The sequence below is a fragment of the Lonchura striata genome, chromosome Z (assembly GCF_050655825.1).
Source record: "Lonchura striata isolate lonStrDom1 chromosome Z, ASM5065582v1, whole genome shotgun sequence".
NCBI lineage: Eukaryota > Metazoa > Chordata > Aves > Passeriformes > Estrildidae > Lonchura > Lonchura striata.
The window spans coordinates 52342270-52486448 of record NC_140740.1 but is presented as its reverse complement, the minus strand read 5'-3'; the positions used below and the strand labels follow the sequence as shown (position 1 = coordinate 52486448).

Below are 144179 nucleotides of genomic sequence, written 5' to 3'. Positions count from 1 at the left end.
TAAAAAAAAACCTTAAAAAAAAGCTCTGACACATGCTGATTGGTAAAGTTGCCCTTTCTTCTTGTTCAGATGACCTGGCAAGTCCTGTCATCAGATGCGGGAAGAAACTGCATCCCTGCAGAGAAAGACATATTTACTGGATACTTTACCATCAGCCCTCATACTGAACTTTGAGGAGCCAAATCAACTGTCACATACTGATAGGAACATTGATATGAATTGAAATTAAGTCTGTATGAATAATACAAGACAGATGTCTGCTCACTGTTACCCAAGTAATCCCAGACATCACAACAGCATGTGGCAAACACCTGCTAAAGCCTGCCTTGCCTTGGATGTGCTCCTATTCGCTGAAGGAAATTTCTTGCAGCATCCTGTGGTAAACTAAAAAGCAGAAATACCTTCAAATGACAAGATATTTGTCTCAAATTGCACAGAGAACTTGTCTTTTCCAGTCACAAGCTCCCTGTTTATTTTGCATTTTTTTAAATACCACTGAATAACCAAGAAGTATTAAACACTTTCCAAAAACAAACTTCCTTCATACAAGAAAGCTCTGAACATCACATGAGAGTGCCAAGTAATGAGGTCTTACCCATTTACAGGGTAAGACCTCAACCACAGTGCAATCCAGCAGCAGAATAGTAAAAAAGGATGGAGCTTTGAATCTAGCAGAAGTGATAACAACCCCGCTCCCTCTCACTTCCTCCATTTCAGCAATAGCACTACATTCTGTTCTTCACGTTGTCCTTTCCGACACTTCTGTAAACATAGGCAAAAGTCATTGTTCTCAATTTATACATCACAGACTCATTTTCCGTCTGTGGACAGCTGAGCAGCCACTATTTTCATGAAAATATGGAAGGGCATTTTTGGATTAACAGCACAATACCCAAAATGGAAGCCATCCCATCCCCAACTAGCACATTTTGTGCAATAGATTAACTGCAATTAGAGATGTCTTGCAAGTATAGAAAAAAAATAAAATAATATAGCAAGACAGAATGTGTGAGAGAAAACACCAGACTGTTCCATGCTGATATGGGATGGGAGCTACCTCTGCTAAGAGGCCTGTGATGTCTGTGCAAGGCTTTCCAAAGGCTGATTAATAATGTCTCCTAAATGTTCCTCTATTTTACTGGCAAGTGAAAAAAAGTTCCTCCCCAACTTTTTGTATTCAATCCTTTTTAATGGCATCACATTTCATGTACTCCTGTTGATCTTGTGATCATATAATTTTCTGTTTTTTCATTTCTAATCCTACACAAGATGAAACAAACTAGCATTTGGGAGGATATTACATGTGTAAAGAGAAAGCAGAAATGAATGTCTTGCAACTAGTAATGCAAACAATGGAGAACTTCATTTTCATACAAAGCATGGATTTTAGTTTAATTCAACTGCATGTGCTTCAGAGAAATTTCTTTCTGATTTAAATTTACAGGAGTGGAGAATCAGTCTATCACTTACTGCTTATCCTTTTGATCTCCAAATATCTCTTTATGTGGTTGATTTACTGAAATATAAGCTTAAGCACAAATTAAATTATTATATCCAAACAAGGGACACATATTCACACATGTAGCAAGTCATGTGAGACAAAGATCTCATAAAACTATATAGCTTTTTGTTCAGGATACTTGGATACTCACTTTTTTGTACATATTGCCCTAACTAAAGAACTTGCCCAGTCTTTAAGATACATTAATCGATGGCTTTCAATGTAGAGAAATAGAATTATTCCCCTTTTACAGATGGGAACCTAGGCAGATAAACTAGGAAAAACATGGGTCAGGGCCTTTCTATGGATTTGGATGAAACCTTGGCTTCACCATTATTCCCTGATACTGGAACACATGGTTTGGAAAAGAGTGATATAAAGATACATAAACAGTAAAACATGAGCTAACATCAAAATCCTTAAAAGGCTAACTTACTTGTTTAAAATATCTCAGTGTAATAGTAAGGCAAAAGTTACAAAAATAAGTCAAAATAATAAATTTAAGCCATCAGCATGCAATAGATCTTAGAGACTCATGAAAAATATTATACATCTTTCCAGAGTAATATGGATAACAGGGAAGACTCGGGATTACATTCAACCTTGCAGTTCAAAAATATAACAATAATTTAGCTCTTTAGTAGATGAAAATGATACAGTTATTAATGAAAATGAAGAATCAACGAATTAAAATCCAGACAATAAATGTTTCTGTTCTGCATTTGCAAGGAGATGGGTTTATATACTTACATCACAAGGGCAACATTTTCCACAAGTAACATGGAGAAGTGTCAAACACAATGTCTATTAAAGACATGTATCTTAAAATCCATAGGCTGAGATAATTTGGGCCTAAGTGCTTGCTAAGTTGTTCAGAGTCAAAAAGAGCACTAAGATGCTGTCAGTACTGTAGTGGATATGCTCCCATAATCCAAGGGGAAAGGATCAGCTACTTTGTACAACACAGATACACACAGTTCTCTGTGGCTGGATGGGGTTGACTAAAATATGCTATAGGAGCTGGTAGAAGTGCTCACCAAGACACTTCCCATCATTTATCAAGAGTCCTAGCTAGCCAGGGAGATCCCATTTGACTGGAGGGTGGCCAGCATGATGCCTATCCACACAAAGGGTCGGAAGGAGGAATCAAAGAACTACAAGCCTCCCAGCCTGATCTCACTGCCAGGGAATTCATGGAGGACGTAACATTGAGTGTCACAATGCAAACACACAGGCAGGGGATCAGGCCCAGCCAGATGAGTTTAAGAAAGGCAGGTCGTGCTTGACTAACCTGATCTCCTTCTGTGACAAGTGACAGAGAATCACAGAATCACTAGGTTGAAAGAGACCTTCAAGATCATCAAGCCCAATCCATGCCCTAACAACTCAACTAAACCATGGCACTGAGTGCCACATCCAGTCTTTTTTCAAACATATCCAGGGATGGTGACTCCACCCTGGTGGACTGATGACTCCCTGGGCAGACATTCCAGTACTTTATCACTATTTCTGTGAAAACCTTTTTCCTAATATCCAACTTACATTACCCTTGGGCGCAGCTTAAGACCGTGTGCTCTGGTTCTGTCAGTGGCTGCCTGGAGAAAGAGACCAACCCCCACCTGACTACAGCTACCCTTCAGGGAGTTGTAGAGTGATAAGGTCACCTCCGAGTCTCCTTTTCTCCAGGCTAACCAACCCCAGCTCCCTCAGCCCTTCCTCTCAGGGCTTGTGTTCCAAGCCCCTCACCAGCCCCGTTGCCTCCTCTGGATGCACTCAAGCACCTCAACATCCTTCCCAAACTGAGGAGTGAGAACTGGACACAGCACTCAAGGTGTGGCCTCACCAGTGCTGAGTACAGGGGAAGAATGACCTCCCTGCTCCTGCTGGCCACACTGCTCCTCATACAGGCCAGGATGCCCTTGGCCTTCTTGGCCACCAGGGCACACTGCTGGCTCCTGTTCAGCTGCTGTCACCAGCACCCCCAGGTCCCTTTCTGCCTGGGCACTGTCCAGGCACACCGTCCCCAGCCTGTAACGCTGCAGGGGACGGCATTTGGACGTATAAAACTTCATTCTATTGGATTCTTCCCATCCATCCAATTATTCCAGGTCTCTCTACAGAGCCATCCTACCTTGCAACAGATTGCTCACGGTTTGGATGGGTGTGTTCTTTGCTGGGTAAAAAGCTGGTTGGATGGCTGTGCCCAGAGAGTGGTGGTAGATGGAGTTTTATCCAGCTGGTGGTTGTCACTGGCGGGGTTCATAATAGCCCAGTATTGCAGCCAATCGTGGTTTTTTATCAGTTATCTGGATGAAGGAATCAAGTGTGCTGCCAGCCAGTTTGCAGATTGCACCATACTGGGTGGGAGTGTTGATTACTGGAGGGCAGGAAGGCTCTGCAGAGGATCTGGACAGGCTGCATCGATGGACTGAGGCCAGTGCTGTGAGGTTCAACAAGGCCAAGTGCCAGGTCCTGCCCTTGGGTCACAACAGCCCCAGGCAGTGCCACAGGCTGGGACAGAGTGGCTGGAAAGGACCTGGGGGTGCTGGTGACAGCAGCTGGACATGAGCCAGGGTGTGCCCAGCTGGCCAAGAATGGCAGATATCATTTCCTATTATGCTGTGTGTTCAAAGCAAATAGTGAATGCACACAGTCCTGGCACTCGATGATGCCTGAGGAACCTAGATACTGGGGCATGATCCTCAATTTTCACAAAGCTTTCCATCAGACTGACCATGTCCATGTCCCTGACCAGACTGACCATGCTAGGGAATGGGGACTTCTTTTGACAGCTTCTCTGTCAAACACAGATAAAGCCTCTTTGGTTTTTAAGGAAAAGAAAGCAGAGGAAGACTCCATAGCACTAAAGGCACCTATAAAATCTGAACAGAGAAACATGAATGAGCTGGTAAATAATGTGGTAAAGAATTAAAAGAAATCTGGCTGTGATGTTTTCAGAAGGATGAGTGAAAGTTGTTAGATCTGAGCAAGAGAAGTATTTATCAGGAGAGGAGAGGAGCAGTTAGTTGCCCTGCAGCAAGGATGTTGACTAAGTGCCATCATTAAGTGAGAATACTGAGTCCTAAAGCCACAACTCTAATTGGGAAGGCATTAGATAGGAGAAAAGGAAAATACCAAGAAAAGAGTTGTGATTCCCAAACTTCAGGCTGAAGTTTAGATTACAAATGCTAACATATCTAGGGTTACTAATCATGTTTAAAACAATGGCTGATGGTTCAGACAGTTTTCATGTCTGTAAACAACATTTTGCTTGCACAGAAAATATTGTCTGCAAGAACAGAGTACTATTTAGTGGCTACCAGCATGCTGAATACTGAGAGAACATACACCTTCATCCTTGAGCAGGGGGAATAATTTTCTCTAGCTGCACAAGAAGAGACATGGTGAGAGCCATCCATGCTTCTCTTATCCACTTTGATCAGCAATCAGCTGACAAACCACCTCTCCCAGCTGGTGCCTCCTGAGGTTTCTTGCAGGTGGAGAACTGCAAGCCCACCTGAGCTCACCATGACCGTTCCCTCCACACACACTATAGGAGAAGCTGAATCATATATACATATGAAGAAATAGTTCTGTAAACCATGTCAGAGGAAATTCTTTGTGTTTCCTAGAGAGACAGCTTACACTTCAGGGAGAGGCAATAAGAACAAATCTCTCTCAAGTGAAAGAATTCAGTTTTTTGTGGGTTTTTGTTGTGCTTTGTTCTGGTTTGTTTTATTTAAAGAACTGGTAAAGAGGCTAAGTCCCCATTGAATATGTCCTATATGGCAGAGTTGTTCCAAAATTTTTCTCTCCATTTCTTTTAACATGAGAGTTAGAACCCAAAAAAACAAGACTATAGAAATGCTACATTCCTTCAAAATTTTTCTGCTTCATGTGTGTTTCTGAGAAGTAACTCCTGCTTTTTCTGACAAAAGAAATGTTTCACTTCTGTTCTCACTGTAAAGCCAAACTCAGTGTAGAAAAAGAAGCTGGCCTCAGACCATCCTTGTGCATCAGCAACAGCATGGTCACCAGCATTTGCAAGCACAGAACAATTATGATTGGTAAGGACAGAACAGGCAGCCTGGCTTTTAGATTCCATTTTTTACATAAAGATTTGTCAGTAGGAAAAAGTGTTTTTTATTCTAAGCAAGTGTGATCAGAAAGTAGTTTAGAAAAAAGTCACATCTATATCTATTTTTCTAGTAATAATATATATCAAGTTGTAATCAGCAGTAAATAAGACAGAATTTTTTAAAGCTTGGAATAATCAATTAGTTCTATAACTCTGACTACCTAATCACTGACTGTAATTAACCGTGTACACTTATGCATCTATGTTTATAAATACAAAGACTATTAGCATTCAGCTAAAAAACTACAAAAATAACAAAAAACCAAACAACAATGAGATAAAGATATTGGGAAATGACAGTTGCAACATGTGGGCAAAAGCAATAGGAGAGTGGAAAGTGAAATATACATTTCAGAGGGGTTATAATGTTCACTGAAAAGAAATAAATGAATATTTATGAAAATGTTATTATACTTCAAATCCAAAAATTATATTTATATTTCTTTTTCCCTTCTATTCAGTGTCTTTGTTTAACATTTTTAGATGTAAAATATACATATGGACCCAAAACCTGCATTTGCACAGGCTTCATTGCTGGGTTTTTTATTTTTTTACTCTGCTGATACTATCTTTGTGTATGACTTTGTTTGCTACAGGAAAATCTTTTGCTATTAACAGAGTCAGCTAACAGAGGAAAATAATATAAATCATGCCTTTTGAACTGCATCTTGCTCTGCTGATTACCACAGATGAGTGGGACAATATTTCATTTTCTTAAGGAAAATATTTTCCTTTGAGGACAGCTATAACCTGTAGCCAGTTATGATCACAAAAGGAAGAGCAACAGGATAGACAGCTGGACCATCACATCAAAGACACTGTTATGACTTCCTGAATTCTGAAGTGGCTCAGTTCAAAAGTAATGTAAAAGTAGTGCTGTGCAGGAGGCCAGACTGACCTTCATACAAGTCTTCACCTGGTCTTCAAATGAGGCCTCCACACTGAAAAACTTAACTGCCTATTTTGACGAACAATTTGACAGTACTGTCTGTCACTGTTGAGAAATGAGAACACAACCCGTCATTATCAAAGTGTCATTTTAGTGAACTAATGTAAAAAGTGTCTGAGCAGACACATTTGTTCCTTTTGAAACCTATACCTTACTCCCACCCATTTCCAAAGAGCAGTGGCTAAATTTGCTAATACATAACCACAATGCCAAGATTATGTATTGTTTTTCCTTTTTATTTGCATTAGAGATTCCTTGACTCTGAGGCAGAAATAAGATTTTAGTCAAGCCCAAACAACAATACCGCCCAGGATAAAGTCCTTGTTCTAAACATAAATTATAGTACTCACATTTCAACTTTACTTTATGGTTAAAGAAAGAACAAATTAACAGAGAAAGAATTGAAGGGGAAAAGAAAATTAAACTTTGCACAAGATACACAGCTTAGCTGTAATGAATATATAAACAAAACCTGTTAATCACTGAGAAATTCTCTGTTGGCTTATAAGTATTTTTCATATTGCCTTTGTTTTACTTCCATATCTCACAGGCATTTTTCTAGGATCATCCCTGAAATAATCTCTGCAAACATCTGTTCAAAAAGAGTTACAACCTACAAAATCTCTTCAGGACAAAAGAAGTTCTGCAAAGTTCCTGGTCCATATTTGTCGGTTCTGAATAGGAAAGAAAAAGATCAGAAAATAATTGTAATGATATACCTATATGAGGATTTTTACATACTAAGAAAGGGAGAGATTTCTGGATGTTTTCTGCTTTTGTAAATACTTTTTCAATTTTTTTTTTCAGGTTTTTTCCTAAAATTACTGGTTTTTCCTCTTGCTACCTGTTTTCTTTTGTATCTTACTTGTCTTTTTGGCTATCTGCGCATCCCAAATGTTGGGTTTCCTTTACTTCTTCTCAGGTGGTATGGTACTGTAAGTCTTTCTGATTAGTTGATACTTTGATACAATCCATGCCTGTCTCTTAGGCTGGCTGGTGTCCTTCACAATGGACTTCCCAAACCCTGAAGCATTTAGCTCTCCCCCCTTTGACATCCATCAGCCTGACAAGCTTCAAATCATTACTGCTTCCAAGATCTCTGAATCCCAACATACAGACATGGAGTGACAACAGTCAGGGCCATTGGGGTTGAGCCGACCATTCACACCTATTTACAATGTGGTTCCTGTCCACACATGCTGTGGGGAAAGCTGCTCCTCTTTCCCCTCTTCTGCAACCCTCAGCTGCCCTTACATCCACAAGACCCATGTTCACAGATGTCCTACAAGCTGTTTTCTGGTTTTCTCCCCAAACTATGTGGTGGTCAAAAATGTCCTGAATACTTAGTATTCCTCCCATTCTAGGACACTTGTCTGTGTCCTAGAATGCAGCTTAATTTTGTGGGGTTCTTTTTTGAAGTTGCTGGGGTTTGCATTACTCTCACAGTTCTGTGTTCTTTTGTTTCTATTCACTAAACACACTGATTACACGAAATCAAATAAATTATAGCTAGGATGTCTACATTCCAAAGGATCACATTTCAGGCAATTGTCTGGTCAAAGCAGCTTCTTTTGATCTGAAATGCTTATGAGCCTTTAATTCAGGGCACTGGGAGATTCAGCAGTTTCTGGAAGTGACCTGTACAGCCACAAATCAATTACTAATTGTTAGTATATCATGCGGTGGTTTAAAAACAGCTGGAAATCAAACTCTAAATAAGCCTCTCACCTTCCCTCCACCTCCTCTGATAAGAGAGGAGAAAAGGCAGAAAGTGTATATTGAGATAACAGTCTTGATCCTTCTTTCGTTGGTTACTCCTGAACGGAAAGCTCATACTCTACCTACTAGCACAATTATGCAGAACCTGTGGGCAAGGGCATTCTCATTGTGTGTGATGGAGAAATGAAAGTGATGATTTAAGCCACTCCAAAGTAATTAATTCTAGGTTGCATGTAAAACTATGGTGGGGATCTGGAGGTTTCTTTTCCAGCATGGAAATGCATGTCAAACATTCATACACTATGGAAATACCAGGATGCAAGGGTTGCTTTATTCCCACCCTATATATAGGTAGTGTTATACTACCTAAAATTCTGTTAATTAAAAAACTTACACACCTAGCGGTTGTACATTTATTAATCAACCATGAGGAAGCCTCCATTCCACTTCATAGAACTGCATCTCTGTAAAGAATAAAGGATAAGCTGAATGACTATAGAATTTCTCCTCTGAGTCAGTGAATTTTAACATTACACATACATTTGGTAAAAATTGAAGAATGTTAATTATCTATGTTTCAAATAAAATTAAACATTCCATTTATTGTAACATCTTTTGTCCTCCTGCAGAGTTTCAAGGTATTTTGACAAGTTCTGCCCTGATTTATAAGCACTCAGTTCTCAGAATGGCACAGTTAGATCAATTAGAATTTTTAATTTTTTTTCAGGAAAGCAAGTATTTCTCTGAAAATATAACAGATCTTATCAAAAGCTTCAAGAGTCAGAATAACAGTACCAGGCTGAAAACCTTTAAAATGTACAAGCCAACATGTACCCAGTTAAGCTGGGTTAGATAGCAAAGGGGAATTAATCTGCCTAAAGGCTTCAAAACAAAAAACCTTCACTAACAACAAAATTATAGTTGCGCGTTAATCCAGGCATACATGTATCTGAGTCTCCCTCCTGGGCAGGAAGGGTCAGTTTTATCCCTCTGTCCAAAAAGAAAAGCAGGGTGCCATTTTTTAGGGGCAGAGGAGAGTTATAAATCCTTCCAGTAATCATAGGTTGTGCAAATAATAACCTATGGGCTCCTCTGTTCTAGCCGCTTTTCAATACAGGTGTACAGCCTCTATTGTATTCCTGGCAGCATTTTATCCAATCTGGCTTTTTATATCATTGGGACAGAGTATCTCTTCCTCCCCAGGGGATTTTTCCATGGCTAATAGTTAGAGGTTTCTTCCTCTAATATCTCTTCTACTGTTCTTAGCTACCTCCCTTATTGTTAAGTCATTGTACATAATTCCTCTGTATTGTTGATGCATCCATCTCTCCATATTTCCATGTTTGTTGCAGTTTATCCTCCTTCAAGAGTTTAGCTATATTTCAAACACCTCAAAAAAAAACAACCCCAACCTGTCTATGGCTCATCTCCACAGCAGTCCTCCTTAAAGCTGAATTTCTCCTCCCATCAGTACCATTTGGTGTGGAGCATTGCCAGAGATATTTCATGTGTAACCATAACACCTTATGCACAAGGAGATTATCAACCCACTTTTTTGGCGTGAGTCTGTACACAGCCCTATTCCACCAGTGTATTTTGGTGCATGGGTTCATGTATGTTAACCACAAACTGAGCAGCAAGACAGTCTGTGAATGCTGAAAAGCAGAAAGACAGTCTATGAATGGTAGAGTTTTCTGTTATTTGTGAGATGCTTTTGTAAGCCTCAACAGGGAACAGTACATAGCCAGCTCTTCTTCTCTAACAATTATTTGAGATTCAGAACAGAGGCTCCTTCATATGCATTTTATCATTTAGGCAGCAAAAGACATGACAAAACATTAGTGGAAAAGTCTAATTTACGTTATACAGCAAAATAACTCTGGACCAACACCAACTCTAAAATTTCATTTTATCTTTCTCCATTGTAAGTGGTTAGGTTTGTTCTAACTAAAGAATCCATTTTCTCTCCCCCTTCTGCTGCATTAGTTCTGTAGTTTCACTGTGTGCTCAGTTCCTCCCAGGCCTTTAAATGTTGCTCATAAATGCTGATATACCAAGCTCATTACTCCCTCTTTTCAGTCACCAATTAAAGCACCAATTTAGACTCACAATAATCCTTTTTCCTAGTAAAGATCATTAAAGACAGTGTTAATGTGCTTAATGATCCTCCTGCTAACCCAGTTTCTTTCCCAGAAGCCATAACCTTTGCTTTTGCCTCTCTACAGGAAGGGTGCTTTCAAAGATGCAAGTTTTCCCAGCCTGTTTCTTTTCAAAATAAGCACCATGATACATGTGAATGAATGTGTTTCATTTTGTATGATCTCAAGACTTTATGGCACAAATATCTCTGAAAATCTTTCAGTAGCTATGAAAAGATCCCTAGGAATCTTAGCTAGAATAAGATCTTAGCTAGAATAAGAATGCAATTTTAAGCATTGATTTCAAAAATAAATAGAAATTATTTCTGCACAGCATAAGGCTATAACTTCAGTAAGGGAAGACCTGTAAAGAAAGAGCTATTCAAGGACTCAAATAGAAAGAGAATGAATTCATTATACACTTATTAATGGCCAAACACAAAGAAATAATTTAGTACAAACCCAAAGATACTGTGTCTGTGTTGCACTTGTCCCTATAAAAACATGGATTTCTATGGTCTGAGTTTTCCAGGTAAGCAGGAAGATAGCCAGTGAGAGAGACATTCTGTCTAATGCCACTTTAGAGCATACCAGACAACTTGCTGATGTTCATATAAATGCCTTTCTTAAGCACCACATGGACAAAAGCCTCTGCAGAAGAGCCTCTTATAAAGAAATTACACACTGATTTATGAATAACTGCTGGCCATCTTACCATTGTTTGTCTGCAAATGGAGGCATATGTGAGTGGTTAGAAGCTTCCTCCAGTCTGGCAAGGAAAAAAAGGGAAAGGTAAATTACAATTTTTAAGGAAGGGAGGCAATGGACTTGCAAAGAAGGATAGAAAATAAAAGGAGAATGGACAGGAATACATAATGTGGGAGAGAAGACAAGCAAAACAATAGATGGTTGAGGTAAAGGAGTTGAAAAATTTGTCTCTTAGATAAAAATTAGTTTCTAATATTTCCTAGTAAAACTTGGCAACTAGATATTATCATATCATTGATCTTTTTTATGACCAAGGATGTATCATTTCTTCTAGTGTGTCTTTGTTTAATTCTTTGTTTGCCAGCTTTACAAGACTGTACTGAGAACAGATACACATTAAGTTGTAAAGAGCTCAAGTGCTATACCAGTTCCCTGGGAAGTGATTAAGACAGAATGTAAAATGTTTAAGTTCTAGGTATTTACTTCTGACAGTTAGGGTGCCTCTGTATTCTTAAGCTAAGTTCCCCTATTGATTGGCTAAATATAGAGACACACACTGGTCTTAAAAACTGCAAGTTATAACTAGCTCTGACAAACCATCTTGTATCTTATTTGCACTTTATTTTTACTGTTGGAGTAGAATTATCCTGATCAAGACTGTTTCTTTCTACACTGCAGAGATATTCCTCCTGCTTCAGGCCTCAAAGGAAATTTAATTTGTTCTCATAGTTCTGTGCTAAGGACTTCACAGGACCACAGTTATTTCTAGGAATGAGGGCTGTGAATTTCATAAGATGCCAGGAGAATCAGATGGCCAAGCCAAGAAAGGTCAAAGTTGTGAAAACTCCATTGCTGATACCAATTAGTGCAATATATATTAACTGTTTAAATCACATGAGCTAGCTGTAACTGCCACAGTAAGGTTTTTAAATACTTCATCTGAGCTGCTTCTCATTTCTAGACTGACACATAAGCTTCACTTTCCCCTTTGAGCACGAGTGTTAGGGGCCCCAAAGCACTCATTTCACTAGATCAGAGGCCAGCAGCTTTCTGATTCAAGCTTTTAAGCTCCTTTTTGCAAGAGTTTGCGTGTAGAGAACCCCATGTATGAATCCAGATGAAAGTAACAAAATTTTGGTTAGCTCTTTCACTTTGTTTTAATAAAAATAAAAGCCTATTTTACTTAGGCCAAGCGTCTCATATATATTTACAATTTTCTTCAGAATTTCCATTCATTGCCCAAGAAAGCATAATACTTTCAGGCTCTGGTTTATCCCTGTTTCATGTCCTAGGATTTACAGCTCTTTGGGTTTAGGAGTATAACTAGGAGCTGGAGGAGACCAGTGTCCTTGTAAGCCAGTAGGTAGATAGTCACTCTGCCTGGGTCTCCCCACCAGAAAGCTAAGAAAAGAGTTTTAAACTCCCTCTGTAAAACATCTTTGGGCTACTAGCAGTACTGTTCTTGACATAATTGACACATTTTGGAAATCTGTCATCAACATAATGAAGCAATGTGGGGAACTTGATACTGAAGAGGGAAGGATGCTGTGTAACCAAATTGCAACATGGCATCCTGATCCACGTCAGTTCTGTTAGTGTTTCCACAGTCCTAAATTAAGAAATCAGGGCTTGATATTAACTCATTCTTGAATTCTATTAACACAGAAGAATTGTATCTCATAATGTTCACAGGCAATTCCTCAAGTAGAGAAATTTTAACACATACTGACCTTGATAATTGTAAAGCTGAAAATGGCTTGAGCTTAAATATTTTGTAAATTGAGGCTATCTACATATGAAGGCCTTACAATCTTCTTCAAATCAAAATATGTTGGTGCTGTCCAGGATGCTAATTATGTGGATGCAAATGCGACGTGCAAATTTTGAAATACTCCTGCCTGAAGTGCCACCAAATTGCAAACTACAAAATATAAATACCAAATTCTGGAATAAATGGTTTCAAACATCCACTGGATTCTTTATTTCTGCATTGCATATGTTTTGTCAAAAGGAAGAAGATGAAAAGCATTTTTCTTAGAAGACAAAACACACATTAACAACACTGTCATGATTTTAGCTGTGCACACCCAGGTGTGACTGAAAATGCAAGCAGATAGGAGTAACATTTAGGCTGATGCTGAAAACACAGAAGGTAGCAAATTGGAGAAAGAGCAATGGTACCATGCACGTGTGCACACAGACACCCACCCACATGAGAGCACTAACATCTTGCAACCATTACTCGTCCTGTGATACAGACATAATCTATTTAAAATGGAAATGTATTAGGAAAGTCAAACAATTAATTGATCCAAGAAAGGTTGTTTCATGTTTTGTGTAAATCAAAGCTAAAAATTCATTTGAGGGACACTGCTGTATTGTAGACTAAACAGAGTTTGGCATGAGCGCAGCGCTCGGTGTGGGTGATAAGTTGTTCTGCACTACACATGGTCAGTAATCCTCAGCAGAAATGTTAACTCAATTTGTCAGCATTATCTTTATGTCAACAGTAATGCTTAAATATTTACAATAGACATAGTACTCTGAGGGTTCGTAGCACAAGATAAATTGGAAAAATGTTAACAAAATGGATGGTACTAATACAAGCCCTTGGCACTTTCTACTCTTCAATTTTATATACAAGAAGGTTTGCCTGAAACTTGGATTTTATTAGGCTTTACAGTTTATTTGCTACCTCCAAGCTCTTGCTAAAATTAAGCAGAAATTTGTATAAGCCTTGTAAAAACAGAAATGTATTAGGTTAATGATGCATGAGTACTGAATCCACAAGAAAGAGGCCTAGATTTTTACATATATGCTTTGGACCAATTTCAGTCTTGACATAAATAAGCGTGAATAATATAAACCTTAAATTGAGTTGCACCTGTTTATATACTGACAGAATTTGGCCCCCTGTTATTGGAGAAATTATAAATATGCTGCATATATTTTTTAAATATATGTTTTATATCTGTTTCATATATAATATTATTCAAAATGCATTACAAGAAAAATTAGAACACTGTAAATTTTGCAAACAGGTAAGAACAAAAAGAAAAAACAATAACTTGGAGAAAGTAGTTTCATTGCCACTCTGAAATTAGAGAATGATATAACGATGAAACAAGACAGCCTTCCTAGACACTTTACCTTTGTTACTCTCCCTTTTTCAGAGTCCTTGTCTTTTAATTAATTCTTCGAATGAACAATGGCTGTGAAAGCCAAGCATTTATTTCAGCAATGTGTAATTTTATCACCCTTAACCTTTAATCTTTTCCCTGTTTAGGTTCTTGCTCTAAACTGTCCCTCAGAATTTGCTCACCCTATATCCTCCAACTGTCTCACCCAACTGTTTGCCCAGTATTTCCTCCAGTCAAAATTCCGCAGACAGCAGCACATGAGGAATCTCACTGCCTACTTTGACATGATGTTTTTTAACAAAAAAAAATTGGAACCACATCTTTACTGGATGAGACAATTGCACTTTTTGCTTACAGTATGTATAATGGTTTTAATTCACTTTCATAGACCTACATGTCATTATTCCTTCATAGTGTTTTCTCCACCACTTTCAACAGCTAGTTTATTAGCTGTTGTCTTGCTACTTCTCATACCAGAACCTGTCATCTTGAAAAGTTTATTTCTACCTGCCTCATTTTTGCTCTTGGATTTAAGCCTGAAAATGTTTTGAGAGGTATTTTTTAGATATTCTGATTGTCATAAGAGGAAAAAAGTGACATAGTGCAGCAAAATACTGTGACATAAAAGGAATTTCTTCCATCCCACTACTTTTTCTTATTATGTTTACATACAGCTTCACTGAGTCCAAATCCTGTATGTTTTGCTCAAGCAGTCCTTGTCTCCTTGTTTCCTCAACTTTCATAACCTATCAGCCATCTTTTGAGTGTGATATTGTAAATATAAAAAAATAGTCCAAAATAATAATAATTAAAAGAGCAGCTGACATATTTAAGAAAAAAAAATTCTGTGAAAAGCATATTTCTCTTTCATAGATGACTGACCAAGTAGGTTTGTCAAATTAGTAACAACTCAGTGTCAAACTCCCCCAAACATTTCTGTCCCTGCTCCAACAGAGTACTATTTCAAGGGACTAATTGCTGAGAGAACTGACATTGGAAAATATGCTTCAAGTATTTACTGCAGACTGTAGTGTCAGACAAGTGAGATTAATTCATCAGTTTGTAAGGCCCCCACCTATTTCCACACATTTGCTTTTTTTTCTCTAGGCTCCTCATAAACTGGCAATGTTTAACTTTTAACTATTCTGTTTTAAGCTAATCATCATTTAAGCTACATCCCCAAATAGTCACATAGTTTTACATAAAAAAGAGCATAATGAGAAAAGGGTAAATAAAATCCAGCCTTTTTCTAGTCACACACACACACATTTTCTATCTATAGAACATTCACTGTTCTTTAATTAGGAAAGACAGCTGGGATTTGAACAGTTCTTTGAAGGGAGCATAGAAGCAAATGTTTAGAAAATGTATGAAATACCATCTTTTCTTTGAGCTGCCACTCAGGCTTTGAGTCTTTTGCCCCATATTCTATTCGCCATTCTTATTCTGGACCTGTGATATCCGATTCCTGTTTCTGCAATTTCCATCTTTTGTTCACAAGTCTATCTCTCACAATAACACTATTCAGATAAGGTATGTCTTTGAGTAGGCAGCTACTACCTTTTTTTTCCCCCTCCTTGTAAAGGTCCCATTAGTGCTTTGGGATCCTGTGATACAAATGTACAAAGCAAGAGCCCTCCACTGAAATATTTCAGCTCACTTTTCAGTGCTGCATCAGATAGCATTAGCAGGGAGTTTTTATAGTTTACCTTGCAAATGATAGAAACTACTCTCTGTTAAACAAAAAGAATTAAGGGAGCACAGCAAAAGATATACTTGTATTACATTGCTAGTGCGTTATGATGTCTTGGCACTGAAGGAAAAATGTAAGAGGATTTTCCTAGATAAAGGACTTTGCAAATACAACATATGCATGTTGTTTCACTTCACCCAAATATTCATTATTCAATTAAAAATTGTATGCTTTCAAGAGTTAAAAAGTAAAAAAATATTGGAGTAATGACTTTGAACTTCACAGAAAAAGACACCAAATATTTTTATCAGGTCTCCTTTCTATAAAAGGATGTAATGTTTTCAGGTACACACTGAGGAGAAAAAAGACCAGCACAGCTTCAAGGAAAGCAATAAACCTATAAGAAAACCCACTGTATTTTAAATAATTATAATTAAAAATAAGAAACTAATATTTAATACTGTAGGTATTGCACAGAAACATATGATGTATATTTATATAAAAAGCCCCAAGTTGCAAGCTCTTGGATCCTTGCCAGTTCTGTGCTTTGTGACTTTAGACATACCACTTATATTTACAGATATGTCACCTTATCTACCTGTAACACAGGAATGTTGTCATTTGCTTCAAAGATACTTGATTCTGAGGTGTAATTTCACTTAATAGTATTTGTGATTCTTGGATGAAAAATATTTTATCCAAGTTATACATTCCATACTAATAAATAAAAAAAGAAAATCAATGAGATTCCATAGGCATTTATTATAGGATAAAATTTAAAATTATACAAAATATATTCCCAAATAATAATAGTGTAATTTCAAGTCTTTTTTCCAAAAATAGGTATTTCTTTATGGTTCTTATAACAAAAGATGAATGATCAAAAATTTGTTGCTAAACTAATTAATCACTTTAACACTTATCCAGTAGTTTAGGACATGACATAATTAAAGTAGTCTTCATCTGCAACCAAATTGACAATAATTTGGGAATATATTTGTGAAAGTGTGAAATATGTGAAAGTGTGAAATGCCAAGATAAGGCATTTTCCTACTAGTTTATTACATTGTAATTTGGAAAAAAAATTAAAAATAATTTTTTTCTGCAAAAAGCTGAGTTTGTATATTCTAATTGGACCTCAGATGTTTGTTTACATTAAGATCTATTTATTTTTTCGTTTTTAGAATAGCAAAGTTGCAGGGACAACTAATTGTAAAAGCAATCAAAGGCATTTAGGTCACTTAATGTAATCAGATGAACAGTTAAACAGCACCAGTGGCTGATATTTTGTGGCTATTCTAAAGTCTAAATATCTAAATTTCTATCTCTAAATTCCATGAAAACTTTAATTTTGGGTGCACTGTGTACACAATACAAAGACACATTTCAACAGTGCTCACTGAACTTATTTAGGTAGTATTAAACACAGTTGTGTCAAGAACAGAGGTTAAGCTGTGCCTGAGCGCTCTGTTGGACTGGAGGGGCTCATTGCTGCACTTGCTAATGTGGAAGTCTGGTGCAGTCAGAGCTGAAAACATGATTTTAACAGCTTTTTTTTTTTTTTTTTTTCTTGAGGAAATAAGCACCAATAAGCACTCATCTGAGCAATGAAATATGAATTTTTTGACCTCACTGACCCATTTCTCTTTGTCCTCTCAAGCACTTCTGGTCTCAGCAGTCAGCAATACAGAGACACCAAACAGAGGAAGCACATCTGCTAGTCATGGCACCTACTCCCTGGCAGACTGCTAGCAGCAGTTGGCTGCAGTTTCAGCTTTATCTAAAGATATGTCCCATATTCAGGCTGTTATGTGATCTATCTTTGATGCTTTCTCTTCCTAAAAGCTTTCTCCGTTCCCTGAACTTCTCTGCTTTTTTCAGATTTGTGAATTAGGTGCCATATGACTTGCTCGTGAAATCGCTATATAGGCTGTTTTACAGCCGTGGGGTGCAAGCCAGGGATCTCCCGACATTTGTGTGCCTCCCGCCTCTAAGCAAGCAAGACGGGAAAACCAATTACCCTATGGGCACATTTACATGCTGGGACTGCAGTTCCAGTGCAGGAAGGTCAAACGTGCAAGCGCAGACTCCTGCATGTCTTTTCAAACCCTATTGCTGCTTTCCACACAAGCAGGGAGCTCGTCACCCATAAGAATTTACAAGTAATGATGCTGAGAAACTTATTTTCAAATCCTGATCTTCGACCTGTGCCCCAGAGCCTGTCAGAACCACAGAAGCTGCACGTGTGGCCTGGGCATTTGTAAGCACAGCATGTTTTACTTCAGGGAGGATTCAGAAGCATGTTTGATTTGTTATGTTTACAGAAAAGGGGCATTTGCAGGTGCAAGTCAAAGCCACAAAGGCATAGGAAAGCCTCACCAGTGCACACTGAAAAGGATCCCTTTGATCCCTGAAGGTGCACTAATGCTGCAGAGAAGACTCTCCTCCTGTGTATTTGAGAACATACCATGATCAACATCAGACACAGCTGGATAAGCAGGAAAGAGCAGCTATCCTCCTTGAAACCCAGTGTCATACTTGAAACTATAATAGGTGGATAAAACTGTAGGCTTTCCAAAATGTAATGAAATCGGGGAGGAGGGGGGGGGGGGGGCGGTGGAAGACTGAAGAAGGTCTAAATTGATCATGCAAATACCTGCACATCATTTTTGGATGTGTTAACTCTAGTTCTCTTGGTGTTCCAAGGGTTTTAGCCTTTGCACTCACCTGAAAAGACTCCTCCATAGATGTTCCAAATTCAATCAGAGACAAATTCTGCTTCCTAGACTTACTCCTGGCAAATACTATAGCCCATCAGTGCAAAAAAAAGAGATGTTATAATTAGGATTGCCATAAAGATAGAGGGGCAATTTCAGGAATGTGAGTCTGCTCCAAATTTCCTTTGTCTTTTTATTTATCTTCAGTGCACCTTGAAAGAGGCCCTGAACTGGCACTGGCTTTCCCATAATTTAAATATGGGAATTTTTGTAGGTTTTAATTTGTGCAGAGAGGATTAATTTTTATTCAAGCAGAATGATCAGTAAAACATTCATTTCTTTTTTGACACTTATATAGTAATTATCTGTAAATATTACCAAATAAAAGGAGAAAAAGAACTTGAGAAAAACACACTCCAGGGAAGGGGAGTATTCTAAAGATCTACAGAAAGTTTTAGGAAGTACCTTGGAAAACAGGAGAGAGATGCGATAACAGAAGATAGGCAAGAACATTATCTTGTCTTTTTTACTTTATTTCTGGTTGGAAGTGGACCACATTTCATACTGAGTGAATAATTTATTATGGATGAGTAATTCCATGAGTTTTAAGCTCCTTTTCTATTTATCAGACACCTGTGAATAGATCATTTTCACTGGACTTAATTGATATTCACTGAACTGGGATACTTGCTTAGTTCATCAAGTATTTTTGCATATCTGAGATTTGAGTTATTGTACTGAATAGTGATCAACTGAATGAGTGACCAAGCATGTGATGTGCTTGAAAGCACAGATCATACCCACTCAAAACACACATTGGTGTAATCTATTCTCTGCTTGGAAAGGAACTCAAGTATTTCTATGACACATATTCTGTGTACACCTCTAAATGATTTTCCCACTGAAATCCTATGATTCACAAAATTCTAATGCATAGAGACTCAGATGTGCTGCATATAAAAAAGCACATCATTACCTGATTCTTAATCACAGTTAGTTCAAAAGATGCTTTAAATGCTAACATACACAATCCATAAAAATTTCTCAGGTAGTTCAGCAAAAGAAGAAAATAAATATGCCAAGACAGAAAGGGAGAATTCTAAATTACGCAGTAGATTCTGGATTTAAACATTTATCAAGAAGGTGCCAAAGCACAGTAGTCTGGTATGTCTTGCACATCCTAAATATCCTCCAGAAATCCTTATTTCTGAATCCAGATGATAAGGGAATAAAACTGTAATTTCACTCCTAGAATCTGATAAAACTTGTATAACAAATGAATAGTCATTTTTATTTATTTAAAATACCCCTCAGACACAGCAAAAGTACCTTTTTACTTATCTACCTAACCATAAAAGCAGCAATCAGGTATGAGCTGAAGATAACCCATTGTATGCACTTCAGTGATGAAAAATGTCTGGTTTTGTGTGAAAAGACAGAAAATCATAGAAAATGTTCAAAAACACTGGGATCTTCAACAGGACAAAGGTTTTTACACAAGTCAGGAGTATTTTGGAGAATGAGACCCAGAATTTTGCCATGATTATTATTCCCCAGAGAGAGGTAAGTAGAGCCAAAACAGTCTACATTCGGTACTAATATTCTCACTACGGACAGCATGTGTTTTCAAATGGCAGTCTGACAGTATTCTCTCCCTTCTGGCCTTAGCTGTCCCTGGAGGCCAGATAATCAGGACTATATGTAGAATTGATTGAACTCACTAAAGTATTTGTTTCACACTAATGATCAGCTGGGGTTCTTTGTGCTCTTCACTATGAACCAAGTCTTTGGTGATGACTTCAAATTCTGAAGCTGAATTAGCTTTGTGGAGGATTTCACACCACATCACAAATATATCTGATGCAGTTCCCAGCATCAAAATGAGTGATGTGCAAATACCCATGCCATGGTGTTGAGGCATTTGACTTACGTTTTTTGGGGTTTTTTTTTATACATCAGATCTGCCATGCTGTTTTTCCTCTCTCCATCCTGTGGAAACACATACAACAGATAAATCTGGTCAACCTCCATGACTTGACCCATGAGAGTCCATGCAAATGAAACATACTCAGAAATAAATTATCAAAATATAAATGACCAAATATCTTGTATTTGTAAGAAAAATACACTCTGGGGGGAAAAAAACCACAATGAGCCTATGCTGTCTTTTGTTCTTATTCCATAAATATATCTCATGTTGATGATTTTTGAAAGAAGCATAATAACCAACATGTGGTTAGACAGCAAAGCCCAGAGGAATTAACAAAATCAGATGAAACCCTGAATAATTCCACTTATAACAGTCTACATCTGGGAGATACACACAGGGAAGCATTACATCAGAGAAGATAAAAACCACAATGTTCCACATTCACCCATAGGTTTAAGAATACCAGTCTGCCACACTTAGTTTGGTTGCCTTGTGGCAATTCTTGGAGACCACTTGGTTACTCACTGTGTTGCCATTTCTGAGACAGAAATTTCCTCTTTCCAGGAGCTATCTTTGACTGTTTATCTGAAAAAAATAGGCAATTCTCTGCAATAATCTGGAATAAAAAACTTTCTATCCTATTTCATGGCCATTCTGTGCTTTTTTTGTATATGTCTCCTCATTCTTCATGTAGGAGGATGTCTCTCCTACATATTTAAGCTTCTTCACTTGACATCTGTGCTACACAAAATGGAAGGATAATATTAAAGTAAGTAATTGATAGTAAAGTAAGAATGGCCATTTTACCCTTGTGTATTTCATAAACACTTGCCTTCCGTGGCAAAAAACATGGATTAATCACCAACATAACAATGGAAAAAGAGTTATCTGACTGAAGTGAAAATGGAGCAATTTCTGTTGCTCGAATCATGACAGCTGTGATCATTCTCAGCTAGGAAATACAGTGTGGAGAGATAGTGAGAACACTCTTTTAGGTAAAATCTTGGCCCTGTTGGAGTAAAAATGAAAAGTATTTATCTCAACAGACCCATGGTTTGACCTTTCCAGAGTCAGAAGAAGTTAAGTGTTTGATTTGCCAGCACTTGAAATGCTATATAAGATCAGGTAAAAAAACCCTCTGTTCTAGTTTCACTCATAATGAAACCTCAATTTTATACATCCTACTTAAACAGAAAGTAGCATTTTCTACTTTCTTAGCATTAAAAATAAATATAGAGAGAATTTCTGAAAACCATAAATCCAGTGACAAAGTTTGTTATATGAAGGCTGACTGTGTAATAAGTACCACATGAGAGAAAACAAAGCCAACATCCACCACCACCGTTCCTCTCTACTAAAAACATGTAGAAGGGTTTTTTATGGTGCAAAATATAAAGTGTAGTGACTACATTTAGCTGAAGGGCTGTGGCAATTCTGGAGTGCGTTCTTGAGATTGTGGTTTTTGAGATTATGTGTTATTTTTAATATTATCTTGATAATGAGATTTGCTTTTAGTCTGGGAACCCTGGCTGTTAGCTAGCCTTCGACCAGTATCAGATCATGATTCTGTTTCCTTGAAAATACCAGAATCTAGCATTTCAAGGAATTGTCAAAAAAGTAGTAAAAGAGTAGGTGTTATTGACTAACAAAAAGAAATTGCATGTGAATGAGACTCTCTTAGAAACTGAGAACTGGGAGTATTTGGGGGAAATTTTAAAAATCCTTAACTGTATATGAACAAGACAGTATAGCACAGATGCAAAATATCTGAAAATAAATTGTCATATTGGTTCTAGGAATTCATTAGGAGTCAGATTAACTAGGAAAAATATTGGCTTGCTACTTAATGAAAAAGACAAAAGATATTAAATACTATATAGATCATGTGTAGAGCATGTAATGTTTACTTTGTTTCAGATTGTTCTAAAAGGCCAAGTCATTCTTACACTAATAGAATAAATATCAAAGACTTATTGGATAAATCAAATTATTTCAAATAATCTGGATTTTAAATCTAGTTCTAGAAAACTTTGGAAGTCCTGTCCACAGTATTCATCACACTTTCCAATAATGTTTGCAAGTCTGCAGGAATAAATGAAGCTCCAGAAATGGGAAATATTTTGTCTATTTTAAAATTACAGAGAAAAAAAAAAAAAAAAAGAACTGTGGAATGTTATGAAGCTTCACTTTCAAGGAAAAAGAAAAAAAAAGCAAACAACAAACTACTGGCAAATATGAAGATAACAGTTTGTTGAAGAAATGAGGAGATAAGCAACAGCCAAGACAGACCTGCCAAGTTTCTGTCATATTTTCTTCTGTGAAGAGTAAGAGATTGTTTAGATGGGGAGAAAAGCAGAGGCACTGTCTGTCTTAGCTTCAGTAATGATGTTTGTTGACATTGCTTCCAGAGTTAAGGTACAATGTGAAGATATCTGCAACCTTAATTTTCAGCCTTAGAGTGCAATGGACTAACACAAACTGGTTGTCAAAATGCTGTGCCTGATCTAATAAATCCTAACAGATATTATCCAGACACAGATCCCTATGTGATAAAACCTAATCTGAAAAGAAAAATTAAAATATGGGATCAAAAAAGCTAACAATTAATAAGAAAAGCTAGTGAGCTTTTTGAAGGAGACTGTCTTGTGGCAAATACCAAATGGTCAGCATGGAGGAAGAAAAACTCTGAAATTCAAATTTATTATTAAAATCAAGCTTGAGAGATGTGAAAGAATTCAATGTGTTCTTGCCAATTCAGAGAAATTTATTTAAAAACCAATGCAGCAAACAAGGGAGCAACAATAGTTTTGGGGAACAGTTAATCAGTTTAGGAGTATAGGATAATAAATATAGAAGATCACAAGCTCCATAGCAAGCAAAAATTTCATGCAAAGGAAAGATCAATGGCAGTTTGAAGCATTTAAAGAACAAATGAACTTGCAGAAGATTCAAAGTAGTCTTTCCATTGGGATAAGACGTCAGGAGGAATATGTTCTCAATCACTTGTAGAGATACTGATGAAGGAAGAATACAGAGGAATTCTGCAGTGGTAAAGTGACATCTGAAAAAATGCGACTTGGAAGAAGTGATTGAAAGATCCTGGGACTGTTCAACTTAGATAAGAGAAGATTAGTAGAAAACAGAGTAACAATAATCTGGCATCTAGATTGCTTCTGGGAAGATCAGTAGGAGAAGGAGTGCTGCAAGGGGTATTTGAGAAGGCATTAGGATAAACCTCCTAGTACTAATAACTGTCAATAAGTTGCCTGAAGTTGTCATTCTAGCATCATGGGAGCATTTAAGAACAGTTTAGACAAATATTTTTCATGAATGAGATAAACCAGGAATGGACTTCTTTCCCTTTCCCTACTCAGAGTGTGCAATTACTGTTAATACATATCCACTCTCTAGAATTTTGGAAATAGATCTTTGAATGGGACAGAATGACAAATGGCTGTATCTCTGGATGGCTGCATCACAGGAGAGATCAGACTAAAAAACATCAGAGAAAGACCCAGATCCAGGGCATCAAGAAGCCAAAATCCCAGGATGTCATGAGTAATCCCAAACAGATGGCACATGGTAGTCACTGGTGTTGGGTAGCCCTTAACAAATACTAATAGACATAAATGCTACAAACTGAGGAGCTGTCATAACATTAGCTAGATAACCTACCACGGAAACTACCAAGTGCCTTGGTAAAATGTCACTCCTTCAGAGACAAAGATTGAAAAGTTTGCATGCTTTAAATTTTCCCACTAGCTTTTCTACTAAGACATTTAGAATTCATTTGCATGGGAGGTTCATCAATAAAAAGTCCTCCAGCTGCAGCTAACACAAGTAGCAGTACCAGCCTCTGGTGTTTTTGAAATAGTCTGGACAGATACATATATATTGAAATTATTAGAATGGGCTGCTAACCTATGATTATTAGTGGGAAAGGATTTGCAACTGAGGAAGAAAGTAGCTAAGGATAGGATAAATGGATGTCAAATAAATATTTTATTGTTCCTTTTCTGCTTGTTTTATTTTGACTACTCTGGTTTACTGCCCCTTTTGAATGTGTCAGAAGCTATATAAAAATAAAAACTCCTCCATAGAAAGGTGAGCCTGCAAGAGGTATGTAGGCTGTTTTTATGATAAAAGCTCCCTTAAACATTCTAAAATTGTGAAAAAGAAAATACTAACAATATTCAAGCAAATACATAAACCATGGTCCTCAATAGACAGCCAAGATCTGATGCCAGGGATATAAATGACCCAGGCAGGGAATTAAAGAAAGTTTTCTTTTCTTAAAGGATACTGTAGTTACAAAGCTGTTTTCTTTTTTAAAGAGAAAGAATCAGAAAATCAAAAAAGGTCTGTTGGGGAAAATAAGCAATCAAAGGTAGTGAATGCAGCAGTTTGAAGGAGGTGGCAGTACATAAGAAAAGTTTAGATCACCTAGATTAAAGTTGTTAATGACACTTACATTCTCACATCAAATTTAATTGTCTGGAACTGGGCTTCACTAAATCCTGTAAATCACCAAGTTACACACTTGAACATTCCTAAGACACAGATTTTCCATTTAAAAGCAGAACTCCTTGTGACTATAAGCATTTTAGCAATGAGTGGAAATCATTACAAGGCTTTGCATTTGTATTCTGCATCAATAGGAACAGAAGATTTACAGCGTTTGCATGTCTTCCTGTTTTTTGTTCTCATGTTGGAAAGAAGTCAAGGGCGTCGTTTTGCAGGCCCCAGCTAGAAGTCAGTAAGAGCAGGAGCAAACCTCTAAGCCTTAGAACACCAGACACAGTTACATCACAAACTAAATGCACCACTTGGATTATCTGCTGTTTAAAATAGAACTCTTTAGCATGCTATGTATGTGAATAAAAGCATAAACATTTCAGCTATCAACTCATCAAAACCACTTGAGCAAGCATAAAATATCTTCTTGGCACCAGGTAGTCACTCCATCCTCTTAACACGATTTCTCTCTTTCGAACTTACTCTTCAGCCACATGCTAATGGGTTCATCTTAAGATAGCAAAGCCATGCACGCTTTTAATATCAGACTTCCTTGCATTGGCAAGAACTACAGATTTTTTTGCTGACAAGACATTTTTATAACTATATGAATGGTACATCTCTGTTTAGGGGAGAAAAATGAGGTGAGTAAGAATTCAGAGCCACAAATGATGCCATGTGAGTCTAAACCAAGTACAAGCATTACAGACCACTACACAAATGCAAATGAAGTAAAGTGAAGAAGAAAATGAAAGTGCAGCTCATCCCCAAAAGTGCTTTCTTTGTGTTTTTTCTCTAAATAGCCTTTATTTTTTGCAATTTAGTTTACATTTCCATGCTTATTTTTGTATTTTGGTTTTTATTTTCCATGTTTGCTATTGAGCAGGAGTATCTGAAGCAAACCAATTATTTTCATTCATCTTATTTTTGTAATTTCTACCTATGTCCTTGGCTATTGTTATTTATTTGTTTCAAAGGACTAGGCATGGCCTCTAAAACTACAGGTCAAACCCTCCCTGGGGCTGGTCACAGTCTACCAGGCACAGACTGAAGCTCTTGCTTGACAAATACTGCTGGTGATTGAGTGCATCATGAAGCAGAGCACAAGACTCCTTCTGCTACAGAGGTCTGTGATGACAGGCTTACAAGGAAACAAGGATGTCTTCCCTTTTCATCCCTAAGACAAATCAGCATGGATTTCCTCTGTTCTGGCCATCCACCAGAAAGCCCTCACCCATTACTCTTCCCAGTTCCCTTCACAGGCAAGCACATATGATTTTCGGTCCACTCGGCCATTAACATCACCCCTTTCAGCTGCACTTGTATATACACACATCCTCTTCCCCTTCAACAGAAAGCAGAAAAATTAGACGCAACTGGGGAGAGCAGATTTCTCCCTAAATCTTTGTTGCTGAAGACAGCAAAAGAGCTTAATGAGTGCCTTGGCTGAGAGCCCCACACTGGCTTGAGCCAGCTGCTCCTGCGACGACAGCATCAGCACAGTTTTATTCTCAGTTCAGTCAGCACCTCCCCAGCAAAGGACTTCAATCGCACCAGAGGCTACATTCACACACCAAGGGTCCACTGTCTTCCTGCCTATTCCTGTGGGTGACATACCAGAGAAGATCAGGGAGAAATACAAGAGAAATCCATGCCTGTCCTAGGCTACTGTGGTCAGATAATTCCTTTTGGATTTGTATCAAATTCCATTTAATGTCATCCATTTCTGTGGTCTCTTTTTTACCCCCTGCCACCGAGGTCCTCTCAGCTGTCCCACTGACAAGTCGGCCTTTTTCTGATGTCCCCAAACGCCTATATGGACACAGTATCAGATAAGCACTGGGATGAGTGACTGGGTTAAATGATAAAGTTGTTAATTAAAGCTCTGTTTTCATAACTGATGAAAGATTAACTGGGCCAAAATTTAGAGCACAGGGGAAGTTTTACTTTTAACAATGTACACTGTTTGGTAAATAAAAGGCTCAAACAATTTCAAAGATACTTGTGCCAAGAACCTTGCAAAAACATTTTCCTCCTCAGAGAATTACACAAATGGTGCAATTCACTGTAAAGCTTTGTAGGTTTAACTTTGCAAGTCTCTTATAAACACTGAGGCTAATTTACTAAAAACACTATGGACTGAAAGATCATTTTATAATCTTAACCATTCATTCCGAATTACATATTCCTAACATTTCAAACTGTCCAAAAATCAAAATTACTGAAAACTGGAAGTGGGTTTAAAAATAAATTCTGTCTTCTCCAGTGTAAGGTTAGATATGCAGCTGTTGGCAGGACTGTACAAGTAAGATAATGAAATAATATTAGTATGGCAGTGACTAAACTAATACTTCTCTTAAAATATGAAATGCACACAGTATAAACTGCATGGGTCTCAGGATGAGATGATTGAGACTGAACTGAGTTCCTGTGCAGTCCATAGAAAGGCTGCTGCTTTTCTTTTTGGCACTGTCACAATCTCCAAACAGTTCATTATTACTGGTTGTATAAAATATTATGGAAAGTCTAACTAACATAAGCAGATACACTCCTGAGCTTTAAAAATGTTCTTTGGTGCCCCAAGTGTGTGCACACCTGTTTTGTTACTTACTCATAATATTCCCAGATGGAAAAACACATAGGTAAATTGTGAAACTGTGATGAGCTGAAGTGAACTGTGATGAGCTGGACTGTCTGAAAGTAAGCACAGTTTTCTAAGCATGTTTTTGATTTAAATGCTGCAACAGTGATTATTTACTGTGAGGATAATAGAACAGATGGTGAACATTTAGCTGACCAATATTTACTGGTTGCACATGCAGTACACCAGGACTTTTATAAGCATTGAGGTAATGACTCTAAATCACAGCTTGTTTTCTTCCTTTTAGGTGGGACCTGTTAATAAAAAGAATGGAAAATGAAAGGTGATTACCACTTAAGGATTACACTTACATCTTGAGTATCTTGCATTTGATTCTTTCAGTTTTCCTAACATAAGCCTGGGCTGTCAGGTCACAATGAAAGCACTTATTTATAGTCTGTATTAAGTTTAATTTAAAAACAGGTGAGTCAAGAATTGATAGCATGTACTGATCTGATCCCAGATTACCTGAGAGGGGTGCCCAAAATGGCGCTATCTCTACTGATAAATTCTAAAGGTGCTTTCTTTTGGACTACTCATTTAAGGGTAAGCTTTAATTTGTTGAGAGTGTGCTCTGTTGGCATTATCACTAGAGATAATCTACATCAATACACAGGCTTTTTGAAATGTCACTGATGGTGTTTTTGCTGCTTTCTAATTACATTTTGAAACAGGTGAACTCATTCCTTCCAGTTACCCTACAGTGGTAATTGACCTCTTTGTATTGTATTTTCAAGAACTGTTGAGAGATGTTTATATTGCAGTTCTGTCTGTCTGTGATGAGACAATTTCAAAGAAAAATTAAAAGCCACATGTGTGTTTCTTGGTAAAGTGTCTGCCTTATCTTAATGATCTAAAGCTGCTTTGCAGCATAGATATCAAGTAATCATTAAAAGGCCTGGCTTGACACCATCAAGCATAAAGCATCTTCCCTATCCATGGAGCAAATACATAACAGCACCACAAATACACTAAACTAAAAACACAAGGCCTATTCCCTTACTTGGTCCCCCTAAATTGAGCATACCAGGTGGCACTACTGTGTGACTCCTCTTAATTCTCATTCACATTTATAGCGACAACTTTGTATTTCAACAACTGAGGCTGAATTTTATAAGATTTTAGCCGTCTTTTTCTTCATAAATTTATCTCCTTACAAAGCTCTGTACTCAAGTTCCAGTTGACTTTTTAAAAGCTTTTCTATTTCTTTCCTTTCTTTCTAAAATAATTTCTGCTGTTATTTGAATAATTAAAATTTTCTTCTTTAATTTCCAAACTAATTTATTTAGTTTCCAATTTTTTACCACCTCCTGTTCCACAATGATGCCCACATCTTTTCAAATTTTATTATTTTATATATTTTTTTACATAAGATTGCTTTTAACTAAAACACTCTAAAAGTGTCTGAGAAGTAACTGCTTAGGGATGTGGAAATGAAAGGTCCATGGAGAGTTTTGTTAATAATTTTTACATAGAATGCACAACATAATAATTTTATGACAGTAAAAGGAAAACAAATCAATAAAACAGAAGTAATTTATTTTATTTTATAAAATAGATATTAAGGCTATTTAGATTCCAAAATTCTAAAAGAAAAACTCTAGAATAAGTACTACTGTGCAGGGTAGTGAAGTGTGATGAAAGAATGATGAAAAATGAAACACGCACACACACAGAAAGGAAGAACTCCCAACACCTAGGAGGAGTGCCTTCAACCACAGACCTACAAAGAATGGACAACTCATTGGCTCACATCCACATACAGATAAGCTGACAACAAAGAGAGGGACTTGAAAATGGCAGAAAATAAACATACAAAAATTCAGAGGTCATTTCTTTTGAGAGAAGGATTCGAAACTTGAAGAATTCAACAAAATCTGTAGTTTCCCTGTCTCATTTTCTTCACACCTTTTTCATTCTGTAATGTTGCAGAGCATTTTCAGGGGTCTAAACAACAGCAATGTAGAGAAGAGATAATTTTAGCAAATCTGTCAGACACATTATCACAGATGTCTGCCCTCAAGTAACTGGCTTATATCAGATTGTGGTTTGACTGCCCTTCAGGTAAAAAGTGTACATGGGATTTTCCTCAGCCTTTACACTTCAGCTCTAACCCAGCTGAAGATGGGGTAGGAGAAGCAGCAAACACTAATATGTATGCGCTGATATTGGCATTGGCCTGCTGAAAATCTAAAAAGGAGACTTGTCAAGCAGAGTGCTTTGCAACAGGAATGCAAACCCTGTCAACATAGGAAAAATACGATGAGGCAAAGCACTGTAACTTTGAAGTCTTGTTTACACAAAGGCCTGTGGATTACTTTGCATGAACAACTGCTTTTCCCCTTAACTGTGATACTTACCTATGCAGGAATTGTACTATCCACTTTTGCAATACCATTTTACACTCCACCTCTTTCTCTCTAGCCAGCAGCACATGCTTGCATCCATCTCTACAAGATAGCTTGGACCGAGACATAAACATGATTTCTACCAACACTATGGACTGAACAATACATCACAAATGAACAAACTATTGTCAACACTAGGAACTATCACTATATTTATGGTGACAACCGTGTGTACCAAATGGGCAATTAAAATAATTTGCTAATAAAATAAATCAACTTATTTTCTTTTTTTTGTTGTTTCTTTCTTCTCTGAATATCCAGTCAATTTCTAACCCATAGGGGGTTTCTGGAAGTAAGGAGGTTGTTTCAGAAAAAAAAAAAAAATACTTAATTCTCCACTTTCCCTCATAGCACTGTTCAAAGAAGCAGTAAATAAAATCTAGCTTTCACTGCCTTCTCAAGAATCCTGACTCCACCAGGTAAGCTTCAAAGATACCTTCCTCGGTAATATATCAAATGTTTCATGTCCTGTCCTCGACCTGGTGCTGCCATGGTTTGATACTATCATGATTAGAAGTACACAGTTCATCTCAGACTGAGCCAATAATCTTACAAGACCAAATGCCAAGCCAGCTGGCTATCTTTTCCAATGAAATAATTCAGTTATGCTGTCTAGTCAGAAATTTGGTTCAACACAGCATATCACAGAACAACATCTTTTGTTGTGTACCTCACAAGCAGCCTGTGATCCTCTACTACCTACACACCCCACACAATAGAGACTTTACATATGGCAAAAAGAGTTCAGCTTCTTTGCTGCATTCAGCAGGGTTTATAGCCTATGAAAACGGTAAAATGCACTTCTGGATCAAATATCCCTTCAAATGCCCTGACAGGGAGATGCCTTGTTGTGACAGACTGTCTTTTACTCGTGCCTGCAGGGAACACATTAGCCACTTTCCTTCTAGCAGTAAGTAAACAGCCAGCCTTCATGTATGGCCTCCAAAGGAAGGCTCTTTGCAGACTTGTTTGTACTGACAGCTGCTATTTACATACCTTTGAGAAGGGCAGTGAGTCTCGCTCTCCATATAAGTCAATAGGCCTGCAAGAGTTCTAAATCAGGGAATAATATTTCTTGCAAATAAGCCTATAGTATTTAAAATAATCCTAAATAAGACAGCATGATTATTTCTCAAAATAGCAAGAGAATGGATTGACTGGAAAGCTGGATTTCAGTTCGTCCAGATGTATGCAACAGAATCACTTTTGTTTTCTTACAGCTGTTAAAAAGTTATCCATCTTAGCTTTCACCATGGAAAATTACCAATCTCAGGGCTAGTCATGAATGGCACTAGAGTCAATTTAATATAGACAAAAATATGTCTGAGACAAAACTGATTTAGAGGCAGAAATTATTTATAATGCTCTTTCCCCAGTTTCAGCTCTTCTTTCCTCTACAGTCCCTTTAAGCTCAAATATCTATAATCTGGCATGCAGCTACAAGAGGCCACCATGACTTTTTGAAAAGACAGGAGAAGGAAGAAATGTTCATGTGTTAGAACAAAATAATTTGAATTGGTCTCCAAATATGAAATAAGTATTTACATATTTTCTTTTTCTGCCACACATGACCAACATTACTGGGGCCTTTTCCGAGCTGAGCAAAAAAAAAGGGCACTCTTTCCTGTATATTCAAACAATTCCTGTATCCCTTCTAGCAGACAACAAACCCCATAAAGCCAAAAGATGAAAGATAGCGAAACAATATTTTGGTTTGGTTTTTTTTTCCTGCTGAAATCACACATTTTACCAAACATTCTTCTGTGAAAGCATAGCAGTATTTAACAAGTAAAATAATGCTATGGGGGAAAGATGTTCATCTGTTATCTCCTCCATCACCTTCCTCTGCACCAATCTATTCTAGATTTCCAACCTTAGTCTATTAATCTCAATTTAGGACATTTTAATCATCTATTTGCCAATTCTACAGTGGAGTTCTAAAATATCACTGCAAAACAGCATGCTTCTATCATCACAGTAAATTATTCCCATGGTGGCATTTACAAGTGAAAACTGAAATGACATTTTAAGAGCTTTTCCCCCTTTTTTTTCTTTGATGCAAGTGTTCTGCTGCTTGGAAACATTGCCAGACTTAGCATTGGGTGGAGTCCTCTGTTGACCAGAGACCAGACCATGCAAGAGGTAACAAAAGAATTCAGTCCCATGATAAATTAAATCCTTGGCTTCTCTTCTCAAAGTGTCAGCAAGGATCTCAGCTAAAGCCAAACATAGTAGCAATATTTCTCTGTGATGCAAATCCATCTTCATGATGATCTGGACCAAGACAATCTAAGAAGATTTAAGTTAGCTACAAATCGAACACTTTGAAAGAAAATAAGCCAAACTAAGATGAAAAAGGTCAATAAAAGAAATAATTACAATACAGACCATACAAGCAAATACCTAATCTCCGGAGTACATGAGAGCTCATCATCTTCTCCACTGACTTGGAAAGAACCTGACCAGCAAAGAGGGTTAGAAATTCACAAGCACCATTTTTAAATACATCAGGAAGTTGCTAATGTGTAAGTACCACTAAAACAGGTGGGTTGTGAGGGAAAAACTTTATGGTGCACTTGCACTGAAATGACTGTGTTCCTCCTTTTTTAATATACAGACTAAAAGTGTACTTCTGCACTGGAATCCATCCACATTATCCCAGGAATGATTCCTCCTCTGGGAAATATCATTCTGGCATATCATTTACTCATATCCTTGCTTTCTTAAGAAAGCTGCCAAGATCCATTGGTCTCTGATTATCTCTTTTTACTGCAAAAGTGGGTTTTCTACCAGTATCATTGCTTTGACAAATTGTGTAGAGAAGCCAGTGGAAGGTGGAGAGTATGCAAACTACACCACTCCCAGCTGAAGAATGTGAGCAAAAGAATGACAGAGACCGTGATAAAAGTTGATTGTGTGAGTAAAAAGGGCAAACCACTACCACATGTATGATGAAAAGTCAGGAAAGATGTTGTCCAAAACATGGCTCCCGGGAGAGATGAGATCACACGAAGCGGGGGAGGAGGGTATGTACAGGATGTTGTTTTGTAACTGTCTAGTGTTTTCCAGAGTAAAAGTGATTGTGGCTTGGCTAAACACAAGTTTCTTGCCTACCCAGGCCTTTATCCCTAAAGACTAGAAACAAGAGCTCCACCAGCAGGTAGGCTCTCTAGAAATGCATCCAAGCAACATGGTGCTGGGAATGCCTCCTGTCATCATAGTCTGTCAGAGTCTGTCGTTAATGAGATGGAAGTGACTGCCCAAGAGTTGTAGGACTGCCTCACAGCCCTCAGAGATAGAACTAGATTGACCAATACCCAAAACTCAGAAGCTCTATCAAACTGATTTGGTCATAAAACACCCACTCTCACAGTAAGGAAATGACTGTAACATCCTGCTTCCAAGCTAAGTCTACATTCAAAGCAAGTTAACTGCTCTTTCCCAGAGAACTGACAGGCTAACAATTATGCCACTCTAAGAGTCAGGAGAATTTGTTATATAATATTTCATGTGTTCCGTAATTTGCTAGATTATTTGTGTTAAATTGCTTTTGTAGGGGCAGAGCTTTAGAAGATATTTTAGTAATTTTTAACTTTTCTGGCAGTAAATTAATCCAAGCTGTTCTTAGAGGCCCTTCTTCTTCCTTTACTGACTTGTCATCTCTCATGTACTATCCACTCTCCTGGAAATACTATTATCTTTATCTCAGGGTATTAATTTCATTTGCCAGTATTGCTTTTCTTATCTTCTACACTCTTGACTTCACTATGTAATCATTAACATTTCTCCTCTGCATTTAATGTCTGATTCCATGGCTATATCTCCTTCTTGCTTTGCATTACTTTTCCTAGTCCTCTGTTTCATAAGGCCTTCTAGTCTATTAGATTTTGCAGAGTCAGCTTCCTTAAAGGACTCAGCCTCTGTTTCCATTACTGTCGACGATAAGCTCTGGCATTCTGTTCAGAGTATGAGTATTGATAATAATTATTCTTTTGTTTATCCCTTCAAATATTTTATTCCATCTTGTCAACTGCTCTGTCATGCTACTAAACTTTTCTCTGGAGCAGCATAGTAGTTTTGTTTCTCTAATTTTTTAGTCTCACTGTTTACTCAATAATAAGACTGGTTAAATTCTAAAAACTAGCACTCTTGTACCCATTTTTATTAATATTTCATCACAGTTTAGGAACAGTACTCTCCAATCTAGTGTTCCCACTGAAACTACACCAAACCCTGTAGCACTGCTCACTCCTCCCTCCCTTCTCCCTTCCTTGAGGCAGGGACATAAGAATTAGGGGCACCAAAGTAAAACTCACAATTTGAGATAAAAACAATACACTAGAAACAAAAGTGGGTTAAGAAAATGAATAGTAACAGTAAAAATAACAAAATAGCACAAGAAGGGCAATTGATTCTCATGCAAATGCTCACCACTATACTGTGAGGAACTCAAAAATAGCTGGTCCTCCATATCCTGGCTAGGAAGGGACTCCCTCCACCATGCCCAGAAAATGAGATGAGGCCCTGTAGAAAGACCTCTGGATCCCGGCCCTGCCTCCTCCTGGTTACTGCAAACATTAACCCTGTCCTGGACAGAACCAGGATGTGGCTCTACCTGGCAGTGTTAGACTTGGGTTTTACTTCAGTTAGAAAACCACAGCACAAAAGTGAAATAATTATCATTTGAAACCAATTTCACATCACTTGTTTTAAACTTAAATCCATTACCTTCCCTTGTATGAGAGAAATAACCCTCTGAAACCTCCCTATTCCCTAATTTTCTAGGTTTTCTTATTTCTACACATTCTCTGATATTGAAATTCATTGAAGCCACTGTAGGCTTTGTAATTACATTTTGAAAGTCTGCACACATACACAACTAGACATCAGGATTTCATATTTCTGCTTTATGTTTCTTATCCCAGTCTCCTCTAAAGCAAGTTTACACTAGTAAAATGTATTTTCCTTGTGAAAACTATTTCTTGTCTTTATTTGAAGATTCTCTGTATCTCTATTGCTTTTCATCTGCAAAGACTTACATCTATCTGTGTCTGCATGCCACTTTTGTTTCTCTCTTTGCTATGGATGCAATTTTGGTAACTACCCCATCGGAGGAAGTTGTCATATTATTTTGGTTTACAAACTCCTATAAAAAACCTTCTGAACAAAAGAGTTTGGGGCAGAAAGCATCTTGTTTTTTCATAATTCACTATATAAATTTGTTACTATTAAGCAAATTATTCCAGATTACAATACACTTTCAGTTACAACTTCTCTATGAGTCATTACTTGGGATAATCAGAACTCTGAGAAAGTTATTTTGTTTTCCTATGCGCCATGCAGCAATTAATGCAGTCATACAGTGCCTATCAGTGGTTAAAAAGATCTTCTAAGTCCATTAGGGTGACCCATTCCTTAGATTCCCAGGACAGTTTCAGAGGCCCTGCACAGAATATGTGTGAGTATCACTACACTTCCAGCATTGACCCAAGGATCAAAGACACCCTAAGGATGGAACCAAAGTGTCTGATGTCCTGTGTTCAGCTCTCATAGCTCCATGCAGATTGGAAATTAAATGTCACTTGGCTGAGACATCAAGTTCAATGAGGGCTCAAGAGCATCGAGCAAAGCAAGCTGTTTGTTATCCATCTGACTTCTCAAGAGCACAAAGAATGGGACCAAATGTTTTGCTAGCAAGATGGATCTGAAGGCAAATCCTCAAGATATACAGAGTGCATGTAAGGACAATCTGCCTTGAAGAACAGAGTACCTTACACATCATTAGGACCACACCATGCATGTAATCACCTAAAGAGATGAATGAAACAGTACAAAGGGTTCACACAAATATTAACTAATCCAAATGCATTTCTTTTTTGGCTGTGTCTGGACTCACTGCAACAAGAATCCAAATACAGTTGTCCAACATAAAATGCATGTAAAAACCATCGCAACTTATCTGCTGATCTGATCTAGTCAGCTGAAGACAGTTTTATAGCATTGTCATAATTAATATAATAATAATTTTGATTTATAACTGGATATACTTAGTGGACTGTTCTTTTGGGGACAGTTACAATAGACAGCCAAGATCAAATATTTGATAAGACTTTATGGCCACAATGGCATGTAAAAAAAGTACAGGCTGCAACCTCAGATTCATGCAATAGTAGACCAAGGTGAAGGTTTTCCAGACATCCAAGTCAAAGAAGAATGCAACTCCCTTGGTCAGTTAACAGATATACCCAGACTGGATAAAGGACTGAGGAGCAGCAGTGCATTTTCCTGCAGAACAGAAAACAGCTTCCAAACCCATTAACAGTTGTGAATTGTATTTTCAGTTCCCACCAAGGTAATAGAGAGCAGTTCCGCTATTGGAGATTTTTAGTCCTTTTCACACTTTGGTGGTGCAGGAGAGAGGGAAGAGTAGCATAGAACATCAAGTGAATTCCTACTTATTCTTTCTTCTCTCAATACACAAAAAGTGCTCCTTTATGCCTAATCATAGAAACCTTTTTTTTTGTTAATGTGGGGGAAAGAGTGGGGGGGGGGGGTCTGAGTGAGCAAAGAGCAGGAGATATTCAGACATACTAAGCTGGAAGGTCACACACCATAGGCCACCAAACAAGAGAGTGACATTGCTGAAGATAAATCAGCCTTACAACTCAGAGCCCTTTTCCACACCATGACATATCCCTGAATTAATGTAGTTAACTTTTTGACACAAGAGAGGACATTTGAAAATGAGAAAATTCACTTGTATAGATAGAAGAGCTACACAATTTTGGTTTTACTCATTAATGGGAAGGTAGTTTTTATGTCTGTGAAATTGGCAAGACTGACCTGCCTATGAAAGTAAGATTAAAAATTTTACATTCTCTTCTGTAAAAGAAAAACATGTGCCAATAAATAAGCTCAGAGGTATTAAAGAGTGATGATTTTCCATTGGGACCTGAAATGAAACTATCACTACAAATTTATTAGATTTGGAAGTGGCATAAACAAAGATTCCAAACATTTATTATGATGGTCTTAGCAATGTTCATTACCATCTGTTGTAAATAGCTACAAAGAGAGGGTTTTAGCCAGCTAGATGCACAGAACATCAGTGGCCTTGAGTCAGAGAGGTCAATGAAAGCATTGCTTTGCATTGACATGGCTCACAGGCTCCCCAATTCCTGCCCCAGCTCACCAGAGATCCAGAGCTGCTGTGGCAGCGTTCAGTAAGAACATCAGTACAATATCATAGCAGCCCTTGTTTTCACCATCAGTTTGCAATTCCTGACGACTTGCTTCATCCTTCTCTGGAAAAATTCCCTAGCAAGAAGTGAAGCCAGTTATTCTTCTGCTTACTATTCACAACATCACATAGAGCAGGACAGGAATTTGGTAGCAAATGAGTTCCAGATATATGACCAGCAAAGGGACTGAAGACAGGAGCCTGCAGTTCTCAGTGGCATTTGCCTCCCATTGACATGAACAGATTTTCATCTACAAGAGTAGATTCTGTCATGCTGCATGGCCTCTAAGTTATATGAGCTGCTGTAGTTTTCTGGTGCCTTGCTTGATAAAAAGAGAGTTTGCAAGCAAAATCTCTTTTTGGTGCTTACAACGGTGCATTTTGTCCTTACTGTGCATTTTTCTCTTTCATCTCTGGATTGAAATTTCTAAAGAAATTAAATTAGCAGGGCAAAGTAAATCAGCAGAGCATAATGTGACCATTAGCGTATCAACTGTAGTGTGTGTGTTGATGAACCTGTCACTCAGAGATTAGACCAGACATGATTCTCTCATCAAAGGCTTCAAAGTCAAGCCTGAATACTCAATGACTTTCCCAAGATGGGATTCTCCTACTCTCAAAACAATTATGTCATTTCTGTCTGTGCTGGAGAACCCTGTCATATAATGCCACATCAAGTATCATTAGTTTGCATTACTGAATTGAACTGCTCCAGCATGGCTGACTTCCTGCCTTGCAATTTACTGACAGAGAACATTAAGGTATCTTTTCCGTGTGTGTTAGGACTGCTGTAAGTTCATTCACAGTTCCAGTGAACTGTCATCCAGTGCAGCACAAAGGCTTAGAGCATTTGCTGGAGAGCTGTATTCCTAAATCAAGCACTGGGTTAGTGTACTGGCACATTGTTCAACATTTTGGGCAATCTTTCATCTAAACTTAGTATCACTATATTTATTACACTTACTCCACAAGAATTTTGTAAAGCTTAATTAATATTTGTAAGTCTTCTGGCTTAGATAACAGTTCCTGATAAAAAGCAAATTATTATCACATGAATTAAAATGGCTTTACAAATTTATATCTATATCTAAAAGTAGTGCTGGAACCATGTTAGGGCACTCTTGTTATCTTGTCAAGAGAAGCCAAACTGCTTGCACAACTAATAAAACTACCAGTGTGATGAAACTTTCTGTTCATATGTCATAAAGATAGATGCCATATTTTAAAATGTGGAAATTTTTCTCTTTTTTCACTTCACAGGTTATTTAGGGCAAGGACATGCTTTCCACCAGTTAGAATAGAAACTCAAATTTTATTCATAAGGTTCAAAAGATGTTCTTCTGCAGGGTAATGGAATTTCACCCTTGTTAGATCCTGCTTTTTATTTCTGTGTTTGAAGTGCTGAACAAAGTCAAAAGGATATAGTGACGTGTAGGAAAAAACGTAATAGGCTTTAGATGTTCATGCTGGTCAGATGCTGTCTTAGGCATAGTGGGCACAAAATGATAGGTTTTGATTCTTGACAAAATAAGAAAGATGGCCAACAAAACCTCTACCTTCCAGAGGGTGGTGTTGTACTGTTCAGGACATTTCCTTGGAGATTCCCCTGAGAAACAGTCCATAGAAACAAAGGAAGACTGAAAATACTTAAAGAAGGAAATCTTAAAAGAACATGGAAGCAGGACATACCTATATGCTGAAAGACAAAGTGTTGAGGAAGGCTGGCCTGTATGAACAGGAAGCTTTTGCTGGAACTCAGAGGAAAAAAAGGGTTTATGACCTTCAGAAGAAGGTGCAGGTGACTCAGGAAGTGTACAAGAATGTCATTACACCATGCAGAGAGGAAATTAGAAAATAAAAAGCTCAGCTCAAACTCTATCTGGCCACTGCTGTGTAAGGTAATAAAAAGGGGGGTTTTTTTATAAATACATTGACAACAAAAAGATGGCCAAGGAAAAATCTCCATCCTTTATTGGATGGAGAGGAACACTGTCAGAAAGGGTGAGGAAAATGCTGAGATACTTAATGCCTTTTTTGCCTCAATCTTTAACAGAAAGACTGGTGATCCTCAAGGCAACAGGCCTCCTGAGCTGCTTGACAAGGGTGGGGAGCAGAATGAATTACCCATAAACCAGGAGGGAGTAGTCAGTAGGCTGCTGCATCACTGAAACATCCACGGCTCTAATGGGCTGGATAGGACTTGCCTGAGGGTACTGAGAGAGCTGGCAGAAGAGTTTACCAAGCCACTCTCTGTCCTTTATCTGGTTAAGTCCTGGTTAACCAGGCAGGTCCCCGTTGACTGGAGGTTGGCTATTGTGATGCCCATTCAAAAGAAGGGACAGAAGGATCCAAAGATCTACAGGCTTTTCATCCCAACATCATTGCCAGGGAAGGCTATGGAACAGATCATCCAAAGTTCCATGATACAGCACATACAGAACAACCACAGGAATCAGTCCTCAGAACAGGTTTAGGAAAGGCAGGTCCTGCTTGACTAACCTGACCTCTTCTGATGACCAGGGGATCCTCTTGGTGCATGCAGGAAAGGCTGTGGGTGTTGTTTACCTGGACTTCAGTAAACCATTTGACACTGTTTCCCATTGCACTCTCCTGGAAAAGCTGGCAGACCACAGCTTGAACAGATGCACACTTTGCTGGGTTAAAATCTCATGGTACATCAGGGCCCAGACAGAGGGGATAAATGGGTACAAATACTATTGGTCACAAGTGCACTGAGTGCACCCTCAGTCAGTTTGCAGATGACACCAAGTTGGGTGAGAGTTGTTCTGCTGGAGGGCAGGAAGGCTCTACAGAGGGATCTGGACAGGCTGAATGAATGGGCTGAGGCCAATGATGTGAGGTTCAACCACAAGACATAGTGCTGAGTCCTGCCCTTCGGTCACAACAACCCCAGGCAGTGCCACAGGCTGGAGAGCCACTTGGTGGAAAATCACTTGGGCATGCTGGTCAACAACAGCAGCTGAACATAAGCCAGGGTGTGCCCAGGTGGCCAAGAAAGCCAATGGCATCCTGGCCTGGATCAGCAATGGTGCTGATGGCAGAGCTAGGGCAGGGATTGTCCCCCTGTACTTGGTGAGGGCACACCTCAAGTGCTGTGTACAGCTTTGAGCCCCACAGAACAAGACACTGAGGTGCTGGAGCGAGTCCAGAGAAGGACTGGAGCTGGTGAAGGATCAGAAGGACAAGTCCTGTGAGGAACAGCTGAGGGAGCTGGGGGTGTTTAGCCTGGAGAAAAGGAGGTTCAGGGGAGACCTTACTAGCCTCCACCACTGCCTGAAAGGAAGTTATAGCCATGTGGAAATCAGTCTCTTCTCCAGGCAACCAGTGGCAAAACAAGAGGAAATTACCCCAAGGAGATTCAGACTGGACATCAGGATGAATTTCTGCAGAGAGAGGGTTGTCAAGTATATGAGCTGCCTCTGGGAGATGGTGGAGTCACCACCTCTGGAAGTGTTCAAGCAACCACTGGACATGACAATTAATGCTATCTATGACTGTGCCTATGAACACATCAGGCTATGTTCAGTCAAAGCTTGGGCTTGATGATTTCAGATGTATTTTCCAACCTAAATGATTGTGTGGGGCAAGTATACAATATTAGCAGTGATAGAGTAGCTAACATTACAGACAGCTTTTACAAAATAAACTGTATTCCCCCTACTGAAATTATTTCCTTTTTCAAAGAGCAAGATTAATCACTGAAGGTGCTTGCTTCCAGCATTGCCCAAATAGTCAGGGACTGAAAGCAGTAATGCAATGCAAATGATTAATTTTCAACCTGAAAAAAATTCCTAACCATAAAATAAAGAAACAAACAAACAAAAACAATCATTATCTCTTTTTTCTGTTATAAGCGATGGGGAAGTTTCCTTCCTTTCTTACCTGTACTCTTTCCTGTTAGCTAAACAACATCTGTCACACACATTCACCTCATAATCACAAATAAGATAATTAAAAAGATCACCTTAGCCTCCATGCAGAGGGGAGAAGCACCTAGGGAAGTTAACTGATAGGAACCAGAAGACTGAGTTCTTGTTTTACCTGTATAAGGGCCAAATAAAGTTGTGATAACTGGGAAAAAAAATCATATTACCAATTACTAGCAGGCACTCCATAAGATTCTCAATAGCAAGATTATCCAAAGGCATGTGAATACACATAATCCATGTGTCCATCCAGTGTGGTAGGTGCAGTCAGTAACAATTTTGCTGCTCTATAGACACACTGCAATAACACAAACAAGTTCACCATTTGCACTTTGAGAAAGTACTGGAAAACCCACTTAGGAACATTGGTAGCCATATATGCTACCAGTATTTCTATATACTTCTATGCTATATACTTCTGAGTACTGTTTGTGGTTTGACAATTAGTAGATTTTATCATAATATAGCAAAACCTTAGATCATCATTTCTGATTGAAGAAGAAGGTAAGGAGGTGGGGAGGAAAAATAAGACAGTAAGGAGAAGGTAAGGTAACTATACTTACAGCTGTGAGAATTTAAGGGCCCTAAGTAATCCAAACAAAACTGTATGGTTCTCTTTCATAATGTTAGCAACTTGCAAGTTTTTATCAAGAATATTCCATTATCATTTTCTCATAATCATAGCTCATGAAGATCTTAGTTTATGGCTTACAAGAGTGGCATTCAGCCCTTAACTTAAACACTCAGCTTGTATGCCCAAGAAATTAATCCCTTCTACAGAATTTAAGCAGACAGAATCTCCCTCTACAGGCCTCCAAAGACATTCCTTGATGGAAAAGATACCCTGGAATACTATTCTAATGTGGTTCAAATGAAGCTACAGGTTAGGTGACCTAGGCACAACATGAAGCTTCTTATGCTGAGGTTTAAAAAATGCCTAAATGTCCTTTTTGTCTAAAAGTTCAAAGTCCAAGGGGGAAGCATGGGGCATTTTATGATGCATCAAGTCATGATTTTTAAGTTACTCTTATTATCTTTGAAGTCTGTTTATTTAACATCCAGAAGTACTGCATAAGCTCTTGGATAAATATTTCAACTCTCAAGTATGGCCCATCACATGTTTTTCTCTTTAAATGAAGACTGAGCAGTTCCTTTGCTTGATGACATTAATGGCAAGTGAGCAAAAGACTGTCTAAGAGTAAAAAGGGCTGACCACATGCTTCCATGCACTGTCAAAGCCAGAAGGGAATTCAGTGTGTTTGGATGAGCTGCAGTGTGTTTGGTGGCTGATGTTTATGGCCTGTGCTGTGTCGAGAAACAAAATGTGACTTAAACACTTAGGAATTTTCTTCTGTAACTTCAGTGTTGATGATAGGGATTTCAATGCTGCTGTGTGGCTGACCAAAAGTTCTGCTCACTGTGAACGTGTGTAAATACAAACACAAGCATGCCAAGCTTTGAAAAATCCTGAGCAGGGATTTTATTTTCCTTTGTAAAAGTCAGTGAACTTACAGGTGCATCTCAAGCACTTCTGAGAGTGCCCCTGTCACTCTGTTCCTCTCCAGTACCAATAGCAGTTTTGTGTGTTTTGCCTGCCTTGGTCACAACACCCCATAGAACAAGGGCCTAGATTCACTCCATTTTATGATGTTAAAAATGGACTGTCACAAGGCCATCTGGTATATCCTTTGAAAGGAATTTGGAACATATTGTTTACTGGATGTTAGCAGCTACTTGAAATTGAACTTTTTCTGTGTGTATACATTACCATCCTCCAATCCCACAGGAATTATACACAAATATCCAGCTTTAGTGATGGGAAACATGACAGGGTGCATTTGGCAAGGATTTTTCATTTAGAACTGATTCCCTTGCCAGGAGGTTTCAAAGGTCATGCAGCATTGTTCATATGGCACCTACCCTTCTGCAAACCATCAGTGTGGCTGAAAAACTTCCTGATGACATCACTTCTTTTCATTTTCATACAATTTAGGAAAAGTTTTCTCTGATGGGAAAAAGGTAGGATCGTTTGTCTCAGCACCATTAAACTTTCCCACACAGCCTCCTGAACCTGTTCAAATAGATTTATTTGAAAACCTCATATGTAATAAGAGGAAGAATGGCCCAAAGCAGTGATTTTTGGCCTTTCCCATTTTCTGGATCTTCAAAGTTTCTGCAGAAAAGATGGGAGATATGTATGGCAATCATAAGCCAAGCAAAGCCTTGATTTCATTAACTGTCTTTCACAGACTCCCCATAGAAAAACACTGTCCTAAATCATTAATCACAGAGCTTAACTCATCCAACATTTCTCTCTGCAAAGCCAGGAAGTTAGTCCTGTGCAGGATTACTGCCCATGATTTAGCTTATACAGCCTTTGCAGGTAGGTATTAACAAAATTCTATCATGGAATAAACGAAAAGTTGTCTTATCTTCAGAGAGACATTTGTCCATAGGGCCTCAGCCTCAGGAGTACCTCAGAGTCTATAGGTTTTGAATGTATGCCATACATACATGCAGTCTAATCATTTTTAACAGTGGAGAATTAAAGAGCAAGAGAATAACATTCCATGTATTTTCAGAAGCTTAATTCCAAAGGAATTAGAAGCACACCAGAAATTTTCACTTCACAGTGAAGAGAAACTTCACAAGATGTGATATGAAGCAAGATGCTCACATAGAACTATAGAACTATAAATCATAGAACATGCTGAGTTGGAAGGGACCCATCAAAATTATACAGTCTAACTGCTGCCATGCACAGGACATCCCAAGTGTCCCACCATGTGCCTAAGAGCATTGTCTAACTGCTTCTTGAATGCAAACAGGTTTGGTGTTCTGACTCCTTCTCTGGGGAGCTTGTTCCAATGCTCCAGGTGAAAAACTTTTTCCTGACATCCAAGCTAAACCTCCTCTGTCTCAGCTTCAGGCCGTTCCCTCAGGTCCTGTCACTGGTCACAAGGGTGAAGAGATCAGTGTCTGCTCCTCCATTATCCCTCATGAGAACGCTGAAGACCACAACAAGGTTTCCCCTCAGTCTCCTCTTCTCCGGGCTGAACAGACTCAGTGACTTCAACCACTCCTCATCCAGCTTCACCTACAGATCCTTCACCACCCTCATGGTCCTCCTTTGGACACTCTCTAATAGCTTTATACCTTTTTTATATTGAGGCACCCAAAACTGCCCCCAGCACTCGAGGTGAGGCCGCCCCAGTGCAGAGCAGAGCAGGACAATCCCCCTCTTCCTGGCTGTTGTTGCTGTGCCTGATGCCCTCAGGACAGGTTTAGCCATCCTGGCTGCCAGGACACTGCTGGCTCATGTTCAACTCACCACTGACCAAGAGCCCCAGGCTTCTTTCTACAACACTGCTCACCACTATCCTATTATCAGTCTACTCACACAATCAGGGTTGCCCCATCCCAGGTGCAGAATCTGGCACTTTCCCTTGACGAACTCCTTATGGTTAGTGATAGCCCAGTCTTGTAACTTGTTGAGGTCTCTCTGCAGGGATACCTGCCCTCAAGGGGGTTAACAATTCTTCACACTGACATTCCTCAATGTCAGCAAACTTATTTAGTATTCCTTACTTAGTATTCCTTTGAGTCCTGCATCCAAGTTATTTATGAAGTTTTAATGAGCACAGGGCTGAGGATGGAGCCCTGTGGAGCCCCAACAGTGACAGGTAAACAGTCTGATATCACCTCACTGTAACCCTCTGTGCCAGACCCATGACCCAGCTGCTTGCCCATCACATGATGTGTTTGTCCAGTTGTGAGCTGGACATTCTGTCCTGAAGGATACAGTGAAAGTATCAAATGAAGTCCAAAAAGATTCCATCAACTGACTTTCCTAGACCAACTTGGTGGGTTACCTTTTCATAAATCAGATTTAATAAGCAGGACTTTCTTCTCATGAAACTCTGCTGTCTGTGACCAATGACTGCGTTGTTGTCCAAGTGTTTTTCAATACCTCCAGAATAATCTTTTCCATAAATTTACTGGGCACTGAAATAAGACTGACAAGTTTGTAGTTTTCAGGGTCCCCCTTCTTGCCCTTCGTGAAGATCAGGATAATGTTCACCAGCTTCCAGTTAGTTGGAACCTCTCCAGATTCCCAAGATGGCTCAAAAATCAATCCTCAAGAGAGGCTTTGTGATTAGCCAGCTCTTTGAGGACATGGTCCCTCTCAGTTCCTGAGGGACAGCAGCCCACAGGTGACCAAATCTGCAGCAGGGACACCCCCATGGGACTGCAGCCCTCAGGGGACCTACACTGCACTGTCCACTACAGGGACATCTCTGTAGGACCAAAAGACACAGGTGTTCCACAAGACAGGCAGAGACCCGACAGACTACGACCAACAGGAACCCACACAAAAGACACTAAGAAGCAGTGTAGCAAAAATAAATCCAAACAAAACAAATCCAAACAAAAACAAACAATGAAGAAGCAAATAGCAGCAAAGAAAAATATTAAGAAACAAACAGCACGAGACGACATGGTGTAAGAAACAAAGTGCAACATAACAAATAAATAAGTGAAGAGCACAGCATAAAAAACAGTTATATACACAACTCCAGACCTCCTGTGTCACCTATCATCTGACCAGAGTAAATGGGACAGACTGACTTTAGCCTCAACAAATACAGGGGAAGTCAAGCCTGGGAAAGAGGGAGGAAATAGTTTTCAGCACATGATTTTTTTATTGCTGATTTTCTCTTTTTTTTCCTCTCTTGCCATATCAATGTTCAGAAGTTGATGTTCCTGCTATTTTCTACATTAACTGGACATAGATTAAGTAAAAATGCCCTGAGAATAAATGTTTTTCCCATGACTGATTCTTGGGTGCTCTGGACAATAAGGTGTGCGCTTCCACAGGGCAGATCAGCCCAGCAGAGCTCCCATTTCTCCATATGGGAGCAGATATCTCTCTCCATAACAACTGAACAGGAACCACAGTGCCTGACTCCCATCAAGTGCCCCAGCCAACAGTTCCCTTTAACTACTCCAACATAAAAAATCATACAGAGCTTATTAATCAGCCCAGCCCAAAGCTAAAGGAGTATTGCAAAATGTTAATTATTAAACTTGGAGGGAAAGGGGAGCAAGGAGTTATATGTGGTAGTAAAGAACTGATGCCCAATAACAAAAAAATATATATACATTAGTATGAATACTGTCAAACACAGACTTAGGTGTTTGTCACATTACATATAAGGTTTTAGCATTCAATTCTTCTTTCACCATGATCAATAGTAAAACATGCTTTTATTTCAATTGGAGGTGAATGGAGACATTAAGTGGAATTGAATTGTTGTGCCATATGGTCTCTCTCCTTGTAGGTTTCTTCATGTTGCAGGTATTTGTTTCTGTTTTGTGTTTGTATTTACATATTCTTGGCCCTTTTAGGGCTCTAAGGAGACATTTATAAATGGTCATAACACAGTAACCCACAAAATTATAGGCCTATAAATTATTCCCTCAGGCATTAAAAGAGCCTGGGAAAATACAAACGCAGACAGACTCAAAACTTTTATTTAACAAAATTTACACCATATTGATGGTGTTGAAAAAAAATCAAAAAGTAAAAAACTATTTGTCTTATGGACATATGTCATTTGGTGTGTAACTTACACACAAGAACAAACTAGGCCTTCCATAATTTCTTACCAGGTCCTAGCTGGTGTTTTTCTAACATGAATGTTGCCAAATGACAGTGTACTTACTTATCACATCATTTCCAAAGTGAAACACTTAAAAGCCAAGAAATTAATAAAGGACATCTGAAATCTTAGACTTTTCACACAGAAGAAAGGAAATACACTAATGGCCTCTATTGCAAAGGTAGGTACCCTAGAATGCACTCATTGGTGCCTTTGTTCTCAGAGCTCCACTCTAAGACAAGGGCATGATGTTTTAAATCAGTGGGAAACCAAGGCATAAAACAACAGATTTTAAAAGATGCCTAACTTTGTAGAATCAGTAGAAATTACTTTCTACACTAAAGGGGTTCTCTGCAGTCCCTCAAGGCTGTATTTACAGCCCATAGGAGTGCAAGCAGGAGGGTGATGAACATGCTTGTTTGGGTTGCCCATACAGACCCTTAAAAGAAGAGCATACGTATCTCAGTGATGTACAACCTCCCCATTATGCAACAGCTTAGGACAGTCCCAGCCCCCATAATTTGGGGATCCACTCAATAAAAGCCTCACAACCGGTTTGCACAATGTCTACCATGTGATGATGATGATGTGGTTTTGACACACCACTGAGTGACCCAAAAACCTGGCAGCTGAACTTGGGAATGCTCTCAGATACTGCCTCAGTCACACCAAGAAACGAGAAACTGCATGAAAAACTAAGTGCAAGCCCAGGAAAGCCATGTTGTGACTGACTTGCTGATTGCCCTTAGTTTCAACTGCAGCCTCTCCCCAGAATTTTCCCAACATGCCCTGCCCTACTTAGCCTGTCAGCTTTGGGAAGATCCCAAAAGAAGGTGGTGTTGCTATGAATAGTCTCAATTTTAAGGTCTAGTCAGGAGATTCAAGTTTCTTCACAAGAAGATCTAGACTAGAGATGCAGTGGCAGAACACTTTGAACTTAAAAGTTTGAACTTAAAGTTTTCAGAAGACAAATGTCTCCACACTAATCCCAGAAACAGTAACAAGAAAATGCCTTTGTCAGTTGTTTCCAAATAATTTTTGACCTCTTAGTCCCAGAGATTATTAATTTCAGATGGTGATATTGGAAGACCAAATAGATTATAACTCAAATAATTGGTACCCTGGGGACTCACCTCTCTCTGGGAGACTGAAATCATCAATAGACTGTATTGCAGGTCCTGGTTTTGGCATACATTAATGAGAAATCAAGCTCAGGGGAAAGAGTCTTAGATTTCACCATAAATATTTTATGTATAAAATTCATGGTTATCCATGAATTATTTTTCCATATTACTTATCTATGTTATTTTTCTCACTACAGTACTATTTCCTTAAGATTTGAGGATTTCTTTTTTTCACTCTTTCTTCGGAAATGGATGAAGAGTGGCTAAAAAACTATGTTTTTCAGTAAGATGAGCTACTAGAAAGGGACAGTACATCTGCTGGAAAGATAAATGGAGCTGTCTATCCACCTACATTTATGTCATGTCAGGAGTGAAATAAGGCCCAGAATGGCAAAGGAAAGATACATCACAGTTTCTCAGAGGGGAGACATTGTGCAGACCAAAGAGAATATAAGCTGCTAAGGAGCAGACTCCTGCAAATTACACTTCCCTGCTAAAGTTCTGTGCACCAATTTTTTTCTAGAGCATAATAAAAATTTCCGATTCTGTGTTTTTCAAGGTACTGATACATTTCCTGCCCACAAGAGATTGCTAAAAGCAAGAGGGAAAGTGCTCCATTCAGCCTTGCTGAATATTTTTGGCTATAATCACAGAAGAACTGATACAGTTTGCTGGCCCTGAGGACAGCAACCATGCACAGTGCACACCACGTGCATCCTCTTCCCTAGTCACCCATGAAAATAAGGTAGAAGAATCCAAACCAGCTCCTGGGAATGGTTCCTGGAAGGTCTCACAGCTGGGCCTCCTCTGTGAGTGTACCAGCTGCTTTGGGCCACAGCCAGGCACTATGAGAACTCTTTTATTAGTACAGCTATACATCTCATTAATATATCTGTAGCCACTTAGAGCAAACTTGGACCAAATGAAGGTAAACCAGATCTATTTAAGACCTTGATGCTAACAGTAATTGTGCTGTCCTCAGAGGAAAATTAAAAAAACCCCTAACCGTCCCATAAAATGATTTTCTGAGTCTGAAGCGGAATTCCATCCAGTTAATTTTGTTTCTAACAGCAAACAGCAAAAAATTTTAAACCTCAAGGGTTTACACTCATAGAAATGAAAAGTTATTGATATAATAAATTTTAGCACATTAATACCTATAAACCTGCCTCTACATTGAATGCAGGTTGTACACAAATATCAAGTATACATTCCACTGGATATTTTTATAAAATCAGTTACTACAGCAAATATGCATTATCAACATTTGATAGCTAAAGACTAATTTTTATTTGTAAATGTGTGTTCAGTAAAATTTACAGAAATAAGATATGATTTACTATAAATTGCAGACTGATGACTTTAAACAACCTCTAAACAACTGCAAAACTCCCATAACAAAACAAATCAACAATTGTCTGGAACTTGAAAACCACATATTACTAATCTAAAACTTATATAGAAAAGTTAAATTATATATTAAGTCATATAATTTAATCAAAACCCTGAATTTAGAATTTCTCAGAAGTGACCTCCATTTATATTTTTTAATTAAGTTATCACACTCTTTAAAATATTATTTGTTATTATTAGTGTCAACACAATAACATTGTTTTATAACTGTCAACAGCCCAACTTATACAAAATAAAATTTGAACACAATATATTCCACAAGGAGATTTCATTCAAAATGTTGGATATTGTTATGTTACATAAATTCTTACAGGGGACCAGATCATGCAAGCAGATGCAGAAAATATCAGTGTTTTACTGGAAGAATATGCACACACATAAAAAAATTTATTTATCTCTGGGGAATGAACTTCATTTAGGGGTTACAACAGAGATCCAGTTGTATGAATTTAAACTTTTCTAACTTGAGTTTTCTGCTTTCTAGCAGGTTTTTCACTGACAGCATGAGCATGCATTTCAGTTCCACATCCATCCTAAAATTAACTAAATCTCCTTTGAACACCATTTAATTTATTGTCTCTGTAGAGTTGGAAGTTGGAGAGTCAAAGGCAGTTTTCCTACAAGGGGCAGAAGTGAAAGGCATCATTTTGCAAGCTGGCCAAACCAGCTACAGGCAGCAAAGGTAAGTAAATACAACGCTGCCCATTGTTTTTTTACCTATAGATTCCCTTAGCTGTCCCAGGCTGATGAGCATTCAGCGTTAGGAGGGATGTAAAACATTACTGTGGGCTCTCCACCAGCCTGCCAGAGGTATCTGACAGTTGGCTGCTGGGAAGAGGTGAGAGCCAGACTGCACATGCTAGCTGTCTCAATGACTGCCATGGCTTCAGAGAAATTCATTCTTGAAGGCCATTCCTAGAAAGTGGCTTATTTTCATTTAGAAGTTATTGCACACCAAACCATATGATCCCTTTTACGTAAAAAGATATTTTCTATGTTTTGCTATAATTTTAAGATGACACTGTAATTCATTCTTGGCAATAGTTTTTGATGAGAAAGACAGCAATTATGTACAGAAATCTCATACCAACTTTTATCTCAGTTTAGAAAATATAAAATTTAGTCATTATTTGGAACTGATCAGTCCCCAGAGCAGTTACTATGAGCAATAGAAGAAAAACCCTCATCTTTTCAGAACCCGTAGTAATTTGCATTCTTAGATATTACGTATATTTATATGTCTGCTTTGCTGTCTATGTTTTGCTGTGCCTGGCCATCATCTTCCCACACTGTCTCTGTTCTCTGCAGTAAAATTTAAGCTGTTGATTTGGGGGATTTTGTGCTGTACTCTTTCCAGTAACAGTATAGGCAGTCTTCCAGTTTAACAGAATGAGGCTAACCACATTTGAAATAGACAACATCCAAAACATGAATGAGTTTGTTGCCAGCAATCTATTTAATACCTGTGAGCTAAAGAGTTTAGTTTCAACCTCTTGGTGTTGTACGACATTCAACCTCAACACAGGTTTAATCTTTTGCATTGGCTGCAAAACAGCTCTTACCAGTTGTTGCATTTCAGTTCAAAAGTAACCCATTTTATTGCATGTTTTCTAACTGCCCTTAAGGGGAAAAATCTTGCAAAAAAACATTCTTTCCAGGGATGCATTCTGGAAATACCTGCTTTGCAGAAGTTACATCCAAGCCTTCTATGTCAATATTTCTGGTTTCAACAATAGTCATCATCCTTGATGATAATAAAATACAGTTTTTAGCAGATTGCAAATTGTTCCATAAGAGAAGATGCAGCTCCACAGTCCCCTTTCCTCCAGCCAGTTCTGGTTTATATCTACCTGGCACTCTTTATTTGCATGCACCCTCTTTCATACATTGTTTAAATACACAGTAAGGTTGCTGCTTCTCTAGCAGTATAAATATACCACCTAGAGTAGGTAATCTCAGTCTCAGTTCATTATTCAGTCGAATAATGAATTGGCATAATGTTTCAGTTCAGCTGCCGAGGAGTCAAGCAGCATATTACAAAGAACTTTTTGTCCTGATTTTATGAAGATTTAAAAGTGGAAGGAGAAAAGTACTGTTTTTCTTAAGGCTTCATTTTAAGTAGCATTTCAATACTTTGATTGAATACATAGTTCATTCAAAATGGTAACATTTTACTCAAATATGTTTTCAGTTCTATTGCTCCATTTCGGTTTTAGCAGGATTTTGGCTTTCTTCCAAAAGAAGAAATTCAAAAAGTATTGTTTCCAGAAATTTAAAAAAAAAAAAAATCAAAAATAGTTCAAAAATTCATCAAAAAATACTTTTTTTTGTCAAAAAGTATTGTTTTCAGAAATCATCATTTATTAGAGCAGTAAATCCTCAAAAAGTTCTAAGACAGGCCAAGAGGTGAACACCATCCTTTCTTTTTTTAAGTTTTCTTAGGAATAAAGGGAAGGTAATTCAGCCTCTATCATCATGCCTGGATCTGCATTCCTTCCTTGCGAACAACTTTATTGACCCCTGTGTCATTCCTTCCAAAAGAATGGCTTGGGTGCCTCGGAAGCCCTCTCGTTATGTAACATGCCACATTAGAAGCACGCTGGGGAGTAGCTGAATCATCGTGCAATGACAGCCTGTGAATCAAGGCTCCCTTGCAAAAGCCAGTGCTTCACAACAGTTTGGTTGCATCTCCTGTAGTATCTCTTCTTCTCGTAACTAAATATTTTAGAATAGTTTATATGGACTCCAGGGACAGCTGTTGAGGAGAAAATTCCTTATTTCAAGCCAAATATGGAGTTCATGGCTTAGCTCGGGAATTGGACAATACCCAAGAATTTGTTAGGTTTTCTTCCCCTATGCTCTGAATTGTCCAATATCCCTCCTGCCATCCCCTCCCCCCAAAAAACCCCTCTACAATAATAAAATTTAAAGCATATCCAGAGTGCTTACTATACATTGACATTCTCTTAAAGAAACAATGTCAGCATAGTTTAGGCCTAAATTTTGAATTTAATAATAAAATTTTAATAATAAAAATGTGAAGTTAATACAAAATCTAAGGTGATTTTAAACTTTCCCAGCAAAAAGAACAGTTCAAATTTTAAGTGTTCCCTAAAGTTGCTGCATTTCTAAGAAACACTTTACGCTATAAAAGCTAGTAATTGAAACCAAATAGATTTTTTTTTTTCTGAAGTCCAGCACACAGGCCTGCTGTTACTTCACAGGCAGGAAAAAATGAAAGGGAAAAAACCTAACTAAAATATTTTCAGAATTTTCTTATTTAATGTTTTATCTTATATTAATCACACACCATATCAATATTGCTTTTCATTAAAGCACCTACAATCTGGAAACCTATCACCCTTTAAAAGAAAATGCATTCCTTTGTCCTAACAGTGAAGCTACCATTGGTAATGAAAACAATAATATATCTTCCTTTCCACTAGCCAAATGTCTAGCTACTTTTCCTGTGACCAATCATAACAAATACGTCAAGAGTATTAAAAACACAGGAAATACTGATCAAATTCTTCTCCAGAAAAAAAAAGGAAATAAGTTTATAAAGTGAAGCATTTCTTACAGGAAATATGTCCATCTGAACTTACTGTATAAAACCTGTGTTGCACATTTAATTTCTGACAATTTTTACCTCTGTTTTAAAATGCAAGACAACATAAGAAAGTTACAATTTCCACAAGGTGTTTGGAAAATGTTGCTTATCAAGATAATATCACTCTGCACAGCTAAAATCAAATATTTTCTGTTAATCACGTACATCACATACATCACATAAATAATGTCACACTCATATTTTGTCAATTATGCCATGTCACTGGTATTTTGTCAATTATGCCATGCATCAGTACCAATAGAAAAGGAGCTTGCTAGCAAGTTTTTCACTTACTTTTTCACTAAAGTAAGGCATTATCAAGAGCAAAAGCAAACCTGTAACTGCTGGCCTCCAAGGCACAGGTGACTCAAACCAAATAATGCTTAATCCTAGTGATATGTAAAGTATTTTGAAGATATGCAATTGGGAATATCTGAGCAGTTATGAGTTTTAAAAAATGCTTCTTGTGTTTTATTGAGAATTCTTGGTGGAGGTGATATACCTGGAGGGTGTTAGTCCAGCAAAACCAGCTTTACTTTGGCCACTCATAATGGTCAGAGACCTCCACCCCACAAAAGGTTTGTTACAGATGGTTATTTGTGCACAATCAGTTTGGGACAGACATGGCCAGCAGGAACAATAAATTTGATTACAGCACTAAACTCACCAAAGATGGAGATGAACCAACTCCCTTCTCACAACCCATACTTGTGCACCCCTTTTCTGGAAGTGTGTGCCTGGTATAATTACAATGCCATCGTGTTAGGGGTTAGTATTTTTCCTTTGGCTTCTTTCTCTCAGGGAATTTTGTCCCATTTGTTGACAATAGAGGCAATAATTACCGGTGCTTAAGAAGACACAAAAGATACGTTCTCACCGTGGAAGGGGAGGAATGCGCCTGGCTGCACTTTTCTTGGGCGTTTCTCTTAGAGAGGACAGATACTGCAAACTGTGGGCTGGGGCTGGGTGCAGCTCCTGGCTTGCTCTCGCTCTCTGGAGAGAGCCCACTGCGGGCTCCGTCTGCCTTTCTCCTACCGCCAGTGGAGTTCTGCTCACGGGAGCAGCCGCTGCGCCGGGACCTTATCAACACCCGACCTCGCCAAGGGCGACCCTTCAGCATCTGCTGGGGCATCCCTGGGGAAAGCCCGGGATCCCGAGCCCCTCGTCCCTCCAAGGAGCCTCTCCCTGCCCTCTTCGGGAAGCGGGCTGCCACCGCCCCGCCACTGGGTTTCTTTGGCACTGCTCTGGGAGTTTTGCTACACTGTAGCCACACACAGCCTGCCTGCTGGGACATCCTGTGGCTCCTGCCGCAGCTGCTGAGTCCCAGCCGCCTCTTGCCGCTCGGAGTGAGCCCGCCCTGCGCTCCCAGCCGCCGCGCCCGTGGCTGCTGCCGCCCGCGCCAGCGCCCAGCCCGCCCGCCATTGCCGCGTGAGGGGCACGCGGCCGAGCGCCCCCGAGGCGGGGCACGCAGCGCCCCCCTGGCCGGGAGCCAGCAGCGCCCCTGCCGGCTGCGGCCGGAACTTCACCGAAGGAGAAAGCGCTGGAAGAGCGGAGCGAGCTCGCGGGGATTTCTGTTCCTCCTTGTTCTTCCTGCTGTCCGCACATACACTAGTGAAGAATTGTTACTCCTTCTCCCATACCTTTGCCTGAAAGCCCCTTAATTTCAAAGTTAAATTAATTCAGAGGGAAGGGGATCGTAGACTCCATTCCAAGGGAGGCTCCCCCCTCCCTTGGCAGACACCTGTCTTTCAAACCAAAGCATAAGGTTAGTTTGAAACACAATAAAATTCCATTCTTTAAGTCCATTCCTTGGAGACGTGTCTTAGTCTTCTGAGAAGGCAGATGTCTCCTTATGGCTTACACATTCTACTTCCAGAGTCTGCTCTGAGCAGGAGGTTATTTTATAATTATTTGCTGACATTTTGTGTACCAATCTAGATTTACGATAAAGCATCTGTATAACTCTATTTTGAAAGGAATACAGTTTCACTTGTCCACTGTGGTTAAGTGTTCTGAGAGAATTCCCAGGAGTTTAACATCCCAAGGGCATCACTCAGCCCAGGCTCAAGATTTTATTTGAAGAATTCTCTGGTAGGCAATACCAGAATTGTTGGCACAACAAATGTTAGGAGACTTGTTTTACATATAGTGGGCCTCTTAACATTGATAGAGGGGGACCCAAAGAAAGGGAAAAATCAAGGGTGTCTTTCATGGCTCTCATAGTTCCACACTTGCTGAATCTGAGCTCCTAAATCTGTTCTGGTCTGCCCTTCTAACACAGATGTGGTAAAACTATTTGCTCTGACAAAATTTGCGGTGCTCCTGTTTAGCAAAGTGCTTTTCATAACACCTACAGGTTATCACCTACCAGTGCTTTGGCTTGTATTAGAAGAGGGCCATGATAAAAAGGTCACAGCTTACACATGAAGGAAAAGAAAAACATGTAAGTGTTGCTGCAGTTTTCTAAAGTGGAGTCCTGGAAAAATTCATGTAAACTGTGCATAGCTGTAATGTGAAAGGGGACATTTGTTTCTTCAGAAGGAATTACTGTGGTGCAAGAATTGTCTTGGCAGATAAACAGAACATATTTGCCCAGTGTGTAAATAAGTTTTTCTTCTGTAAAACTTCTAGTGAATAAGGAACTTTTTGAAAGGCAAAAAACACTCCATCTCTTTAATTTCTGTATAGAGAGGCATACCTGTTCCTTAAAAAAAAAATAAAAATAAAAAAAATAAAAATGAAATAAAGGAAAAAGGAGTTTTGGAATTTTTTTAATTCTACCTTTTGACCCCAGTGGTTTTGGCACAAGTTTCAAATGTCAGACCAAAGAGTATTGCTCATAAAAAAAATCTGCTGGCAAAAGTATTTCTCCTATTAGGGTCACATTCTAGAGTTCAAAATGTTCAAAATGTGGGAAAAATTATATTTTTTCCCCATTTTCCTTAGAGATTATTCACATAAACATTTTTTAATTAAAGAAAGCACTATATGTGACTTTGCCTATTGAAATACGTTTGAGTGTCTATTTGCGCAGTTTCCTTTGCACAGTTTCACTGGAAGAGATCCCTGCCTTTCACAAACAGTGTGCAAGAGGGTCCTTCCACACCACCTCACCCAGGGGAAATTAAACCTCTCCAAACCCTGGCAGCTGTATAGACAGGGATTCCTCATGGGCTTATGCCCCAAGAGGTCTGTGTCCAGAGAGGTGCAGCATGAAATCTAGCATTACCTGCTGGTCAGCCACACAGTCCGTGTGAATGCTGAGGTGCATCAGCAGTGTTAACACCAGCCTGGAGCTCTCAGCTGGGCCAGCCCCCCTGAGCCCACAGTCAAAAAGGTTTTCTGCTGCAAAGCGGTCCTTCACACAAGCATAACAGTCCTGATGCTAAAATTTGCCTCATCGGAGGGAGAAGGGTGGGAGAAGTGAGTTCTGCTCAGCTGAGTCAAGATACCTCTTTCCTCTAAGCTATGGTCACCCCACCAGCCTGGATATCTGACAGAGGATGTTCACTCTCCATGCAAAGACTTTTTTCCCAATTTAATGGTGAGTCTACTGGGACATGGAATTCAAAGTTTCCCTGGGTGTTAGCATGCAATCTAAATGTACCCAATGTTACAACATCAGTGATTTTGATTCTTGCCAGAACTCAACAAAATAGTCTCATCTCCTTGCATGTTTTCTTTGGAAAAATAACTTTTAGTTACACTATTTTGCATGAACTTTTCTTCTCTCTATTTCTTTTCTGAGTTGCCAGTGGCAGAACTGCTTCATTATTTCTGTACAAAAAAGAATTGAAAAAGGGGGAAAAAAACCTGTTTTATTTAATAGTCTATCAGGAGCTTAAAATACACAGACACACAGGCTTTAAAATGATTGAACAAAGCAAAACCTAAATAAGTTTTTCTTACCATTTTTTGACACCAGCAGGTTGGAAGTACTTGTTAGTTTCTCATGATTCACATGGAGATCCACCACACACTTTAAAAGAATTAATGAATATATCACCCTGCAGAACACTAATGGATGCATTACTCATTTTGCCTCAGCTTGTTTGAAATGTTTGCATGAAGAGGAACTCAAGTAGGTACTGTTTCATTTCATCACTTACAGTGTCTGTAACCTGACTGTAGTAAAATTTACTACAGTCATCTCTTGTATGACTAAAATAATACTAACCTAACGATCTGCTGTGTTTTGGTTACTGTTATAGGCATGTGTTTCTGTTGATGCCAATTTATGACTTCACATAACGTGAATTTAAAGCTAGGAAATACTTCCTTAAATTATGTTTTCAATATTATGGATCAGAGGTAGGAGATACTCTGTGAAACTTGTAGAAGACTCTTTTGGAAGCAGCTGATACAAATCAGGACAATCAGGTTGCTTATGTCTGCTCATATGTAATTTAAAACTGGTTAGCTCCGCAAAACAAAAAGACCTATAGGACTCCTAGACAAGTAAATTAATAAAAATCCATCAAGAGATGTCCCTCAGCTATCCAAAAAGCATGGCGTGAAGTGGAGGTTCATAACACACTAACCCTGCCACCTTTTTGTTCTTGTTCCTGAAATTCCTTATCACGTGAAGTAGAAAGCTGCACAGAACAGCCCCACCCAAAATAAGACTACTTGGAATAGCTTGCTTGTGGTGAAACCCACGCTGCTCAGAGGACAAAAGGCAACTGGGAGAAGAGAACATGAAGCCATAATACATGTCACTAACTACCTGCAGACTCCTGCTCTCCCCGGTGCGAAATGAGACACAAACTGAATACCAGTGGAGCCATCAGAGGAAGTGACAAACTGGGAATACAGCTCCTCCTAAAGCAGGGAGGAAGACGCAGCACATGAAAGTCTTCCTCTGTGAACAGCTGTCATGCAAATAGCTAGCTGTCTCCTTCCCTATCTGAATTACATTGGGAACACTTGAAATATTGTGGTATAGCTGCTAGAAGAAAAAATATGTTAAAGTGTACAACTGTAATCTAAAGTGAATTTTTAATTTTTTTTCCCAAGTCCTCACATATGTGTGATTACAAAAGGTCCCCTCATATTTTTAATTAAAATTCACTGCTAGAAAGGAGCTTACAAACTCCTACAGCTCTCGTAATCTATAGCACAGTCCTTTAGGGCATCATTTACCAAATTTGACCAATATGTTTAATTATTGAAACAAAATTAGCAGAAGTTTGTATTATACACTGATTGAACTGTATGTAATTTAGAGTAAACAAACTCTGTTGTTTCCATTGGTATCTAATATGGTGTTATAATAACCAGACAGAGACAACCTTTGCTGTTGGGAAATTTCTACTATGCAGAGTCATGAAAAACTGGGACTTTACTGTAGAGTATTAAGAGACAACAGAACTGAGGAGACAAATGTGATCACTGGAAGACCCTTGGAAAGAGACCATTCTGTAAGAAATCATTCTGTAATAACAGCAAAGCTGGTGACCCTTACTTGAGTTTTAATGGCTGATGACATCAGATGCATAAAATACAAATAGAAAGGAAACAATTACTATTTCAGTTTTAAACACCTGCAATATTTGATAACATTGCTGCAAAAAAACCTTAAAATTGTCCAAGGCAGTAAATAAAACTTTCGGATAGGAATTTACTATAAACAGGTGAAAACACAATAAAAACATACAAATACAATTAAAAATTTATTCATGTACTCTTCAAAGACACTATCACTTTAGTGTTTATACACTGCACAATGCATAGGTGAACTTATGCAGAAGTTTCAAGGAAATAACAAGTAGGAGGAAATTGTTAACAATAATTACTGTTTTTTAGATTGGATCCACACTTAAATCCTCATTCTTCAAGTCAAATGCACAGAATTTTGTAAAATGCAAAAACATGTATTTTCATTTTGAACAAGTTTCAGTTAGGCATAAAAATCATAATTTATTTTTCACTGGATGGTTTTTTAAATGTTTTTTCCCAAATAACAGGGATCTATTTTGTTTGGGTGTTTGTTTTTTATTTCCAAGAATGCAGTAACACTTCAGAACAACTCAGTTCATATGAGAAGAACATGTTCAGCCTGAAGTCATTTGAAGAGATAGACCTCACCGCACTAAGGACAAAGTATCATTCTACATCAGAAATGCCAGGAAAATTTTAAGAGCTGACACTTAGAAGTAGAAAGTATTTCAGTAGAAAATAATATTCTGACACTACAAAAAGTCTGTATTAAAATAAAGTCACAAACTATGGGATATTATATATACATATAATTAATATTATGCATTCTATATCTTTTAGATTATTTTACATGTCTTCATATTGCAATTCAAGAATATATCTGGATTTTTTTTTTTACATATTTATACAAACTTATAGTGTACAAACTTTTGCATGGTTTATATACATACATATATAGAATGATGAAAATTTAGCCAGGAAAATAAGTGATGAGACAATGTGCTCTGGCTGAGGGTTACCTGCCTGTACATTGACACCTAAGTGAAAGACTTGACATAGGTATCTGAGGATCAGCCAGGAAAAGGCCCTTCCTCCTTTTATACCAGTTTTTTTGATTGCTATCAGGTAGTTGATACAATTAACAGAATCACAGAATCAGGCTGGGAAAGACTTTGAGGTCATTGAGCTCAGCCTATGACCCAACATCACCTCAACTAAACCATGGCACTGAGTGGAAATCCAGTCTTTCCTTAAACACCTCCAGGAACATTGACTCCACCACATCCCTGGGCAGCCCCTCCCAATGTCTGATCAACCCTTCTGTGATGAAATTTTTCCTAATGTCCAACCTGAGCCTTTTCTGGCACAGCTTAATACTGTGTCCTCTAATCCTGTCACTGCTTAACTGGGAGGAGAGACTGATCCTACCTGGCTACAGCCTCATCTTAGGAGGTGACAGATGGGCTGTACATCCAGGCACAGCACATGACCAGATAATTAACTATATGTATTGCACTACATAAGCCAACACATTTTGTCTGTTATGACAAAAGGACGGTAAATACTTGACTGGTGTTGACATTGCCCACACATTTTTTTCCAATATGTGAATTTCTGCAGTGAATCATCACTACCTCAAGAACAGAATATTTCCTTTTAGGCTTTGCTCCTTTCTGTCTTTTCTCTCTCTTTTTGGGAGAGAGTATGTTTTTTCTTTTTTCTCAGTATGTTTTTTTTTTTTTTGGGGTTTTTTTTTGCTCGTTTGTTTGGGGGTTTTTAATGCTTTTTTTTTTTTTTCCTTTTCTGACTGTGATGTATCTTTCTCTACACCCACATTTTCATCTTTAAGGCAAACCTACAAACAGAAATCAAAAGCCCTGTTGTGCAAACCACGTTTCTGTTGACTCAACTCATGGTGCAATGTCACTGCTAATACTACAAAGAGGATGGAGACCAGCACTGTATCATCAGAAATAGGATCCTACTGATGGCTGCCTCATGGTTCCACATTCCAGGAAAAGCCAACGTCCAAACTCAAGAAGGGTAACAGACAAAAGTCAGCCACGAGCATCTTGTGCTCCAAAGTAGCAAGATGTTACTTCAAATTAAGCTCTCTTGATTTTCAGATGAAAAAGCATAATGCAGGGAAAGAAAAATCCTGCTGCTCGTGCTCACTTAGACACCATTTGTATGTTCCCAATAGACGCACAAACTATTGTCTCTGCAGCCAGTGAGCTTCGTGGATGTATTTATGTGGAACAAGTGACATCCAGTGGCCAGTACAGTCAAATACCATTCAGCTGTCAAGCCAGGTGCTCCAGCATCCATATCTTTCTTCTTCCCTTGTTCTGCTCCCTCTTTAGTCCAAGTGCTCAAAACAGTTTTTCTGACTGAAAAGAACTTCTTCAAGGCCCTCACTCGAAAAATCACATGAGAGACTGGCACAAGGATTAGGAGGCACAGAAATAACCCAGATCACATTTAAATGAGGATTTTGATGCTCAGGTTTGCAGTAGAATTTGATTGCAAGGCTATTCATTTTGCAGCTTGTTTAAATCCTCAAAAAGACAGAATGAAAATTGATTTCTCAAAGACAGTCTGATGAAATTTGCTACTTGTCTGTGACAGTCATCAATTCTCAAAGTGCTGCCTGGAATACTCTCAAAAAACATAGCTGAACTGAGAAGGCATATTAGAGATTGTGCCTAAAAAATCCCAGTAAGACTATTCTAGGACTAAGAAACAGAACACAGAAGCTACATTAGGCTTTTTTCCTGGGTATTCTGTATTCTGTTGTGGAGCATTTTCATACTTATAAACTACACTCAGCCTCATCTTTATGAGCTCAAAAATCAAGCATTTTCACCCTAACTTTCTCAGAAGAGTTGGTTACATAAAGATCTAGGAAATCATCTCATTAATCTCTTTTCCTGAGTACTACTATCACTTGGGCAGAATGTATACACCAGAGAAGATGGTGATGGGCAGATCTTCCACCTGGACACTCTGCAGTGATTCCTGTGACAGTCACAAGCACAAAGCCAAGTCAGGGAGTCAGGGACTTGACCTTGCTGTTTTTCTTGCTACCAGAATTTAGTAACAAAGGACACAGCACAGAAAAGTGGGCCAGGTCCTATCAAAAGGCAGCTACTGACCAATTGTGCCATGAAAACTACAACGTGTCACTAAGGGTCATGGATGAGTGTAAGGTTTATGGTGTTGGATGGAACGATCCAGGTATGTAATGACAGACAACAAGTATGTAATTCTGTAAGAGGCTGAAGTGTTTCAGTTAATCATAAGAAATATTTAATAAAACGTTCAAATCAAGTACTCTAGTGTGAAAGACATCAAAGGCCAAAAAAAACCCTACAGTGTTTTAAAAATGTAACCCTTTCTTCCTATCTTGAAATCTCATCTATACCTATTTATCATGCAGGCACATACTCTTTTATTTGCTGTTGCTTCCTTAAAGGAACATGAGTAATTTTTGCTGTGTCAATAGAAACATTCCATTTTAAATTCTTATTTAAGAATTTTCAAGACATTAGGATTTACAGTAAGATTAACAAATATTTCTGCCTGACGAAAAGGCAAACAAGCATTAATTTAAGAATAAATTCCAGGGAAAAAACCACACTAGATATATTTAGTACCATGTTCATGTTCAATAATTTTAGATCCCATAGCAATAAGAAATTTTATAAAGGTTTGCCTGACATGCCATGGAAAGCAAGTTTTGTAAGAAAAAATAATGTAAGACCTAATGAAACAGCTTGGAAAAGGACCAGAATATTTCAAACTAAGCACACTTCAAAGCTAAGTGCAAGCCCATTTCTGACTAGAGGAAGAAAAAGAAGGCTGAAAATATGTGTCTATTCTTTTCCCAACTACAGCAGTTTCCTAATAAAATATGTCAACTCTCCCTTTCATTTTTAGTCTGTTATGACAACAGCAGACCACCAAGCAATAGCAACAACCAACCCACCAAGAGGGAAAGGTCTTTTCCGAAGACAATGCCATAGCTGCTCCATTATACATTCTGCATGAGGGTAATTTTCAGTGGTAATACAAATACAAGCTAAGCCAAAGCAACCTAACTGACATTTCTGGAACAAACTTTCAAAAAAACTCTTGAAATATGCAACCAGGCAACAATGTATATAAAAGTCTTGGATACTTGAGCAAAATGTGTTTGTGAAGATACATATCTGCTGAAACCTGGGTTTTGACAACATAGTGCAACACATGCAGAGCGTTCTAATCTCACTGTTTAGATCTCAACAGTATTTATTTCTATAGGATTTTAATAAATTATGGCAAAACATTAGCCTTTAAAGGTCTTCTTATTTTGTGGGAACTTGTATTCACACTCTGAACACTTAAGTAGTGGTTGGGGTGACAAAGATCGTAAGCCCTCTTGTAAACTGGTGCTACCATCACAGGGCAGACATGAGGCAAACTGGGACTCCCCTGCTCAGAAAGGTCAGTTATTGAGGAAAGAAAGGTGTGTTATTAAGGGGCTTTCATTTCCACTATCCCTTGTTTTGGGATGCTGAAAATATTTTCTACACAGTAAATACAATCCAGTAAGGAGATAATGGTTTCTCTACTCATTAATCAGAAAATATGAATGTCATATATAAACATCTCAACATTTAAATTTCTTAAATGCTGGGGGGTTTTTTTGTGTGTCGTTTTTTTTTGGGGGGGGTGGTGGTTTGTTTGTTTGTTTTTGTTGTTGTTGTGGTGCGGGTTTTTTTGGGTTGGGTTTTTTTTTGTTTGGGTTTGGTTTTGTTGTTGTTGGGTTTTTTGCTTTTTTTTTTGTTTGTTTGTTTGGGGGGTTTTTTTGTTTGGTTGGTTTTTGTTTGGTTGGGGTTTTTTTTTGTTTTTTTGGGTTTTTTTGGGGGTTTTTTTGGGTTTTTTTTTTTTTTTTTTTTTTTTGAAAGCTTGTGAATACTGTAATAAATCAGAAGTACTTCCTATAAGGAGGACAGAAATTTTTGGATACAGCATCAAATTTAGGCTGGATAAAGCACCTTTATTTTGTGGAAACTTTCTTATAAAAACACCAGAAGTTTTTTAGTAAAAAAGATGTTTTAGATACCCAACTCAAATTTGTCTTTGTTCCCTTCCTATTATATTTGTATTCAACACAATTTAATTGCTTGCAAAGCATGGTAATTCTTTCCCATGTTTTTATTCCTACAAACTATGGCCACCTCCTCCAACACAAAATGCAGACAATTAAGAAAATTACCACAACTAATTTTCAACCACAAAATGAATGCATCAAAATTTATACTGCAAGATCATCAGAGTAATTCCCAAGGCAATTACAATTACTCTTAAGAGTAAAAGCCATGAGAGGAGCAATCTCTGAAGCTAGGTAGACAAAAGCAAATTGATGCCAAGTCTACTTGGAAATAGAAAAATATTAATCAATTTAAACTCTGGCAGAATACTTTGGTATTTCCTGCAAAGAACATAAGTCTTCAGGTATGGTAAACCTAATGTCAAACAGATCAAAACCTGAGCTACTTCCCTGTTCTAACTTTGTAATATATTAGGTAAGTCTGGATGAGAATCAAATCAGTATATTTTGAAGATAGAATAAAAAAGATATTGGTTGAAAACTAAAGCTCAAATACTAACTTTTGCACCTCACAGGCGTGGGATTTTTTTTTGAGGAAATAAAAGGCATTGTCTGCAGGAACACTTCTAACAAAATATCCTCTCAAATACACATATTTCATATACTAGAACTTACTCCTAAATTAAAGAGACAAGTAGGCTAAAAAGTTTTTACAGCTATTTGGAGTGATAAATTAACTTATCCACAGAAGCCTGTGCTACAGGCTTATTAAGATCTAAGGGCAGAATACCACCTTACTTTACAAACACAAGAGCAGCATAGGACCAGTCTGTAGACTATATGTGACTAGCTGGCAAAAGATCCAGCTTTCTTCTTTCTCTTTTTAAGAGCTGACAATTTTGAAAACAATTATTTTGTGAAGAATGCATGCACAGAAACAATGTGTTGCTAAGGCTACTACTTACTTTATTTAAAAAATGGTTGCTGTTTGTAAGCCATTGTACATTTTCTGAGATGGAAGGCTATCATGCCCCTCCAAACATTGAGATTTAACTGTTCAGCCCAAAGCCACAGAACTAGTTCCTGAATAGAGTGAAAGGGAATTGACTGTTACAACAGTAAAAAACACCCCCTCTTGAAAATTTTCTCATTTCTCATGTCATCAGCAAAGGACATAAAATTTCAGATGTCTCTTTCTTATTCAGAGGGATGTACTGCAATTCATTAGGGAGATCAATCCAACACATCTGCAGGATAATCAAAGCAAGGCTTTTTATGTGCAGTGTTACACCATTTATTACACTAAGTCATTATCAAACTGTATTTTGGCCTTCAGTTACCTCAACTTCATCCCAATATTGTTTTACTTAAACTTTAAATAAAATTAATTTTAACAAACCTGAGGAATTGCAACATACGTCTAACGTGAAGACTATGTAATTCCAAAGTAACAAAATACACTAGGGCATGTTTCCACATTAAAACTGAGACTTCTCACTCATATCATGTCCCACACAAGCAGTATTTATTCTATTCAGATCTGTAATGAACATAAGGGACTACCTGTCCCAGCTCCTCACCACCCTCACTGTAAAGACAAATAAGAAACAGGCAAGTAACAGTTTATGAACAGCTACAACAGCTGGTCCAGAAGAAATGGTAAACTCTTTCTCTTTTATAAGCCTGGCAGCAGAGTTAGAGATACAGGGCAGTAAGGTGGGGCTACTGTAGGGTTTCCTGTAAGAATAATGCCATTAAAAACTTGCCGTGAGTAGTTCCTGGACAACAGAACTAGTAGAGGTGGACAACAGAAACTAGGTGCCTCAGAAAGAGTTAGGATTTAAGTACCAGATGTCATGATAATTTCCCAAAAAAAACCCAGAAAATTGAATGAGTATGTAGAAAGGCAACAGATGCTGCTTGCTATTGAAGTGATACGCAGAATAAATAGACTCCACAGCTTGGGGTAGTTGTGAAGTGGGTATGTATTGTCAGTGCTGACACAAGTGAGATCGCTCTCTGAGACTTGTGCCCTGAGCCTCAGTCTGACCCAAACCTTTATTCCCAAAGGTGTTCCATATGCAGGACATTACACAACTGTCCTGCATATTCAACCCCTGGCCCTGCCTGCCCTCGCCCCTCATGCTGAATAGGTCCACTCCCTTCTGTGCACGCGTGGTTTGCTGTGGTGGTCCTGCAGGGGTCTCTGGTGGTCTCTTAGGTTGAACATTGTGGTCTCCTTCATGGTTGAACTTTTGAACTTTTCTCCTTCATGCGTGCGCTTTTGGTCCTTTGGTGCTTATCTGAGTCCCATCTCTCAGTAGGCTTAGGGACAGAGGAGCCTCTTTATCTGGGTTCTTGGTATCTCCAAGTATTGTTCTTTATGCAAAAAGCTTCAGAAATTTGCATTCTCTTATGCCCTTTTGTACCTTGGCAGAGGTTTCTTAAGTCAAAGGTTAAAATTCAACACATAACTCTACAGGCTAGAATATAAATGTTTAATTCATTTTGTTAACTTAAGTGAACTCCAAAAATGTTTCACTACATCATCCTGCAGGGAAAAAAAAAATAATAAAAAAAAAAGTGGTTCCAAGGTCTACAGCCAAAGCTCTGCAGCTGCAGCTCCATGGATCAGATTAATAGTTTTCACAGATCAAATTAACCAGGTATAAAGTGTGGCTTATGATATCTCTGAAAAGCTAAAAAAAGTAAGTCAGTGTTGCATCAGCAATATGACATGAAAATTATAGCACATTGCATTTGTTGTTTTACTTTTTTTCAGTTTCAAAACTCAGATATAATTCAATCACAACAAATTATATGGTTCACTAAACTAACATTCAATTATTCAATTATTATTTTGGGGAAGAAAATTCTAGTGAAAAATAAGGATTGTTGATGTTGATTAGAGACTTCCTGTGTTGTGTCTGAACATCAACAAATCTACCATAAAACTCCTGAAAACTGAAGTTCATTTTTTGATGGTCCATAACAAAAATGAGCTTCTGAGAATGTAAAATCAGAAAATTAAATGGCTTTTCTTACCCACATCTGTAATATTTGAATAGGGAGAATAGGCAACTGCTAGTTATTACTGCATGAGATAGCTTTAACATCTGCTTGAGCTTTTTGTGTTCATTAGCTGCTAGTTTCCCTTCTGTTAGGGATTTTTTAAAATTATGGGTTAGACTGACCATGTAATAGAATAACTTAATTTCATGCTGTGCTGGAGTTCAACCTCAATCTTCTTTCAGAAGACACTTCTTATTGAGTGTGAAGCCCCTTCAGTCCTTCGTTCTTCCAGTTCCTTTGTTGCTTCCTTTCATCGGGAAATGGTTGGATAATAACCAGTTTTATGGGGTTTTGTCAACAAGGGAAAGGAAAAAATGGTCAAGAGGCAGACAGGGCTTTTTTTCACAGTATCATGTCTAATTGCAAAACATCATACTTAGTACAAGTCATCCTTAGCACATATAACAGAATCACATCATGTGGTTCTTAATTTAAAGCCATACTTACATGTGAGGTTTGATCTTTACAGTACGACTCCTTTAATTCTCTAACATACAATTCTTTTCTCCTTTTCTGGCCCATTTCAACCCTAAATCAAAATGAGTAACAGATGTATTTTGTACCTTGCTTACATAATATTCTAAAAAGAATTGTATTTGGTAAATAAGGTTTAATAGCTATTTTCCATATCATTTTCCAATTCAAACTGCTTTGCAGAAGTACAGTCTACAGAGTTCAAAAAAGTGTCAACAGGTATGAATTCAAAAATTAGTAATGTAGAATTTACATAGCCATTTCTCTAATAAGCAAGTGAAAATGGGTATTAACATGTCATTTATATATGCTATGCAGAAAATTGAAATGCCAGGTTTCAAAGTGATGTAGAGGCCTACATCCAGCCCAGGAGGGTATGGGGTAAAACAAAACTGATGAAGTGTCATTAAAGGAAGAACAAAAAACAACCTCTTCATATGTTCAGTTGAAGAATATAATATTACTCATTCTCAAGGAAAATGTGTCTCCGGGAAAAAATGAAAAAGACAAAGCAGAATAGTTGTTTCCTCTAACACTTTTTCCTGATTGCTGTCTTCCCATTAGCTAACATTCCGCGTTAGCACTGGAACTGGAGAAAATGCTCTTTCCTTAGACATCAGGATTATCACCCTGGAATAAGGGCTATAAATTAGTCTCATAATTTCTCAAGTAATACCTTAAATTAGTATTTTAGAATTATTTCTGCTACTCGAAAACATCATCTCTTTGAGAACTTATAGCTTGAAATACTATTAATTCCATTTATGGAAACATCTAATTATGTGTTTTTCTTTCAGGCAGAGCCATGTATCACAACAGCCTAAAACAGCAATGCAATATATCCTCTGGGCAGCTGCAGAGCAGTTGGGTAATGCAAGCTATTACCATTTGTAATTTATTTATTCATAAACCACCCCACACTAGTCATATTGATGGAACAATACTCATTGCAAGTCTTATGAAATGAGTATTTGAACTGCACTTCTTAGGTACAGAACAGAGGACTCGGATCTCCTACTCAAATCCCCCTCTGTAAGGATTTCCTGCAGGATTTGAAAGCTTAAACCTCACATGTGCTGGTAGTGAAAAACACTCTTGATTTTGTGATGTTCCATTTACTTACTTCAAATAACTGAACCTTAGAATGGAAGAAACTAAAATATATTTCCTCACTGTTTCTCATGCACTGCAGATCTGGAAGACTACCTCAGCAGCAATTTTGGCACTCTAGAAACAAACTTAGCAAACAAGGCCTTTGTGCTGAGGATATGAAATCCATTCCTATTTGTCTGAGGATGTTTGCCTTGGATGACCTCTAATCCACGTCCTACAGACTAAATGTTCCTTCATGATGGTAATATAGCTTCTAGCTTAGTTTCAAAAACATCCAGGTTTGTGTCCTCCAACAGTGCTCTGCAACAGAATCAAAAACTTAGCAAGCAGATAAAACTCCAGATGCTGGGGCTTTCATTCAAGCTTAAGTACAGAAGCGGGTTCAGTCCCCAGTTTCTCTGTTTGAATGGACCAGAATTACATGTTTGCTGCATGATACCAATATAGTGGGATACACATGATGCATTAGATTGGAATTTCAGAAACCATATCATATACTAAAGCAAGAATCTGAGGGACAGATTGATAGATCACATAACAGAAACTTTGTCATTCTGTAAACTGTAAAATTGCCCAACTTACAAAAATTTTCAAAGCCAGTTTAACAGCACAAAAATTTTTGTACTTCTCAGTACATAATGTAAGAAGCGTGTTTCTTCAAAATAACAAATTTTATAAATTTAACTTCTGATGTAAATAAGTGTCTGGCTAAAGAAGAGTGGAAAAATGATGAAAAATAGTTGGGCTTCAGTTCATCTTCCCACCATGCAGCCCTCCCTTTCAGCTGCCTCTGATGTTCAGTGTGGTTTGTCTAAGATAAGAACACCAGGTGGGTATTGCAAAGGGGACTGGATGCTTGCACAGTCAGCGCATTCCAGAGATGGGGGAGCACATCACCTGCTAAAGGGTATGAAGTGCTGCTGGAGACTGGGACAACTGGGCAAACTGGTCTCCTGAGGTTGCAGGCAATTCCAGTAAAGGAAATTCTAATTATAGTTGAAAAGGCAATTCCAATTACAATTTTTTAAAAAATCATTTGTTCCCAACTGGAAGAATTGAAAACTGTAACAACAGGGAGGCTGACATCTCCAAGTTCAAATGGAAGTCTGTACCAGTCTAATCAAATTGGATCTGTTTTCAGCAGGGAACTGACCCAAATTAGCAGATCTTTCCAAACTAAATTTCTCTGTAGCTTCAGTGCTGTAACAATTTGTATTAATATAAATAAAATTTTTAAAAACCCAGCAAATATTAAAGTTCTTAGTGAGTCATGGGCACACACTGCAAACTGCAAAAGCTCCACAGCTGAACAGAGACAAGTGGCTTGCATACTCTCATTCTTGCTGCACTGTTTTGCCATGACCTGAACAGATTTTCATAACCTGCTTGAGTCAGGCTAGAGCAAAGATCTCTTGAGTGATAATAAGAAGCTGGAAATAAGGTAGAGAGAGGAAAATCTTCAAAGCAGCACATAGGCTAGGTCATTACTCTCCGTCACACTACAAACCTACAGGCTCTGTGTATGTGCTTCCCTTTCTCCATCAAGAGCAAACACAGGTTACTTCATGAGCCAACACCAAGCTGCAGCCTCAGGAAGAGACCTCCAGTCTGGGCTTCACCAGCTTGAGGAAAACATGAAAGCTGTATGTCGAACTTGTGATATTACTGAACACTGTCAAATGGCTAAAATTATTCACTTATCACTTTGAAGGTAGAAATGGAATCATCACAGCAATCAACTCAACATTCTTGTAGAACTAAAAAACAGTGGAAGCAAATCTATATTGTACCTGGCTCAAAGGAATAGTATTCATCTCAAACTCCAGCCACTGGAAAATTAACTACTCAGACTAATCAGTTATTACAGCTTTTCTTTTATCTTCTTTAATCTCAAAAAAAGCAACATATAGCTTGTTCAATCACTCTCAGTTGTCTAAACCTTTTCATTTACTAGAAAAGCTAAGTGAAGTTGCTACAGTCAGGTGACAGTCATACCTAGAATGAAAAAATGTAAAGAACCAATACAATTAGAAAAGAAAAAATATTTTATTATGATTTCTATTCACTACAGCCTTCAATCTCAACATCCTTTGGTGGCAGCTTGATTCTTTTAACTTTCAAAAGTAACCTTGGACTAGTTAACTACTCAGGAAAAGCAACAGGAGAAAAACACAGTAATCAACAGAGAAAAATAACAATTATCTAGTGTTCCTCAGTAAAGCAAATGTTAAAGAGAACCGTGGTACTCTTGATCCAAAGTAACAGAATGGGGTTTTTGTCCAAGTACAAATGAAAGTGTTCCCCCTCCCTCATTTGCTATTTTTTAAAGAAAAGTTCGATCTTTTATTAGCCATCTATGAGCAGAGACATGATGCATACTGCAGTTGTATACTTGTCAAACTACTTGTTTGACAAGACAAAAATTAATGCTTTAGCTGGTAGAGAAAAACACTCTTGATTTTGTGCGTTTCTTTGAACTTAAATGTTCCATTTATTTACTACAAATAACTGAGCCTTAGCATGTTAGATCCCTACAAATCCCCTTTTTTCTTTTGCTTAGTTGGGAGGGAGATGGAGAATTAATTATTTGCCTTCCCTCTTCTCCAATTTCCCTCCTATTTTTTATAGAACTGAAGGGAAGGTTGAATACAATGAAATTGAGAGGCCATACATGCTACATTCAAATAAAGCTGTCACAGTGTTTTAAATTAAAATCCAATTACAAGCCTTCTCCTGCGGTATACAACATATTAGTACTTGCATGAAAAATTTTATGTCAAATCATAGAAAAGAGATCTGCAAACATGATAGATCTGCTGTATGTTGTTACATTTTTAATTTATTACCTATTCAAAACCTGTGTTTTAAGTATCTTCACGTAAAAATAGAGGTAGCGAAGAAGAAATGTTGTATTTTATATGTTTGTTCTCTCAACCAAGAAATGGAAATATCACAAATCCACGTTATTAGGCAAATACTTGAATTTCAGTCAAGGATACTTACTAGAATAAAAACGAAACAGCAATCTATGTCATAATTTAAATTTGCTGGACTTATGGAAATTAAAACAGTGCTTTTAATTAGATTAGTGAAAAGTCAAACAATCAAAACACTGGCTTTTAAGTTTAGTATGTTTCTGTGCTGTCCAAACAATAGCTTATTTATTTAGAAAAATTCTAATGAACTTCTGCATCTTAAATATAGAAGCATAGAATAGCTTGGTTTGTAAGTGACTTTAAAGACCATCCAGATGCAATTGGAACTCCATGGGCAGGGAACCTTCCACTAGACAAGGTTGCTCAGAGCCCTTTTCGGCCTTAGTCATGAGCAATTCCAGGGATGAGGCATCCACATCTTCTGTGGGAACCGGATCCAGTGCCTTACCACCCTCACAGCAAAAAATTTCTTAACATCTAGTCTAAACCTGTCCTTTGCAGTTTGAAGCCATTCCCCTTTGTCCTGTCGCTACATGCCCATGTGCAGAGTCCTTCTCCTGCCCTCTTGTGTGTCCCTTTTAGCTACTGGAAGGTGCTACAAGGTGTCACCAATACCTTCTCCACTCCCTGCTGAGCAGTCCCAGCTCTCTCAGCCTGTGCTCACAGCAGAGGTGCTCAGGGCCTGTGATCAGCTTAGTGGCCTTCTCTGGACTTGTTACAACAAGTCAGCATCTTTCTTGTGTTGGGGGCCCCAGAGCTGAAGACAGCAATTCAGCTGGGATCTCACATGAGCAGAATAGACAGGGAGAGTTCAAATGTGGTTTTCTCAGCATCACAGGAATATTAATTAAGAAAGCATCACTAAGCATCACTACTACTAAAGTGATAAGTACAACTAAAAGCTAAGTGAACAAACTGAAACAATGGTCCAAATTCTGTGAACAGATCCTGTATGCAAGACATTCTGCCTGTGCAGAACTGGACCACCTTTCTTCTCAGACACTTAAAAAGGAAATGACTGGAAATTATGGAGAATTTAGCAGCTGCTTAAAAGAGGTAAGCAGTGCAAGTAAATGTACATTTCCTTCTCAGACTTGAAGATTACTTGGCAAGTGCCTGATATCCTGTGTTTCATTTAACATAAGTGTGCACCATAAAAAGTGGAACCGTATTTTAAAGAAAAGTAACTTTCCTAAAATATTCTTGATACACAGCATCCATACAATCCCCAAAAGAAAAAGAACATTATGCTTAGATCTCAAATCATGTAAGCATCTATTTTCAGAGTCCTGAGTTTGAAGGGGCATACAAGGCTTTGCTTCTGCTTGCATCTGTTTGAAATTTAAGTTTTGATGAAATCAACAGTTGCATTGGCCATACTAGCCAAAAAACAGCTTTGATGATAAGACTGAATACAGTTTTGGCACCGTATTTTTTAGTAAATTTCCATGACAGAATGTCCTGGTTTGTAAGATAAGCTTGTATTCTATTTGCCATCTGTTGGAGGTTGGGCAGGTTTGTTATCTCTTCCAAGAACAATGGTTTGCTCCGAAGAGGTAATGGTTTGTTAATGGGCCATTGACTGACTCACTGCAGGGCTGGTAATGTAACACCATCCCATTGTGAGATGCTCCACCCAGAGGGGGAAGCCAAGCACTCTTTTATGGTATAAAGGGGTACCTTTTGGGAGACAGAGCAGCTCTCTCTTTGCGGGATTGCCAGAGAAGCAGCTCCTTTCGGCAGGATTCCGAGAGAAGCAGTTCCTTCGGCAGGACTCCTGAGAGAAGCAGCCGGAGCGCGGTGAGGCGGTGGCGGCGGAGCTCGGAGGCGGCCCCAGCACAGAGGAAGACCGGCCCAACTGCCACCAGATCTTCAGAGAAAACTATACCCTTCTAAAGATCACCACTTCAGCTGCAATTCATCAGCCACTGCAAGAGGAGCAGCTATCATTTCAACCGGACTGCTACCAACACCCCGACTCCTCAGGTTGTGGACTTTACCACTAGTTTTGTTTGTACCAATTGTATTTGCCTTTTTAAATTGTTATCTAGTTTTCTCCTAGAAAAGAATTGTTACTCCCATCCCCATATCTTTGCCTGAGAGCCTTTTAATTTAAAAATCCTGGTAATTCGGAGGGAGGGGGTTTACCTTCTCCATTGCACAGGAGGCTTTTGCCCTCCTTCACAGACTCCTGTCTTGTCAAACCAAGACACAGAAGTACGGACAGTAAGGAGGAGGAAGTCAGTAACTATTTAAAGATGGCCATGAGTTATTAGTTCCTTCTTGTACTAGCACAATGTTGACCTTAAAAAGAACATTTTCATTCTTTTATGCATTGTCTCATTGGAGATTTAGTTTGAAGGGCTAATCTGCCCATCTTTTTATAAAAGTCTATATCCCCTGACTGAACTACATCTCCTAGGAGTCAATGCAGTCTTCTCCAAAAGCCAGCTGCCTTAGGACATTGAGAGATTCTTCCACCTCTCATTTTCTGTGACCTCTGTGACAAAACTGTAGTCGGAAATATGAGCAGAATACAAATCAGTATTTAGCTTTGGTACGATTCCCTGACTTTGGCCTGCAGGGCATCACAGGTCTTTTTAGCATCTCCCAACAACATGGCAGTATTGGGCTTGTAGAAGATGGGATTGTCCACCGCTGCATAACCAACTCCCAGAGATCTCTTCATTACAATGACCTGCACATAAAGAGTTCATGTTTGAAACAGCAAAGCACAGCCACCACCCTTCCTCAAACACAGGCAACACAAAACCAACCCCCACAAACTCTGAGAAACCTCTGAACAAAACAGGGTGCTCACTGCTATGAAAATGTATTTCAGATTTTAATATAGCAGATAAATTGACATCCAGATCAATTTCAGAAACATTTTTTTGTTAAAAACAATATTATATTTCAGATTAAGAGATTGTGGACATTGCACATGCATTTACTTTATTCCATGTAATAAAGTCAAAGCAAGCATGTCCACTGATGACCATAACATTGAAGGGTTTTGAGACTTTAATTTTGAAGTGTTCAATTCCCTGATAGCGACAAAATTCAGGTAAGTGTTCACATCAATACTTGGTGCAACAGTCTCTTTACTATTCACCTGTATTGCTTCAAACATAGGACATTAAAAAAATCAAAGATCAATGGTTCTACCTATTAAGTGTCAAATCTGTTAATTGCAGCACCTTCAGCAGAGAAACTGAGAAGCTTTATCTTAACTGTGTTTTTATTTCTCAAATTGCAATATACACACTGCTGACAAATGTATATGCCTGTGACTGAGTATTTGAATGGATAACCCACAGACAACTGAGGCTACAACTGCATTTAGAACAAGGTATCAGAGATTTCACACACGGAAACATAAGTATATGTGCTTTAGATCAGAGCAAAACTGCTAAGGTAACTAAACTGTTGGTTCAACTTGGGCAGTCTAAGCGCTCTACTTGACTCAGCCATGCATTGTTTTGGGGTTTTGATTGCTTTTTTTGGGGGGGATATTTGTTGGGTTTTAATTATTATTTTTTATTTTATTTAAGCATATTATTCATTCTTGTATTTCCACCTCAATATTAAAGTTGTCAACTATAAATTTAAAAAGACAGGTATTAGTACAGAAATGTTTCAGGGCTGTGGATGTAAGCAGACCACCATTTATTCTAAAAACATTCTAGTAGAATCACTCTAATTGATCTTTTCTATTGCAGTTATCACTGGTTAAAGAACTTGATGATGATTCTAAAATCATGAACAGTGCATCACACTTGGAAAGCACTGACCATTTTGTTGGACAATGTGGAAAAAAGTTTCTTGTAGGAACTAGAATAGTGGAAGAATCCCATTAGCTTATCCTACAAACAATGTTTTTAAAATCTTGCTAAGTTAGGTGATAATTCCATTCAATTAATCTCACCTGCTTGGACTTCCAGACCTCAAGAACTGGCATTCCAGCTATGATAGAGTTCGGATCTTCCTGAGCTGCTGAATTAACTGTATCATTTGCACCAATTACAAGGACCAAGTCAGTTTCTGCAGCAAGACAAAGAAAATAACACTGATGAAAAATTATCTGAAATTGAAAGGCTGAGGCTGAGGCACATTCTAGGCAGAAGGATCCCTAATGGTTAAGCATGCACACAAGTTTTTTACAAACTTCTCAGGCAAATTATATGTTAGAGTTCAAATGTGCTGCCAGCTACTTCTAACAAACTACGCACATCCACAATCTAGTTCCAAGGGACTCATTAGACCACCCTGCCACACAAAATTTAAAAGCTTTTGATATTTAAATGTGTTTGAATACACACATCACTTTCAATTTTTTTCATGGTTTTTCTTTTGAATATTCTTCTGAAAAACCTTTAGCAGCAACCTTCTGCCTTTTAAATAAAGATGTAAAAAAGCAAGAAATTGCCAGTACAATGCAGTACATGATAGGGTCAAGTCATCCACAATACCTGAGCTAAAGAAGTAATAATAATTCTCCTCTGCAAGGACAGGGCAGAGGAAAATTATAACAGAGATAATAAAGATAGAGCATTTGCCAGTTACTTCACAACTAGAAGCAACTAAAAAGAAGCTCCCCCTACCCTCCTCCCCAGAAAAGACCTCTAGCCCTCTACAGAGAGAAACTGAATGGCTTGACTTCTTGACTTTCTGCTGTTAAAATCCCTGTGCAGTGCAAGGACAGAATCAAATAAATCATCCAATCTACTGGAATGGCTTATGGCTCACATACTAACCTGGGAAGTCTTCATTGATTTCATCCATTTCCAGTACAATATCATAGGGAACGCCAGCTTCTGCTAGCAGTACGTTCAGCTGACCAGGCATACGGCCAGCCACAGGGTGAATACCAAACCTAAAAGGGAAGAAACCCCATTAATAAGTTTGGACTACTGCATTTTATACATTAAAATTGTCACCTGTAACTTAGAAGGCTGAGAAGTTCTTAATTATAAGCACAAATGGCAATTAAAAAATGAAACTGTTAAACTTCAACAGTTCACCTTCCAAGCAGTACCGTATTTCAAACCTTGTGACAGATTCTTTTACACATGATCCTTTTAACTCCAAAACTACCATCCACATTAATATGTTTTTCAGGTCCTTTACATCACTGAAAACACCAAAGACTAAATAAAATTGCCATGAAAAAGGCAACAAGATCATGCCACCTTTCTGAAGCAAAACTACTCCTAGACCTAGAGATGCCCTTAGCAAATTACTTATCAATCGTGTGAACACTTTCAATCCAACAGAAAAATTAACAGCACAAGACTTCAAGTACAAGACAAAGCCTTGCTGAATTAGGTTAACATGCCACTTCCTTCTCAGGATTGACCTCAGGAGGAAATGAAAAGGGGACCAAAAAAAGGATGGGGAGTGAAAAATTAAAGAGCTAAGACACTGTAACTGTTTAAGCATAAACACTTTTAAACGTGTTTTCCAGAACAGCTCAAAAACAACTTAGAATACACTCATGAGTTACTAAAACCTCTGACAGACCAACAGGTTGGTACCTGGGGTGTTCAGACATGTATATATTTCCCTAAGAGTAAAAACCTGAAAAAGCCAGGATGGAGATATTAAACAGGTTTAGTTGCAACCACCAAAGACTTATTTGGTGAGAAGCAAGTCTGTTTCCTGTTGGTACTCTTCTGATCATCTACTGGCCCTTACAACCAAGGCAAACCCATGCATACTTGTACTGTGCACTGTCTTTCCATCTCCAAAGCTATCACCAAATGGAATGCTGACTCGTGCTTGCCAGAAGTGCCTCAGATTAACATTGTATGGGGCTGAAGACAATGTTTAATTCAGAAGTCTACAGATACTTTGGAACAGAAGGAAAATAGACAAGAAAAAACTTGTATTTTTGAATTCTTGGATTTTGGAAGATTTATGAACAGAAATCCAAGTAAGTCAGGAATTAAATGAAAGTAATTCAGAATTCTTCAGAAATGAGAGAACTACTAGTAAATCAACTTGCCATGACAGATGGATTGTCATATACTTCTATTTTCAACTCCACTGCAATGAGAATGAGATGACGGACCACAAGTCACAGTCCAATCAACACAGATCACTTGTGAATTGAAGACTGTACAAATACATCCTTAAATGGGCAACAGAGCACTCTATCATCAAGGCAACATTAATACAATAAAACATGAGACAATTGGAACTCCAGCAACAAAATTAAGGACATATGATTAATCCACATAATACTAGATATAGTACAACTTTAAGCTCTAGGTTGAGAGTAGGATAAAAGCTAGTTTTAAAAGGAATGCTTTTAAAGAACAGGAATAGATTGTATTCAGATAGTAAACATTTGGGACCCTGTTGCAAAGGCTAATACCTAGAATCAGAAGGAGACCAAACATATAGCACAAATTCCTAACAGCTTATGTTTCACACCACTCACTCAGTAACACAAGCCATGTGTAGTACTGCAGATAGATCTTAAGCGTACCAAATTTGATCACTAACAGTACAGTAGGAGAACTCTTATTCTGAAGTACCCTTGAGAAAACTCATCACTCCTCTGGCAGTGAAAATAGATTTTCCAACAAAATTCTCTTTTGTGTCTAATAAAATTATTTGAGTGCCTTTGTGACCAAAGCTGCTTTGGCAATACACAAAACAAAATACTCGTGAGGTTTCTATTAAGTACTATATACACATACAATCTTATTTCAAGGGCTGGAAAGCCAAAATTTAAACTGCCAAGAGAATTAATTTCACCTTTGACTTTGCCATTACTGGCAAGAGGCAAGGAAAGAAGAAAAGAAAGGGACAAATTATCTTCATACAGGAAGAGTTATGGCAGGAACCATCAGTAGTTAGAGACTTCTGACAGACTCTGCTTGAAACCACATACTGTGTATTCAAAACATTTGAGTAAGCTGCTCATACAAAAAAGCCTTTTTGGACAAATATCGAAGTGACTCCCAAAAGTCTGCTTCTAAGAGTCTGTTAACCAAATATGACAGTAGCTTGCCAGTACTACTCAAAATTGGATGTGCAAGAATATAAAAAAGAATAATTTAAAATTATAGCTTCTCTAAGACTTTCATTATGTCACAAGGTAACATTTACACACCTCTGGAGTGAAATCAGCCGATCCAATAGAAAGCAGGATTCAGAATTCAGGTAACTATGCAAAATAGATACGAAAAATCCTTGATGGCTCATAACATGTCTAACAAAAGCAGAAATCTTGCCTCCAACTCCTAACAGCAGCAGTTCTTCAAGGCTATGCGCATTTCAGCAGGAACATTTTGTTACATATGCTGTCTCAGATGTTCATAACATAAACCTCATTCATATTAAAAAATTTAACACGTATTATTTTAAAAGGAAAACATGTTTTATGGCAAAAAATGCTTTCAAGTGAAAAATTTCTAAGTTTTTTTGATATTCTTTTCTCATCAGTAATGCAGGAACTCCCTTAGGTTGGTTGGTTTGTTTATAAATCAAGAAGAAATCTTAAACCACAACACATAGTCACAGTCATGTTGCATATGACTTGAAACATTATTCTGGTATTTCACTAAAATACAGAATTCAACAAGAATTTTTTCTTTTTACCCTGACAACATAATATGGGGCTTGCTTACCACCAACAATTGTCAAATACTGAAGTAAGTGTACATCACCTTGCTACTCACACTTCATAGGTAAAGAGCTTATGAAGCTCTTTTAACCAGCCTCTACTGAATACTTTTAAGTTTTATAAAGACAACACAGCACATAAGTTTATGTTTTGAACTTTTTAAAGTAATACAAAAAGCACAGCACTTTATTTTAAATTTAGACTAAATATCTAAAACTCCTGACATACACATATAACACTTTCAAGCACAAAAACCACTTAATCTGAAGTTGGAGGAATAGAAAGGACTGAAGGTGGCCAAAGTAGTACAAAGTCAGTAATGTCAAAAAAACCAACTATAGCATGAAAAATTACTGAAAAATCTCAGAATATAAATTACTTTTCATACAACTCATAAAATCAGTATCTATCATTATTACAGCTCGCTAAATAACATTCTGGTAATCAATACTGAAAGAGCTGGCTCACAAGAGCAGCACCTAGCCCAGTACCTAACCCAGAATTGTTTCAAGATGACTTCATCAATGTGAAGATAGGGTTCCTGTCATTATACCAAAGTTGGGCAGAGCAAAATAACATCAGCCTGGTACCTAATTTAGTAGCTTACTCAACACTTTAAGTGTTGTATTTGCCCAAGGGTTTTGCTTCACTTACACCTCCTCACAGCTCTTTCACTTTATTTAGACACGTCTCTGCAGCTCTGTTTTAAGTACAAACAACAATCCATTATTCTAGGTAACAGGAAGTGAAAAAAAAGCCACCAAAAAACTAGATGACCAGAGAAGTACATCATTCAAGTATTCCACAGCTTGAATCCTGCCATGTAATGGTTGCAGTGCAGCACGACTCCAAGTATAATGTTTATCACGCATATGGATAACTGTAGGTTATAGGCATCAACACACAGAGCTAGACCAGCTAGCATAGACCTACTGTTATTCTGAAGGCAACATATGCCCCCAGAACCAGTCCTATGGCATGGATCAAGCTCAGTGGCTCTGCTGCAGTAAAGTCAGTTAAATTTAAATTAAGTTAGCTAAATTACACTTAAATAAGGGCTGATGGTGGCTCCACTATGGTTTATGACAGCAGGGGCAAGATGCAGATGGATCTGAGCTCTGAGCACAATTACAGCTGCATTCTTGCAGAATGCCATCAGACACTGCATGGTTTGCAAGTTCTAACTATAGCAATAAAGCACTGGAGCTATACAGACCTGTTGGACTCCAGCTATTCCTTCATCTGCAGCATTAATAACTCAGAACCCACACACCAAAGCTGATTACAACAAACCAAGAACTGACACACAGGTACACAATTTGTGTTTTCATGCTGTGTATAACTCAGCTTCCCAGAAGCCTGTACCAGTACACATTGTTCTTATGCTGCCTCTCATCAGTGTCAGTAATTTCCATCTTGTATGTGAGCTATGCAGTGTATTAAGGCTGCTCGGGACAGCATCTTAACAGCTTATCCTTTAAAATTCTTCTAGATTTTCTGTTAGAGCCACAACAGGTGATGGCTTTAAACTGATACCATAAACAGTTGAGGTAAACAGTCTTCTTTATTAATTTGCAGATAAATGTGTAAGTAATACTCATGCACACATTCTATTACTTTCAAGAAATTAAAGAGTGGAGAAAAAATCAGAACACTAAACACATTTGATTAGAGTTCAACCACTAGGGTATCAACAAAAAAAAAAAAAACCTTAAAACCACAGGTACAACACTAAATAAATACTAGCATATTTTCAAAAATGTAGAAAATTCTTGTTTTCATGTGTTCAAAAGTAATTACATTCTCCAGCATCAAAGACAGAAATCCAAGTCCTTCAAGATATCTACCTTTAAAAATGTTTAAAAAAACCCAAACCAGAACGCTAACTTCCTAACAACTATTTTGAAAGGTTATTCAAGTGGCAATGTGCATGTCTCTCAACTCTGAATTCCCAGAAAATCAACTTATTAACTATGTAATTATTTAGAAAGTCTACATGAAGCATAATTTTAAGAATCCTTCCATACCAAAGTTCATTTTTCTTATCAAGAACATCTTACTATTCAGGAGAACAAAACACACAGACAGAAAATGCCTCAAGAAAGTCATATTGTGGTAAAAACTAAGACAGTTAACTGGATGTGAATATGGAAAACATTAACAACCCTTGCATATACGAGAACATACAATTTTAGACTGTAATTATGTTTCTATATACAAAATTACTACAGAATATAGTTTTATTATATAGAAAAAAATCAGAATTTCACAACCAGGGTTCTACAAACAACATAACATGTGGCTGATGAACTTTAGTAAGGCAGGAACTTTCAACAATTTACTTACTTCTAACTTTGCAGAAATACAACACCAGTTGTAGAACAGCCATTTCCTCTCCGAGGCCAATAGATTCAGGGGGCTATGGGATTTAGCCTATAAAAAGTTTTGCTGTTTATCCATCCATGACAAGGGAAAGCTATACTCAAGGCTCAGTAATATCCAGCTTTCTCTGTGACTTTACTAATGCATTAAAGATGTGATCTGCTGCAAGACCATCTCAAGTGAGCAATGATGTTAGCTATACAACTGAGTAACTAAAACAGTCTAAAGTTTCCAAAATCTCTCCTGTATTTCTAAATTTAAATCCTAGTCAAAGGTTACACATCATGTTATATAATCTGTGGTCTTCATTGAGAATGTTATGGCTATAGGCAAAGCAAATTAAAACAACAGCTTCTCTAGATCAGTGGTGAGCCATGAAACAAAAACCCAGACCATATGACAGTCGCAATTTTTCTTGGCACACGATGGGCATTACAGACTGATGCAATCGTGTGTCCATGCTGGCAGCCCTCCACAGCGTGTGTGTGAGAGTGTCACTCCATCTGGATGGTGAGTGCATTAGGGTCCCGAGGCACTCCAGGCCTACTGAAACCAGAGGACAACAGCTGCACTCAATGAACACCATGGGAGCTCAGCAAAGTGATGAAAGGCCTGAGTTACCACAAACTGTAAATACAGATTTATTTCATTAAAATACTAGGTAACCACTGCAGTGATTCCTCCCTGAAATAGATTCAAGTATAAGCCATTTATTTCAAGGACTCATTCACTTTTCTCCCCTGCAAAGCCAACGTAAAAGGCAAAAACAATCTTTTTTTTTTGTTTCACCAAGGTTGGTCATAAAAGAGCTAACTCCTCACAGAAGCACTGAAGGGAAAGCCAGAAGTATACAAGACTGTCATCACATTAGCCATGAAAGGGTTTTTTTTGTTGCACAACTAAGGCGTCCTCAAATGTGATCTGAACACACACAGGGCTGTTGCTAAACATGGAGAAACAAGGTGTCAAGCCTGCTCCAGGAAGCAAATACACCACCACACACCCTCATTTTTCATGTATGCATAAACAAATACATCCATAAAGCAATTTTATATGCAAAATTGCAAAATCCTGATTAAATACTAACAAGTTATTGCTGCTAAATCCTAGAACTCTACTGTTATCCAATACAATGCTGTAATACGCTGCAAAAGCTTACAATCAACTTTTTAATAAGGTTGCAAAAGTAGTGGAAGAAGAAAAACAAAACCAAAAAGCCCTAATTCCTAGAGGACTGATTCCAAAGGGAAGTCACCATCTAATTGAAATAAACATATGGAAATCAGAGAATTAGTCTGGCTACCACCAACATCTGCCAAAATACCTTGTTTGAAATGAAAACCGAGCCTCAATTGATTTTAAAATATTAACTTATCATAATTAGAAAACAAGCAAAATTTCAATCAATCAGCAAGAAAGACATAATGTTTGCTTTCCAGTGCTTTCATATTCTATAAGGTCTACAGAAAAACTAAAGAAGGAAAGAACTTGAGACCAATACTGGAAACCTAAGAGTTATCTGGTTTTTGGAGCAGCAATCCAGCAAAATAAATTCATGAGACTGGAGACATGCACTCCCATAATCCTTCATTAGATGCTCAAAGAAGTCTAATAGCAGTCTTGCCTGCAACAGCAAAATGTTACAGGAATCCCATAAGTGTAGGTATAACTTGCTTAATGGTTTGGAGTACTGCCATAAGAGGAGAGGCTGAAAACTGGGATTCTTCTGCCTGCAGAAGAGAACGATCAAGGGAATTTTATCCATGTGTATAAATATAGATGGAGGGCAATAAAAAAGATAGGGACAGATTCTTCTTAGGGGCATCCAGGGAACAGGCAAGAGGGAACAGCTGCAAATTGCAACACAGAAAAAACCAGTTTTACCCTAAGGATAAGGACTTAAAATCATAAGAAACTACCCAAAAGAGGCTGTCAGTCTCCATCTCTGGAGCAAGATATTCAAAATCCAATTGAAAAATATTCTAGACAGCTTCACCAGTAGATTCTGGTCTGAGCAAGGGGGCTGGATGAACTACACAATCTCCAGAGACGTCTTTAACTTTGCTATTCTGTGCCTCTGTCAATGCAGAAAAAAACATTAAACCAAAACTAAGACTTTTTAGGGGTTTTAATGGAATGAAAAAACCAAACCACCTGTAATATTTTTCATCAAGGAAAGCACTTACCTGACATTTTTCCCTTGTTCTCTCAACATCTTCACCAGATCAGCTATTGGGTACTGAGCTTTTGCTGCACACAAGCCATAACCTGAAAGAATTTCAAATTTTTAAGCTATTTTCCTGTTTTAGTGCATAAAGGCTAGTTGCAGACAATAAGTGTACCTTCCACACAAAAAGATGCTCTCATACTTAAAAATAAATGATAGAAATTAAAAAACACACATCAGATTCTCATACATTGCCAGCCTGACCACTGTAATTAATTTCTTTTTTGATTTCCTGACCACTGAGCGCAATGATTTGACCAGTCAAACTACAAAAGCACTTTTCCTTCACCTTCACAAAAAGACATATTCCTTTCTCTAGCAGAAAAGGCTTTTCAGGCAGGTATTTTGAAAAATTGATAAAAGGGCAACTGTCAGTTTACTTCACAACCATTATCCTCAGCAGAATTTCAATCTGCATAATGTAAATCTAGTAGCTGCATAGGGCCTTTAGCAGCAAATAATCTTTTCAGCCTCTCTGAGCTAATTCATCAGAGCAACTCTACCCAGGAGAAAAATAAGAAGTATATATTATTAATGTCCTCAAGGTTTGACCACAGGAGCAAGAGCCAAACTCCTTGAAGATGACTGCAAGCTTCCTTAGAAACAAAGGTATCTTCCCAAATTAGAACCTACCTCACTGGTGGTCTCTTTAAAGCTGAAGCAAAATGAAAGATAACTTCGTATTTTAGCATTCTTCACATTCCAGTGCTAAAATGAGTTTAACCGGATAGTCATGCCATTCAACTGAAGGAGAAGTCTTGAACTGTCCCCTACCTGAATTTTCCTTTCAGGGAATGTACTACTAAATGACATGAACAGCCAACATAATCACTTCAGACAATTCAGGTTTTAGTTTTCAGGTTGGGTCTTTTTTTTTTTTTTTTTACTTTAATTACAGTATTTATATGAACTAAATTTTGGATGGGGGTTTTTCGCCTTTGTTTTTCATAAATAAGTGTAGAATTCAGCAAGTACATGAGAAATGTAAACAAAATCCTGTCTTTCAGGACTTAACAGACCTGTTCATGCAACTGATAGCACTGGTACTATAGCTGTGCTTGGAAATTCAGTTAATTTTGTGTGCGGCTTGTTGTGGTGTAAGCCAAATTTACAAAAGATAATCTTTGTTCTGAAGAATTTAAAATGCAAATAAAAAAGACAAACTTTGAGGACACATACACAAAGAAAAATGAAGTGGCATGCATCTCTGCACAGGGGAATGATACCTGACCAGGGAACAAAAACAAATCACATAGACCCAGTCAACATTTGATATGCTGCTGCCATGCTGCAACCTCTTTGCTACTACCATTTTTTGGTTTGTTTTGTGTTTTTGTCTGGTTGGGGTATTTTTTTTTAAATTACATCCTCTGAACATCTTGCTGTGTAAGTCAAGAGAATCTTACCTGGAGTAATAATAATAGTATTGGCTTCTTTTATCATTTCAACTGCATTGTCCACATTGATTTCTGTGTGAGTTCCAGTAATTTCCATGGGTTTTCCACCAGCTGTTGATGCAGTACCATAGCCCCCAAGAATCACATTTGCAAGGGAACGGTTCATAGCCTAAAAGAAAGGATGGTTTTGATCATATAAAGATGAAATCCAAAAATAAAGCTGAGAGTCCACAAATAAAACTTCAGAAAAAGATTTCTGAAAATATTAAATATTTATAAATATAAATATTAAACCTTTATAAATAATAAATAAATTCCTGAAAATAGTCTTTATAAGCTGGTTTTGCCTTCTTATAATCCAAAGACTTTTAAAACAGGTCCTTTAGCAGCCATCACCAAACATCAGCTTTGAACTCATTACATTACACATGCAGTGGGACAGCGCCAATATTTCTCCAAAACAAAGAACAAAACTATGTGAATGGCAAATATTGGTCTCTTTTTGTTCTTAAAAGGGAAGAATATGAAAGAATGCATGTTTGATGACAGACTTTCTAAAAATTTTTTTACATACACACACACATTTTTGCAAGATATTTTCCATAGTTTTTAACCAAATCAACATGTAAGCACAGCACTGCTCCCTGGCAGCATGGATTCCACAAAGCTCTTACAGGCAGTATTGAAGCAAAACTGCTACAGCGATAAGCAATTTTGTTTGGAAAGGAAAACACAAAAGTAGCTAATCAGTCACACAAAACCAGCCACATTGTACAGAACTGAAGGGGGCCATGGACTTACTGGCTGCCCACCAAAGGAAAACAAGAGATTTTAACTAGAATGTTTAAGAGGAGAACACACCCTGAAAATCTGGCTCCATTAGACACATAGCCAGGAAAAGCCATTGGCTAAATGCTTTCTTTGGCATGTCTACTTGTGACTGTGGTTCCAAAGCAATATCTGTCAATAACTGGAAATAGGCAAAACGTGTGACTGCAGGGGAGAAAAAACTTTAGAAGCAGGGAAGGAAGAGGATAAAATGCTTCTTTAATTACACATATGAGTCATACATCTTCTGTATTAGCTGAGAAACCAAGACAAAATTTAGGAATGGATCTGGAGAGACACAAACATAAGTAGGAGGAAGCACAAAATTGTGCTTCCAGATGTCCACTCTCCACTGAGATTTCAAATTATGCAGTTCTACAGGTTTTTTGCTATAGCCTCAGAAAATGTGCCATTCTTTGAAATTTATTATCTAGCAACTAAGCAGAACAATGATGTTAGAACATCTGTTTTTCCTGGTAAATCATCACTGTTTCAGATACTGTAAGGGATGCACACAAACACAGTGAAGTCAACATCTTTTACTGTCTGCAGCACACAGTAGATCACATGCCCTAAGAACACACTGCCTTTGGTATCTATCTCAATGTTACAGCACTTGTGTCAGGTAAGGCAGCCTAGACAGAAAAATACCCTCTGCAGATGTTGCACATACCAAGCTTACAGGAAGCAAAGCATATCTAAACCAAAAGACAACAGTTAGACCAAGTCAAAGGGGAAAAAAATTAAAAAGTTAAAATATTATTATAAATCTGACAATCAGCTAAAAGAAAGCATGAGATTGAAGCACCCTTGCCCAGCTCTGCTGAGAAGCACAAAGAACTTCCAAGAGAAAATGTGGAAGGCACAGAAGAGCCATAACCTTACCAAGCAATCATTAACCAACATAGCTGGGACAATGTGACAACTCTTCTGTAGTCTCTTCCACCTTTTTTACTACCACAGACCACAAATATAGAGGTATAAATTGCAGGCTTCATCACTCATTGATAATCCAACAAGTGGCAAAAAGCCCTATGTACTGTGTGTAGACAAGTAACAACAATGGTCATGAGCTTAGAGTCCAGGGAAAATCAAATACCTGAATCCTGAAAACTGCAAGTGCTTCCACTCTCCCCACAGAAACCTCACAGCTAGTACACAGGAATGGCCAGCATACAATTTGTAAGACTAACATATCTGAAGAATATGTATTGTGTTGGTGTCTTAAAAGAGTCACAATTCACAGGATAAGCAAACAGTCAGGCCTTTGTTTTTTGAAGTTAAATTCTCTGTCCTTAACTCACTTATCAACTGCAGTTTTAAGAGATTAGCTGGACTGCCTTTGGAAAATTAAGCTACAGTTTTATCACAAAAATTATTTGAAAAATGTTGTAAAAATAAGGTTTCAACTACTAAGATTTGACCACAAATACCTTTTTACCTGTGCTAGGTAAGTATCAATAAATCCTAGTTTTGACAGAAATCATACTAAAAAGTAGGGGGAAAAAACCAAAACAAAATAAAAACCCTCAACAAAAACAAACTAACTGTAAACAAAGACCAAAAAAAAGAAAAAAGTCCTAAAAAGGGAAGGGGAAACTTTTGCTTCATTAGCACAAGTTGAAACACCAAGAGCAGAATTTATTGAAATTCTTGAGCATTTCTGTCTCCTGAAATGCAGCTTCAAGACAATGCTACTGAATCCCCTGATTATAACTATGCTTTTAAAAGTAATGATTTCCTTTAAAGGAAGTAAAGCAGAAAAAAAAAAATTCTGGCTAAGGGCATGTTATTCTGCTTATTGCACAGAAATCATACAAAATAATTTTCATTTTACTGGTTGATAAACTTCAGTTGTCTAAACTTATATAAAGCAGCACAGTATTTCTAGACACTACCTCAAAAATTAAACTTCCTGTAATCTGAGAAACTCTGAGGAAAGCCACTCTGTCACAGCCTAAATATTTTGCTAACTACTCCCCCAGGCTTCCTATTTACCTAGGTTCCTACAACCAACTTTCTATTTCAAAACTCTCTTATGAGTGCTAAGAGAGGGGAGCAATATTAAGAAAGGAAGGAGACAGTAAAAGAAAAATGAAGGTATAGATAGATTACTGGTAAATACATACCAAACAGTTCACATTTTCCCTAAGGTTTACAAGAATTTGATCCTTAAAGAACAGAGTTTTCATACCTGTGTTATCCATAAGCACTATTTTCCACTGATATGGACTAAATTCCTGACTGTACACAACTAAATGTATGAGCTACATAATTTGATTTCCTTTTGATAAGGAGACAGAAGATGTTCAAGAAAGAATGAGATTCTTTTCAATTCATTCCCAGAATTGTTCATTTGAACTCATTTTCATGTAGTTGCACAAGAATACCTTTTTAAGCTTTTCTGAAATTCTTCCTGAAGAATGATGGAATAATGAAAAAGAATGATACTGAACATTCCTAACATGGTAACAATACTATTTATCAGTGGATATGAAGTAAAATATGATTGCCAGAGCTGACCAGAGGAAAACATCAGACAGGAGAACAGTGGCACCAAACACACAAGAGCACAAGGGCAGAAATTAAGCAGGATTACACAACAGAGAATGAGAAAGCTGGCAGCTGTTGCACTGCAAAAAGTTTTCTTTAAACCATTTCCTCTCCATCTTTGAATACAAGACTTCTATACAAATGTTCCAGAGAAAAGGAGGTCACTACTAATAACACAATACAACTCTCACACCGAGATGAAGCTCAAGCTCGATGACACACAGGCGCATCAGCACTGAACTCGTGCAGGACTGCTGCCACCCCGTGGTACTCCGACGTAGCTGCTCTGAAGAAAAGGGCACACCTTTCTGCACTCCAAACCAAACTGTAAATCACTGGCTAACCAACCAACACATTTCTTAAAGTATCTCCTGCTACATATTAAATCTAGCTTAAATTTAACCACATTTCAGAAGCTGTATGACTGAAAAATAAATAGCTGACTATAAGTAATCATACTTCTTTTGAGCCTGAATTCAAATTCTTAATGCTTAAGTCAATGCAAGTGCTTTTCTCAGCATTTTTTTCTACTCTATAAACATTTAACAGTTAGAGATCCAATGGCTTATCTTCCAAAAAAACATGGTTAATAAAGTTTTTTCATTACTCAGCAAACAAGCAGAGTTTATGTTGACTTCTTACCACACACATGATGTAAGAGAGGATGGCCCCAGAGGAGCCAATGAGTGCACCAACAATGGTCAGCAAGTTGTTGTTCAGGAGAAAGCCCTCAGCACACAAAGCCCATCCAGAGTAACTGTTCAGGACAGTAATAACTACAGGCATGTCAGCACCTCCAATAGCTGCTGTTAAAGTGACACCCTGGAGAAGGAAAGAAAATACTTCACATCAGCAATGACTTAGGAGAACACCCTGAAAAGACACTCAGCCTGCAGCACTGAAAAATAAATATAGAATCATAGAATGGTTTGTGTTGAAAGGGACCTTAAAGACCAGTCAGTTCTAACTGCCCTGCCTTAAGCAGGGATATTACCAACTAAATAATTTTGTTCAGGGTCACATCCAACCTGGTCTTGGACACTTCCAGGAATGGGGCATCCACAACCTTTCTAAGCAACTATCAAGTTACTTAGAGCCTATTCAAGTATTGTCAGTGTAGGTATTCAGGCTGAGGATTGCATTTACCAAATCTGCCTTTCCAGAGAGGACAAAAGGTACAAAGGTACCCCACTATACTCATGCTCTCTTAGTTACATTTTTTTACTTGCAAAATTATCCTACCAGCTCCATGGAGCTGTTCATACCATTAAGGCATTCACGTTGAACGGTCTTTGCAAGACTCAGTTTACACAATGGTAGCATTCAAGGTAAATTTTGCAACACTGGCACACACTGGTGTAAATGAATGGCAGAAGTTACACTTGGAAGTCATCTTAAATCACAATAATCTGTAAATCCAGAGCTCTTTTAGGTATTTTAGGGATTAACTTTCTAAAAAGTTTTCTTAAATATCACTCCGTCATATAAGAAAGTTCATTAATCAATAGCTGCAAAAGTATAAAAATTCATTCCAATTCTCTGGAATAGTTCTGGTTTACAGCTAGATCTAACAAAGTCAATTGCTACTTGCTACTGCAAGTTACCACACAGGCAGGCACCATGCCCACTGTGACTCAGGATGGTAAAATATAATACATAAAGAGGAAACTTGCAAAACTGGAGAAAAAACTCCCTGTGTAACTTGTTTCACTTTCTACAATTCCTCAGCTTACCATGATGGCTGAGAGTGCTGACACAGAACCCAGGCAAGTAATTCCTGTGGTGTAAGAAGGATCAATCATGTAGGGAACCATCCCACCAATGCTGCCAACCAGCAATGCTGCATTCAGTGCATGTCGACCAGGCAAGAGCAGAGGGGCAGAATTCAGGATACCTGCAATCAAACATTTTCAGACATGAACATGAACATTCAATGATGCCTGTTGCTTGCCTTCAGAGAAGACTGAGTAACTCAGCAAAATAAAAATTAAAAAAGAAAAAAAAGGGAGGGGTAGAAGATAAAACAAGTTAGTTAAGCTGAGATCTTCTGCTGACTCAGAATTGCAACACATTCAAATTTCCTCTAGATTCTCAAATACTCTTCTTTAAACTGTGAAGTGCTCCAGAATAGTTAGAAAATATTTTTTCCTTTCAAAAAGTCTTTTTATTTTTCCTTCAACTAAGACCTTCCCCATTGTCTCCATGTCTTTGTATGTGGAATATGACACACAGTAGAAAGAGGCTTTTAGCTGGAACTAGGATTATCTCAGTCTCTCAAAAACAGTGTGCTTAAAAAAATATGACTACACAGATAACACCAAGTACAAAACACTCCTGCTTTCAAAAACATTAATTTCACAACTACCCTCAGTCACACAGAACTCCCACAGCTTCTCACATCTGCAGAAACTTCAGGTGAAAAGGCAGTTCAGTATTTGTGTGATGCAGCTCAGAAAGACAGTCACATTTATTACACATTTATTTCATACTAGTTTGTTTTTTTTCAAACCACATGACAAAGAGTTGAAACAATGCAAGTTTCCCAGTAATTACTTATATCAGAAATAACAGTGTTCATTTAAATTTGAGGAAAAAAATTTCTTTTAAAATTCATTTTAATGCTATTTCATTTCATTCATTTTAATTTTCTCATAAAGAATTGAGAAAAGTTGAATTCAAGGGACAAAAAAAACCTGATGGTGTCTGTCAAGGGAGTCAAAGTGTGTGACTTACTATCCTTTTCCATATCATAGGATCACTAGTTCACTAGTATAGACAAGCTTTGTATTTCATACCATGACAATACGAAAATGCAAGGGAGAAAAAAGTAAACAGAAATAGGAAAGCAAGCTCAAACAGGCAGTAAAGTTCACCAGGGGCATGCGCACAAATCACTGAGGTGGTAAAATGGAGAGAAAAACAATAACTGAGAAGAAATAAATTAATAACTACTTAGCAGAGATACATCAGAAATACATACTACTGACAAATCCTTCAAAAGATTATTAGAGAAGACAGCTTTCCATTCTTGTCATATTTCCTCCTTCAATGGCTGGTCTCACAAACACTGAAGAAAGCAAACAGATGTTTCCCAAAGGAACTATTGCAAAGTTAACAACAGGATTAGTAATAGGAAGCTCTTAGCCTGAAATTCTTAGTACAATTATTACCTCAGTTTCTCAAAAGCTCTGTTCTTACAAAACAAAAAATAAATGCAATAAAGAAACTTTTACATGCACAAGAAGCAGGAATTAGTGAGCATTTAACTTAGAAAGCGTATTTGCTAAAACACCAAGGGACATGGAGCATGGAGTATGCACATTAGGTAAAAGAGATAGTGAACTGAATGGTTTAAAGTAAGGCAGCCCCAACATTGCAGGCTGCCTACCTTAATGAAGATTGCAGTGTAAAGCAAAAAATCCTAAAAGTATTACTAATGCTCACTGAATCCAGCAACATGAGAGTTTCAATCAAAATGTCTGCTCAGAAATACAAAGTTGTGTTCATATAAGTTCAATAAAATGAATTCAAGAAAAAGCATCAGGTAGTGTCTTAACACCAAAGCAACACTTATTTTGAGACAAGATGAATAGTAATAGTATGCTAAACCACTGAAGACAATCTTTCATAACTAAAGCTGTACACAAATTAAACAGAATTAGAAACAAAAAAAGTATACTTGTAAAAATTAAAATATAAACTTTTACCTGGTCCAAAATACAATGTTTCTTTCCAATTACATAGCAGTCTAAAAGTAGAGCTAAGTACCAGGGGAAGAAAAACCCTTTAACAAATATTTAATTCTGAATAGAAGGTCTCACCTTGCAGTTTTCCATATGCAACAAGAGAGCCACTGAATGTCACTCCACCAATGTATGTGCCAAGATATGCCACAATCTTGGTGAGGTCTGCAGCAGGATCGGTGGCGAAGTGAGGATATTCAATCATGTACTCTGCTACACAGGTGAGCACAGCAGCCAAACCGACCAAACTGTGGAAAGCAGCCACTAGCTGAGGCAGATCTGTAATCTGGATGCGTTTAGCGATTGTCAGACCTATTGAGAGTTGAAGACAGAAGGGAAGTCTTAGAAAAGACAGCCCATGTTTCACCTACAAATTAATACAGGATGGTTCAGTGTGCAATGATTACACATACACAAGTCAGTTCCAACTAGAAATTGCTATGGCATTGAACCGAAGGTTACACACATGCATTTTGTGCATCATGAAAAATAGAAAGATTAAAGCATATCATGTGCTAAGAAGCTTCACTAAATATTGAGAAATTTATTGTTGTCTGTGACAAAGGCACAGTGTGAAAGAGAGAATTTAGCAGTATTCAGTCAGGAACTGAACAGAAGTATTAAGTGGGCAAGATCATTTACCTCTGGACACAAGTTTCCCTATCAGAGATGATGTGGTCCCGCTTTTCAGTCAGCCCATTCATTACCACACTGTGAAGCACTAATAAAAGCCCTGAAAGTTACGATATTTTGTTCACACATTTGTCAAATAATTTTGCACAAGTCACAAATGTCAGTTAGTCAATTTACCTGTGAGCTATAAAGTACTTTATGTATATACAGGTTGCATATATGCAGCAATGGAACATAGATTGTTAGTTCATTATACACATACCTATGGTCCCACCAAGTGCCATTGCACCTGACATCTGCGCCAACAACTCAGGCGAGGGATTAAGGCTTCCAAGAGTTGCGGCCAAACCTCCTGCAACACCAATCATACCCAAAGCATTTCCAAGACGAGCTGTTCCTTGGGTAGACAAACCAGCCAGGGCACCAACACAGCACAGTCCTGAGCCCAGATACATCACCTTTAAAATAAGAAAAAACATCAGTATGAAGTAGTGAGAAATTGCACTGCTATAAACACATCTCTGATAATTACACAAAATAACTGATTTCTCCAGAATGTGCTTTAAGTCACAATTCTTAACTAAAGTCGAGGAACTGTCATACAGGATGAGTTTTTGGCCAATTAAAATGTGATATCTATAAAGTTTTTCCATCACTTGATGATCCTTTTCTATCTGCAGGAAGAATACTAACTAGAGCCAAACCAATTTTCCACATCAGCTCAGAAGCAACATTTCCTTTAGCACAAACCCAAAGCTATATGGTCCTGTTCATTCTAGGGATAGTTTCAGAATTTGTTTATGGCAAATTTGAACTAAGAAATAGTTCAGATAGTTCTAAACCACCAGCAAGAGTGTGGCCAGAAGGAGTAAAACCGTGACCATTCCCCTGTAGTCAGCACTGGAGAGGTCACATCTTGGATCCTCTGTCTAGTTTTGGACCCCCCACTCCAATAAAGACACTAAAGTAAGTCCAGAGAAGGGCAACAGAGCTGTCAAGCATCTGGAGCACAAGTCTGATGAGGAAGGAGTTGGAGCTGTTCAGTCTGGAGAAAAGGAAGATCAGTGGAGACTTTATTACTCTCTACAACACCTCAAAATGATATTGTAGCCTGGTGGGAATTGGTCTCATCTCCCAGATAACAAGTGAAAGGACAAGAGGAAATGGCCTCAAGTTGCTCATGGGGAAAGTTATATTAGATATCAGGACATTTTTTTTGTCATGGAAGGCATGGCCAAACTTTGGAACAGGCTGCCTAGGAAAGTGGTAGAGTCACCATCCCTGGAAATGTTCGAAAAAACTTCTGGATGTGGTCCTTGAGGACATGGTCTAGTGGTGATCATGGTGGTGGTGCAAGGCTGACAGTTGGACTTGATCTTAAAGGTCTTTTCCTACATTAATGATTCTGTGGCACTCTATAACTGTTGTTTGCAAAAGGCATAAACAAACATACATGAACTGAGCTATATATGTCCAGATAATTGACAAAACATAAATACATTTTGGCCCCTGCCATAACAGTATGTCTGGATTCACTTTTTCCAAATGCACAATGCATTATAGATTTCTTTTTCTTACTATTAAAACAAATGTAAACAAAAATTTACTATAAAAGGTGTTACAGATAAAATCCCTCTATATCTCTCTGTGCTGAAAACTGATCCCATCCCTTTATAACTGTCATGCCAAGTTGAACTTTCAGAAACATTTAAAACAAAGACTGATTTCTGTAGTTACTGTATTATTTAGACTGCAGTTTAGGAAAACAGTCCAATAAATAAAAGCACCTGCTATGTTAACACAAAACCAAACAACAGAGCTTTTAAAGTATGTTAGCTATGTAACTGCAAGCTTTCAGGGGATCAGCTTCAGACTGGCCTTGTGGGAACATGCAGCTGATGGAAAGACCTTGGATTATTTGTTATTTACTCCTTAACAGAACAGACACAAAGAAACATAACACAGCACTGGGCTAAGAGCCATGAAGTTATCTTACTTGTTCAATGTTATAGCCACCACTGAGAGCAGCTGCATAGCCTCCTACAAATACACCACCAGGGAGCAGGTACAAGTAGTTGTACTCAGGAGGGTCTGTGGGACGTTTGAACATATCCAGCATTCTCTGTGTAACTAAAAAGCCACCTGAACAAAGTAAAGGAGCAATCTTTAAAAAATAAAATCTGAAATCAAGCACATTCCAAGTTATAAAATAAATATTTAGTAATACCATATCATCATACAATTTAGCAACCAATAAAGCTAGTAACCTAGAAAACTACCAGCAAACAAAGGTATAATCAGGATTAGATCATGCTGTCTCTTTTAGCCTATGGAAGAAATTCAGAAGAAAAGGAGGACTTGCTCTGGCTCCATACTTTACACTGACTGTAGCATACGGATCAGTTTATGACTACGTTCTTTTACACACCTGCTCTAGCAAAAGCAGTATTTCTAAGTCACTTAATGCTCACTTCATTGTCTTTTTATTATTGAAGTTGGGACTTCTGAAGCTCAAGGAAACAAAATTTTGCTCTATGCCACTAGTATGTATTTCAAGTAGGAAAATTAATAGAAGTACAAATCCTCTACAACTACCCTTTTGGGTTATACAGGAAAATATATTGTATATAATCACCACCCAAACTTATGAAAGGAAAATGCACATTTAAATAATTCCTAGAAGAGGTTACTCCACAGGGTATGCAAAATACCTATAATAACTACTGTGAAAATAGGAGAGCTAATGGGTTTTTATTGATAAATGCTCTCAGATTCTATTCTCAGACTAGTATTTCTGGAATTATACAATTAAATAAATAGAAGAAATTTAAAAATTACACTAGTACTTGAAGTTATCATTGGGAGAAAAGTTAACATTCATACCTGCAATATTGACTGAAGATATAAAGGCTGAAAGCATTGCTAGGCTTTGGGAAATGTTTTGGGGGAGATAGTGACCTCCCATCAGTATCAGCCCACCAACTGCAGTCAGACCTATTTAAAAGAGAAAAAAGTGTTACTGGAAAAGGTTAGTGTGTAACCTTAAAAGGCTCTATACCTATAGGAAGTTTCCTTTCAACAGCTGGACCAGTCAATTCAAATTTTGACCCCCACTTCACACATTAATGCTTAAAAGAAGACTACCATGGACATTTTCACGAATACAAACATGTTCCATTAAGAAAAAAAACGAGTATATGAATGTAGTTTTGAAGAACAGTGCCTCAAGCACAGAGTTAGCCATGTACATGTTCAATAAAAGAAACGTTTTTTTATAATAACCAAAGTAGATCACTTGTGACCTGTCACATACAGCCAAACACAGATACGTAAAATCTTACTTATAAGAATTATGAATTTTATGGGTATTTTAGGATTTATTTTCTTTTTCCCCCTCTCTCAAAACACACAGTTTGAGAAGATGAATAGAAGAATGTAAAAAATAGGAAAGATGGTTTCAGGGCAATCTTTTGAAGAGGTTGGAGGAAAGATGTGGTCTACAAAAAGAGACTGCATCACTTCAAGTAAAACAAACTTCTAAGCAAATAGGTCAAGTGTAAAAATTACTTATGAAAATTAAAAGGATACAGCATCACATTGGCCTTTCTTTTGAAAAATCATACTCTCAGAAATACATTGTTTCAGGCATCCTTGCTATTTATGAAAATAAACTCAAACATGCACATTAGTACTAATTCAGGTAAAAGAAGTTGTGCCTTCTTCAATAGAAGACAAGCAGCTGTGTGACAGCTACTTACCTGAGATAGCATTAGTCACAGACATCAGTGGGGAGTGCAGAGCAGGAGTCACACCCCACACTGTGTGGTACCCCACTATTCCAGAGAGGCCAAATGTCGTCACCATTTGTGTGAAAGCAGCATTAGGTGCTACAATGCCCAGCCCCAACATACCAGCTAAACCTAGAAGGAAAGCACAGGAAAACTCTAACTTTCCAATGACTTCTTAGATTTAAACTGTATAAACAGGAGCCTAGAACTGATACAAAAGCAAAATGGAATTCTCTGCATGGACTAGTTTCAAAATCAGGGAGACTTTTTTTTTTCAAATACATTAAGTTCTTTCAGTGCTAATCTTTCCTTTGTAGCAGAAAATAAAGCCATAAATATAATCCACACATATTTGTTACACATGGACACAATGCAGCAAAGATAGGTTTCTACACCAACACTGAATCCTGCCACTCTTCTGTTCCATAGAAAAAATGTACAAGTCACAATTATGTTGAAATATTGCTCGGGTGTATCAAAGCATATGTTTGAAGAACAGGAATTAAAATTAAGACTACTGAATTAAATAATTACTTCATGCAAAAATTCTGATGCGCTGAGAGTAACAAATGAAACTAAGAGCCAATACATATTTGTCAAATCAAAGTCCTATTTCCAATACTTCAGTAGACTGTGGCAACTTAAGTCTCACACAATACAGTAAAATCTGAAGAAAGCAATGACATTGAACTGATTTTGCTGCAAAGTATGGGCACAGTCCCTGGTAGGAGTCCTTCAGAATTTAAAGCATTTTACTAATATTTAAGTAGAGTTAAACCCATATATGTGGAGAGAAACAGCACTTGTTGAAATGTCAAATACTTTTGGTAAAATTTCAGAAGTTTTATTTTCCCTCTCAAGCAATTATTATACTATGCTGATTTTGTACCAGGATACACCAGCCAATCAACTGCACTCCCAAACAGCTATTCAATTGAATGAGTTAGATGATGGGTCATTCAAAAGTATTAGTGCTTAGTATTAGTGTGAGAAGTACTCTACACTGATTCTCCAGCTATGGAGAATATATACCTGCTGTGTATATAGATGCAGTAGTCATGGTTTTTCTAAAAGGTGTAATAGTAGCTGCTTTTTCTGCTTCCAGCTCTGCTACAGTCTTCTGCTTCACTGGCGCTCCCTGAGGAATGTTATTTGGTGGAGGTGCTGGGAAAATCACTTTGCCATCCTGACAAAAGATATTTACAGTTATGCCTAACATGACAGATTCTTAATACTTAGAGAAGCCTTTTCTTCTTAATCAGGCAATTCAGGCAAGTGCTAACATCCTACAGCCGTGCCCAGGAACAGGCTTTTTTTCTGCATCAGCAGAAGTTTGAAAGACATGACCAAATTAATCATACTGGTTTACACATTCTTCAGACAAGATTTGATATTAGTGTCCAAGAGTACCTGGTAAAGAGACACCACAAGGCTCCAGAGCAGAAACAAGAGAAAAGCAAAGAGATAAAGTTCCTTAAGTGGAAAACACGTATGCAAAATAAAACTAAGTCTTGGAAATAACAAAATCTGCTACAGATGTGAACTATAATCACAGACTTTCCAGACCTCAGATAGGAACAAAGGATGATATCCCACATTTCTTGTTAATCTTCAAGCCTTTGTAAAGCTATCAGCACTGAGCTGTACACACCACTTCAATGGTCTGGGAGAGCTGAAGTCTATGCCCTGAGCTTTTATTTTATTATTTTCTGATAAAGCTTCAAGCATTTTGCATATTCTAGTTTCAACATTTTTTTTTTATCTTACTGTGAAAGGAACAAGTTGGTTTTTTTCCCCCTTAAAAAAGGAAAAATATTTTTCTGGAAGAATGTTTTGGTCTGGTAAAGCCTCAAATATGTTTTAAGTAGCTATGTTTTTATCACATGAAACACACAAACTTTATCTTTTTCCTATATTTTCATTAGTAAATACATTAGGTTTAACCTTGACAAGAAGACAAGACTAAAAAGAAATAGAAGAATTTTCAGCTGAATAAACACACAATTACCCATACATTCCACCAAGCTACCTCTGAAGTCTGTTGACATGCACTATCTCTGAACACATTTTGAAGAAACAGAAATTATAAATGTTAAGTCTGTACTCACAAATTAAGAATAGAGTATTTACTGGCTTACCTTCATTACTACAGTTCCTCTAACAACATGATCCAGAGTCCCATAGTCAAAGTCATCTTTTGGATCAAAGTAGAAGTTTTCTTTGTCAGGACTAACAGCTTTTAGAAGTTTGATAATATTATTAGAATACAGGGTACTGGCTTGAGTAGCCATTCTGCTAGGCAGATCGGTGTACCCAATGTGTGTAACACCCTAAAAAAAAATCCAAGTAAAACAATAAGGATTTGCACAATCTCTGAAAAAGCATAATTTCTTCCAGTATATCCTTTTGAAATACCTATCCAAACTGTATCACTTATCTCAGTTTATAACCCCAACTAAATTGGCTACCCGCAGCTCTGACACTACTAAATCAGGGACAGATCACTTACAATAGCTGCAGAATCCAACATGATCAAATCTACCACCTTAAACTCTATTAGCAACAGGACTTCACAGAGAGAGAGCTTGTCTTCTCCAAATCCTACATTCTCTCAGAACCTAAATTCTTTAAGCAATCAGGTAACAGATTAATCCACCTAATGCTTGGCGTCTTAGTTTTTCTGGAAGACAGGCTCTGGAGACAAGTTTCTGTATACCAGTGGAGTGAAGGGAGCTCCCCCAGAGCTGTGCAAGAGATATGTCTGAGTTGATATGAATGTAAAAATGTAACCTAATATATCCCCACTGCTTAAAGGAACTAAAGGATATCAGGCTTTAGGAAGAAATGGGAAGCTGAGGCTGGCATACACTCTAGGTGTTCAAAAGCAGGCTTGTGTTAAAACACTGCTCCCACAACTTACATAAGCTAAGATACATACATGCTTCCAAAACTCTGGCTTCCTAATACAATGCTCTGGCACAATCCTAATAGTTCTGCTATTTTCCATAACACAGAGCCAGTACACTAAATCCAGGGGTAATAATCCTCTGACTAAAAGTGTTCCATATAAACCCTTCATGCATGTATCTGCTTACTTGTCTTCTACATTCTCTAGTTTCAGGTTTTAAGCAATGACATCAAAAGCCTTAGAAAGCCATAAAGACAAATGCAACATGTGATTCTTTGATATCTACAAACAGAATTCTGCTTATGCCAATGACAACCATGGCAGCGTGTCCCACAGGCAAATAAAGGTATTACATCCTTGCATTACCAAATTACTGCCTAGGAAATCTGCTACTATAAATCTCATCACCCAGATTTCTGTAATTGTTAGCAGACTTCCCATAACTACCAAAAACAAAACCCAAAAGAAAGAGAAGTTCTCAAATGAGAAATGTACACTGGAGCAAAACCAAAGTAGTTCAGTCCAGACCAAAACTGCTTACTTTAAGGAACCAATTTATGCTACATCTTGTTTGGGTTTCAAGTGCTTTGGATACTCTATGGGAGACACACTCTTGTTCCTGAAGATAAAGAAAAGCAAAGCCAGCACCCTCCTGAAGCTGAAATAGTACTGAGTAAGCCAGAGACTTTGTACTGAGGTAAACACTGAAAGTCTGAACCTGCTTAGCTTTGCCTATGACAGGAAGTGTTAACCTCCAGTCGTGGCAGGTGATAAGCAAATCAAAGAACCTATTGCTACTGCTGTGTTTTTTAGATAGACCAAGAAATAGATATCATATCCCACCTCCAACTCAGAAGAGAGAAACACTGGACTTGGAAGTTTAATTAGCAACAATTCTGTAATATCCATTAACAATTGAATTAACATTACACAAAGGTGTTAAGTTTCTTTAGAAATATTCAAATTTATGCATATAAATAGTGACCAAATGCAAATCTAAAGGATTACTTCAGCCCAAAGCAGCTGAAAGACTGCTGAAAATTCAGCTGCTTCTTTTCAGCATATAGTTTACAAAATTCCATGGAAGTTCAGATGAACTGAGAATGAATTGCAGATTAAAATGCTTACCTTATGAACATACATTTCCCCAGGCTTTGTAGTCTCAATATTTCCTCCTGCTTCTGCAGCTAAATCCACAACAACTGAACCCTCCTTCATAGATTCAATCATATCTTTCTTAAACAAGATTGGAGCTTTTTTTCCTGACAAAACAAGGCATAGTAAGTTAAACAAAAACAGCTTTCTATCTGTTGAGCTTAGGAGAAGACTTCTCCTCTTTGCTTTACATATAAGCTTTAATTTTGTAAGCAAAATTTTCAAGTAATTGGTACCTATGATTAAAAAACCACAGAAGTTTTTTATAAAGACAGAAGAAGTGCTAGAACATCCTGCTCCAAAATCTTAGAAGAAAGTTATGCATAGTAGTCTACTAAAGATTAAGTCCAATTCTGCCAGCAAATCGACAATCTTAATATCTAATCTTACAATTCCAGCCATAAGGAAAAAAAAAGCCACCACATTGCAAGCTATTAAAATACAAACATTGTGCAACACGAAGCACTAGAATCTAAGCTCTATCTTATTATGTTTCAATTAAAAAGGACAGTTCCATTTCAATCAGACTCTTTTTGTTTCAGTACATAAGTTGTATAGCAGAGATAGCAGTGATGCAATAGACACGCAAGAGAATTATATATTCTCACTTTATTACTAAATACTCATTTTTTAGTAAGAAAAACATGACAGTATTTGATCCATACTGATAGTCTTTGAAAACAAAAGTTACTTAAAAAAGGGCTCACTTTAAAACCAGGCCTTTATCACGGAAGTGAGGCATGTGCTCACCAGATGTAATTCATTAATTATGTTTTCATGTAGATGCAACCTCAAAATATGACAACTTACCTAGAAGAAAGCAAATTAGCATTTTCCACATAAAACATACCTGGAATAAGTGCTGTAGTGATGATAATGTCAACATCTTGGCACTGTTTGGCAAAGAGTTTCATTTCAGCTTCAATAAATTCTTTGGACATTTCTTTAGCATAACCACCTTGTCCCTCTCCAGATTCCTTTAAGTCTACTTCCAAAGGCTCAGCACCAAGAGACTTGAACTGTTCCAGGGCTGCAGCTCTAGAAAAAGAAAATTGTGAAAGAAAAATCACAACTTTAAAAATGCATCATGACTTTACTAGTGGTTTTAGTAGCAATCTTCAGACAAGAGATGTAAAACTTACTCTAGTATTAAGGAGACCATAACAAAAGTCTACAGCTTTCTGTATTTAGTGCAAAAAAATAATTGTATTGACAAGTTTAGGTTCCAGTCAGATTTGAATAAGGAATGAAGGCAATCTATGGTTTCCTGTATAGTCAGTAGAGTTGCTTCAAGAAAAACCTCAAAGACAAGGCTTCGTTGATTAACTCTCCTCATGCATTTCCGTTGGTAAACCCACAGCCCAAACTAAGGTGCCTAAAATGGAAGATAAGCACAGAACCCGTGACCTTGTCTTTAAACAGTGAGATGGGAAGTACTAGTAAGTCTTATTTTCACGGGGAAAACTACCAGGGGGTGGGTGTTTGTGGCTTGTTAATATTCTGTAAAATACTTTGCATCATATGATATCACATTAAACAAAGAGACTAAATTTCAGTGTTAGGTGAACAGCAACAACATAAAGAGAATTAAACATAAATGTTCTTTAATCTCAAGATAAAGGTATCCAGTGTGCTTAAGAAAGGAATTAAAATTAAAATGGAAAAGTTTTAGACAGATTTTTAAAATAATAAAAAATTAAGGACTAATGATGGCATAAAAATGGTAGGAAGTGAATTATGACTCAGTGTAGTACAAATTATTTCACTCTAATACAACCATAAACAACTTATTCTTCAAGTAATTTTAGATTGATATTACAATTTTCACACCATTACCTAGTATCAAATCCACGAACCACTGCACCCATTGATTTTGCTGCTCCTGCAGAAGCCAGGCCAGCAACCCCTCCTCCAATGATCAGCACCTAAAATGATAAATCTCATTAGCCAGACATTTAAACAAGATACCTTAGGATAAAACCAAATAAAACCAAATTTAATTGGGCAGAGTTGCCCCATACATCCAACAGTTTAAAAGCTGTACCTCCTAATTACATATATTTAAGAGCCAACTCTTCTGTAGCTGACAGTTTATCTAAGTAAACACATGTTTTCTCCTTGATTTATCTTCCTTTTTCTTCCCTAATTCTACTTTCATTTCTCTTCACCCCAATCCATCTGTAATTCCAATCAAGTAAATTCTTTCCATTGCATTCCTCAATGCACCAGAAATACCAGAAATATCAATGCACCAGAAATATCTCTGAATTTTCTTAACTGCTTCCTTACCTTCTCCTATTTTGGAAAGAAAACATAAATCCAACTCCTTATAGCTAATCTGATGTTTAAAACTAAGCAAACTTAAATAAAACTCAAATTATTCTATTATTACCAGAACAGATGTGAACAAAAGGCTCCATGAGAACAATTACACTGATTGCTGAAGTCTCTATAAACAGCCCAAAGGCAGGAAAAAAGCCTTTTAACATAGTTTCAGCAACAACTACCTTTGCTCAGAAATTCACATATTCTTTTGCCACACAGTGTGTTTAATTGCACATACCTTTGCTGGAGGAACTTTACCAGCAGCTGTGATTTGACCCGTGAAAAATCGACCGAAGTGATTTGCTGCCAGGACCACAGCCTTGTAACTGTCAATCAAGGATGAACACACATCAGTGTTTTCTCTAATTCAGTAAACTCCATTAATTACATCAATCTAAAAGGTGAATATTTGACCAGAATATGCGCAGGATAAAGCAAGCTTAGTATTTTATCATTGAACACAATTTAATAGTCTTTATTCATATTTCTATGGAGATGTCTGACAATATTTGATCTTTTGTAACTGCCATGGCAATTGCATTCACACTGAGTGTTCTCTGGGTTAGTTAGCTCTTAACAACACCAGATCTCCATGACAGACAATCTGTATTCAAGATAAGTTAGATCAGAGCAAAAAGGTAGTAGACAAAATAGTCAAGGAATTAAAAGAATTGTGTCCAATTTTATTTATTTTAAAAGCATTGCTCTGATCTGCTGTAAAACTAACCATAAAATACTTTAACACCACCCTGCTTGAAACAGTTCTATGAAAATCGAGATGTAGAATAATTTTAAATATACCTAATATCAAAGCACATAATTTTAAACCAGATATACTTAATTAAGCCAAAAAAAAAAAAATCATACCCAGCAATATTGGCCATGGAGCTAAGTGCATCGTATCCCTGAGCAATGGTGACCCGTGGAACCTGATCCATAGCCAAGACAGTAGCTTTTTTTTCTGCAAGTTTTTTCAGGAGGTCTGGATTTTGTGCTGGGTAGATAAAACTAATCAGGGTTGCTGCTGTCTTGAAAAGATCTACCTCATGTACACCTAGAGATGAGTTATATATAGGAGCTCTCACCTGAAAAAAGACAAAAGTTTCCAAGTTAATCAGAGGAGAGAAACCAGAACACATTCCGCTTCCTTTCTCTCAGGTTGCATTCTGTTCATTCCCATCCAAAAGGTATGGAAAGAAGAATGTATATCAAAGACTATTTACACAACTGAACTGAGTAACTGCACTTCTCAGCTGCAGTCCACATCATGGAATTAGCTCTAGGTGGATTGGTGATAGGGCAAAAACTGTCAGCGCACACCTTCACAAATATCTCATGACTTCCAACTAGCAGTCATTTGCTTTTACAACAGACAGCTACTCTCAAACCCAAAATTTTTAAGCAAAATGATTACTTAACAGATATGACAATTAAGCTCTACAAAATAAAAATCACTAATGAGGTTATGAGTGCATGACTACATACAGAGCATTTCATGCCAGATGTCCAGCAGACACTGATCTTCATCTATATTCACTTCTGAGTTTCTCACTTTTCTCCAAACAGAAACCTACTTAAAAGAGTGGTTCACAAAGTAGCTCATAGAAATTCTGTGTTCAATGCTGATAGGATAATTTTAAACAGAGCAATTGAAGGAAGCCTCAATAAGGTAAAGGTCTTTTTTTTTTCCTTTCAGGACTCTGCACAACTTAATACCTCTCAAGTAAGAGTGTTTTTAAATCTTTTTTTAAATTTTTAAACACATCTTTGCTGTGGAATTCAGAGAAGGTACACAATAATATTTTCTAAATCCCAACCACTCTATTTAAAGAGTAACTAGAGTTATATGTTACCAATTTTGGATAAAAGATTTCTTAGAGTAGGGATCTCATCTGATTAGATTCCAGAACTAGTCTACCTCACTCTAGAAAACACAACAACTCTTAGTTAAAAACTCGCTAGAGATACTATCCACATTTTTTTCAATACTGTAATTTATTTTTTTAGGGTACCTAATGTACTTTTTTTTAGTGTAGCTTTCTTTTAGTGAGCTATTAAAAAAAAAAAAACAACAAAACTTGAATCAGAAATCAAAATGAAAAACACTAATTTAAAGGACCTTGCTTACTGAACTTTCCGCAGATTATCAGAAAAAAATTACCTATACATTTCTCCAAAAACAATGTAATAGGAAATATACTAATAAAGCAATTACTTTCACAATCAAATCAGAAGCCAGGGCTTCCTTCGTCCCCTGGATCTTTGCTCCAACTTCTCTGTAATGGTCATCGGAAAATTTAGAAGCTTCTCCAGCACCAGATTCCACCACAACACTGAAGCCTTGCTTAACCAAGGCTTGAACTCCAGCTGGCGACAGAGCCACTCTCTTCTCATTTTCAAATATCTCCTTGGGGACACCCACAGTCAGTTGTTTATAAGGAATTCCTGTAAGAGTGGCAGATAAGACAGATTAGTTGTACTAAACATTAATTAACTGGCATAACGGACACTCTTCACTGTTGTACAGATACATGCAGACACATGTCAGAGTTAGCAATTTTCCCTCCTAAGGGAGGAGGAAGCAGAATGCTATTTTCTAGGAACATCATTTACATTTCCTTAAATTACACCATCTTCCTAGAGATCCTTGTTCTCTCAGCGATCAGCAGGTGAGCACAATCAGCCACACAAGCAGTAACAAGTGTTTGGTGCAGTTCATACTCATTGTTGTTACACAGTTCTAATTTTGTAACTGGCATTCTGATTTACACAATACCTGGTGTACTGGTGTTAAAACATTCTGCCTCAGGACAGAATTTAAATCACTTTCTAGTCACTTCCAGGTTATTGTGAAGAAAGAAATAAATGAGCTTGAACAGTGGAACTGCATTTTAACTGAATATGTTTGTAATACATTACAAATTATGCCAAATCACTGTTATTGAATGCTACATGCACACCACAAAGTACACTGAAAGGCATAACTACATCAATAAGCTACTCTAAGAGCTGCCAAAGAAATGAAAAATGTGAATTCAGAAGTAGTTGAAACAGAATATCCAGCTACTAGTTTCTTCAAAAATATTTCTCTTCAGAGTTATTCCTTTTTCTTAACTTGTTAAAAGTTCCACTAAGTAACACCATGAAACTGCTGAAGCTGAAATTTATGTTTTAGTTAAAGTTTTCAAATTACAAACATCTAACCTTATTGAGTACCATCTGGGGGCTTTCAGTCTCATATCTGGGAGGTAAACTTCTCTGATCCAAACAAGTGTTCAAATACATTATTTATGAATATACAGGCTCAAGCAGAATAATCATACAAAAAACTATTACATTGCTTCAATTACACTGATAGCATGCAGTCCAACACAGAGGCTGAATCCTATACCAGATTTCACTGACATCTATCCAGAATTTAAACCTGGATTGTGACATTACTATGCATGACATTCACAACACATAAATATTAATGAACTATAATTTGAGCAGTCTAAGCAGCCACTCATATTAATGATCAAGCAACAACAACAGCAACAACAAAAACCCCACCAAAGAAACTCCAAACCTAAAGAAAGGGGAGAAAGTGGATGAGAGGTTTGTTTAAAATCACAAATCTCTTTGAAATTGTCCAACAACACTATGCATGGTGCTACAAAAAAATTGTACCAGGCAAAGAACATAAATTTTAGGAAAGCCTCCTTTTGAATTTCAGATAGAAACAAGAAAAAAAAAACAAAAAACAAACAAAAAAAAAAACCCTAAAAACATACTACAATAGAAGAGCATTGAGGAACTAAATTTAGATTTAAAATATCGAAATTATTTATCTGTGAAATTGAACCTGGACTGCAATGTGCCTCAAGTTGACAATCTGAAAATGTTTTTCGTTAGAAATTTTCAAGGTATTGTCAACTTACTATGTTCTGAAAAAACAGTACAGAGTTGCTAAAACTGGTACTTAAATACCTACTTATACTTCTCAGCCTACTAACACATAAAAAAAAAAAAAAACACATCCAACAAGACAGAATGAAAGCTCACCATACAAAAAAGTTCATTACTTCTAATTGCTGCAGCAGGGGCGGTTTTACTGAGACACAGGTGCTTCAGGTTGGATACCAGGAAGAACTTCTTCACTGAAAGGATGGTTAAGCACCGGAATGTGTTGCTAAAGGGAAGTGGTCAAGTCACCATCCCTGGAAGTGCTCAAGAAATTACTGGATGTGGCACTTAGTGCTATGGCTTAATTGACAAAAGGGTTTTCAGTCAAAGGTTGGACTTGATCTTAGGGGTCTTCTCCAAACTCAATGATTCTATGATTCTAATTACTTCTACTTTTTTTTTTTTTTAGCTTTGCCTTTGGAATTTGACTAGTAAAATAGTAACGAATAGTTTGAAGACAGAAGTATTTTGATGTTTTTTTATGTTGGAGAACATTTTAAAAATTTTAATCACAAGACAACACTCCAATTCAGAAAAACATACATTCATAGAACATAAAGTCGAAACAGAAGCAAAAATGCACATCTAAAACAACAGACCCACAAAGGTAACAGAAATTTGCAATGGTTTGTTCCGCCAGCATACACTAAATCTAAACATCACCGTGCAGCTCAGGCCATACCCACCACAACAGCACTGAACATTGTTACCAGCTGTGGTAACTTGCTGTCACTCAAATTACCCTTCTCATTTGAAGAGACTTTTCTCCTCATCTCTTCAAATTACTACACAATAAAGTCCTGCTTCTGATTTTCACTAAATCAACTTGGTGGAAATGAGCTCTCTTGTCTTTTAGAAGCAGGAATGAAACCTAGAAGATTGAAATTTGTTAGGACAACAGAGACCGATCAGAATTTCAGAGAGGAAGTAGCTCTAGGGTAGGATAGGATGTAAAACACTTTTCAAAAAACACTAAGAAAAGTTAAGAACTAAAGTCCTACCTTCCCTTTCTCATTTTGGCAGTTTTTGTAGGACAAAAATACCAAAGGGGAAGAAAGGAGGGAGAAGTATTGCAGAAAATAGGGGAAAGGAAAAACAAGAGGAAAATTGGGAGGAAAATAGGGAGGGGAAAGAAGGAGAAAACAGGGGAAGGAATAAATTATAGCATAAAGGAAATAGATAACTGCAAATTTAAAGGCACAAAAACATTTGGCTAAAGCTTTTCTTTTTCTCAAGCAAATATTTTTGCTCCTAAAGCTCAAATGGGAAAAGATGCTTCTAATTTCCTTTCGCTAATTTGCTTCTGTGTGGAGTATCAGAATAGAAGCGTAAATGGCTAGGAGTAAAAAAACAGAAATATACATTCACTAGATGCCAGGTATGTTTCCTCATTCCTCACCTGTTCTTTATTGGTACATCTTGCATGCAATAAAAATTAGTACAACTTTTTCAAATAGCAAGTATTTGCACCTCATTTAGTAAACAGAATGATCACAGACCAGCACTGAGGAACATGATCTTCTCCAGAGCTTTGGGAGATCAAATTCAAGATAAATATTCAACAAGTCTCATTTGTCTCACCTACTTTTCTTCTCTGTCCCACTACCAGAACTCCAGCAATCCATAAATACAAAAGCAAATTAATACATAAGCAAACTGTCAGTTTGCCAGGTTTTAGCCAGAGGACATTTTTTAAGTAGACTGCCCTGAGCTTCCACATGATTCAGCACCAAAATGGAGCAGATATTTACAGCTCAAAAACAAAGATCTATCTTAAAACTGCAGTACAGGTCTTGGGGAGAAAAGGTTAAAAAGCAGGACACTGGCACAGAGGATTGCAAAGCTCCCTTTCAGCTGGAAATAACTCTTGATAAGCCTATGTGAACAGCAGGTCTGTCATGATTTACTGGTGCCTGTGTCTCCACTTGTTTTCCTCTGCCTGCTTATTTTCCTCTGCCCGGGTGCTGCTTCAGCAACACCTCGTTAGTGAAGTAATGGATTCTAGACACGACTTTGTGACTGTCCTACCTGTCTGTGCTGACATGCATACCAGTGTATGATCAATACTCTACCTGGTGGAAGTTTTGTAATTAACACAAATTTGGTTTGCTGGATTCAGCAATTCCATCTAAGTCAATAGTTTTGAAAGGCTGAAATCTCAGATTATAAACTTAGGACCTTGGTTTAGGTTTTATTTTGAGGAAGCTCATGCTATCGCTGCCAGGGGTTTAAAGTTATATGAGAGTGTGAAGCCTACAAGTTGTCCCTCTAATCCTTCATGCCAGATAATCTCTTTAAGTACTGCCTTGAGTATGATTTAGTGACTTACTACTTTACAACATCATGGACATCTTCCAAATACTGAGTGATATACACACGCCTGAAGCATCTTTTTGACTTGTGAAGTTTTTTAATATATTGAGTAGAAGGTACACAGTACTTAGATTCTGACACTATCAGAAGTAGACTCATTAAATTTCATAGGTCTTAGAATGGAATATACATTCCATTGAAACCCTCTGGCATATACATAACTTAGAACCTCTAAAAACTATGAAGAAGCCACTCTCTCATTCCCTTACCACAATCCTAACTGTGTAATATTCAAACTTCAAGTAAACAAAACTATAATTGTGACTTTCTCCATGTAACTTCTATATACAAGAATCTTAGAGAAGATTCTAAGTCAAAACTATAGCAGAAAATACAGTTTTTTGATGTCCTTAACCTGACTTTTGAGAAGTAGTCTGCAACAAAACAGTATCAACCAATAGGAACTGACTTAAGGAAAAGATAAAGGAGAAGTTTTGACTATATGCCATTGTGTTCTGAGATTGAAAACAGGATGCCTATTTTTTATGTTTCTCTAATAACCTTTAAACAAACCATCTCACCTGTTCTGAAGATGAGGACATATTCCGAAGAACAGCAATATGATGTTGGCAAAAAGAAAACAAATGGTACAGAAGATTAAATGAACACCCAATCCCTCCTATTACATAAATAAGGAATTTTAAAAAATAAAACTGAAATTAAAGGATAATATTTCTTGTTTATAAATAAAATAAAGCTTATTTTTAATTAGAGAACTAATTAAAAATGAACTGTTATAGGTTTAGGAAAAAAACACAGGAAATTTTAAGAAATAAGCCTCAAAATAAAAAGGATATTTAAAATTCCAAAATAGAGAGGGGTAAAAGTCACAGAGCTATAGGACAAACTAATCTGGAACTATACTGGGAAGCTCAGTCAGTCACTCCATTTGCACCTTCCCAGGGCTTCAGAAAGTTTTGTACCTGTTTCTGAAGTAGCTGGTCCTACTACTACTGGCACAGATCATAGGAATACTTGTTTACACCTGTATGAAAGTTCCTATGTTTCTATTAAGCAAGTAGCAGCATAATAGCTGGCAGTAAGAAAATTATCCATGCTCCAAGTTCACTTTTCAGCTGACTCCGTATCCCATATTTCTTGTCCTCAAGCAGCAGTTATGTTCTTGTTCATATCATAGCCTGGAGTGAAAGCTAACCTTTCCTAACAAGGAAAGTAGTAACTATGGCCTTCAGAAGAATCACTGTGACACTAGTCTTTTCAGAAAACTTCCTCTTCTTAGTAATGCAGCGATTTTGCCAAGTGTTACAAAAATCAAAGCTAATTTCTGAAAGACTAAAATACAGTTACTTTGAATTTGTTACATTTTGATTCAAGAGCGCTTAAAAAATAAATATAAGAAATAGCCCTGCTTCTAATTTGTCAATAAATTTCTGTTTTCTCCTTGATTTGTCCTCTACTGAATGACAAATCACATGTTACTAAAGCATACTACAAGGACAGCTTAATTATCAACCAAAAGACTACCAAACTTGTAATTCTCCATATTAAATAACTGCATTTCACGAATACTAGTAGTCCTTAAATAAAGACTTACAACAGATTTGACAGGCAGCACTGAGCATTTAAACATATGACACTAATCAGAATTCTCCATCCTTGTGGGAAAATTTTTCAAAAGTTATTCTTAAAAATGAGAAAATTCACACATACACAGAATAGCATACCAGTTTCAATAAAACAAGAGATTATTTAGGTTTTTGATTAAATTTGTGGTCAAAGCCAAATACAAAATTGATTCCAAACTCGAACAAGGACACTTACCTGGGATATTTGAGAAAGAACTTTGTACCTAGTTTCTTATGTTCCAGTTTATCCTCCCAGCCAAGGGACAATCTGCCATATGAAGACTGACAGATGTCTCTTTCATTCAGATATTTAACATGGGAAAAAAGTTGAGAACATCTCAAATCTATCAAAATAATTCTGGTTTCAGCACACAATTGTGCTACAGATTTACCCTCATGACATTTCTTCAGAAGTTCCAAAATCTTCAGTCACCAAGTTGAAAGGACCACAAAATGCACCATTCATTGTTAGTACTGCCACAAATTCTACACAACATAGGCTTCTCTGAGCTACTATATGCTACTTATGTATCCCATGTTTTCATAATCAGATACTTCTGTTTTCCCCCAGCACTAATTTCCTTATACTCTCAAGTACCTAATGCAGTTACCTACTGTTTACATTTGGAAGAACCAAATATCATGTGTGCAACCAGTCCAACTCTCCACAATAATCTTCTGCAGATGATGATCCTGCATCTGCACAGAAGCAGGGTATCTAAATTCCAAGGGAGACATGAGCCATGCAGTAATAATGGTCAAAAATAGCATTAAACCTGCATTAGGTATTCTTCAGTCTCCCTTTCAACTGTCAGGTTATATACAGTATAGAACAGAGAAAAAAATTGTCAGTTCTGATCTTCACATACCAGGTTCATACTAGAAACTGGAAACAAGGGTGCCCCCTTTCCCAGGTTCTTTTTCCTGAAAATACCTGAATTTGTCCACTATCTGCTGAAATGCAATTTGTGCAAATACACTAACAAACCCTTCACATGAAGACACAGATCAAAGTTTTTCAAAGCGATGCAATGTAAGTATTTCCTAAAAAAAGTTAAGAGATTTTTTTTTAGGATGGGATAATAATGTCTACATATGTTAGCATATGCTGTCTTTGCGAGGTCTGTATTTTCTCTCACATGCACACAAAGAGCTGCACTACCAAAACAAATGGGGAACTCGGGAATTTAACTAAGAAAAGCATTTATTTAAACACTTCCTTCAAGCAAGGGAAGAATTAGCAGGAGATCAAATCCTCTAACCACAAAAACTATGTGGATCTAAAGTATTCATAATAAACACAAACACCTTCTGCATAAGTCCTATAAAGCCAGTCTAAAATTGTGCTGCAACTGACTAAAGTACACTGTTGACATGCTTTAAGTGTTCTTTCTATTTTAAGTCTTTTCTGTACTAATGCAGATCTGAAAAAAAGGAAAAAAAAAAAAAAAAGAAACCATTTAAATTAATGTTTAAAATAAAGGACTGCTTACAGTACTTTAATCAATTTACCTGGCTTTGGAGCTGCCTGAGACCCAAGCACCTGGTGGGTTCTAAACATTCGCAAGCCCAGCACTTTCGTGGCACGTGCCTTTGGTGGGAACACATTGCCAAAAACAGGAGCCGAGCATCCACTCACAGCAACACGCAGAAGGCTCGCCATTGCACCCAGACCTCACAACAAATTCCTTGCCACGTATGGAACCCCTACAGCAAATGTGAAAACAAATCAAGAGTTATTAATGGCACTGGACAGAAGGCATGTAAACGTTGCAGGTTTAGAACCAGTCAACTGCCAGTAGCCACGAGACAATCATTCCTCACCGCCTTTATCTCTCAGGCTAGAAAAAGAACTTTTTTTTTTTCCCAAATTAAGTAAGACAGCTCTTAACCAAAGCAACTGGCGTGACCAGCCGAACTGGGGATCGCATTTCTGCGACTCAGGGCCATTTTCCCTTTACACCGTTGTTTTAAAACGGTAACTGTGGTATGGGAAAACCGCGGTGCCCCAAAGCACCAAACAAAGGACTCCAATCCGTGACACAGCTTCCTCGGGAGTCACCCTGGGTGGGAGACAGCTTGCAGGCGCCCAGGAGGCTCAGCAGAGCACTCGGGGCGGGACACGCTGGGAAGCGGGCAGGGAAGCCGGGAATGTGCTCTTCGCCCGGGATCCCGCCGGGCCCCCGCGGCAGCGGCCCCTTCTCTCTCCTGTCGCTATTTACAGCCCGAATGACCTTGGGCGGGCGGCTCGTCCCCTGCTATGCACTGTCCCCGCTCGGGGCGCCCCGCAGCCACCACCTCCCCGCTCCCCGCTCCCGCGGGCCCCTGCTCAGGCCACCTGCCCCTCCCGCACGCCCGTCCCGCCACGCTCCCTGCCTCTCCCTCCCTGCCCCCCGGCAGCGTGGCACCGCTGTCTTCTCCCCACCAGCGGTTGCCCCCACACGCACCAGGAGAACGAGGCGGTGCCGGCGCAGCCCCTCAGGACGCGGCGCATACGCCCCGCGCGGAGCCCCGCACACGCTCCTCCCTCAGCTCCGCACAGAGCCGCGCTCCCCGGGCGTCCGCGGGGAGCTCGGCACGCAGCCCCGCACGGCACCGCCGCAGCCCCGCACGGCACCGCCGCCGCGGCTCCGACCGACCTTGGGGCGGGGCCGGCGGGCCCGCGCCGCCAACCCGGAAGGACTGAGGGGCGCGCGGGGGTCGGGCGGCCGCGTCACGCGGCGTCTGAGGGGCGGTGGCGGCGCCGCCGCGTCCTGGCCGAGCCCGCGGCGGCGGAGAGCGGCATAACCGCGCCGAGATCACCGCGCCGAGATCACCGCGCCGAGATCACCGCGCCGAGATCACCGCGCCGAGCTGCCGTGGCTGGCCGCGGCGGGGAGGCGGTGGTCGGGGCTGCGGAGGGGACGTGCCGAAACGCGCGTGTTGGACGTGGGGCTAACGCCATTGCACGTAAGTGGTGTCCTCTTCGTTATTGGTACTTCTTAAAATGCGTGATAAAGCAGCCAGGTGTCGGAGTGGTAGGCGCAGTACGGGAACAGAAAATGGGGAGCTGTGTCCACTTTGGACATAAGGAGGAATTTCCTCACAGAAAGTGTGAATAGATGCTGGGATGGGCTGCCCGGGGAGGTGGTGCAGTCACCGTCCTGGGGGTGTTTAAGGAAAGGCTGGACGTGGCACTCAGTGCCATGGTCTGGTTGTCGTGCTCATAGGCTGGACTCGATGATCTCAGCGGTATTTTCCAACTTAATCGATTGTGCGCTCCTATGATTCTATAGCTGTTGAAATAATACATGGCTGGGTGAAGAGCACATGGGGTTGGAGAGGCAGTTCCAGAGGACAGCCAGCCACACTGCCCATTGCCTCCATACGCTGTCTTCACACAGTCCTGCATATGTTGTCTTACTTCACGCGATCTGTGGGTTCCATGTATGAGGCGTATTTTGGTTTGGGTTTTTTATTTTATTTTTTTTTAGATTACTTAAGTCTGTGTAGTTACTCATGAAAACTGCATTTTGCTGGAGATGTCACATAGCCTCCAGACTTGTAAATGGTGACTTAGCAGGTAAAGTTACGCACTGAAAACATGAGAGTTATCCTGAAAATAATTAATAGGCTTCTCTACTACTAAATGTTCATTACTGTGCTTTTAAATAAGCTTGTGTGAAATCTGTAGAACTTTAGAGCTACAGATTATGCCTGTGCTTTATGTTTTGGGCTCAATAACCATTGACTCCTACAACAAAATGCCTCATCAGTATGGTAGCGATTGCAATAATTCTAACTATTAACAAAAATTACACTTCAAAAGCTAGAACCAGCCCTCTCCCTTTTTTTTTCCTAATTAGAAATATGTTATCAGCATTTAAAAAGAAATAGAGCAAATGCCTATTTTCTGTAAAAATGCCTCTGTTCTGAGTAGTGATAAGGTTACAGTGTATGGCTTCTTGGCACCAGGCACTGAAGGTGTGTGTGGGTTTGGTTTCTGAGCTGAGTTTTAGATTTGAGGTAAGACACTTAGGACAAAGCAGGGGTCTCCTAGTGGCTGCCTAGGAGTGTTCATAATTGTATTTGGTGAAAGTTTCAATCCAGTCATTGGGTGCTTATGTTAGGTCTGCCTAGTTTAGTGATCTCTGGGGTTCTGCTGTGTGGTCTCAGAGGCTTGAAGTAATTCACAGGACTTCAGCTACTCAGGTCAAAACCTTCTAAGCATAATGTTAAGCAGTCTAAAGGGGTGTACTCTTGTATGTAGTACTTGGGGCTTGTTATTTTGGAATTAACCACCTGATTATTTTTCTTTATTTTGTTTTAGGCACCTACACTGGGGAGAGGAAATTGGGTTCCCAACCAAACTCACCTGTGCTCATGCAAGCTTAAGTAGTGCATCTGTAAGAAAAAATATGGATTTGGGATCACATTCCACTTTAAACGGTAAGTAGTTGCCAAATGGTTATTTAATTAATATAATATAAAATGTCTACTAATGCTAAGTGTAAAGAACTCATATTTATGTCCAAAGGTGAAAACTTGTCTTGTTCAATAACTTAAGGCATTCAGTTCCTCTTAGAGGCAAAGCATAAAGAGTGAGATTTGCTAACTTCAAAGATGGGCATATTCAAAAGTGATCCCATTATATAATGGTGGAGAACTTCATTTTTCATCTTCACATTAATGTAAGGTTTTCATTCTCCTCCTGGTAAGCCAAAGTCTAACAGATGTGGACAGAGGTCATAATATAGGCATTAAAACCGGAGCTGATATAAGAAAAGAACAATGAATATTTTAAATGTAGACATTTAGGAGCTAGTTTTTGATCTTTAAAGAATTGATAATACTACTGAAATTAGTTTTGACAATGGTTTACACAAGTGAAATATTATATATTTTTTTACAACTCATTCAAAACATCCTGCATCAGCTCACATTCAGTTGCAGAGTATAGATTTATTAGTTTACCATTCTATATTTCTAGAAGGGTTGCCTAGGAACAGTTTCCCCAGGAGCCTCATTAATTTTAACTTATGACACCTTTAATGTCTGGCCACCTTTTTATCTTGCCAAAAATCAGTCCAATTCATGCTTTGGGGAGCTAACAAATATTTTATACCCTACCCCTCCCCTGTTAATATTTGAAAATGGTAGCATGTAATAATAAACCCAACAGAAACTTGACTTCTAAAGGCATCATTTTACAATCCAATTGGATTTTTTTTAAATACAAGACAACACTATTCTGATATTTTTCATAATGTTTCATACATACTTGCTTATTTTTTTTCACCCCTTCATGAGCAGTAAATGGAGCTGGACCCAGTGCCACACAATCTTTTGATTTTTCCTGTGGCAGGAACAAGTGGCAAGGTCAGCACAGACCAGACTGTTCAGGGAGACAAAGCATAAACTCCCTAGCATGATCAGCTGAGATGTATTTGTGGCACACCAGATTACACTTGCCCTCCTCTTCTTGAAAGCTGATTGTGATACAGAGTTTGCAAAACAATGAGAGCAAGACTTTGGACTGAAACTGAAGAGTAGATTCATTGAATTGTAAATGGACATGTGAGTTGAACCATTCTCAGTTTATGTGATAATATTAGGAAAAATTAATTACATGGACCATGTTCTTCAGTTGGTTCCTATTGGTGTGGAAGGTGGTTGCTAAACATTAAATCGGAAGAGCAATTGTTATCACATCATGCGCAAATTATAAATGAAAATATATTTTTCTGAACAAATATAGTTCTATTAAGTAGCCCTAACCGTACAATAATATGGTCACATTGGAGGCTTGACTTTATGGGATTAAATTTAGAATTTCGCCTGTAGCTTTCCCATCCCTTTCTGGTAGAAACAGCTGTGTATGCACAGCTGGCGTGATGCACCTGTGGCTGCAGGTCTCCTATTGTAGCTGAAGCCTGGGCCCTGGCACGGTCACCTCGCCCCTCTCGTTACCGTGGAGATGCAGTCGCAGGGAATACGGTGCCTTTGGAAACGCCGTTTCCAGGCTGCCGCGGGCTCTGGGCGGGCGCGGCCATCGCGACGCCGTGCGGGGGTGAAACCGAAAGTGCGGGGCCGGGGCGGGCCCGCGTTCTGCCCGCCCCGGCCCCGCTCCGCTCCTCCCTCCCATAAGCGCCCGAGCCGCCCGGCCTCACTCAGCATGTCGGAGAGTTTCGACCGAGTGCCGGGTGCCGGCCGGGGCCGCGGGGGCGGCGCGCCGGAGAGCGGCGGCGGGGCCCGGCCCGCGGGCAGCGCGTCCCGCGGCTCGGGCTCGGCCGAGGAGCAGCAGCACCAGCCGGGCGGCCTCTTCCCGCAGCAGGAGCCATTGCGGCCTCCGAAGACGGCGCCCCTGGGCACCGGGATGGCAGGTAGGGGCTGCTTTCCCCGCTCGCTCTTTTCGCGGGGCACCTACGCGGCTCTCCGCCCGCCGCAGCGGCGCCGGCATCTGCGCTCGGGAGCGTGGTCCTGTTCCCGGTGCGCGATGCGTGCACCGCGCTGAGGCCGGGCCAGCGTGGTGAGCCCTGGGGGCCGGCGGACAGCTGCGCGACTAGAGAGGGGTAAGAGAGAGAAAACCAGAGAGAGTCATATGATGATGCACGGTGCAGCCGCTCACTACCTGCTGACCGATGCCCAGCCTGTCCCTCAGCAACAATTGACAATTACTGGCCAGCTCCCTCCCCAGTTTATATACTGAACGTCACATTCTGTGGTATGGATTATCCCTTTGGCCAGTTCAGGTCAGCTGCCCAGTCTTTGCTGCCTCCCTGCTTCTTGTGCATCTGCTCACCACCAGAGCATGGGAAACTCATATAATCGACACTTTCCTCATACTGAATCCAAAACATAGTACTGTACTAGCTATCAAGAAGAAAATTGACTCAATCCCAGCTGAAACCAGCATACTGGGTTACGGACCTGGATCAGGTAAAGGTGTGATGTTGTATTGCAGCTGCTTGCAATACTCTCTGTCCTTTCCCCCCTTTTGTGCCCCCACATCTGAGTGTGCTTTTAATCCATCTGTTAATCTGACTGCAGATGGTCTCAGCCTTCCCCCTATTGAAGAATTCCAGCCTACTTGCAAAAAAATAAACCAAACCCAACAATAACACAAAGCAATGTTTGTTGGTCAGCTTTTTCAGGTAGGTATCAGGTTCTGTTTTCAATAAACTTTATGAGCTAGTCTGTAAAGAGAGTTTGGAAAATAGTGTTTTAAAAACACTTCAATTGGATGTTTTGGCAAATGGTAAGAATGACAATAGCCCAATGTCCTTGAGAATTTTGTTGAAAATAAGTGTTGGTAAAAATTAGTGATGTCTGTCATTTATTGACCTGACAGATGTATCTTGTATTTGTATCTAAAATCTATGAAAAATCACAGGATAATCAATTGTACTATAAGCAGATTTACTAGTTGCTTAGGTTAACTCTTAGACAATGTGTTTACATGGAAAATAAGTTTTTTCCCCCATCTCTCGTTTTTGTTTTTTTTTTTTTTTTTTGTTCACCTGCAGAGAAGCACTACTTACTTTCTATCATGTAGAAAGACATGTGGAGTGTGCCTAAATTAATATCCATACCTAAGAATAAACAATACAACCTATGTATTTGAAGTAAGCCTATGTATTTAAAGGAAGTATATTTATAGTAAAACCATACCTTTAGTAAAAAAAAGTGTTTACTCTGTGTGAATACATACTAGTTGATTTCTGAGAGAAGCTGTTAACAAAAACTTTTCAGAGCACCTGCAAAAGACGGGAATTCCATCTGGATCACAAGATAAAGTTTCAGTTACTGATTCTGGACCAAAAATGGCTGAACCTCAGTTAGCTGTGGATCCTGTAGCAACATCAAACTTGTCTGCTAAAGCACCTGAATTTTATCCATCGGGGTACAACCAGAACTTCAATCAAAATTTCACAGTGAGTGTTTTAACTTCATGTGTGCCAATTTACTTGTATTCAAATTAATAATGTTTTCTTGAAATCTTTTATGTCAGATAATTTGAATTCTGTATTTCCTGAAGAGATTGCAAAAATTCAGATTATAACCTCCAGAGCTGTTAAGTGTTAATGGGTGAATAATATGATGTACATGAGAGCCTCTGCTGTGGAATATTTTGCCAAAGCTTGCTGCAGATAACCATATTCCTTTTTCACAGGCATTGGTTACATTCAACATGAGAGTAAGCTGGTTTTGGTGACTACCTCTGTTGTAGTCATATCTGTACTGCATTTTAAATTAAAGCATAACCACTTTTATGCAGAATTCACAGGTTTTTGAAGAAAGTTTGGGAGAGAAATCTTGAACTTTAGCTTTTCTTAGCACAGGCTTTGCCTTTCCTGAATTTCCTGTGTCACAGGTACCACTTGTCATGACTGCCTAAGCTAGTGTACCATCATGTGTCATAAGTGGTGTTGTTTCACCAAAGGTCAAAAAAAGTGGTAGACTCATTCCTGCTAGTTACCTACCAGCACTCCTAGTTATAAATATATTTCCACCCAGACTCAGATCAATTTGTAGATACATCATGTAATAAAAGCTGGTACTTCTATTTTCTATTCCATTGTCTTCCATGTTACTGATTCAGTAATTCTACTCCAGGGAAGATCTCTGTGAATTCCTTTTGTTATGCAAACAGTCAGATTCTAGTACTATATCTAAACAGGTGGGAACTTTTACAAATACAATCAGATGATTAAAAAAAAAAGGGATGCTGAATCAAATTGGTTTTTGATAACTGATAGAAAAATTTCATTTGAATGCTGATTATGGTGATTTGGTATTTTGAAATCTTTTCCTCACCAGTAAAATTGATGTTTCCTTAGTGTTACCAGCTTTGCTTTTTACTGAATATAATTACTCTTTATTATACAATAAACCCCAAAGCCAACATACAACTGTTAGCAATGCCAATGTGAATTTGTTTTGGTGAATTGAAAATCTAGGAGAAAAAATAACTACTTTGCCCCAGCACTGGTTACATGTTTTCTATAAATAAAGTGTTTCAGTTTCAAGGCAAAGAGAAAACCCAAACAACCTTTGGAGTGGGATACATAGTGCACTCTTAAAACTGCAAATTTTCAATGCCAACAATGGTGCTTTTCAGCTGTTTTGCAAAAACACACAAGCATGTGGGAGTTCCTGGTTGCTATGTTGTTGGAATGTGCTATGAATGTGATTCATCTATTAATAAAACTACCTCTGAAAATGTTAGCAAAACATGTTGCAGGGACTTTAATCTAATTAGAATATAAAACACATAAAACAGTGGTATTTTTCTTTCATTCTTTACTATTACAAAATCTGTTAGTTTTTTAATTTGGTAACTGAAGGAATTGGGCTCACTTGTCATAAAAAGAAAAAATTCAGCACACTTTACAGTTACACTGATTTTGCCCATGAGTTTTAAAATTTGAATCAGAACAAAGTTTTGAGAAACTTTTTTTTTTACTTAAAATTAGTACTTTATAGCTTTCATTTATGAAGAACCCTGAATTTTTAGATCTCAAATATAGTATTTCTCTCATAAAATTCACAGTTGTTTTGCAATAGCAAAATAACATTTATTATTTTAAAAACAGTGTTGATTTCTTGTTTGATTGTGCACCATTATAATTACTGTGTGTCCATGTAGCATTTGCTGTTGGGTCAGTTAATATCCAGTCTTTCCAGTTTTTGATGCTCAAAACTATCAATTACCTGTGAAGATGGTTTAAGGAGTACAGCTTACAAGATTTACTAGAATTTTCAGAAAAACTTTACCAGGACTTTAAAGAAAGGCCTCCATGGAATTCACTGTTTGCATAGAGAATCCAACCCATGGAAATTATAGATGTCTGCAGCAGAACTAGTGACTAGGTAGGTTTGAATTGCCAGTAGGAAACACCAGATTTGTTCCCTGGAATGGCTGTATGATAATGATATGGCCGTCACTCCATCAGATGGGCATAATGATGTTCTTACTTCATAGCTTTAAGAGTGAGATTTTTTGTTATTTTAGGGTTCCACAATCCTTTTCTCCTGCTTTTTTCTTTTTTAACTTCATAATTTCCATCAGAAGACCAAGCATGAGTGCCACTTAACCTCATTCAAGCATGAATAGGTGCTTTTGTATATGCAATAGTCTTTTTGTACTTGGGTTTGCAATAATTTTGTTGGAAACCTGTTGAGCTCGTATAACTGTGTAGGGAAAAAACCTTGTTCATAAGAAATATGAAGAAAAATCAAATCAGTGATAAGTTGTTAGTGTCTAAGTTCAGAAGTGGAAATGTGAATTTACTAGATAAAGGAAAATGGCAATCAGTACATACACAGAAACTGACTAAGCATATTTGTCTCATGAATATTTGCTACAGGCTTTGTTTTTCTCTATGTAAATCAGAAGACTGTTAGTACCAATTTAGCCTGCTACTCTTCTATATGTAAACTTATGAACTGACACATAATAAAAGAGAGTCAAGTCTATAATCTTTTCATCAGTTACTCTCCTGTTGTGAATAAGCCAGGATCCCATCCTGTAGCTATCAAAGATTAGAGAAAGAAATTGGAGCACTGGCTTGTTGGAGTAATTATTGAAATTAACAGAAAATTTCTGGTTGACTTTTGTGACTTTACAGTGTAAAGTCACAGTGACTTTGAAGTGATGTGTAATCTTACAGGCCAGCTCCTCTTGAAAAATAATCATGGGCCATTTGCTTTGTTTGCCTTGGGTTGATACACTGTGCGGTTCTATGTTTATGTTAAATTTTAAAATCTGACAATGAGACATGCAAGTACTTTATATCTAGAAGATATTGGGCTAAATTTAGTTAGTTTTTAAAGTATCAATTACAAATAATTTTAATAAAGTTGTATATTTCTGAATTTCTAAAGTACTAATTTTTCTCTCCCATTTGTTCAGTTCCCTGGCATAGTTATTGAAACCTAGACATCTTTTGAAGTAGCTTATTTAGTACAGGTAAATGAATATGGTACAGAGTTTAGTTCTCTGTGTTTAGCCTCTTAATTACAAGCTGAAAATAAGAGTGTATATACAACAGGGACACTAGTATTCCAAGTGGTACTGGAATCCCTTACAACACAAGGATGTTCTCTAAGACTGGATTCTTGTCAAGTGAGTATGAGAGAAAGATAGCTTCCTCTCTGCTGAAGGAGGATCTTGCAACAATCTGACAGCTGTCAGAAGGAGCAGCTTCTTTTGCTAGCTACTTGCATGCTCTGCAGCCTGGCTAGAGAGTTTTCAGACAGGTTGTTTGCAGAGATGCTAGTTCAGTTGTATGTGATTAAGCTGCAGTAGCTGCACAGTAATGTAATAGCTCTTTGAAGCAAACTAGTTTTAAATTTATTGTACAGAACTCCAACTGGACTGTTTGAAATTGCCTTATAAATATTGATTTTCTTTAGTGAAGAAGAGTATGTAGCAAGTCATACATAGGCCTGTTAGCATTTACTTTTTGGATTTCTAAGCTCCAAGTCATTAGAATGGAAAACTTTAGGTTAGAAAGGACCTCTGGAGTGCCCGTGCTCCAATCCTCAGGTTGTCAAATGTAGTAATAATTTGTCTTTATTTTCATAAACCCATATTTTTTTCCTATTTCTTGTGGGCAACATTAAATTATTTAGTCTTTAGTGTTATTAACCAGCATATCTTCTACTTAACTATAGGGAATCATTCTGGTTTTACTTTTGTTACACTGATGTATGCCCCACCTCACTAACTTATGACATGTCTGAATGATTTTGGAAAGTCTGCTTTTTTTACCCACACATTTTTTACGAGTCATGAAATTAATATCAGGATGTGATTTTCAACAATGTGTATCTTGTCTTTCTCATAGTTCATACCCAGCTAGGAATTTTTCACATATCCATGTTGCTTCTCAGTAGAGGAGAGTTAGGCATTTAGAAGACAAAGTAATGAAAAATCCCTGTTAGGGGAGTAGAAGGGGTAGTGGGAGAATATAGTTATAATCCTTGTTGATATATTTATGTACACTAAGTAAAGGAAAAGTGCTTTATCATTTTAGCTCAGCTTTACTGTAGATAACCTTTAAGCATTTTTAAATGGTGGAACAGTTGAAAACTCTGATTTTTCTTTGTTACTCTTATGTCTTGAATTGCTAATTGTAAGTCATTTTAAAAAAGTGACACTTCAGGCTCCTTCTTGCATTTCTGAAATATATGAGATGCTTTGCACAACCTTTTGTGTAGTGTGACAAAATGATTTATTTGGACTGTGTTGCTACTAGTGACATCACTAAGTATGCTGCTTTCTTTGCTATTCCCTTCATATACCTGCATTATAATCACCTGGAACAATATTGACTTTAGATGCTTTCACATAGATTAATTTCTGAATGGACAAAATCGGTGTTCTTCTTTTCCATCAGTGGGAGCATAAACATCAATAAAGTGATACTGGATAGCCCCTCCTCTGTTTAGAGAGCAAGTGTGTTTACTGTCTTGTCTGGTTTTAAGCCTCAGTAGCTGTAAATTAATGCAATTCAGTTTGAATAGTTTTATTTCATGCCTTGTAGTCTTTAATCTTTTGCCAAGAGATGCAAATACTCTGTCTTTAAAATAGCAGGTTTTCTGATTATACTTCTTACATGGGAACAGTACTATGTATTTATTGTATTTCTCCAATTACACTCCTTTCTGCATATTTTTGGAGCACACTATCTAAGCCCAAAATACTTTGTTTCAAATTTTCCATTTTTTTTCCTTCTCCAGTTTATAAATCCATAATACAGTTAGTGTCCACACCAGGAATGCATGTTGAGCCTCAGTTTGGTAGTTCTACCCTTAACAGATAAACTTACTTTGTTTGTTAGTCAATCTTGCAACCAACTTGGGAAAATTATTTATTTTTAATTCATCTTTGTATGTATTTTACTGGGAGACCCTAATGTCTGTAAAAATATTTTGCCTGGTTCTTAAGGTGACTGGTCTACAAGAGGCTTCTGAAGTCTACACTCCAGGAGATGTTGAGGTCTATGCTCTGTAAAAATGTTGACGTGAACTGTGTAATAAACATCTCTATCAAGCATACAAAGACTCAAAACTAAGGGCTGTATGGTTATTTCTGGAGACAGAAGGTGTAAAAATTATTCAAGTACTTGTTTTAAAGTATTTGGCATATTCTTTGACTTCTACAGGATTCTTCCTTTGAAGATAGATGTGATGGCTATCTGACCCTGGCAGAATATGTACAAGACTTCCTAAATCACCTCACGGAGCAACCAGGTTGTTTTGAAACGGAAATAGAACAGTTTGCTGAAACACTGAATGGCTGGGTTATTGCAGATGAAGCTTTACAAGAACTTGTTGAACTTGTCTATCAGCAGGTAATGTATTACAAGATGGACATTATGCTTCTGTTACCCAGTGTTCAAAATAGTAATTCCAGTATTTGTTACATAATTGTACAACATAGTATTTTTATTATTTGATATTTTTTTCCTTTTAGACTGAAATATATAGGGAAGGATTTTGCTTAGTAAGTTGAAATGTTAGCTTAGTTTTGTTGTGTGTTTGTATCTCCTGGATAACATACTACAGCTGAAATTATGGTACTTAATTAAAAGAAGTTGTATTTTAATTTTTGTTAGTAAAGATTGAAGAAACTTATACAATATTGTACACTTTTATTCTCTTGTGAAAAAAAAATTCTTCATAGTTCCAAGATACTTTAATTCCTCGGTATTTTAAAAAATTAAAACCATACCTACTGTACACACCATCCTTTGGGAAGTACCTCTTTACTGCCAGGATTTTTTCTTTGTTTGAAATATACCTATTTCAGAAAAGCATAATTGGAGAAAAGGAAAGCTCCTCTAAGGGTAACTAGGTCCAGTCGCATTGATGGCATGGAAATGAGGACAAAGACCTTGAGCTGAACTCTGCACTAATTGGGGGAGCCATTGGAAAGAACAGCTTAATATGTGTTGCTTAGCAAATGAGCTGCTCTTACTGTCTTTTGGGCTCGCTGCAGAAAAGGAAGCCATGCTTCTGGCTTGCTCTTTATTTTGTTGGGTGTCTTTCATGGGTTTGTTACTTTCAAGTTCTGCCTTGAATTAAAGTAAAAATCAAGAGTTTTATTTAATTGAAGGTACCTGCAGAATATTTTAATCTGGTGTATGTAGAAGTGGAATGACTAGTTGGTCATTGTACAGAACAGTAGAGTCTCAGGTTTCTCATTATTATACAGAATTAATGCAAATTTAATTGAGACCAGTTTAGTTAGACATGATTATCACCTGTGCTGCATTTGGCAGCATCATTTTCCCATTCTTTATTTGAACCCATGGAGGATAGTTTATTGGAAGGGGAAAAAAAGGATTTTATGCTATTTTTAATTTCCTGTATTTTAAATACATTGGCTCACATTTAATAGAAGTCTTTAATGTTGCCTCTTCCTCTCTATTCCCCTTTAAAAACAAGCTCACCATTAAGGTTTACTGTGACTTCCTCAACTCAGAAGTTCAATGTTAGTCTGAAAAATTTACATGAAAAAGTTACATGCAAAATATAGCTTAATGCCAAAAAGCTATGCTAGTATCTAAAAGCATCTAATTTTAGATATCTTGTGTGTCAGACTAACATAGTGTCTAAGCAAAGCCAACTACACTTAATAATTCTTCTGTCTTGAGCAGAGGCTCAAGCATTTGTCTCCTGGTTTTTCTCAAAACAATTAAAACTGCTGAAACTTACAAGCATCTACTTCAGTGATACAAATTTGATCCAACAAAACAGATTTACAGATGCTAAGTTTCTAAAGGAAATCTACTGAAAGAAAATAAACCCACATCCTGTAGGATCTTCCCTTCACCTCTGTATAAAATACCTTAGCCTATCTATAAATAGTAATTATATATATACTTACATTCTTATTTATTTTAGAACATAGTGAAGTGTCAGTTCTTCTGTCTTCCAAAAGCTGGACACTGAATTCATAAAGAACCTTTACTGATGCCTAATTAATGCAGTGGATTGTTCCTGTTAGAGCAGCTACAGTTTTTCAAGATACATCTTTGGTAGATTAACCTTCATGCTTAGATTGTGACGTTTTTGAATTGGAGATAAAGTGGTGTTACCAGCAATAATTGTTCCAATAATATGATTTTGCAATGTAACAGTTGATTATTAAGAAGATATAGGATGATAAAAATATGCCAGATCATAATATCTAAAATATAGTTATTTCAATGTTTAGTGCAACCACGAGTACAGACCAACTAATAAGGAAGATAATTTTTTAAAAATACAGATGAGATTTGAAGAATTCTTGTATATATTTGGATGTTAAAATTTTTGTTTGCTGGGAGTTTGTTGGGTTGGGGTTTTTTGGGGTTTTTGTTTTGTTTTTTGTTTTTGGTGTGTTTTGGTTTTGTTTGGTTTTTTTTTTGTTAGGAAAAAAAATTTAAAAGGCTAACATAAAAAAGGGATACCTCTTCTATTTAGAGCAACTGATTGAACCACAGCATCAAAGTCTGTTTAGGTAGTTCACATGCCCCTTACTGGAAAGTGAATTCCATTTGTCTATCTTAATTACTTAAACTTGTTGTATCTTTCAAAGACACTTAATTTTTTTCCAACAACTCTATTCACATAGTAGAATTATGTCTTTTTCTCTACGTGTAAGAGGTAGCTAGGTATAATTGTATTAACAAGACTTTTTTTTCAAATATGTTGGAACAGCTCAAACATGCAAACATATCTGTAGCACTAATAGATGATCAAAATGTAAAAAAAATATTAACGGATTATAAAACCAAAGTAGAAATTTACTGAGTTCTTAGTATCCCCATTTTCTTTTGGGCAGAGCTGGTGAAGTTATTTGCAGCAGAACCTTCTTTCACTGAAACTGCATCTGAAAAATAATATGAAATTCAGGTGTTGTTAGAGGAGGCTTGAAAATGAGTGAACAAAATAAATTTCCATCTCTTTAAAGTTTGAATTATCAGATTAAAACATAAGATTTTTTACACAATATCATTCTTACCATCTTTTTTCAGATGGCATAGGTATAGCTGTTCAGCAGTAACAGGAGTTGTTTTAGAAAAAAAGGACACACCAAGAGCTGTTAATTGTAATGGTTTAGTCTTACTTTCTGATTCAGAAGTTTGCAATTCTCCAGATTGCTGGAGCATGTATGGGAGAAAGTATTTCTCTTTACTTGCTATGTTCTTACACTCTTTCCTTGGGTATTAGCCATGGCAAAAAAAGATTGTGGAATAAATAGCTTATAGACTGAAAGAAGACAACTTTTTATGATGTTGTTTGAATATAACCATTGGTCCTTGAGAGAGTATGTGTTCTTGAAAAAGTGCCTTAATGTCCAGTGTTGTTTTTTTTGTATAAGCAGTCTGTATGTGACTTTGAGACACTCTTCTGTTGTAGGTCACAGTGCAGAAATAGAATTGCATGAAGGCACATGGCATAATGGTGGTTTTTTTCTTAGAGCCTTTTCTTAGATTCTACAGAATCACAGTATAATGAACTTTTAAGTTCTGCTTAATATAACATATAAATGCATGTAGCAGCATGCTGAAGCTATACAAAAGTGAATTTGGCAAATAATAATTATTAATCATTCATTTTCTGCTCTTGAGTTGTCTGATCAACATTAAGCATGCATTTCAGAAAAGCTTTTGAAAGTATTTTCTGATAGCCTAATCATTAGTTTTATAAATAATATATTTTTCCATTTTTATTTTGGAAGGCCACATCTGTGCCAAATTTCTCTTACATGGGAGCACGGTTGTGTAACTATCTATCTCACCACCTAACCATTAGTCCACAAAGTGGGAACTTCCGACAGTTGCTGCTTCAAAGGTCAGTACCAGTCACTTTAAGCCTCATTCTCTTCAGCTGCATCCTTCTGGTTTGCGTGTTAACTCTTTCTGTTGCGTACAAAGAGGTACTACTTAAAATAATAGTAGAGATTTTATGCGCCTCCCCTCACAGCCCCCCAAATTACTAGACTGGCCCAGATTTACAAGGCCTTGAGGGAAGGCGAATCAGGAGCTGGGCAAAGATGCAAAAGGGGCTCCAATATCCCGATGTGGTTCTCCAAGCTGTTTAATCCATGAGATGAGGGGGAAAAGAGAGAGCGAACAGGAAGGGACATGGCCTTATCTAGGCTCTGGACAGGGAAGGCTTTCTGGCTCTCCACCAACCCCATCGGAGCAGGAAGGAGGGGACCCTGTTTATCTGATTCCAGTCACGGGGTCCCTGAAAGGGGAAAAGCATAGCCCAAGTGCACTGTAACAGAGATTGAGGAGTATCGAAACACAAGTACATGCTGGGTATTGAACACAGGCATCTTAAAATATTTTAATATTTTTAAACATAAAAATAGGACTCCATTTGAAGTTCTGTGGGATCTTTTGAACTAAGTATATTAGATTTGTCCCCAGAATAGTGCAAATTGGAAAGTTAATCTACTTTAAAAGTATACTAAATGCACATATGGGTACTGTCCTTGTCCTTTGATTCTAACCAGTACTTACTTAATTGTGGTTTTTTAATTAGTGCTTTTGGTTTTTAGCTGGAATTTGTGTGTAAGGTTTATTCATTGATAGGCTGACTTTGTATCTATGAAATAGTTGTATAAAGTTCAGAAGGATAAATTTCTTCAATTGCTGCAGATTTCTGGGGACTGCATCTTAATAATGGTTAGACTTTGTAGTTGACATAAATGCAACATTTTTAAATTGTTATGTATCCTCTCAAATATTACTGCATGACATTTGAAAGAGTACTGTCTGGACACTTCAGAATTCTTTAGAATTTTGCCTTTTTTTTTTTTTGTTGTTTAAATACATCTGGCTTTCTAAGCTTCAGGTTTGCCTCTTGTTTGAAAAGTTTTTACTTAGTCCAGCAAAAGTGTGATAAACTTTTACTGTAGTGCATTCCAATGGTCTTTTGTCATGAGTGGAATGTTATGGTTTAACCTGGCAGGTAGCTAAACAGCTTGCAGCCCCTCACTCAATTCCCCCACCCTTCCAATGAGATAGGCAAGAGATTTGGGGGCAGAAAATGTAAAATTAATGGGTTGAGATAAAGATATTTTATAAGGATAGAAAAGGATCTGAATATAATAGCAGTGATAAAAGAATTAGCATATACCAGACAAGAGACACACCATGCAATTGCTCATCACCCATAATGCCCAGACAGTTCCTGAGCAGCAGCCCCCAGGCAGCTTTCTCCCTGGTTTATATGCTGAGCATGAGGCCACATGGGATAGAATAGCTGTGGGGTCAGCTGTGTCTCCCCTCATCTTCACTCCAGCCTTCTTGCTAGTGGGCTGGGGTGAGAAGCAGAAGAGTCCTTGATGTAGTGCAAACACTGTGAAGCAAAAGATAAAACCAGGGCATGGAGAAGCTGAAAACACTCATTTTTCTCTCTTTTTCTCTTTTTTTTTTTTTTGTTGTTCTCTATTTATTTTGTTGTTTTTGTTTGTTTGTGTTTTTTTTTCTTTTAAAATAATTGGTTATGATTTTTTTAACTGTGTCTTACTTGAACATGAAAGGAAATCCCTGTTAATGTTGCATTTTCTGGTTCTTGAAGAAAAGCCAATGGATAACATTAATGTTAGCATCCTGAACCTACTAATTTAAAGTTGCTGGTGTTTTGCTTGCTAGTATGGATAAAACTGGGAGTGGGAGGGTCTGTGCAGATAAACAACCTAACAATGTGACCACAGAGAGGTCATCTTCTGTTTCTCAACAAAGTTTCTACCTGAAGTTTTGTATTTCAACTCTTTAAGATTTTTCAGTTTCTCCACTTTTTCCTCAATCCATTACACAATCATTCAGAATACATTAAAATTTGTCTGGGTTTCCTTCTATCTCACATATTTTTAAAATTTTGTTTTGTACCGTTAGGTAAACTGGTGTATTTTTTGCACAGTTGCTAAATACTAGGAAAATTACTTCACTGCCATACTATATTAATCCTATTTTTGTATTTATATTTAAATTACAGAATCATAGAATTATTTGGGTTGGAAGGGACCTTAAGAATCATGTAGTTCCAAACCCCTCTGTCATGGGCAGGGAACCTTCTACTAGACCAGGTTGCTCAAAGCCCCATACAGCCTGGCTTTAAACACAGGGATGGAGCATCCATAGCTGCTATGGGAACTTGCTTTGGTGTCTCACCACACTAACAGTAAAAAAATTCTTCCCAACATCTAGTCTAAACCTGTCCTTTGCTAGTTTGAAGCCATTCCCCTTTGTCCTGTCGCTACATACCCATGTGAAAAATCCTTCCCCTGGATTTGGCCCCTCTTGTTGGCCCATTTTAAGTACTGGAAGGTGCTACAAGGTGTCACCAATACCTTCTGTGCTTCCCACTGAGCAGTCACAGCTCTCTCAGCCTGTGCTCATAGGAGAGATGCTAAGGCCCTATGGTCAACTTAGAGGCCTTCTCTGGTCTCACTTAATATGCCTGTGTCCTTGCTCAGAGGACCCCAGCTCTGGATACAGTGCTGCAGGTGGTTCCACCAGAGCAGAGCAGAGGGGCAGATCACGCTCATTCACCTGCTGCTCACGGGACTCTGAATGCTGGATACAATTGGCTTTCTGGCCTTCAAGCATGTGCTGTCACACTCATCGTCTCATCACCCAACACCCCAAGTCCTTCTTGGAAGGACTGTTTTCAATCACTTCCCTGCCTAAGCTGTTCTCAATCCTTGGGATTGCCCTGACCCTTATACAGAACCTTGCACTTGGCATGATTTGCACAAGGCCCCCTCTCAAGCCTGTCAAGGTCCCTCTTGTGTGCCATCCCTTCCATCTACAGTGTCACTTAACACTGCACAGCTGGGTGTCATGAATTATGTATCACTGTCACTTAACATGGCAACAATTTATCAAATAAGTGTAAAGGCATCTGAGATAATGTGGGAAGCACCCCCAAGAGGGGAACATGTCTCCTTCGTTTCTTTGGGAATTGGCTGCCTGTGCTACCGTTGCACATCCTAGACCCATATTCAGTTGTATAAATCGTGTAACTGTATTAACTTTTAGGTTTTAAGTTATTTTAATTTGCTGCATCAGATATCTCAGTGCTTAAAGACATAATCATGTAATCATATGTGTTTCTCTAAAAGGATGCAAATCCACTGTTTCTTTGTGAAGGCCTCTTATTCCCTTCACAGATCATACATCCCAGCATTCAGCATGTAATGGTTTTCATGCAGTTCATAAGTTCTTAGTATTCCTTTAAATTAGTAACATGTTACATATGTTGGAATGACTACAGATGGTGTAATTGTGTTTTAATTTTTACAGGTGTAGAACGGAGTATGAAAACAGAGATGAAGCTACCAAAGGGGATGAGACTACTAGAAAACAATTTCATGCCTTTGTGCTGTTCTTAGCTGAACTTTATCTTAACTTAGAGGTAAGAAGAAAGTCGGCTGTCATGTGGCTCTTCATATATTTTTTGCTTTGTGTAATTTGAGATGTTTTTCTAAAGGCAGAGGGCAGTAAAGTAAAAGAACTTTGGAACAGCTTCATTATAATGCATATGTCCAAGAAACATATAAACAAAAAAAAGATTAGATCATTAGAAGAGAAATGTATAAAAATGAAAGTGTAAGAATTTGTGGGAAGAGCCAACCACAAACATATTTGGAATGAAGCTTTTATTTTCTTTTACTGGCGATACTTAACCAACATATTACATGTTATTAAATGCCTAGCAGAAGTAGATCAGGATCAATTCAGTATGTAATTCAGTATTCAGGTACTAATAAGAGGTGTTAACAAACCTTTGAAGCAGATGTGAAAAATCCTCAAAACGAGGAATTAAAAATGCAGACTATTAAGGATACTCCTGCTGATGGTTTAGTCATTGACTGATGCATGAAGTATGCAATCTTGTATTTAGATTTCTTTTCTGTATCTGTGATATGTACAAAAATGTGTACAAATTTTTTTTCATTTTTATGCCTGTGCATTTACCAAGTTCACTTCCTGCTGTAATGTAGTTAAAAATACACATTTGACTTGATTGTTTCAGTGGTTTGATTTAAGCAAACACTGTAAAAAGTTTCTGCTGGCATGGGGAAATTCCTTCTCTGACTCTTCCATTTCTGGACTGTAAGTGGTCCTTGAAATCTGCTTTTCACTCGCTAGAAGAAAAAAATGAAGATTTTTCAAAGACTTTGAAATGGGGGAAGTTGTCTATTTGTATGGAGTATACCATATTTCTTGAAGTATACCATTTGGTTTTAAAATTTTCTGTATTTTTTTAATTATATAAAGACTGCCTTCTAGAACTAAGCTACCATTGCTGTAAAGAATATGCAATGCAGTGTGGAAAAGAGCATGAAGTTCTGGAAATTTGGTATTTTTTGGGCCATTAGGCGGGCATTTGGTAGCTTTTCTTAGCAATTTGTTAGCAGAGAAACAAAATTCTAGACCTCCATTGTTATGCCAGAATTGCAAGGAGATTACTCAGAGTAAGTTTTGCACTGACACTGAGCTGTGTGGGGCAGTCAATGTGCTGGCAGGAAGGGATGCCACCCAGAGAGACCAAGACAGGCTTGGGAGGTGGAACCATGAAAAGAAGGTAAAGTGCAAGGTACTCATCTGGGCCAGGCACAAATACAGGCTGGGTGGAGAATCAGTCTCAGCTCTGCTGAGAAGAGTTTTGCGTGTTAGTGGATGAGGACCTCAACCTAACATGCATCAGATGTATGGCCAGCAGATTGAGATAGGTCATGACCTAGATGATGTTTAAGGTCCCTTCCAACCCAATCTATTCCATGATTCCTTGAAAGCTGGTGTTCCAAAATGGTTACAGTATTTGGCTATAAATGTCAACTATGTTGATCATAAACCAAATAATACAGCATTCAAGAGAGAAAATGTGCCAAAAACAATTTCTAAAACTTGAGTATTTTAAATATTAAGGGGGGTGGGTTTTGATTATGTTTTGCAGATTAAAGGAACAAAGGGACAGGTTACACGGGCAGAAATTCTTCAAGAAGGTCTTCGGGAATTACTGAATGCACTCTTCTCTAATCCTTTGGACAGTAATTTGATTTGTGCAGTGAAACTGCTGAAGGTAAGACAGTCATTTTAAAAGAAAAAAAAATCAGTCTTTTTAAACTTTAATATAGGAAATAGTTTATTTATTCCCTAGTTTATAGGGAATAGTAGGGTAAATTACAAGTGAGGAAGTATTTATAGGGATTTATGCATTACAGCATTAGCAGAGCAAACTACTTTTTTTGTTTTCCTTAGTACCATTAGGAAATTGAGCCAGTAAAAAAAGTAACAAGATGCTCCATAAATAAATACAAGGCCATTTGTGTACAAATGAGCGATAGAACTGAAGTTAAGGTGCAAATGAGTAAATGCTTCCTCTAGATCTCATTTTGCTGCTTCTGGTGTGGGAGAAAACTGTAACCAGTTTGAATGAATTGTGAGATCTTAGGTAATGCTCTGTGTTCTGAAGAACATGTGGCCACTGGGGTCCACCACTTTTTGTGGCAAAAGGTTCTTAATATCTCTTATTCTGTGCTGTCTGTGTCATTACTATTATAGAAATACATAGATTTCTCTTTCATGTTGGAAATAAACCTCTTTGGTCATAGCCCATACATTTTCTTATAAAACAGCCTCTATGTTGGAGAAACTCTTATCTTCAGTAGGTATCATTATACTTGTAGTTGGGAAAACAGTTTACATTAGGAATGAAAGTTAAATGCTAAACAGTATTTTTCTGAAGATTTTTGGTCGACTTGGTTTTTTTTTTTCATTCTTTACCCTTCCTCATACTCCACTGCTTCTCAGCCTGTTCTATCTTGAATTTCATTTATGACAGCTTCTTTTGATATCATAGATAGGGAAGAGAGACATTTGTAATTTAAAACCTTCATTTGAAGTTTGGATGTTTAAGGAGGTTGCTTCACAGCAAGTGTGAGATTGTACTCAATGAGCACATTCACTCTTGTGGTCAGTCCTTATGTTGGCAGGGCTTCCCTGAGACAAGGCTCATTGAAGAATCTTTATAAGCAGCAATATACAAATCAGGAAGCTTTACAGTGCAGTAAAGAAGAAAACCAGTAATTTAAATTGTTTTATGACACATTGCTATATCTAAAATGTGTTACAGAAAAGAGACTCCGTTTTTTCATGCAAGTGTTTTCTGATGTTTATAGTATCTCAAATGTTGAATATATATGTAGCTAGACTGGGCTGCCTCATGAAACCTTGGTTTCACTACTGAAGCAATAAATGTGTCATTTTGTCTTTTCCATTTAATACAGTAATAGAGGTTTTCTCTGTTTGCTGTGCAATATGTTTATTTTTAAGTAATCTTGATGCTATTTCCTAATTATCCAGGATTAAAGTGAGACCACTGTAGAATACTACGAATTCAAGTAAATGCTGACCAATATACTTGCTTTTCTCTTGGGATTTATCCCTTTGTATCATCAAGTGCCATTCCAGGTGGTTTTGATTATGTAATGTTTATGCCGAGGAGATTGCTATTAGTGGCAAACTATTTTTTTTTTTCTGATTTAACTCCTCCTGTGCAATTATTGGACAATGAAGTACCTATTCTTGTAGCAAAAAGCTTTCATTCACAGCTGTTTTAGACTGACTCCTGCTGAAGCTTTCCTGGAAGCAGCTTTAGCCTTGTACACTTTTATAGATTAAAGTTCAGGTTGGCTTCTTCAGATAATTCTAGTCTCCTTTATAAATACCCAGAAGAAATTCTCTGGCATGTGTGATGCTGGTCAAGTTGACTGAAGTATTTCTAAAGCTCAGTAAAGTATTCCCTGTTGTTGTATAAACTGCTGGAATCAACTACAAAAATAAGATTTAAAGGAAATAAATGATGGTAGTATGTACTTAAATCAAGTAAGATCTGACTAATGTTACTGAAGAGTTGTTTCAAAATCATATTTCAAGACTGAAACAAGTGGTTGTGAACTTCTAGGTAACATAAATATTGGACACAGGGCTCTTATACTGTCTGTAGTTTAAAATAAACTATGAGGTCTATTAATCTGTTTAGCAAAGAGATACAGCTGGAAGTGTCAGCCATCGGGTAGTCCAAGTGTCATGAATCAGTACAGAATCTCTTGTTGAGTGTTTATTAAGGATTTCTCATTTTCTTAAAAAAAAATACTAATCCCTTTTCTTTAGTTGACAGGTTCTGTTTTAGAAGATGCCTGGAAAGAAAAAGGAAAAAATGATATGGAAGAAATTATTCAGAGAATTGAAAATGTTGTGTTGGATGCAAACTGTAGCAGGTGAGAAGATAAATTTATGTGCAGTGTTTTGTTTATATGAAAAAGGAACACCTTGAAAAATCTTCAGCTATAATGCAAAAATTATCTTTGAAACTTATATTTATGAAAATTAATGTGATGTGTGAGGGTCATTTTCCATGTTAAAAAAATAAAACTGTTTTTCAGTTGAAGGATAATGTGGCTTTTTTGGAAGTTGGATTGATTTTGTTTTGGAGTGGGGTTTTTTGTATTTTAGTTTTCAATAGAGATTCAAGTTCCACTGTTCAGTTGGGTTTTTTTTAACCTATTAGGTCTCAAAATCTTCGGCAAGTGCTTTAGGCTCTTAAAACAAGAATACACCAAGAGGAAATAGGGGCAATATCTCATAGTTTATACTTTTAATTTTAAATTGAACAGGCTTAAATACATAGAAAAAGTACTAAATATGTAGCTGTATTAAATACATACAAATTACTATAAATGTAAAGGCAAAATGATATCTACTTTGTCATTTGTTTTTCGTTTGGTTTTCTTTCTGGAGAGCACACCTTTTTGGCAAGGTCTTAGCTTTAATTGGGGAAAAAAATGAGTGGTTGACTAATGTATTAGTAATAAATTAGTGGTTGACTATAATCATAAAATTGTCATAAAACCACCTGTATGCATGAGGTTATCTGATTCTGCTTCATCCTCAGCTTCTTGCAAACTTACTAAAAACCTGTAGAGGGCTCAGACACTGATCTCTTGCCATATGGAGGGAGGCCAAGAGTGGCTTATACCATCTGTGGGTTGTAATTGAGCTGCCCCCAAGAGGATGAGGAAATTTTTGCTTCAGGAACCAAAATAGATGGCACAAGCTGAGGCTTCAAAGATACAGAACAACAAACTAATTTTGATGCTTTTCGTTGGTCCTAAACTCATGAGCCAGACACAGTTAGGTGACAAAAAGGGGTTATCTTAGAAGGATCCTTAGGTGCCCAACTCACTAGGTGGAAAAGTGCTGAAGATGCACACCCAGCATAATGTGTATACAATTTCTGTACGTTTAGCAAATTAGCATAACTAATAAGGATCTCCAGGTTGAGACATAAGTGGTGAGGTAATTTTCCCCAGAGCAACCCTTTCTGAATTCCTCTCCTCCTCAGATAGGAACTAAACTTTGCTTATGAAAATGTGTCTGGGAGAGCTGGTTTCAACCTGGCTTCCCAGAGAATCTAACCTTGGACCACTGGCTTGGAGCTGCTGTCTTTCTATCTAATATAGTAGATGAAATGCTAGCTGAAAATACTGTAATAGGCTACAGCACTACAAATATACATGTAAAGAATACAGAGACTATATAAAAGAAGAAAAAAGGTAAAAATCAATTCAGTATCCATTTCAGCTGGGAAAATAACTGTAAAATTTATTAATTTATGTATTCTTTAATGATAACTCTTTTCCATAGACTAGCTTAAAAGAAAAAGGAATCTTCTCTTATTTTAGGGATGAAATGGGTGTTGATATCTAATGTACTGGGGGCATTACTTCTTACTTTTGACTAAAACATTTCCTTATGATGAAGAAGACTAAAGTTAGGACCATAGAATAGATAGCTAAAATAAAATCTGAAGATCAACTCCCTTTTCTCCCCAGTATTAATCCTTTTATCAAAAAGGATTGCATTCTTCAACTTGTACTGCAAGTTGTGGTATCTCAGTAAAAACTACAGCAATTTTCTCTTTCATATGAGCTCCTTACTTAACAGCAGAGGAAATGGAGAGGGTGAATATCTCATAACTGACACATACATCATCTAGACTTGCAGTTGTAAAATTGAATTCAAAATTATCTACATAATGGATCAAATTTTATCCTTCTTGAACTTGTTTTTTTGGGATGGATTTAACTATCTTGTATTTGCACAGTAAGAGAAGCCAAATTTCTTGCTTGGCACAAATTCTAACTTTTGTAGTGCTTTCTATTTCAGAGATGTGAAACACATGCTTCTGAAACTAGTAGAACTGCGATCTAGTAACTGGGGTCGAGTTCATGGAACAACTCCACATGCAGAAGCTACACCTGAAAACGACCCAAACTATTTTATGGTAAGAATGTATGGACATTTCAGTTCATTAATTTCATGTGAATTTGGTTTGATCCATCGACAATTGCATTACTTGAAACTATAAATCTTTTTCTATGAATACATATAACTTTCTGGATGACTTTATTTTTAGAATGAACCAACATTTTACACTTCTGATGGGGTTCCTTTCACTGCAGCAGACCCAGGTATGGAACAAATTTAGCTTGCCTGTCTTCTCAATCATTTTTAAGAAGTTGTAATTAAGTTTACAGCCTGTTGAATAACGTAAAATGTTATATTCAAGAGTCTAAAACCTATTAAGCTTAAAAGACAAAAATCTGCTTGAATCCCTGGTTTAGTAAAGCCCGTGATTTATTCTGCGTTAAAGAAGGTAGGTGTTTGAATTGCAAAATGTGCATTTGAGCTCATAGGTCAGAAGAACTTCTTCAGTAATCTACAGCATCTGACCTTTCAAGAAAGCCAGAAATATTCAAGTCTTCTTTTGTTTGTCCATTGTTAGTATCAAAATCAATTCAAAATCCTTGGTCTCCTTATCTGTAATCTGAGCACAATGTGGCATAACCTCATTTGAGGTAAAGACATCTGTCACAATTTTTACAGCTCTATAGGAAGTTAGGCATCATTTGTAGACATCCATTCATGTCCTGAGAAAAAACACTGGAGAAGGATCTTTTCCTGTCAATATGTTTCCTGCCTTTTATGATTTCATTAACCAGCCCATTTTCCAACTTTACATATTTCTGTTAATTTAGCAGACTAGTCTTACATGTTACTCATTCTCATTTTTACTTTGCCAGATTATCAAGAAAAATACCAAGAGCTGCTTGAAAGAGAGGATTTGTTTCCATATTATGAAGAAAATGGAGCAGATCTGTCAGGACCTGGAGAGCTGTATGTTTTCTTTTTTAGTGATGTATTTTTTAAATAATAGTTATTTTTACTGTGATGCTGTGATTGTTCAGATTTAGGATTCCAGTGCTGACAAAAATGGAACTAAATAATGTAATTGTTATTTAGTTCTACAGTATTTGTTCAGATCAAAATTGGTTTTTAATCATATCAGTTTGAAAACTATTTCATGTTTATTCTACTCGTAATTACATATCAGATGTTTATGCACATGTACAAACATACTTCTGCACTTAAGAAAAAATTTGCAGGCAAAATGAAGCACCAAGCCTTCAAGTGGTTGTAGTAAGGCAACCTGAATTTGTTTGACTGTTGTGCATGAACATCTCAGCAAGAGATGATTACTGAATTTCCAGTGTCTTTAAAAGGGAGAAAGTGTTAACTTTCTCTCTTCAGCCTAAGGACTATTCCCTTCAATTGGAGGGCTACTCATTATTCCTGTACAGCAAGAAAAGCAACCTAATGGCCAAAGGGGAAGCAATAGTGGAGAATATAGCCTGGGTTTTTGGCACCAGTTTATAATAAAGAAATATGTAAAATAAGTAGGAGAAATATGGTCTAAAATAAATTGCTCTGAGCTTTATGCTCACAAAAGAGGACTTTCAGACCATGATTTGACACACAATAACATTTTCAGTGTTGTTTTTATGCATGATAAGAGTGCAGACCTGAATCAGTATTTTTTTCGTAAATTAGAAAACTTTCAGTATGTATCTAGCTGAGGGAAATGTCAAGAACATTGGAAGATATATTAGAGATGTCATCAGAAATCAAAAAACTCATACTGAAGAAAAAAAAAAGACCAATGTGAATCTCTTTAGAAGAAACAATACATATTGAACACAGACATAAGTTTAAAAACACAGCAAATCCTAAGAGTCATATGTAGAACACTTTGAGTCAACCTTCATGCATGGTGACTGTAACCTTCTTTGTTGAAAGCTTAAGAAAAGCTCAGACAAATGTCTGCTGATTCTCTGTCAGCTATTTCTCATGACCACATCAGGGTGGAGGTTCTGTGTGAGGGCTCTTTCTTCTGAAGGCTACACTCCGCAAGAATAAAGGAACAAATGAGAAATATGTAGACTGCTTCCTCAATATACAACACTTTGAAGCAAAAAAACTTTTCTTACACATTTTCTATGGCCTTCTTTTACATATCAATAAACAGGAATGCAGGGTTTCTGTATTAATGTATTCTGTCTTTGAACTAGGATGTTGACCAATCAAAATGACACTAATATGTTAGTAATTATGTTTTTTTGTAATTGGATCAGTAGAGATGCATTATTAAATTTTGGGAAGTGTGGCTTGCATGATTGCATTTTCTATCATCTTGGAAACTATTTCTGTCTTTTAAACTGGGCAGCATGAGATGATCTAAAAAGGTGGCAAACACTGTAGGTATTTGAACACATCTGTGCTGCTCTGAGGTTTCTGTTTATTTGTTTTCCTAGTACCCATTATTTTTTCCTTTTAATTTCCTTTAGGAAAATGTAAATACCAGTCATTTATAAAACTTCATTTTATTCTTAACATCTACACAAATTCCAAAACAGTGCTGGCTCTGAAAATCTGTATGTAAACTTAACACTGTTGGTCATTTTTTTTTCCCCTCAGGTATTTTGATGAGATTGATGATGAGATGGATCCAGAAATTGAAGAAGCATTTGAAAAATTCTGTCTAGAATCAGAACACAACAGAAAACAGTGAGATGTTATGTATTAATGTTAGTTTATTTAACCACTTTAGGTATGGTTAGAGTGAAGGGGGACACAAAACATTTGTACCAAAATGAGGAACTTGAGTTTCTCCAAGTACTAAAGTTACACAATTTCCATTTTGTTTAACAGAACCTGCCAAAAAAATGTAAACTTATGCCCTGTAACTTAAAGTGTTGTGTATATAACATAGTTTATTTTGTGAAAAATGTTTTTGAACAATGTTTTGGCTGCAATAAAAATTATTTAAAAGTTATAATTGAAATTAAAATTTAATGGGGAAATGTCCCATAAAACTTCCATTGAGGAAGAAAGGGAAAGATTAATAATCTGAATTTGCTTGCTTGTTTGCTTTAGTATATATTGGGATTTACTCATCCTATTTACAATAAACAATATATCTTGCATTTACTTTCTCCACTTCCCCCCAAGAAGAATATGATCCAAATAAGAAAGAAATATTTTCCCCCATTTATCACAATCATGAAAAGTGGCTTGTGAAAGTTTTGTGTATTAATTTTTGTTTTGTTCATTTCCTTTTTCTTCTTTCAAAACATACATGGATGAGGTCTGGACTTTTCTTTTTTCCTGGAATAAATACATTACATGTTGATATGTGAAAAAGCAAGCAGTATTTTTGAAGTGAGGTGCTTTCAAGATCTTTGGTTCAGATAAGCTTATTTTCAAATCTACAAGAAAAACCTATTCTGTAATTTGTTGTGTTCTTCAAGGCAATAGTAATACAGTTATGTTATCAACCATGCTTCTCAAGAGTATGTGCACTGCTTTTTTTCTTTTGCTTTATTTAGTAATGTATCTAACATGTCTAACCTTTCCCAACCCTTGTAACTTTCTTTTATTCTTCTAATTTTATGTAGTTTGATTTAATTTTGTAGTTGGAGTAAATTCATATATTTCATAAATGTTAACATTCTAAAGCCAACAGATTTTTTTTTTTTTACTTTAAAAAATTATGTTACTTTTCCTAGGATACTCCATTGTTTCTGTTGCCAAACTCAGCTGAACTGTTTCCTGCTACCTGTTGCTGGTTAGACTTGAGTAGAAATCCTTACCAAAAACAAACATGAAGTATTTCCCAACAGTTAGCTAATCTAAAGAACACCCACTGTAAATATGCATGTAAATAATTCTGATAATATTTCACTGCTATTTGTTAGGTTAAATAAGTTGTGCATCTGCAAGTAGAGTAAGCAGTGGCTGTTTTTGGATGTTTATTTAACATACTTACTTAGGAGTTACCTACTTACTTGGAGTTTTGGAAAATAAAATTTAACTAGCTTTATTTCCTTTGATATAATATCACTACCTTGTCTTCTTGCTTTAAAACAAAAACAATATTTTATCTTCTTCTATCTCTCCTTTACTGAGCGCTCCTTTCTTTTCTTCAAAGTACACAGTTGCAGAGTTGATTATCTTTTGATTCTTGCCAGAAAAATAAGATTTATCGAAATGCACTATGCTCATAAAGACTGTATTAGCATTCCAAAGTCTTTAGACTTAAATTCAGAAACTAGAAATGTGAAAACTAGATGACTTTCAAATACATATTCTCTACGTTGAGCACAATTTTCATACAAAAATTTTAATCTAAATACAGGTCAGACTTTCTGCTGGCTTTACAAGCAGATGTCTTGTGGAAATTATATTTATTCAGAACTTAAAGTCCCTAGGAACAAACATTCATATATGCTTTGCAGTAAAGTAACAGTGGCTCGAAGGGACTGCACTTTACATGTTTTAGTTCTGCATGATTTGTGGTGAGTCGTCTTTTTCTCTCAGGTAGTTGTCATTTCCAGATGTACTGTCAGCTTGTGGAAACAGTAGTTTTATGACTAGACAAAGAAGCATGCCAAATCATTGGGTAAAAAAAAAAATTTAAAAAAATCAGGTCACGTTTGCAATAGTAGGTTTTTCCTCCACTGAAAATGCTAAAAATCATGAAGTGAGACTTTAGTTCAAACTAGTGTAGAAGTTTATAGTCTGTATATATGAATTCAGTAAGTGCTTTCAACCTTTACTGCAGCAGGGAAAAAATTATTTTAACTCTGTCCTGCTGCATTAAATAAGATAATATTTTCATTGCACATTCAAGTATTTCCCACTTGTCTTAAATCTCACAGAACTTCAATACAAGGTAGTGAATGTGAGAGTGCAAGAGAAAGCAGCAAGTTTCTCATTGTCAGGATCCCCTTGTCTGCTGCTTGTCTGCCCACTCTTAATTGCCTATTGTTCTGTGTATGAGAGAGATGAGTCACGGGAGGTTTAAAGGTTATTTCACCTGAATTTTAGCATTTACAAATTTCAAATGTACTGTGTAAAAGTGTTTCTCATCTACAGGTTTCTGAACAATGCCTTGCAGAAGCACAACTTTTTTAAAATATGTATTTTATTTATGGCATAATGGTAAATCAGTGAAGGCACAGAAAGCAAAATTTGGGGGAGATGTGAAGCAAGGTTCTTTAAGCACTCATTCTGAAAAGAAACAGGCTTCATATTCAGACTTGAGCATGAGACCCAAGCTTTGCAGATTAGTGAAAGTATGCACACTATTTCCCACTCTTGACAAATTATTGTGATTTAGCAAAAATGTTTAGTACTTAAAATCACACTTTGTTCAAAGGAATTTCAAAATGGACTCTAAAAATTGCTGCTTTGCATGTGCTTTGCTGTTGCATGATTTTCATATCCAGAAATGCAGCTTGTTCTCAGTATTTCCCTTTAAAATCTGCAAAGAAGTTCTTGTTACTGGCTTTTTTTTTTTTTTTTAATAGTTGAGGTCACTGGGTTTTAACTGTTGGGTTTTAGAATAATTGTACCACTAGAGAAGCAAAACTGGCCCAGCCACATCAGGTATCAGAGGTATCACAAACTGCACATAGCTAGGATATTCTTTTCAATAGAATAACCCATTGTGGTGCTGAATGTTAGTGACACTTGGTCTACTTTGTACTAGTAATCTTAATTTTTCACTGGGACATTATTTCCTTATCATGTTCTGCCTTTCCTTCCTACTACAAAAAACTGAATTACTGACAGCTCAAATTTGCAACTTCTGAGTTATATGCTAATCATCCAGTTGATGGCTTATAGTTCTGATCATTGGTTGACAGGAACAGAAAATTACATTCCAGCCAAAACTCAGGGAAGATTCTATGCTGTATCCTGAACTGATGATTTGCCACCTCTACTTCAGCCTGTGTGACCTACGTCCACAGTTCCTATGCTGAGGGTTCCAACCAGAGCAGCAAGATTGTGATCAAAATGCAATGTATCATCCATAAATAATAATATTCATAACTCATTCATAATCCCAATATATACTTTGAAACTTGCTTCAGACAACTACTGAACAGACTAATACTCATTAAAAAAAGGTATTGTGAATAGAATCAGGTTATTTTGATGCATGGCTGTGTCAGCAGCCACTTGACTGGGTGTTGATCTACTCTCTGCCAAGACAACAACTGTCAAGAATGGGAAGTTGTACTGAATGTAGTCAGTCGATTATTGCACTTATCTGTGAAACCTGTACTTTCCTAAGCAGGTAAGGAAGCTAAGAGAGACCACATGGACGAGTGGGGATATTCAGCTGCATATGCTAACGCCAGGCAGTTGATAATAACTGTCACTTAGCTGTGAACTGCCAAGCCACTTAAAACAGCTTTTATTAAACTATATGTATTGGTGGAAGGTGTATATAATAGTCAAAAAAAGGCAACTAGGCAGCATGTTAAAATTGTCCTTTGACATCTTGGTCTTTCTGTTCAGATAGGACTTCTACTGCCCAGTTATAGGTACAGAGCTGTGTGTTGGCTCACCCCCCCCGCTTTCAGCAAATAAAAATTTATTAAGAAAACAAGTACAAGGACACCGTGTGCAATTCTCTCAAGCTTATTTTACAGATGTGTGTATGAAAAGCACTCATCTTCTGTGAGAAAGCAGGAAGGCACAGTTACCTAACTGACGTATGGAGCTGAGGAGGAGCTCAGCAGGAGAACCGGTCAGCAGCAGGTCCTGAGAAGCTCGGGGGGAGTGAGGCGGGAGCTCAGGCGGAGCTCGGCGGGAGTTGGGGCGTGGCTCCGGCGGAGTTGGGGCGGGAGTTGAGGCGTGGCTCCGGCGGGAGTTGGGGCGTGGCTCGGGCGGGAGTTGGGGCGGGAGTTGAGGCGTGGCTCCGGCGGGAGTTGGGGCGTGGCTCGGGCGGGAGTTGGGGCGGGAGTTGAGGCGTGGCTCCGGCGGGAGTTGGGGCGTGGCTCCGGCGGGAGTTGGGGCGTGGCTCGGGCGGGAGTTGGGGCGTGGCTCCGGCGGGAGTTGGGGCGTGGCTCGGGCGGAGCTCGGCGGGAGTTGGGGCGGGAGTTGAGGCGTGGCTCCGGCGGGAGT

General features: G+C 37.8%; 2 protein-coding genes across 5 annotated transcripts; one reads left to right on the top strand and one right to left on the bottom strand.

Moving 5' to 3' along the window:
* Nucleotides 1-70414: 70414 nt before the first annotated feature.
* Nucleotides 70415-113479, bottom strand: NNT (nicotinamide nucleotide transhydrogenase). Of its 2 annotated transcripts, none has more exons than XM_021553866.4 (22): nt 113250-113479; nt 112315-112509; nt 105114-105343; nt 103766-103983; nt 103137-103224; nt 102410-102498; nt 101424-101611; nt 100547-100680; nt 98649-98840; nt 97543-97696; nt 96481-96642; nt 95606-95716; nt 94719-94864; nt 92985-93180; nt 92168-92401; nt 90080-90240; nt 88989-89168; nt 84975-85134; nt 83528-83609; nt 76081-76199; nt 75252-75367; nt 70415-74021 (listed from the first exon to the last, which is right to left on the bottom strand). In XM_021553866.4, exons 2-22 carry the CDS (start codon nt 112463-112465, stop codon nt 73872-73874), a joined length of 3261 nt encoding a protein of 1086 aa, XP_021409541.2. In that variant the 5' UTR covers nt 112466-112509; nt 113250-113479; the 3' UTR covers nt 70415-73871. The 2 variants fall into 2 exon arrangements, with proteins under 2 accessions (XP_021409541.2, XP_085424232.1); XM_085568106.1 differs by lacking the exon at nt 113250-113479 and adding an exon at nt 107586-107714 and having other exon boundaries at nt 112315-112444.
* A 33-nt stretch (nt 113480-113512) lies between these two features.
* PAIP1 (poly(A) binding protein interacting protein 1) lies at nt 113513-141099 on the top strand. 3 transcript variants are annotated; one of them, XM_085568107.1, is made up of 13 exons: nt 113513-113751; nt 115112-115230; nt 117832-117935; nt 118534-118715; nt 123954-124142; nt 127520-127632; nt 131100-131211; nt 132757-132882; nt 134976-135082; nt 137031-137148; nt 137281-137335; nt 137948-138041; nt 139680-140544. In XM_085568107.1, exons 4-13 carry the CDS (start codon nt 118605-118607, stop codon nt 139771-139773), a joined length of 1119 nt encoding a protein of 372 aa, XP_085424233.1. In that variant the 5' UTR covers nt 113513-113751; nt 115112-115230; nt 117832-117935; nt 118534-118604; the 3' UTR covers nt 139774-140544. The 3 variants fall into 3 exon arrangements, with proteins under 3 accessions (XP_085424233.1, XP_021409532.1, XP_021409531.2); XM_021553857.4 differs by lacking the exon at nt 117832-117935 and having other exon boundaries at nt 139680-141099; XM_021553856.3 differs by lacking the exons at nt 113513-113751; nt 115112-115230; nt 117832-117935 and adding an exon at nt 116942-117164.
* Nucleotides 141100-144179: the final 3080 nt, after the last annotated feature.

Coding starts and splice junctions, on each gene's coding strand:
- NNT (XM_021553866.4), bottom strand. CDS start 112,465: ATGGCGAGCCTTCTGCGTGTTGCTGTGAGTGGATGCTCGGCTCCTGTT. Junction 92,402..92,984: donor GGCACTTGGTGGGACCATAG/GTATGTGTATAA, acceptor AACTCTCAATAG/GTCTGACAATCGCTAAACGC. Junction 89,169..90,079: donor CAGCACTCTCAGCCATCATG/GTAAGCTGAGGA, acceptor TTCCTTCTCCAG/GGTGTCACTTTAACAGCAGC.
- PAIP1 (XM_021553856.3), top strand. CDS start 116,957: ATGTCGGAGAGTTTCGACCGAGTGCCGGGTGCCGGCCGGGGCCGCGGG. Junction 131,212..132,756: donor AACTTTATCTTAACTTAGAG/GTAAGAAGAAAG, acceptor TATGTTTTGCAG/ATTAAAGGAACAAAGGGACA. Junction 137,149..137,280: donor ACGACCCAAACTATTTTATG/GTAAGAATGTAT, acceptor CTTTATTTTTAG/AATGAACCAACATTTTACAC.